This window comes from Patiria miniata, unplaced genomic scaffold, assembly GCF_015706575.1.
Source record: "Patiria miniata isolate m_02_andy unplaced genomic scaffold, ASM1570657v1 HiC_scaffold_6, whole genome shotgun sequence".
In the NCBI taxonomy this organism is placed as follows: domain Eukaryota; kingdom Metazoa; phylum Echinodermata; class Asteroidea; order Valvatida; family Asterinidae; genus Patiria; species Patiria miniata.
Window position 1 is genome coordinate 18,642,092 of NW_024037073.1, and position 121,896 is coordinate 18,763,987.

The 121,896-nt window shown below is 39.8% G+C and overlaps 5 protein-coding genes across 5 annotated transcripts; 1 reads left to right on the top strand and 4 right to left on the bottom strand.

Annotated features, from left to right (window-relative positions):
* Positions 1-11,318: 11,318 nt before the first annotated feature.
* On the bottom strand, positions 11,319-25,671 carry LOC119742643 (large neutral amino acids transporter small subunit 4-like). The gene is made up of 12 exons (XM_038218780.1): positions 25,521-25,671; positions 23,521-23,764; positions 20,127-20,367; positions 18,549-18,672; positions 18,330-18,422; positions 17,876-18,009; positions 17,497-17,652; positions 16,905-17,113; positions 15,961-16,502; positions 15,659-15,732; positions 14,955-15,078; positions 11,319-13,846 (listed from the first exon to the last, which is right to left on the bottom strand). The coding sequence occupies exons 2-12, from the start codon at positions 23,672-23,674 to the stop codon at positions 13,667-13,669; spliced, it is 2,031 nt and encodes a 676-aa protein (XP_038074708.1). The 5' UTR covers positions 23,675-23,764; positions 25,521-25,671; the 3' UTR covers positions 11,319-13,666.
* Positions 25,672-35,224: 9,553 nt separating this feature from the next.
* LOC119742641 (FACT complex subunit SSRP1-like) lies at positions 35,225-99,030 on the bottom strand. The gene is made up of 16 exons (XM_038218778.1): positions 98,896-99,030; positions 97,245-97,430; positions 95,716-95,821; positions 93,899-94,086; positions 93,414-93,508; positions 93,109-93,244; positions 91,523-91,626; positions 90,602-90,730; positions 88,881-89,102; positions 88,040-88,118; positions 85,566-85,719; positions 85,057-85,102; positions 84,161-84,290; positions 83,350-83,651; positions 64,028-64,202; positions 35,225-36,406 (listed from the first exon to the last, which is right to left on the bottom strand). The coding sequence occupies exons 1-16, from the start codon at positions 98,947-98,949 to the stop codon at positions 36,284-36,286; spliced, it is 2,229 nt and encodes a 742-aa protein (XP_038074706.1). The 5' UTR covers positions 98,950-99,030; the 3' UTR covers positions 35,225-36,283.
* On the top strand, positions 67,553-70,226 carry LOC119742642 (E3 ubiquitin-protein ligase TRIM56-like). The gene has a single exon (XM_038218779.1). The coding sequence runs from the start codon at positions 67,898-67,900 to the stop codon at positions 69,833-69,835; it is 1,938 nt and encodes a 645-aa protein (XP_038074707.1). The 5' UTR covers positions 67,553-67,897; the 3' UTR covers positions 69,836-70,226.
* Positions 99,031-105,271: 6,241 nt separating the features above from the next.
* On the bottom strand, positions 105,272-121,411 carry LOC119742449 (zinc finger protein 729-like). The gene is made up of 2 exons (XM_038218378.1): positions 121,256-121,411; positions 105,272-109,341 (listed from the first exon to the last, which is right to left on the bottom strand). Exon 2 carries the CDS (start codon positions 109,285-109,287, stop codon positions 105,742-105,744), a length of 3,546 nt encoding a protein of 1,181 aa, XP_038074306.1. The 5' UTR covers positions 109,288-109,341; positions 121,256-121,411; the 3' UTR covers positions 105,272-105,741.
* On the bottom strand, positions 112,943-118,925 carry LOC119742450 (zinc finger protein 91-like). The gene is made up of 2 exons (XM_038218380.1): positions 118,611-118,925; positions 112,943-116,174 (listed from the first exon to the last, which is right to left on the bottom strand). The coding sequence occupies exon 2, from the start codon at positions 116,112-116,114 to the stop codon at positions 113,463-113,465; it is 2,652 nt and encodes an 883-aa protein (XP_038074308.1). The 5' UTR covers positions 116,115-116,174; positions 118,611-118,925; the 3' UTR covers positions 112,943-113,462.
* Positions 121,412-121,896: the final 485 nt, after the last annotated feature.

A 121,896-nucleotide genomic window follows, 5' to 3' on the forward strand; every position in this document is an offset into this window, starting at 1 on the left:
CTGTTTAGGGAGAGAAAAACAATATTTCGTTTAAATCTTCTGTCTAGTTTGTCTTCTGATCATGACCAATCATCTAGCCACAATTCAATTCAATGCTTCCATTAATTTTTGAGATAGCGTGTCGACGTGGACTATCGTTCCTGTGCAAAAGTGAGGCAAAAGTTCTGTTTGGACTGCCACTGCAGCCCATCGCATAGTTTTGCTACGTGTCGCGACACAAGACACTGTTTAGGAAGAGAAAAACAATATTTCGTTTAAATCTTCTGTTTAATTTGTCTTCTTTTCGTGACCAATCATCTGGCCAAAATTCAATTCAATGCTCCAATTAATTTTTGAGATAGCGTGTCGTCGTGCACTATCGTTCCTGTGCAAAAGTGAGGCAAATGTTCTGTTCGGACTGCCACTGCAGCCCATTGCCAAGTTGTTCTCCATGTCGTGACACAAGACACTGTTTAGGGAGAGAAAAACAATATTTCGTTGAAATCTTCTGTCTATTTTGTCTTCTTTACGTGATCAATCATCTGACCAAAATTCAATTCAATGGTCTTATTAATTTCTGAGATAGCATGTCGTTGTGGACTATCGTTCCTGTGCAAAAGTGAGGCAAATGTTCTGTTTGGACTGCTACTGCAGACCATCGCCAAAGTGTTCTCCATGTCGCGACACAAAACACTGTTTAGGGAGAGAAAAGCTTTATTTTGGCAAAATCTTCTGTCCAGTTTGTCTTCTGATCATGACCAATCATCTGGCAAAAATTCAATTCAATGCTCCAATTAATTTTTCAGATAGCGTGTCGTCGTGGACTATCGTTCCTGTGCAAAAGCGAGGCAAATGTTCTGTTCGGACTGCCACTGCAGCCCATCGCCAAGTTTTCCTACGTGTTGCGACACAAGACACTGTTTAGGAAGAGAAAAACAATATTTCGTTTAAATCTTCTGTCTAGTTTGTCTTCTTTTCGTGACCAATCATCTGGCCAAAATTCAATTCAATGCTCCAATTAATTTTTCAGATAGCGTGTCCTCGTTCACTATCGTTCCTGTGCAAAAGTGAGGCAAATGTTCTGTTTGGACTGCTACTGCAGGCCATCGCCAAAGTGTTCTCAATGTCGCGACACAAGACACTGTTTAGGGAGAGAAAAACAAAATTTCGTTTAAATCTTCTGTCTAGTTTGTCTTCTGATCATGACCAATCATCTGGCAAAAATTCAATTCAATGCTCCAATTAATTTTTCAGATAGCGTGTTGACGTGGACTATCGTTCCTGTGCAAAAGTGAGGCAAATGTTCTGTTTGGACTGCCACTCCAGCCCATCGCCAAGTTGTTTTCCATGTCGCGACACAAGACACTGTTTAGGGAGAGAAAAACAATATTTCGTTTAAATCTTCTGTCTAGTTTGTCTTCTGATCATGACCAATCATCTAGCCACAATTCAATTCAATGCTTCCATTAATTTTTGAGATAGCGTGTCGACGTGGACTATCGTTCCTGTGCAAAAGTGAGGCAAAAGTTCTGTTTGGACTGCCACTGCAGCCCATCGCATAGTTTTGCTACGTGTCGCGACACAAGACACTGTTTAGGAAGAGAAAAACAATATTTCGTTTAAATCTTCTGTTTAATTTGTCTTCTTTTCGTGACCAATCATCTGGCCAAAATTCAATTCAATGCTCCAATTAATTTTTGAGATAGCGTGTCGTCGTGCACTATCGTTCCTGTGCAAAAGTGAGGCAAATGTTCTGTTCGGACTGCCACTGCAGCCCATTGCCAAGTTGTTCTCCATGTCGTGACACAAGACACTGTTTAGGGAGAGAAAAACAATATTTCGTTGAAATCTTCTGTCTATTTTGTCTTCTTTACGTGATCAATCATCTGACCAAAATTCAATTCAATGGTCTTATTAATTTCTGAGATAGCATGTCGTTGTGGACTATCGTTCCTGTGCAAAAGTGAGGCAAATGTTCTGTTTGGACTGCTACTGCAGACCATCGCCAAAGTGTTCTCCATGTCGCGACACAAAACACTGTTTAGGGAGAGAAAAGCTTTATTTTGGCAAAATCTTCTGTCTAGTTTGTCTTCTGATCATGACCAATCATCTGGCAAAAATTCAATTCAATGCTCCAATTAATTTTTCAGATAGCGTGTCGTCGTGGACTATCGTTCCTGTGCAAAAGCGAGGCAAATGTTCTGTTCGGACTGCCACTGCAGCCCATCGCCAAGTTTTCCTACGTGTTGCGACACAAGACACTGTTTAGGAAGAGAAAAACAATATTTCGTTTAAATCTTCTGTCTAGTTTGTCTTCTTTTCGTGACCAATCATCTGGCCAAAATTCAATTCAATGCTCCAATTAATTTTTCAGATAGCGTGTCCTCGTTCACTATCGTTCCTGTGCAAAAGTGAGGCAAATGTTCTGTTTGGACTGCTACTGCAGGCCATCGCCAAAGTGTTCTCCATGTCGCGACACAAGACACTGTTTAGGGAGATAAAAACAAAATTTCGTTTAAATCTTCTGTCTAGTTTGTCTTCTGATCATGACCAATCATCTGGCAAAAATTCAATTCAATGCTCCAATTAATTTTTCAGATAGCGTGTCGACGTGGACTATCGTTCCTGTGCAAAAGTGAGGCAAATGTTCTGTTTGGACTGCCACTCCAGCCCATCGCCAAGTTGTTTTCCATGTCGCGACACAAGACACTGTTTAGGGAGAGAAAAACAATATTTCGTTTAAATCTTCTGTCTAGTTTGTCTTCTGATCATGACCAATCATCTAGCCACAATTCAATTCAATGCTTCCATTAATTTTTGAGATAGCGTGTAGACGTGGACTATCGTTCCTGTGCAAAAGTGAGGCAAATGTTCTGTTTGGACTGCCACTGCAGCCCATCGCATAGTTTTGCTACGTGTCGCGACACAAGACACTGTTTAGGGAGAGAAAAACAATATTTCGTTTAAATCTTCTGTCTATTTTGTCTTCTTTTCGTGACCAATCATCTGGCCAAAGTTCAATTCAATGCTCCAATTAATTTTTGAGATAGCGTGTCGTCGTGGACTATCGTTCCTGTGCAAAAGCGAGGCAAATGTTCTGTTTGGACTGCCACTGCAGCCCATCGCCAAGTTTTCCTACGTGTTGCGACACAAGACACTGTTTAGGAAGAGAAAAACAATATTTCGTTTAAATCTTCTGTCTAGTTTGTCTTCTGATCATGACCAATCATCTGGCAAAAATTCAATTCAATGCTCCAATTAATTTTTCAGATAGCGTGTCGACGTGGACTATCGTTCCTGTGCAAAAGTGAGGCAAATGTTCTGTTTGGACTGCCACTCCAGCCCATCGCCAAGTTGTTTTCCATGTCGCGACACAAGACACTGTTTAGGGAGAGAAAAACAATCTTTCGTTTAAATCTTCTGTCTATTTTGTCTTCTTTTCGTGACCAATCATCTGGCCAAAATTCAATTCAATGCTCCAATTAATTTTTGAGATAGCGTGTCGTCGTGGACTATCGTTCCTGTGCAAAAGTGAGGCAAATGTTCTGCTTGGACTGCCACTCCAGCCCATCGCCAAGTTTTCCTACGTGTTGCGACACAAGACACTGTTTAGGAAGAGAAAAACAATATTTCGTTTAAATCTTCTGTCTAGTTTGTCTTCTTTTCGTGACCAATCATCTGGCCAAAATTCAATTCAATGCTCCAATTAATTTTTCAGATAGCGTGTCCTCGTTCACTATCGTTCCTGTGCAAAAGTGAGGCAAATGTTCTGTTTGGACTGCTACTGCAGGCCATCGCCAAAGTGTTCTCCATGTCGCGACACAAGACACTGTTTAGGGAGATAAAAAACAAAATTTCGTTTAAATCTGCTGTCTAGTTTGTCTTCTGATCATGACCAATCATCTGGCAAAAATTCAATTCAATGCTCCAATTAATTTTTCAGATAGCGTGTTGACGTGGACTATCGTTCCTGTGCAAAAGTGAGGCAAATGTTCTGTTTGGACTGCCACTCCAGCCCATCGCCAAGTTGTTTTCCATGTCGCGACACAAGACACTGTTTAGGGAGAGAAAAACAATATTTCGTTTAAATCTTCTGTCTAGTTTGTCTTCTGATCATGACCAATCATCTAGCCACAATTCAATTCAATGCTTCCATTAATTTTTGAGATAGCGTGTAGACGTGGACTATCGTTCCTGTGCAAAAGTGAGGCAAATGTTCTGTTTGGACTGCCACTGCAGCCCATCGCATAGTTTTGCTACGTGTCGCGACACAAGACACTGTTTAGGGAGAGAAAAACAATCTTTCGTTTAAATCTTCTGTCTATTTTGTCTTCTTTTCGTGACCAATCATCTGGCCAAAGTTCAATTCAATGCTCCAATTAATTTTTGAGATAGCGTGTCGTCGTGGACTATCGTTCCTGTGCAAAAGCGAGGCAAATGTTCTGTTTGGACTGCCACTGCAGCCCATCGCCAAGTTTTGCTACGTGTTGCGACACAAGACACTGTTTAGGAAGAGAAAAACAATATTTCGTTTAAATCTTCTGTCTAGTTTGTCTTCTGATCATGACCAATCATCTAGCCACAATTCAATTCAATGCTTCCATTAATTTTTCAGATAGCGTGTCGACGTGGACTATCGTTCCTGTGCAAAAGTGAGGCAAATGTTCTGTTTGGACTGCCACTCCAGCCCATCGCCAAGTTGTTTTCCATGTCGCGACACAAGACACTGTTTAGGGAGAGAAAAACAATATTTCGTTTAAATCTTCTGTCTAGTTTGTCTTCTGATCATGACCAATCATCTAGCCACAATTCAATTCAATGCTTCCATTAATTTTTGAGATAGCGTGTAGACGTGGACTATCGTTCCTGTGCAAAAGTGAGGCAAATGTTCTGTTTGGACTGCCACTGCAGCCCATCGCATAGTTTTGCTACGTGTCGCGACACAAGACACTGTTTAGGGAGAGAAAAACAATCTTTCGTTTAAGTCTTCTGTCTATTTTGTCTTCTTTTCGTGACCAATCATCTGGCCAAAGTTCAATTCAATGCTCCAATTAATTTTTGAGATAGCGTGTCGTCGTGGACTATCGTTCCTGTGCAAAAGCGAGGCAAATGTTCTGTTTGGACTGCCACTGCAGCCCATCGCCAAGTTTTGCTACGTGTTGCGACACAAGACACTGTTTAGGAAGAGAAAAACAATATTTCGTTTAAATCTTCTGTCTAGTTTGTCTTCTGATCATGACCAATCATCTGGCAAAAATTCAATTCAATGCTCCAATTAATTTTTGAGATAGCGTGTCGTCGTGGACTATCGTTCCTGTGCAAAAGCGAGGCAAATGTTCTGTTTGGACTGCCACTGCAGCCCATCGCCAAGTTTTCCTACGTGTTGCGACACAAGACACTGTTTAGGAAGAGAAAAACAATATTTCGTTTAAATCTTCTGTCTAGTTTGTCTTCTGATCATGACCAATCATCTGGCCAAAATTCAATTCAATGCTCCAATTAATTTTTCAGATAGCGTGTCCTCGTTCACTATCGTTCCTGTGCAAAAGTGAGGCAAATGTTCTGTTTGGACTGCTACTGCAGGCCATCGCCAAAGTGTTCTCCATGTCGCGACACAAGACACTGTTTAGGGAGATAAAAAACAAAATTTCGTTGAAATCTTCTGTCTAGTTTGTCTTCTGATCATGACCAATCATCTGGCAAAAATTCAATTCAATGCTCCAATTAATTTTTCAGATAGCGTGTCGACGTGGACTATCGTTCCTGTGCAAAAGTGAGGCAAATGTTCTGTTTGGACTGCCACTCCAGCCCATCGCCAAGTTGTTTTCCATGTCGCGACACAAGACACTGTTTAGGGAGAGAAAAACAATATTTCGTTTAAATCTTCTGTCTAGTTTGTCTTCTGATCATGACCAATCATCTAGCCACAATTCAATTCAATGCTTCCATTAATTTTTGAGATAGCGTGTAGACGTGGACTATCGTTCCTGTGCAAAAGTGAGGCAAATGTTCTGTTTGGACTGCCACTGCAGCCCATCGCATAGTTTTGCTACGTGTCGCGACACAAGACACTGTTTAGGGAGAGAAAAACAATCTTTCGTTTAAATCTTCTGTCTATTTTGTCTTCTTTTCGTGACCAATCATCTGGCCAAAGTTCAATTCAATGCTCCAATTAATTTTTGAGATAGCGTGTCGTCGTGGACTATCGTTCCTGTGCAAAAGCGAGGCAAATGTTCTGTTTGGACTGCCACTGCAGCCCATCGCCAAGTTTTCCTACGTGTTGCGACACAAGACACTGTTTAGGAAGAGAAAAACAATATTTCGTTTAAATCTTCTGTCTAGTTTGTCTTCTGATCATGACCAATCATCTAGCCACAATTCAATTCAATGCTTCCATTAATTTTTCAGATAGCGTGTCGACGTGGACTATCGTTCCTGTGCAAAAGTGAGGCAAATGTTCTGTTTGGACTGCCACTCCAGCCCATCGCCAAGTTGTTTTCCATGTCGCGACACAAGACACTGTTTAGGGAGAGAAAAACAATATTTCGTTTAAATCTTCTGTCTAGTTTGTCTTCTGATCATGACCAATCATCTAGCCACAATTCAATTCAATGCTTCCATTAATTTTTGAGATAGCGTGTAGACGTGGACTATCGTTCCTGTGCAAAAGTGAGGCAAATGTTCTGTTTGGACTGCCACTGCAGCCCATCGCATAGTTTTGCTACGTGTCGCGACACAAGACACTGTTTAGGGAGAGAAAAACAATCTTTCGTTTAAGTCTTCTGTCTATTTTGTCTTCTTTTCGTGACCAATCATCTGGCCAAAGTTCAATTCAATGCTCCAATTAATTTTTGAGATAGCGTGTCGTCGTGGACTATCGTTCCTGTGCAAAAGCGAGGCAAATGTTCTGTTTGGACTGCCACTGCAGCCCATCGCCAAGTTTTGCTACGTGTTGCGACACAAGACACTGTTTAGGAAGAGAAAAACAATATTTCGTTTAAATCTTCTGTCTAGTTTGTCTTCTGATCATGACCAATCATCTGGCAAAAATTCAATTCAATGCTCCAATTATTTTTTGAGATAGCGTGTCGTCGTGGACTATCGTTCCTGTGCAAAAGCGAGGCAAATGTTCTGTTTGGACTGCCACTGCAGCCCATCGCCAAGTTTTCCTACGTGTTGCGACACAAGACACTGTTTAGGAAGAGAAAAACAATATTTCGTTTAAATCTTCTGTCTAGTTTGTCTTCTGATCATGACCAATCATCTGGCCAAAATTCAATTCAATGCTCCAATTAATTTTTCAGATAGCGTGTCCTCGTTCACTATCGTTCCTGTGCAAAAGTGAGGCAAATGTTCTGTTTGGACTGCTACTGCAGGCCATCGCCAAAGTGTTCTCCATGTCGCGACACAAGACACTGTTTAGGGAGATAAAAAACAAAATTTCGTTGAAATCTTCTGTCTAGTTTGTCTTCTGATCATGACCAATCATCTGGCAAAAATTCAATTCAATGCTCCAATTAATTTTTCAGATAGCGTGTCGACGTGGACTATCGTTCCTGTGCAAAAGTGAGGCAAATGTTCTGTTTGGACTGCCACTCCAGCCCATCGCCAAGTTGTTTTCCATGTCGCGACACAAGACACTGTTTAGGGAGAGAAAAACAATATTTCGTTTAAATCTTCTGTCTAGTTTGTCTTCTGATCATGACCAATCATCTAGCCACAATTCAATTCAATGCTTCCATTAATTTTTGAGATAGCGTGTAGACGTGGACTATCGTTCCTGTGCAAAAGTGAGGCAAATGTTCTGTTTGGACTGCCACTGCAGCCCATCGCATAGTTTTGCTACGTGTCGCGACACAAGACACTGTTTAGGGAGAGAAAAACAATCTTTCGTTTAAATCTTCTGTCTATTTTGTCTTCTTTTCGTGACCAATCATCTGGCCAAAGTTCAATTCAATGCTCCAATTAATTTTTGAGATAGCGTGTCGTCGTGGACTATCGTTCCTGTGCAAAAGCGAGGCAAATGTTCTGTTTGGACTGCCACTGCAGCCCATCGCCAAGTTTTCCTACGTGTTGCGACACAAGACACTGTTTAGGAAGAGAAAAACAATATTTCGTTTAAATCTTCTGTCTAGTTTGTCTTCTGATCATGACCAATCATCTAGCCACAATTCAATTCAATGCTTCCATTAATTTTTCAGATAGCGTGTCGACGTGGACTATCGTTCCTGTGCAAAAGTGAGGCAAATGTTCTGTTTGGACTGCCACTCCAGCCCATCGCCAAGTTGTTTTCCATGTCGCGACACAAGACACTGTTTAGGGAGAGAAAAACAATATTTCGTTTAAATCTTCTGTCTAGTTTGTCTTCTGATCATGACCAATCATCTAGCCACAATTCAATTCAATGCTTCCATTAATTTTTGAGATAGCGTGTAGACGTGGACTATCGTTCCTGTGCAAAAGTGAGGCAAATGTTCTGTTTGGACTGCCACTGCAGCCCATCGCATAGTTTTGCTACGTGTCGCGACACAAGACACTGTTTAGGGAGAGAAAAACAATCTTTCGTTTAAATCTTCTGTCTATTTTGTCTTCTTTTCGTGACCAATCATCTGGCCAAAGTTCAATTCAATGCTCCAATTAATTTTTGAGATAGCGTGTCGTCGTGGACTATCGTTCCTGTGCAAAAGCGAGGCAAATGTTCTGTTTGGACTGCCACTGCAGCCCATCGCCAAGTTTTCCTACGTGTTGCGACACAAGACACTGTTTAGGAAGAGAAAAACAATATTTCGTTTAAATCTTCTGTCTAGTTTGTCTTCTGATCATGACCAATCATCTAGCCACAATTCAATTCAATGCTTCCATTAATTTTTCAGATAGCGTGTCGACGTGGACTATCGTTCCTGTGCAAAAGTGAGGCAAATGTTCTGTTTGGACTGCCACTCCAGCCCATCGCCAAGTTGTTTTCCATGTCGCGACACAAGACACTGTTTAGGGAGAGAAAAACAATATTTCGTTTAAATCTTCTGTCTAGTTTGTCTTCTGATCATGACCAATCATCTAGCCACAATTCAATTCAATGCTTCCATTAATTTTTGAGATAGCGTGTAGACGTGGACTATCGTTCCTGTGCAAAAGTGAGGCAAATGTTCTGTTTGGACTGCCACTGCAGCCCATCGCATAGTTTTGCTACGTGTCGCGACACAAGACACTGTTTAGGGAGAGAAAAACAATCTTTCGTTTAAATCTTCTGTCTATTTTGTCTTCTTTTCGTGACCAATCATCTGGCCAAAGTTCAATTCAATGCTCCAATTAATTTTTGAGATAGCGTGTCGTCGTGGACTATCGTTCCTGTGCAAAAGCGAGGCAAATGTTCTGTTTGGACTGCCACTGCAGCCCATCGCCAAGTTTTCCTACGTGTTGCGACACAAGACACTGTTTAGGAAGAGAAAAACAATATTTCGTTTAAATCTTCTGTCTATTTTGTCTTCTTTTCGTGACCAATCATCTGGCCAAAATTCAATTCAATGCTCCAATTAATTTTTCAGATAGCGTGTCGTCGTGCACTATCGTCCCTGTGCAAAGTGAGGCAAATGTTCTGTTGGACTGCCACTGCAGCCCATCGCTAAGTTTTGCTACGTGTCGCGACACAAGACACTGTTTAGGGAGAGAAAAGCTTTATTTCGGCAAAATCTTCTGTCTAGTTTGTCTTCTGATCATGACCGATCATCTGGCAAAAATTCAATTCAATGCTTCAATTAATTTTTCAGATAGCGTGTCGACGTGGGCTATCGTTCCTGTGCAAAAGTGAGGCAAATGTTCTGTTTGGACTGCCACTCCAGCCCATCGCCAAGTTGTTCTCCATGTCGCGACACAAGACACTGTTTAAGGAGAGAAAAACAATATTTCGTTTAAATCTTCTGTCTATTTTGTCTTCTTTACGTGATCAATCATCTGACCAAAATTCAATTCAATGCTTCCATTAATTTTTGAGATAGCGTGTCGTCGTGCACTATCGTTCCTGTGCAAAAGTGAGGCAAATGTTCTGTTTGGACTGCTACTGCAGCCCATCGCCAAAGTGTTCTCCATGTCTCGACACAAGACACTGTTTAGGGAGAGAAAAACAATATTTCGTTTAAATCTTCTGTCTAGTTTGTCTTCTTTTCATGACCAATCATCTGGCCAAAATTCAATTCAATGCTCCAATTGATTTTTGAGATAGCGTGTCGACGTGGACTATCGTTCCTGTGCAAAAGTGAGGCAAATGTTCTGTTTGGACTGCCACTGCAGCCCATCGCCAAGTTTTGCTACGTGTTGCGACACAAGACACTGTTTAGGAAGAGAAAAACAATATTTCGTTTAAATCTTCTGTCTAGTTTGTCTTCTTTTCATGACCAATCATCTGGCTACAATTCAATTCAATGCTCCAATTATTTTTGAGATAGCGTGTCGACGTGGACTATCGTTCTTTTGCAAAAGTGAGGCAAATGTTTTGTTTGGACTTCCACTGTAGCCCATCGCCAAGTTTTGCTACGTGTCGTGACACAAGACACTGTTTAGGGAGATAAGAACAATATTTCGTTAAAAGCCTTACATTTTTAGTCAAAATCGGCAAAAAGGCAGAAATTTATCTGGATGCAAGAGGAACATCAATCAATACTCTAACACACATAATTTTGAAGATTTTGGCAGAAATCGTCCATTTTTGGAGGGAAAAGGTAATTTTTGGAGCAATTTTACCTCAATATTTCGACAGAATTTCCCCTTTAATAGCACATCTGTCCAGAAATCGATTTGGAATGCTTTCTAGGGCCCTTATGGCATCTTTCTAGCAACTTTCAGGAAATTTCATTTTTGGCCAAAATTGAAAAAAATGCAAGGGGTTAGCCTTACATTTTTAGTCAAAATCGTCCAAAAATTGACTTTTCTCAAAACAAGGCAGAAATTCATCTGGATGATAGAGGAACATCAGTCGATACTCTAACACATATAATTTTGAAGATTTTGGCAGAAATCGTCAATTTTTGGAGAAAAAAAAGGTAATTTTTCAACCGCAGAATTTCATCTTTACCTACCTCTGTGGCGACTATTGATTGTCGCCTCTAGCGGTCCCTACCTCTGGGGGCGACTATTGATTGTCGCCTCTAGCGGTCCCTACCTCTGGGGGCGACTATTGATTGTCGCCTCTAGCGGTTCCTACCTCTAGGGGCGACTATTGATGGTCGCCTCTAGCGGTACGTACCTCTAGGGGCGACTTTTATTGTCGCCTCTAGCGGTACCTACACACATCAAGTTACAATTTCTGCTTGTACTAATTAAAAACACACAAGAACGTGAAAGTATTCAGCTTTTCCACTTCTCTGTTTCACTGTTTTTATTTATTATTATCCTCAATCATCCATTGAAATGCCCTGTATAATCAGCACCAATTACTTCACATAATCACCATCTTAATCATATTTTCTACTCATTCAGCATAAGCATTGGAATGATAAAAAAAACTTTCTCATGTATAAATAATAAACTCAAGTTGGAAATGAAAGATGAAACATACGTCAACAAGATTTTTTTAACTTGAATTTTAAAAGGTGGAGTCATAATTTCTTTTTATTTTAATCTAAACCTATTTGCACAACTTTTTATATAACAATTCTAAATATTCTCTGATAATTTTTTTTCTCCAAATCTAGCTTTGTTTAAAACACAAACTAATTTAAATAATGTTTAATTTAATAAATACATTTTGGGATCTTTTGTGATATACTGAAGATTTTCTTGATCATTTTAAGATTATACGACAACATTCCAATAATACTCAAATGTATTACATTCATTATCAGATTTCTTACAGGGCTATTAAGGAGAAAATAAAAGTGAAAAAAAGTAACAGTTCTTGTTTTTTTCTCAAAAATATTAAACATAAATCTAACAGTTTTGTGAGGAACATTTCTTTTGTCTGCCAAAATCCAACACGTGTGTTTAATTTACATGTACTTAAAAAAAAAACACAAGTCAAATTTGAAATTGGGACATCATGTTAATGGTTGAGCTCTTCCGTCCTACATCCATCAAATTCAACTTGTACCAATCCTATTGGATTCTGTAGGATTCCGTAGGGTTTGGGTTAAGAGAACACTCTTTGGAAACATTCTTTCTGTGTTAACTAATATTGGATATGGTTCAAACTATATTTTGTTATTTTACACTTTCCATGCGTAAGGATCGAGACAAACTGGGTCAAATAATTTCTACAGTACAGAAATCAGGAAGAGGAAACAATATATATGTAGATTTGCTTTGAAATAAAGAACAGAGTTAAACAAAAGAATATAAACATGTACATGTTCAAGCGTTCAGAGAAAAATCAAAACCAGGGTTTTGAAGTATATGTACAGAACTGGAATTTTTTTGAACGCTATACACAAATCAACCCTGTAGGAGATAAAATCAAAAGTAAAAGGCAAGTAAAAAGGTCAGAAAAAGAAACAAAACTTTTATCCAGTTTTCGGGGACCACGTTTCATGTGCACAATAAAGGGTATGTCAGTGGACAATGCATTTTTGTTATAGTGTGTTGGTCACTTGATGTCTTGAGATTTGTCAAAACTCAACACATTAACTAACGTCTGACTGTGTAAAAGAATACCCCAAAATAGGAATTAAAAAGTGAACAACAATGAGAATTCAAGTTTAAGAGAATTATTAGACTTTCAACAAACATTTCTCTTACATAATCGAACCCCTTCTACTGAGTTCAAGTTTAAATATGTAAGAATTGTAAATTATATAACATGTTTCCATTTGAACAATCATCAACTTCTTTTTGATGGTTTTAAAAATAAATATTTTGGATACAGTGTCAAAGGTAAATGCTATGTTAGACTTAAGTTCCAATATTAAAGTTCCTATTTTTTTTGTCATAAAACAAATCTACAAAATTAGCATCCTAAACCGGCATGACAAAATCACCTTACTTATTAACAAAGACACAATAATTTTGAGGACATTTAAAAATTACAATCAGTTTTAGTTTCTACCGAACATTTTGGATGGTATATAGGACAGGTTGTTAGGGCTTGCTCCAGTGAACAAACTATACAGAGCAAAATATAGACCTATTGCGAAAAAAAGAAAATCACCAGTGTATTTTGGGGGTTTCTGCTCGTCCCAAAAATATAGACTTGGACCAGTACACTCAATTTCAGATTTTTAAACTCTCTTAAGATGTACATGAGAAATATATGTACAACAAAAACTATCCCACAAATTGGCACGTAGCCAAAACACAAAATACCATCAACTGAATGAATTGCAGTGCTACTTCCTCTGGGGCCGTTGGACCCCCTTAGCTTCAACGGATTGAAGTGCACCTCGTATCACACACTACCACAGGCAAATTACTATGCGCCTTCCTTCAAAAGGCACTGCGCATGCAGGCTCACGTTCAGCTTTGTCGTAGACACACTATAGAGTCCATATATACCTAAAGCTAGAGAAGCATGCGCGTGGCTTTTTATAATAATCCGCTTTCGACGTCTGTCTCTTTTTGAGTCAAGACAACCTGGTTTCGGATCAGCAGAAATGAACAGAGATCTGTGCGAAACGCAATACCCTGAACAGTCATGTCTTTTATAACACACAAAGCCGCTTATCGTCGTTTGTTGTACCGTTTGATCCGGCGTCTTGACGCTTCAGACGTCTTCCGGAACAACAGGCAAGGTGCTCTTGGATGGTCGGGATGACAGCAGGGTCTGTTTGTCCTCCGAGACGGCTTCTGTCTTCTGCCGCCTCCGCAGCTTCTTTGCATAGTACACCATGTAGACGGGCATGCCATAGTTCAGCACCGTCATGACAAACAGAACCACATTGACCTGAGGGGCACAGCGAGAAAAACAAACAGAACAAAATTTAGTACCCAACGTTATATACCAATTTCAGTGGGTGAATGTAAGTTTGGTCGAAAGTCTGCTAAAATAATATGCATGGGTGCAATATCATGGCACTTCTTACTCCAAGTGAGACTTCACTAATAATTTATAAAGAAAATTCCAAGCTAATGCCAATCATATTTTACAAGGTCATTGAGGAATTTTGGCTTGTACAGTCCTGTAGATTTCATCACTAATTGTTATTATGTGCTTGAAGGATTAGCACATAATTTCTACGCTGTTGTAAGGCAAAGAAATCCATGAAAAATTCGGCCAGCTCGCTTATTTTTTTTGTTAATCTCTTTACTTAAAAAAGCTGGTATAAAAAAACCATGACCCAACTATATCCGACCCCATAAACGATTTCATCGTCCTGAACAATCCTTCAACCTAGCCATGAACTATCGGACAATTTCACTGACACTGAACGAGAGCTTAACAATCGCAGGGATGTGATAGGAAATACTGGTATTGCCTTTCAACTTCCTGCCAAGCAAATAAAAGACAATGCCTTGAATAGTATCGAGAGAGGAAGTATATCATTCTAGACTGGTCGCACAGAATGCCCGGATATGAGGTGGACAATTATCAACGGCAACCTTCCTGGGACAAAACCTTGGCCTGGCCGAGTCTGTGACACAAATTACGGCCATGAACAATCACATCTGACAACTATATCTCCTGATGGTTTTATCATGCCCATTAGTATGGAACAATGTCAGATTTGCTGTATAGAGCTTATCCACAGAAGCCATCTTAGAGAGCAGCGCTTTTTGTCTTCTGCATTGACAGGTACAAATAGACCTTTTCGTTGATTGGTATTACTGACTGAACATAACTAAAATGCCTTCTGAGATGGCCGCCACGCAAAAGGTCTCAGATGTTAAAACATTCTTCAATTTGTTTTCTTAACAAAAAAGTCTCTGCGCTTTGTACATTTGTGTGCTTTGGCAAGTATGTTCTTCAGTGCTTCTAAAGCAAGGATGCCTTTAATTTTGAAAAAAAAAAAATTTCACACAGGGTTGATGATTTTTTATTCCATGATACTTACGTAGAAAGGGTTGCCTTCTAGAGGTCCCTGGATGACCATGAAGATGGGATATTGGAAGAGCGTGAAGCAGGCGGAGATGAGCGACTGAAGACCGATCAAACTGCCCGTCTGAGAAGCAGGATATCTAAAATAAAGAGGACAACAAAAAATCCAACATTATTTCATGAACTACGAAATCAAACCAGTCAGGATATGAAATGCAGAGATGTAATTTTTACAATGTCTGAAAAAACCAGTTCACCTCTCCAAAAAACTCACATCTGAAAATGCAATTCTGTTGCCAAAGGCTCAGAATGAATAGAAGAAAACCCAGATATTCCAAGCCCAATTTTGTGGAGGTTTGTGATAACTTCACAATTTTTTAACATCAGAACCATTTTCCTAGCAAAATACTACTCAAAATAACTTCACAATTGTTTAATATCAGAACCAACTTCCTAGCAAAATACTACACAAAATAGCTTCAAATTTTTTTAATATCAGAACCAACTTCCTAGCAAAATACTACACAAAATAACTTCACAATTTTTTAATATCAGAACCAATTTCCTAGCAAAATTCTACACTGGTACCTCACATTTATTTTCACAATACCAGAATATCCAGGCCTTCCACACATCATGACCTTGACATCTCTCAATGCTGCACAAAACCTATCCTACTGTGATTGATTAATTAAAGCGAAAAATAGTGAGGGTACTTACACAATTGCATACAGCCCACAGCAAGCGGAATGGATGAAGCCCCTGATAACGGTGTGAAGAATGAAGCTGATGATCTGAAGGAAATCAAATAAAAGGAAAAATATAAGCTCTAAACTCTAAATCGCAGTGTTAATTCAGCTTACGTAAGCTATGACTGCAGACCGGTATTGCAATGTGACATGTGACGGACTAATGCTGACTTGTGATGATTTCATAACAGATATGAGTTCTGGATACCGATTCACGAGGTTTTGATTACATTTTTTTCAGCAACAGAGAAAACCTTCTAATGAGTCACCTACCTGAACTTTTAGACTGGGGATGAGAACAGTCACTCCAAACAGCATCAGCAAGGTGTTGGTGATTCCGAAGGCGTAGGCTCCGTTCAGCAGCTTGCGAATCTTCAGGCTCATCGGTGGCTTCTCTGGGTCCGCGATGTTGTCCGACCCGTTGCTGTCGGTGCTCGAATGTCGCGATTTCATCGAGCTGCTAGAACCCCGGCTGGGCAGCCGGCCTTTCTCTTGGCCCTTTACCACCGGCACATGCCCGTTGTCGAAGCTCTTGGACCGGCCAAAGTTACCGAAGATGCTGGGCTTGCTGAAGTCGGGTAGGCTAGTCTTGCGGTCCATTTTGACAATGTCCTTGGTCTCGTCGCTGAATACACAGTCGTCTCCCATCTTACCGCCCAGGGACATGGAGCGCTTGGAGCTGTTCTTGCGACGCTGTTTGCCTTTCAGGGTGTCAAGCGTCTCCTTGATCTTGTAGTCCATGACGGTGCCGATCAGGGGCGAGGTGACCAGGCACATCAGCTGGAGGATGCCGAAGATGTAAATGTAGCTATTGACTGTCAAAGTGAAGAAAGTACAAAGATTTCTGTTAGTTGTTAAAATATTAATTAAGGCCTGTTCATACTTCGCATGAATGCAAATACAAATGGGCTTTGAAATGTCCAAATATTTGTGTTGCAAATAAAAGGAAAGCAATTGACCTCTTGCTAAAAATTGGGACCAATGCTCATATCAAATTCCTTTCACATTTGCAGCCACATTACAGTCAATCAACACAATTATGCCTTCTACTTCAGTGACCCAGTGTCAACTTCCAACAAGGTTGTCCCTACCTGATCATCCAAAATTTTTTTTTAGGATTTTCCTCTAATCTTTAAAACTCAAAACATATCTCCATTATCAGGACAGGAGTCCATCAGTTTCTTTACATCAATATATTTTTCAGACCCAAACTTTACCTGTTTCTGTTTCGAAGTTTGTGATTCCTTCCAGCATGGATTGGAGCGAGCCGATGAAGAAGAGCAGCCGGAGCTGGGTGATGCACATGACCACCAGCGACAAGAGGTAGAGAGGGGTGAAGACGTTGCCGATCAGCGACTTTTCCTTGGTGGATTTCTTGGCCTTCGGCTTGAGCTTGTCCAGGTTGAGCGTCAGCTCCAGATTGTGCCTGGGTTTGTAAAGAGGAAGCTTAGGGTAAGAGGTCGGGCGGTCCTCGGCAGGGAAATGGCGACATCCAAGGGAGAAGGGTACAAGTGTGTCTGCGCAAATTGACCAGAATGTCAAGAGACCTGATTAGCACGGTGCCGGGAAAATCCTGAATCCAGCCCCTCCTTTCCTGCCATCTTGTTACCAATGTTATCAAAGTTAACATTCAAAGATGTAAAACTAATTTCACAATATAGAAAAGTCGTTAAGTGTAATGCTTCTTCTGGCCATTTTTGTTAAAAATACAAATCATACTGAAATGCAAATTTACAAATTGAAAATAATTCATGAGTTCAAGAAAATGATGGCTGCAAGAATAATTTCTAGGGACTTGTCGGGACTTACTGTGAGGAGTAGATCATGCTTCCTTTTCTCGACAGTGGGATGATGGCGGGTGGTTTCTCTTCGTCGACGCTCAGCCTACGTCCCACGCTGGACACGATGGAGTAGAACTGCTTGCCCGTCACTTTGTGGTCAGTCCGCAGTATGTGCCAATGCATGCTGTGGGGAGACGCACACAATCAATTAGGACATGAAAATATAATTTCCCTGAAGATGATTCTGCAAATTTATTTTTCAGGCAGCCAAAAAAACTCTTATCACTGGCGAGAATTTTGTGCACAGCAAGGCCAACATATAATAATACTGACATGCTTAACTATTTTCATATCCCTGTATGTTGTGAAAATAAAATGTTTGAAGTCACATTTCTCAAAAAACTCACCCAAATTTGGCCTCCTCTGGATCAGGGATCGCCTCCTGGGGAACATTGATAATGCAGTTTATGATGACAAACACGGTTGCTATGGCAACGCCGGTGAATATGTATTGCCTTGGGATGCCCAAATCATAGAATATCTGGAAAAGCAAACACAGAAAATTCATTTATTCCAAATGTCACTGAGGTTCCAATGTCAAATTTCATTGTCAAATTTCGATTTCTGTATGAACAAAACAGCACTGTCAATACTGCCAGTTCAATTTCTTGTTAACCACGCTCGCAGTGAGCCAGGCCGGAAATATGAGTGTGCTGTCCGACGGTGATGGCTTCAACCCACCTGGCTTGAGGTCGAGTGAAAAGTAATCCCGCGCCTCGTTCCGTTCTTGTCAAAATAATCCCAGCGTGAACTGGTTAATTAAATAATAAGTACATTTTAGTACAACTTGGCTTTTCTTACCTTCAAAATAAGAAAGAGGATTGCTGCTGAAGCGTAGGAGCCGATACTGAAGCTCATAATGGTGGAACGCTTGGAGGGGAACAAGTTAGCTACCTAAGAGAACAATTAAACAACAAATAAAGTCAGTGAGTGAATTCGTTTGTAATGATTACAATAAAATCAAGAAATGCAGTCACTAGTTTAAATGTTGAGAAATCAAAAGGAAGACAATTTTCTTACCTGGAAGGAGGTGAACGTGATCATGATTCCACCAACTCCGTTCAGAGCGACGGCGGGAAACAGAAACCAGGAGGTCTCCACGGTGGCCCAGCCAAACAACAGACAAGAGACGATGAACATGACGCTGTTTGCAATGAAAAAAATATCCAGAAAACTTAATTAATTATAAATCTTAAGTTCGAAGAATTGGACATTTAACTTTACGCATCTTTTGCACAATTTATGAGGGAAAAATATCTTCATCCATTTAGATTCTTAAAAGTGAACAATCTAATGAGGAAGGTTTGACACTGAAATTTAGAATTTTCATAACTTGGAAATTTCTAGATATTTTCTTTATAGTTATTTCTCTAGTGATTTTTTTTAAAGGTTAAACATTCTTTTAAAGTTTAACCAAGTTGTATTCTAGAATTATGCTGTCAGAAGGAAGTTCATCTTTAAGTATTACACTAAAAATAGCCAGAAAGAATTGTGTCTTTCAAACTTTTTTTTTAAGTCACCACCTTTTAACGGACATTGTTGGACTATGATGGATATAGATTCAGAATAAAAATCTAGGGTAAATCCCTTGAACTTTTTGGACCAAAGTCCCCAATTGATTGCAGAAATCAGTTTTGTAATCACAAAAAAAAAATCATCAATTGAAGTCGTTACGTAAAAAAGAATCCTAAAATAGTTACGATTGACGCAGACAAGATGTAGACAAAAAGCTAAAATCAACTGAAGAGGTCACGCAGATAATTCACAAACTCTTAATCGATAAAATAAATCTTTGCAAACAACAGCTGTTACGGATGAACCCTTGCAACCTCTTGTGTTATCTTTTTTTTTTTATCTACATGTAAGAATTAAGCATTTATGTAAACAGATTTCACAAAAACTTTAGTCTACAATCTTGCCGCGCTATTCCTTGTCTTTAAACCTTGAACTTTGACTAATTTGCAAACCAACTTTTTCAGAAATTATTAGAATGTCAAAATCTGGAAATTCAGATATTGCAATCATAAATTGTAGCTATTGTTTAATGCTGATACGCTATTGCTGATCAACTTCAACTCCCAAATAACATCTTAAAAACCCAGAATTTCAAATATAAAAAATTTTCAGAGAGCACAATAAGTAATACTACTGGTTCTAAACTGCAAGCTAAAAAAGTACAGATCCAGCTAAGTTCTTATCTTTTATACATTAAAAAGTTACGATTTAGGTCTCTTTGTCTTTTACCTAAAATGTTTCATATTTGTCTGTTTTCTGCTTATGCATGATATTTATCTACTCAGCCTTTTCTGTAAGTAAGTAATATTTGTTTATACGCTTTTACCTCGAACTTTTCTTGTGCCAAATTTAGCAGCATATTGAACAAATTTGTTAAAAGTAATTAATTGAATAATGTGCTCCTTAATTTTACAAGATTAATGTGGCAGTACAACATACAATTATCAATCATTTTAAAAAAGTGCAAGTTATATTAGAAATCAACTTGCAACAAACAGACTACTGGTAACGAAGTTAACAAATTTGTGAGAGTGGAGGGGGAGGGGCATGTGAGGTGGGAGGGAGGTTAGCAAATCTACTTACGCTCCGAGAATTCGAAGTATTCTTGAGCCAAACTTGTCCATGGCCAGTCCGATGGGGAACGTCAGCCCACTGAGAAGGAAGGACCCCACGGTAAATGCCAGGTTGAGCTTCCCGTCCTGCTCTGCACAGCGCGGGTACCCGTTGACAAAGGGGGACAGGGTGGAGCTGGCGTTGCCAAACGTGTCGTTGTTACTGTCTTGTGCCGTCGAGTTGCCATTGTCGTCTGATATCATGTCATCCTCTGCAAAGAGAAAAACACCCAATCATTCCAATTTGTTCATGCAAATTAATGGATATTTCAAAAGCTTTTTTGATATCAACAACTTTTTCAGACATTGTCTAACAAATCATGGTTCTTTTCTTAACACTTATCCGTGATGGTTTTTCTCTTAGCACTTAGGTACATGTACTGAATTGACCCAAATCCAGCAACACCCAAATCAGCAGCCTGCAAATAAAAAAACTGGCTGTAAGAACAAAAGGTCTTTTATTCAACACCAAAACTATCAAAATTCTTTCTCTTTAATTTTGTTGAATTTAGCACAATTAGGACTTGCATGGGGTTTTACCCTCTATACGTCTTCAAATTACCTTTGCAACTTCAAATATCACACACTTTATTGAAACTGTCCTTTTATTTGCACCAAAGTACAAGAAATACTCATATTTTATGAACAATTGCTTAAGAATAAAGGTGTTTGATTAAAAGAACATTGCTTTTAAAATATCAAAGCTTTAAACACTCCAAAGAAATAAAAAAAAAAAGATTTTCAATCGGTTTTGTGTGTAGAGTTATGTAAAGCTTTTGAATAACAATCACTTATTTCAACGTAATCTTAAAAGTGGTTTAACATGATCTTTCAAACAAGGTCAAAAGACAAACTTCATTTGTTAAATGGTGCGTTGATTTTTCATGTAAACATTGCTTGTTTACAAAATATTCTGAATACATACATTAAAAAAAATCCCAAGCTATTCAATTTAGTTGCTATTAGCCTAATATCAATTTGTTGACAGCATATCTGACAGCATACAAAATTGACAAAATCGCAATAGATTAATTCCTTCCAATCAAAACACATTTAGCAAACATAAAGGAAAAGATCAACCCAACAGAAACAAGTGGCATTGTATTTAAAAGAGAATTGATCCTTCATTAGCATTAGATTTTCTCTCCTAATTTGCTTTGCCCAGGGGCCGGCCAGTATTAAAAGCATGCCATGCGTAAAGAAAAAAACACTTCCTCATGTTTATTCATGAGCGCACACACACATCACAGAGTTCTGCCGCCCCGCTCAATACAAGCCTCCCCGTTATTGGCTAGTGATTTAGGCCTCTGTTGCTATGTGGATTGACAGGCGCGCTCTGATTGGCCCGAACGGATAAGTGGGTAACTATGCTGATAATGCATCTGGTTAATGATTGGAAGATGCGGGGGGGGGGGGGGGGTGTTTATTGACATCGTTATGTCCACCATTATTTTGTCCAGCTGAATGACCATTGACCTCGACGGCTGTAGCATAACAGTACAAGGTCTGTTCCTAGCTCTATGATAATAACCAAACTAAAAAGATATGACCCATGATATAACCATGAAAGCATGGTTCCTTCCTATAACCCTCACAAGCAACCCCCATAAATATTTCAACCCTGGAATATCTTCCGTCCGCCTTTTTCAGTTCTGTTGTTTTTCCTTGTCCTCATTTAAATGTAAAAACGTACCAGCAAGAAATCTTGTTTTTCCTAGTCCTACAGGTATCATTGACTTTTTGTTTTGCAAAACAAAATGTACAAGATTTATTCAGCTCCCCACATTTCCCTCAAAATCAGCTAACTTCTTTGTAGGCCTATATAATTATGGTTTACCGCTGTGGCTTAACCATAGAGCTCTATGGTTTAACAATGGTTTTAAATACAATGCAACGGTGTAAACCTTTTGATTGTTGATGACAGGGTGCGAGCCTTTGATCACTATTCTTGCAAGTCTTACGAAATTGTTGCAAAAAAACCGCAAAATTACAAAAGTCTGTCACAAAATGCCAAGCTATGTGAAAAAAACACAATGCGTGACAGAATGAATACAACTCCGTTAGGAATTTAATTGGTATATGCACCAAGAAGCACTACTTCAGTACTGCGTAAAATATATCCGGAAAAATCGCGAGTGTGAAGGAGCAGCACAACAGGGTTATGCAGGCGCGCGCAGTTGTTAAATAACACCCCTCCCAAGGGAAATGGTACAGGCCACAGCTGATTGTATGCAAATCGGAGTCTTGTTCTGATCAGAGTATATGATGTCACTTGTTCCACGAGTTTGTACATTGACAGCTGTTGATATAATATATCTTATACAAACAATGCTTCAACATTGTTCGGATTTTGTGGACAAAAGTTCTCCAAAAATTTCTTCATTTCTTCAAGATATGCAAGAGACTACAGTATGTGTTGACAAAGAATTCTATACAAACGATGCAACATTGTTTGGATTTTGTGGACAATATTTCTTCACATAATTCGTCATGATGTATCCTTTCTTCAAAATGTAAAATGCAAGAGACTTCATGTGTTGGCAACATAATTCAAATGGCCACAACGATTTAAGTTTCCGGTGACTTTTTAAATGTTATTAAGCCCCTGTAACTGCTGGTACATGTACTTCCAAAGCGAACCCATAAATCCTGGTATAAAAACGTAAACAAGCACCAGTATAAACAACATCTCACGGCTCGCAAAATAAATTGGCAGGTCCCAGGGTCCCAACAAGTCTTCTGACGTCTGATTATGTAATCAAAATCCCTTCTTGTAAACTGCAGGCACCTTGCGCTCTTTCTCTCCTTGTTGATAAACACGCTCGGCCTTGGGAACACACGCTTCTTTCAAAGAAAACACGGTTCGTTGAATTTTGTCGTTGGCACTTTTTTCTGAAGCACTTCGCATACGCCTGTGCATTGCTAGTCAAGAACATTGTCAATTTGTCATTCGGACCTATCTCTTACAGTATTTCAATTAAGAAGTTTAAAAGCACAACTTGAATAATTCCAACGAAAACAAAGATCAGACATGGCAGATGTACCGAGTTCCATTTTCAATAACTGAAAATAAAGAATTACTCATCCGCAATCTAATCCAATACTCAAGTCCGGAAAGAGGGATTTAAACATCGAGTTGAAAATATAAATTCAAGCAGATTCAAACTATTTTTGTTTCTACCTTATTCTCAGAAAGCTTGGAAAATAAACTCCTCAGCGTTTAATTTGAATAAGTATGTTTTCGCAAAAGTAACCCCTTACATGTAGTACCAAAATATTTTCAAAATAGTTATTCGTAGGCCGAAAAATGTCAGTGCAAGTCTGCACAATGTTTTGACAACTAATAAAGACCAAATCACACTTACTTGTACAGACGTTACTGTAGAATCCCTCGGAGAGCAGAACGGGAAGCAATGAGCTCCAGCCAAGGAGCACGGCCGAGAAGAAGAGGTTCTCAACGACCATCGTGCCCACCAGCCAATAACGCCTCCTCTCTGCTGTCTTTAGCGTTGGCGCCATTTTAAAAACTGAAGTAGATTTCTCCTTTAGTGGGAAAGTAACCGAAATCTTTCCAAAGAGCACCAACTAGCTGGCTTCACAGCGCAGACTCTGAAAAAGAAATGCATACATATTTATTTATTACATATTTTCAAACCAAATTCAGTTAAATTGCGCTATAGGTAAATAATGGTTGATTATTGCGCCATGAAAGTTTTACCAAAGAGACTGAAAGTTAGTGCGTGGAAGTGCCGACTTACTTGCAGAAAACCTGATAGCAACTTTCGGCCGAAAGACCCACTTCCGCCAAGTTCATCTGCTGTCTGATTTTTCTTTCGTGAACCAATGTTGTGAATAGGTCTAGCGCTCGTATCTACATCCCTTTGATGTACATGTATATGAACATGATGAATGATCATCTTTTCATTTTCATCTCACGTGCACCGAATGCGTGCTCTCCTACATTGCATCAATATGTACACGCGGAAAGCATGCGTGCTCGTTCAATAATAGCTCCGTGGTACTGTGGCATTCAGAGAGATTGCATCATGCATTGCCAAGTTTAGTCTTCATTGTCATACAAAATACGTAGTCCGCTACTGTTGCATTTGGGTTGTGATTTTGACGGGATATAAATTTGTTACAGACGATTGTGACAAGACAACTTGCAACAGTAAATCAGGCTGCATTATTCCCAATACGCATCTTAATTCACTGTCAAGTTCTGTAAAGCTTGTCAGAACGGTAACGAATTGTTTAATACAAAGCAAAAATTCATTGTATAATTTACAAACAAAACAATTTCATCCATCGTTTGCCTTCTTTTCTTAAAGCAAATGCTACATAAACTAATTATTCAGGCGAATATATAGTTTTCCGTAAAAATTCAAAAGGGTAGAAAATAATAGGTGAATTTTGAATTTTGTTAGCATCTAAGCAGTCCAAAGTCATGTACAAAACGTCTACCACATCGCACATATCAACCCGTCCTGACATTGCTTTTTTAAGTTCCAAATGCCGGCTGCATCGTGGACAATAAACAATTTACTTCACTCGAGTTGTTACGATCTTCATTATATCATGATGATGCCAGTCTTCATCTGTTCATTGCATCTGATGAAGTAGTTGTAGCTACGAAAGCTTTAATATGCACACTTCACTCTAGTCTAGTTAGTCACTATTTTGAAGTGCTACCTTTCTTTTATATATTTGATTTTGCCTGACTTAAAAGTTTAAGTAAAACACGGCTGCCCACCGCTTTTTGAACTTCATTATGAAACTGATGATGATGATCAGAATAGTTAAGCTAAAATTTAATTATTTCAACAACGAGATCAGAAAAAGCGGCCACTTTTTTTTCTTCAAAATCCGTTCATTTCTTCACAATGGACATCTTAACAGAGCAAGTAACAGACTGTCCATCCACGGTTTCCCCGCTCTACTGCTTCGAGGCCGCAGCAGGAACATCATCCGATCACCGGGGAGGAACTCATTATGATAATGGCATCTCATCTCATCACTTGGCGTCGCCTAGGAGCGAATCAGCTGATCGTACCGATCACGCCAGGGATGCCCGCTGCTAGCTCCGCTACATACAATCATGCCATCTTTGTCCGAGCCGATGGAACAAACAAATATTTCAACTAAATAAAAATTTTACTTTGCTTTACACAAAATACATTTAGTACGAAGACAGAGAGGATGGGCGTCTTTTTTCCTCCACGGTTGAAAACGAGCGCAGGCATGTAGGTTGACCAATATTCTGTGATGTTGCGCAAGGTCCAAACCGCATTCCTTTGTGTCGCGAGGAGCTCAAAAAAAATTCCATGAAATTTCTCATCAAAGAGAAAATATTATAAAAACTTACCTATAAATGCTCTCAGTAATATTATCCGCAGAAGGCTGGGCTTGAGGGTTTTCTGAGGGTTTTCGGCAGTGAAGAAATCGGTCCTTATCCTTTCTCAACTCGCAAGCGAAGGCAACCGTTTGACAGGAGGCGATCCTTTTATTTGCAGTGGTTGTGCCCTCCTGCTATCAGCTGTTGCCCCATAACCTCCATCCTCCAATCAGCTGTTTGTTGGGCACGACTACTCTGTTACTGGGGGTGATCTAAAATCGGCCCCTAATTCAATTTCAATAATTTGGTAACTGCGTATAATACACGTCAACGAATCGAACCACACAAATGTTTAATTACAAATCCATGCAACTAACATACATAACCTCATAATATTGTCACTCTACCGTTGTTTAAAACTTTGTCGCTACCCTTTGAAAAACTTGGTTGCTCCTTGTGGTTTTAATTGCGAAATCCCATTGCAGATATCCTCGCAACACACTCCCCCGTATATAATGATATGTCGTAAACAACCTGGACACGACTATTATCTAGTGGGGAATTCTAACGGGGTTTCCCTTGTGGCGGATACAATGGGATGGCTCATACTCTCCCTAAAAAAATCCAAAGATACCGCTCTAAATGTCTTGTTTTCTGAAATATTTCTAGATTTCATGAATCCTGCTTGTTCATCTACTACACACTCCCTGAAAAGTCTGAAGGCAGTGTCCAAAATTTGAAACGAGAGCGAATACAGAGAAGAATGGAATTCTGAAGAACACCCCTCCAAAACAGACCGTCCCAAAATATCGCACGATACCAGCGATGAAGTCATAAATCGGTTTCTTTTTCGAACAAAGACCTCTGGTACTCGAAATTATAGACCATTTTGCAATGCTTCATTGTGTGCATTTTCGACCGCGAAAACATGTTTGGACAGATAATTTATATTTTTAAATAATGAATGACTGTAGTAGGGCAAACCTTTGATCAATTTTTATGCAAAAAGACGAAGATAAGTATGACTATGAGTAAGCTGTCAGATTTTCGGGGCGTTGCAGAGGAATGCCTAACCGCACTGCGTGTGATTCAGCCGGGGAAGCCCATTCTACATTCACGGTGTCTTGCGGTTTTTGCGGCGGAATATTAATATCTCGGTTCAAAAATTCCATGTGGACCAGTCGTAACTTGTAAAATATTTTGCAAAGCTGTATGGCAATGTTTGAGCTAAGACAAATTACTTATTCGTAATAAAACAGACAAGCAGAGAGTTTCAAATAAATTGTCAAGCCATTTGTTTTTAGTGTTTGAAATTTGGAAAATCTTGTGAAATTTTGCTGCCGTATTCAGAAAAGAAATTGAAGATACAATTGTAAAGTTCAAATGAATTAAGTGATGAGCAAATAAAGTAAAAACTAAAGGCATCAGAAATGCAAGAAGTCATTTGGTGTTCGTTTTGTGATTTAAAGTTTCTAATTATAATAAACCATGGAGGAATAAACCATGAATAAACAAAATTCAATGATTCAACCAATGAAGTATGTTTTTGTCATTTTCACGATGAACCTCGTTGTGTGCACACTGCACAGAAACCAAGACAACCCCATACTTCTTATTGCTAGCCAAAAACTGAAGGAATAATCGTGAAGGTCCAAAGTATTTGATCTATTTTTTTCTCCATTTTTTCTACCAACCTTCGGCGGATCGAGTTCGGCCTGGCATTGCGCAAGGGTAGCTCAATCATTTCTGAGGATATCCCCACGCATAACGGGGCCTTTCATGCGTGCGGACAAAAGACGATTTTGATGGCTTTTGTTGAGAGCGTGCGCGTGACCGACCGGCCGACCCGTCACATGACTCGTAACACAGTTGTTGACAAGTGCTGTTTACTCTTTTGTGGTGTGCTACTGCGGTACTATCTCGGTCGTTATATGGAAATTCATCAAACCGTTCATTAATGCACGCACTTGGCCGGCCACATCAAACTGAAGCTGGCTGACCTTGTAATCCACGCTTGTTTGGAGATCAAAATAATTGCCATAAGCATAGTTTACCTAATCATCTGTATCATTTTAAAAAATTTCTGGGTGTAAACGAAGTGTAACGAGTTACAAACAAAAGTAATGATGAAACTGCATTTAGGCCTATCAAGCGATTTATAAAAATGAGAGTTGACTTCTTTTGCTAGCAGTTTGCATTTAAGATTTCATTCTGTTAAATGCTATGTAACTTTTTACGGAGTTGCAGTTGGGGGGGGGGGGAGATTGCAAATAATACGTACGAACAAGTGCTGGGAACAAAATGTGAACTAATGAAGTACAGTTAAATTGAAGTTTCATTGAATCCTTATTATTAAGGTTGTTGAAAATTAACACCGTACAGGTCTGTTTTTGGTGAGTTTGCAGTGTACAAACATAATTGGACCCTGGTTAAACCGGTGTGGTCATTTTTCGAAAAAGTGGTTCCTCGCGATCTTGTTAATATCTTTTTAAATAAAATCCAGCTGTAATTAGCTTTTGTAAATTTTGATGTTTTGTGCATCATTCTGAATTAAGCCAGTAGGACGAAGCGGCATCATGAGATATATGAAGTAAAGCACAGGCCTACATTCATAATTCCTCTATTAGGATTAAACATAAAATGTGACGTAAACACAATCTTTCGAAGACGGTAATGAAAAAAAAACCCGTGTACCTGTTGTGCTGGCAGAGCGGTCATGTCACCACAAGACGTCCCAAACTAAGAGTCACCCAGTTGCAATTAATGACAAATACTATGTAACCTAATTTGTGACTTAAGTCGTATGATTTGACATACGGACGACCTGAGATTTGATTTGTGACTCATTTACTAGTTACATCTCATTCATTTTTCCCAATTTATTCTCCCCCACTGTTTGTTTATTTACTGTTTGTGTGTCCATACGGTTTTTACCGGGGTAGAGAATACGACTGAGGTCAAAACGTTCTTCGCAATTCACTTAATGAAAAAGTTAATAGGTGATACGTTTCACTGCGGAGGAATACATTGTATGCAAATTGTTGCCAGTGCACGCTAGGCTACAGAGAAAGTATAATGATACACCCAAGGTTATTCAACGCTTCGACTGCGCACGCGCAAATGGGCACCCAGCATGAACCAAACGAAGATTGGCTATAGTTTTGTGATTTTTCAGGAAAAACTAATAACTTGACTTAAGTTTAACCATTGCTGAGTGAGCTGTAACTCCTTGAATTCCTTGCTCTCTGTTCAAACATAGACAAATTACCAAGATCTTTGGTACATTCTGTTAAAGAACAAACTGTTAAGCGATGAATAACTAGCTCTGGTGAAAGTAGCGCCCACGTTTTGGCCATAACTTCTTGCACTTCTTGCAATCAGATACAAAAAACAAAAAAACACCGATCCTTTTCTTTAAAGGCAAATGTTTTTGGGTTGGACCTTTTTTGGGTCACCCTGTATATAAACAACCCGAATAGTTAGGCTGTAAAAAGTCCATTGAGGCCCTGCATAATTATTAAATAATGTTAAGTAAAGTAAAACTCATCAGGAAAAAGCATGCATATGAAGCGAAATATACAATGAGCATAAATATACACCAGGTTTTGAGAAATATTACAGAGATAAGGCTCTGTACAAGACACAAGCTCAATTTAAACAATACATTATAAGGCATGAATTGTTAATTACGGGATCGGCGATAACCCTGCAATTAAGACCCCTTTGAGAAAAAAACACGGGAAAATTCCCGAATACGGCTAATGCTCCAGATTTATACTTAGCAACCAAGCAAGTTAAACTCCGCAGATTTTGAACTCGAGGTGAGTAAAAAAAACCGAAACACAAGTGTTGGGGACTATTGTTGTATTGAAGTTCTCCATGTAGCACTTTTAAAATACAGGACATGAAAGCCCAATTTTTTAACGCTTTCTTTTAGGACAGGAATCATTCAAATAATGCATGTACTTTTCAAGTTACGGAATTTTAAACAGAACCACCGTTCTAAAGTTCTGTCCAAGGATCACAAAAAAAGGTGTGCGTTCTTTCAGCAAAACGAAAACAATTCACACACCCATATGTGATTTTTTTTCGTTTTGCTGAAAGAACACTGAACTTTTTTTGTGATCCGTGGACAGAACCTTAAACAGGCGGTTGTGTTTAAAATTCCATAACTTGAAAAGTACACGGATTTTGAATTATTCTTGTACTAAAAGAAAGCTTATGAATGGAGCTTTTATATCCTAGATTTTGAAAGTGCTACAGGAAGAATTTCACTAAAACAATGGTCTCAACATTTGGGTTCCTTTTTTTTTTACTCACCCTGTATATTAGTGGTTGTCGGTTCACAATAATGCTAGTGACTGCATGGTTCTCAGATGATTGCTTAGCACATTATAGTTAGCAGAGAAATGTTTTTTGTTTCTTCTGCTAAGCATGCAGGTAAATGGGACAAACAAACATTACTGAGGGTTAATTGGTATGAACGTGACAAACGTGGAGGCCACAGTTAATACGCTCGATAACATCATTGGCATGTTGTTTAAAGAAGGATTGGGAACTGTGTTGACCACGTCAATTCAAGGTTCGTTTGGTATAAACAAATAAGTAAGAAGAAATAAACAGTGATTAAAAGTCAACCCATTGATCCAAAAAGCATTTTAATTGATTGAATGGTTTAACCTTCCTTTTCCATGTTTGATTTGTTGTAACTGTTGTGCATTGTATTTTATTCATAAGAGTTGCGTCGGGGTGAAGTAAATTCAATATACATGCAGTGTTTTGTCCTTCACCGATGCGTATGTATATTCAGTGTTGTCCTGCGTGATTGTGAGAAAAAAAATCACTCAGGTGGGACTCGAACCCACGACCTCCTGCTTATAGTGCAGACGTCTTACAACGCGACCACTGTCGAGCTTGGCTGGCTGGTTCGATATAGCATCAGGTATACCGCAACTAATCTATTTCAAAATATTGTATTTTACTGCGGCACTATCGTGCACCTCATGCCCTAATGTCTAGTTAAGTTCATCCATACAGGAAAGGTATTTCCCAGTACTTTTCAATGTAATAAAAAAAAAACCCGTTTCCCATCGTGGGTCAATCACACGTCATCCAGTCTCAATTCAGCCAATCGACAATGAATCAGCGCATCCCTGTGTCTTATTGTTTATCTTGTTTTACTCATCGGAAGACCTCACTTGCGATTGACCATGGATGAATATTCCTCCATGGATTGACTTACGATTCGACTTTGCAATTGATCTGTGATTGACAACTCTGCAATTGGTCACTTTAAATATGTAAATCCGTGGGGAACCCTTAAGTTTGAGCACCATCCATTGTTCAACTGAGCCCGCACGCTCCGCAACAACTTCTGACAGGGGTGCATGCAATTCTTGTGCGACCCCGCACACCAGCCAATCGGAGTCGACTTAAGAAATTGTGACGTCATTTCAAGCATAAATTCGGAATAACCTCTTGATTGAACAATTTGCTGCCATGTTTGTGTAATACAACAACGAGTTACGGAAGACCCGATAGAAGGCGCCCGCTGAATGGTCAGAATCTGGAGGTCAAGACGCGGTTTTGTTTTTAATAAGTTTTGAATACAAGCGGCTATTAATGTAGAAGCGAGTGGAACAACACTACTGAAAGGTGCATAATGGCACAAAACAGACAAAAAGATACAAAATGTGCCTTGCATAAAACAATCTAAGCTTTTGCCCTTCACCTACGTAAAGACGGGTTCGCTCGTCCGTAAACTCACTGGCCGGGCATATTTTGTAATCTCCTTGAACTATGATATAGAAAATTATCTGGCGTCCCTCGTAAAAAAAGAACACCCTCCAAATTATCAATGCATAATGCTTGGCTTGCTGAATGAGCCACGTGGAGGATTTACATAAGGGATTAACAGTTATATTATAATCGTATAAGTTACTGATTACAGTTATATGTTAAACGAGGATGGGAATGGCGGTCTGTCAATCATGGGAAGATTTCAACACAAAGTTAGTCCACTGAACTTTACTGTATCCAAGACTGTGACTAGATAAACCACGTGGAAATCACCTTGATTTTGTAACGGTTGACATTTTACCTTGGAAAGGTAAAGAACGACATAATGGCACTTTTTGGTACGAAATCAGAAATTTAAAGCCTTGGCCTATATCACAATCTGTTCAACCCACGAAATGTGTATGAACGCTTACATTATCAACACAATTTCTTCTTGAAAGTGATACACGAAAATAAAGTCTTTGAAACAAAATGACCGAATTTGTCAAAAAGGCAGTTTCAACATTGCAAAAACACCCCCCCCCAAAAAAAACTTTCAAAGTTGTTCAACCGCGGTTGCCCCCATTCTGAAAGAAGAAACAAAAGGTACGTTTTCCCTCACGATTGCACAACCAAAACATAGCTGATTGATTTTTTTTTTTAAGAAAGGGAAAAAGAAAAGATATACTAGCGTGCTGCACAATTACCTTTTCGTATAGTTTTTTTTGAAAGGCCCATTGTAACATAAATGTTTAGTGTAAGAATTTGAATAATAGACTCATTTGCTCTTTCACCACAGCATTTCAATACGAAGAAAACATTCGCCTGTAAAGAAAATTACCCATTTTGTGAACAAAAGGATAGAAAACACCTAAGAAATCTCGTTGAATTCACTCTCCACACGTACGCCCCCGAAGGTTCATAGGGCCACGTTTCGAGATAAATCTTTATGATCAAACATGTGGCTGGGCAATGGTCTATCGTAAAGTCCAAAAACAAATACAAAAGAGAGATATTTAGTTAGGCCTTATCTATGGCTTGATGATTGTTGTCGACAGCAAAACAAACGGAACACGTCACATAAAGTGTCAACAAAAGTCGGGTGATCCTCGTTTGTTTAAAGTTTTTTCAACCCCTTTCAAACCAAGCTAAAATGGCCTTTGTTTGATTCGGTTGTTGGGATCAATGTTGACCAAGTTCATTGTTGAAGACCGTGTTGTAAGAAAACTATTTCGGTACAAGAAAGCACGATTTGGAAATGCCCTGTTTGCTTTAAAAATAGCAGGTTAAAAATAGTTTACCCTTGTTGTCGCGTAACATATTAACCAAAGACAAACTTTGGTTAAGAAACATCCCTGTGCTTTTGTTTTTCTCTTTCCTTCGTTTTTACTATTTTCTTTCATCAATTTTATCCTGGTTTTCCTCATTACCAGTGTTGTAACGAGTCACTGAATTTTGTGACTCGAGTCACGTCATTTTAAGGAAGTGACTCGAGTCAAGTCGAGTCATTAGATCAAGAAGGTCGAGTCGAGTCGAGTCACAGTGTGTGGTCGAGCTGAGTTGAGAAAAATTTATGCTTGAGTCAATTCGAGTCACTGATATTTGAACACCATCTAATAAATTACAGAATTGAAGAGGGAACACAAGGCACCAGTTTTTAATGAAGACCCAAAGGCTTCAAATATGCTGGAAGGTACCCAATAGACAGCTTCTGCTGGACGTTTCTTGCAAAGATCAGTGCCAGCAGTTAACAAGAAGTGAAACTTCGTTTTTATCTCTGGTTTGGCTTCGGGTCTGCAAATGTTCAGCCGAGCATAAATTTAGGCCAACATTATACTTGAAATCCTCCACACTGCTCCAGGATGTCACTTGCTCTGCCACAACATATTGACAGTGATTGTTGGAGGATTTTTCAGGATTGAGGCAGCGATCACCCCTCCAAGGACCCACATTCAAGAAATAACGGAGGATTTTGCAGGATTGAGGCTGTATGCTATTCTTTTACATGGAGGCAGTTGGAGGATTTTGCAGGATTGACTTTGCATCCTAGCAAAAAAGCCTAGGGAGCTAGGGTTAATGATGCTACGACACAAAGCTAGAAGCTATTGTTCCATAATCTACTCTGTAACACCATTGTCAAGAAACTATAAACTGTCGAGTGCCAAGCTATCACGAAATCACAAGTGTAGGCTACGTGCGGTGCGTGTACGATCTTGGCCACTGGCCAACCAAAGATTGGTAAACACTGTTTTTTAACAAGATTTGAGTAAACTCGATAAGTCAAGAACCCCGTAAAACGAAAGACGACATTATTTTGTTTGGTTAGGATACCAAAATTTCCCTCAAAACCACCTCCAGTTTTCCGGGTGAACACGTATTTTTGTTAGATACCGTTACTCCTGAAGTTCATTGAGTGTTATTTTAACAGGTGATAAAATATCTGCGATCAAGTACTCTGGGCACAGTGCATGCCCCATTATTTACTCCGAGCTGCAAAATGATACACAAGTTTTTGTTTAAAATTTGCACTTTGAGCAACAAACAGAAAATGACAATCAACACCAACACTAATTTATCAAGGGTAACAACATGGGTCAATGTTTGGTAACATTACTATGGTAACACAGGTGATAAATTACTGATTAGGACCTCATATATTTTGCCTTCCTTGAACAATGTCCACATTTTCTGCCTTCTTTGTACAATGTTCTTTTATGATACATTGCAAAGGAGATTGTTTTGGCAGAGTTCACAGATAAATTACACAAAATAGTCAGGGGCCTATAACTTTAGTCTATGTAGCAGATTCACTGATTAATTAGGCAAGACAACCGCCTCTAGACCTCTAGATTGTGACCATCAGCGAGCGCATTCTATATCGGGCTTCGGTCATTCACCCGTTGCGCATCATAATAGACAATGGATAAAAAATAATCCGTGTCACGCACTCTGTATCATGTTACGCGATATGCACCCGGCTATTGTTGTATTACAAAACATTACATTCGAATTGACCAATCAAACCATTTAGTCCTGATTAGGGAATGAAATGACGTCACGCTTTAGTAAAGTCAACTCCGATTGGCTGGCGCGCGGCTTGCATATATCTGCATGTCTAGAAATACCAGACGTTATACAGGAGACTTGCTCGGTGGATAACGGGCGATACTCAGACTACTATAACTTAGGATGCCACTATAATTCTCCATTGTCCATTTAGGAAACAAATATCAAACATTTTAGCCAAAAAATCCAAGAAGCACAGAACAGAATGCACGACTCGATAATGGTACTTGGCAAATGTAGGTGAATATCGGGTCTATAAATTGGTCAATGTGTTGTACTGTGGTAGATTTTGACAAACTCAAAAAGGTCATTAGCAATTATTCTAGGGTTTTACTGGGGTGAGGGAACATCTCAAAACTTCTTTGCACATTGTGCATTCCCAATTTAAGAACAGCGCATATTTCCGATTACAACAGGTATTATTTCTAGTGGAACTTTTCGAGCGATCCATGATTTTTTATGGTCACAAACAATCAATGTTTGCAGACCCACCCAACAATTAGTCTGAGTATCATCCGTTGTCCAAAGCGGCCCTCTCCATAACCAATGGGCCTTATTCACGAGTCGGCCATATTGAATTGAAAGTTAGGTAAAATGTTAATTTTTTTGAACTTGCGAAGAGAAATGAAAGCAACTTAATTTATAATCAATTCCAGTCTGCCTCAATAAATAATTTTAAAGTTGTAATTTAAAATTCCCTAATATTTAAAGCCAAATTAAAAATAAAATGACAGTAAAATAGGCAGAATCTGGAGGTCAAGACGCAGTCTTGCTTTACATAACTAATCGCCGAATCTGCTTGTATATCATAGACTCTTGCAGTGCAAGAGGATATTCCAAAGACTACCCAACAATTTGAAAGACACAAAAAGAGACATGTCACACCGAAATTTCATAATGTACAGTTTAATGCATGTCTGCAAACATTTCCTTTCTTAAACGAAACAAATCTTTTGAAGAAAAAAAAAGTTCTCCTAAATCTTGTGTTTTCAGGTGCAGAACCATAAAATGATCCATTTCTTTTGTAAGTGAAGAGATTTTTATTGTGGGTCGTTCATTTTAAATTAACGAAGATTACAATTGCTCCAAATCTAGAATGACTCTACACTGAAAAAAAACCCACCAGTCCTGTTATGAGTTTTTGGCAGATAACTTTATCCCACTGTAGTTTTTTTTCCTTCATATTTTCAATTTCAATGCAGTAAACCCCCAAACCCTCCTAAAAAGGAATATGTTGAATAGGTACAGAAATTCTGAATTTCAACTTATAAAAAAGTGTCACAAACAGGTCCATATTTCAAAGTGGAAATTTTGCAGTATCAAAGTTATGTTGGTTTTTAAATTAACCTTATCCGAGTACGACAACACAGTTCATTGTCTGTAGCACGGATAGCAAAAAATATATTTGGTGGTCTGCAATGGATGAAACGACACTTTGAAATATCTTGGGTCTAACATTTAACATTCCAAAGTTGACAAAACAGTTTGGTGACTTAAGCAAAATATGACCTGTGGCAATGTACGAACGGTGGTATCAGACACAAATGGTGGCGTTGTGACACCACCAACATTAACGGCAAGCTGAATTTTGTGTTGAATTCTTGATTCTGAGCAGAAAGATCAACTGTTCGGAAGAAACAAGTTGCTTCAATGAGTGCTACATTGGATTGTATAGCTACCCAGTTTTATTTTTTTAAACAAACGTAGAGTACATGTAGTTCATTTAAGTTAAAGCAGTAGGTTTCCTTGCGAAGGTTTCCTTGCGGACATAATGTTGGTTGTTAATATATACAATGTAGTTGTGAGCTTTGCTCAATTCTTTTGATTAGTTAAGATTTTTTTTTTAAACCAAGTCGGAGAAGTTTATAACAAGACTCTGCAAGAGCAGTAGGTTTCATTTGTCAGTTCTTAAGCTTGCCTGGACAACACGTTGGACATCAATGTTGACTTCAATCATCATCTTCCTCTTCTTCCTCATCGCTGCCGCCAGATGCCTCCTTCTCCTCCTCAGAACTGGCTGGATCACTGGCAACTTCTTCAGAAGCATCTGACTTGGCGCCCGACTTGGCATCCTACCAAAAACAATCCAAGAGATATTTTTAAAACCATGTATCCTCAAGTAAAATGAACCGAGGAACTTCACTATTAGACTGAACACAGACTCTAAATATCAGGCCATGGCGGCCATTTAAAGTCTGATACCGTCGATTGTCAGGTTGACCTACGACATAGGGGCAGACCTGTTGCCAAGGGGGGGGGGGGGGGCAGACCTGTTGCCAAGGGGGGGGGGGCAGGGGGGCCCAGGGGGGCCGGGGGAGACCCCTGTGACAAGCAACTGCTCCCCCCTCCATTAGCAAAAACCATAAGCGTAAAAAATGTATATAAGTGTGTTTTTTCTTGTGGTGTGCCCCCTAGTTTGTACTGTCCCCCCCCCCCCCTAATGCCCGAAGCTGGTGACGGGCTGCATAGGGGTCAACCTTATTTAAATATTTACGTGGGTGCCAATGTAGTGCTGCATTAAGCGTGATGCATGAGTGTGCAGTAGAAGTAGGTCGATCAAACACTAGGGGAGGTGGCACAGCCAAGACGCAGAGCAACCAAGAAGATATTAGAAGCAGGAGGCCGTTGCCTGTCCTCATTCACGCATGTGTCATGAGAGCAGGTGTCCGGTCTGCTTCACTATGACATCAGATGATGGAACCATAACCCAGGCATCATTTGGATGTCAATGTGATTATTGACCTGACAGTGTGACTGTGTGACTCAACTTCTATTTCCACCATGTAACTATACAAAGTTAAGCTCCATGATCCGACCCTGGTCAACCAATGGACTATGGGTTTTCAGTCCCTGCCTGGTTCTGATTAGTCTGAGTATTCATCCCTTATCCACGGAGCCAAAACTCCTATATAACGTCTGGTATGTCCAGCCAATCGGAGTCGACTTTACTAAAATCGTGATGTCATTTCATCCCCAAATCAGGACTGAATGGTTTGATTGGTCAATTCAAATGCAGTGTTTTGTAACACAACAACAGCCGGGCGCATTATCGCATAACATGATACAGAGCGCATGATACAGTTTTTTAATCCATTGTCTGTGACACGCAATGGGTAAATGACCCGCTGACTGGTCAAAATCTAGAGGTCAAGAGGCGGTTGTCTTAATCACCGAATCTGCTCACATATCATAGACCAAGGCATTCACCGTGGTCTATTTTATAGACTAGGTTTTGATGGTTTCCCTGCAAGTTTTCATTCTGAGGTTTCCTTTTTCTCGTCCCTGAAACTATAAATTTCTTGTAATATCTTCTTTTCTTTGGGATTTAAAAGCCACACTGGTACCATTTTGTGGAATCCTCAAGAGGTTTCATAACTAAAGATAATGAAATATAATGACAAAATGATACATCAAAATCTGTGAATAAAAACACAGAAAACATGGCCTATAATTTTGTTGGTTAGTTATAGTTATTAGTTATGGCAGATACAACTGTGTCTCTTGTGTAATACCACCTTGCTCTATGATACCACAAAGATAAGCATATGTTTATTGTGTAAGTGTATGTTTGGTAAAATTTACAACCTGACATGCCAATGACCCATTATTTTGTCAATCCATTTCTATTTCATGTACTGTAGTTTCAAAACACCACTCTCAAACAACCGATCAACTGAGCATACACAAAAACCTAAAATGTTCCGGCCACAGAAACTCTCAGAGCCCTGTACATAGAGGACATGCTCCATCAGCATCACAACACGCCACCTCAACCTGGGGAAAAATCAACAAACAACTTGACCCCGGCAGATTCACAGGTCACGGTCTCTGACCTCCAAAACCCCCAGAAAACCTTCCGGCAGGATTATCAGCCAGTGGGAGATGGTCGCAATGATTCCTGTAGTCCTAATGACTACGACTAGAGTCAGCATCTGTTTTGAAACACGTGATGTTGACACATAATATCGATGTAAGGGATCTCGATCTAAACCTTCTTGTCAACAGATGCAAGGCCAATGGCAGGTCACAATTTAAAAACTTTGATAAAAAGCCACAATGCATGGATGAAGTGAAATGTTCCAGATTGTACCACATGTAACACACTTTGAAGGGTGCTTAATTCGGGCGACTCACAATGCAGTGCACTACCAAGAGTTTGCCACAGAGAGTTCATTTTTCCCAGTGCATTGTGGGAGATGGACGACAAATTCGAAGCGCGAGCTGCTTGATATTGTTTTTTTTTCTTTTCCAGCCAGTAGTTTCGTAAGCGTATGATCCGAGTTTCTGTTTGCCCTTTTCTTTTCTTTTATTCAATATGGTGTTTTACTAAGGCGGCAGAACGCTATGCCCCAATCTATAGCAAATCAGCTCAAGTTGTCTACTGACACTCGTTCAAATGGCCCATATGTTTTGTCAACCGCAAACTCTTGGTGGTGCACTGCATTGTGATTCGCCCGAATTGAACTTGGAAGATTTTTGGAAGATTTTGCAGGATACCTCGAGTACAAGGAATATGTCACTACTTTTCAGCACAGTGCTTAATATTAGGAACATTTGGGAAGGCTTTTTGCAAGAATTAATTCCAAGGACATTGAGGATCAAAAACAATCCGAATTCATTTAGATTATTAATTTTGCTTTTGAAATCAAAAGACAAAAATACTAAATGTAGCAAAAATTGTGTTAAAGGGAATATACATCATTTGCTTTTGCTCTAATTTTCAGAAATGGATGGAATTGGGGGTTGGAAATATAAAGCAAATATAGTTACACTGACTTTTTGGAGGTTTTGGGTTCGAAAATGCTATAAAAACCAAGAAAAACGATCATTTTCCTGTAGTCTGGTTCCCTGACTCCATATAAGAAGAAACAGAGCAGTTTACATACATTGGGGAATTGTAAGGTCATGGAACCAGTCTAGCTGGCTCGTACCCGTTCAAAGGTTTGTAATCGATTGCAAACAAGTGCAATGGTCAATTGGGGCCAGTATTTGAAAAAAAGCCAGTTGTTTCCAACGCTGATCGGCCGATCAGCGTTGGAAATTGATACAAAAATACCACTTTTCTTGAAAATGACAGAATACCAGGTGCCATAATTTTACAGGATGCTTTAGACTGTCATTTATCAACATCCTATTAAGGTATTTCGCAAAAACTTGGTAGTTTTATTTTTCGATGTTTGCAAATGTTGTATATTCCCTTTAACATACACCCAATGGTAGTTTTCTATGCTTTGCAAAAATGGCCCCTAGCTGCAAACCAAACCAAACAAAAACCTGGACAGGCATTCGGCAAGTTTTTCATAGCAATCAGTTTAACTGTTTAAACTATATAGAACAACTGAACAATGGCCAATAAGTGAGTTATTTATTTATCACTAACGATTAGTAATCAATGTGGAATTCACTTGAATAACCCAACTGTTGACGCACTGCTGAAAAACAAAAGGCAAAACAGCTGATTGCGATGTTGTTCTATTTCGCGGTATCATTTCTAATACCTGGGGAATTTTCGATGCATCATCAAGCACACGTGTATACTAAACAACCTCAGAATTTTTGTCGAGATAAATAATTTCCGGAAAATTTGGATGGCAAATGCCCTGACAACTCGATTTTCATCAAGGGTTTAGAGTTCTGGTCATCTGTTCAGAAAGCTAAATAGCTGACCAGCTGATGTGAGAATCTAACACCTGTGGGTGATTCAACGGCAACAAATGCTGACCCAGGGGTTATTCTAAGGGCGAGGGGGGAGGAAGAGACAGGAAATTGAAGGTACGGGGGAGGGGGTAACGTTTTTAATTCTTCTTTTTTGGTGGATAATGTATTAATTAATCATAATAGTGGATATTATGTTCACTATAGCACTTAAGTTACGGTAATCCTTATCTTTAGGACACCTCTATTTTTAGGAGTTCTGTTCAAAACTGACTTTTGCAGATGACTGCATGTCCAGTACCAAAGTGACTTTTGCAGGCTAACGCAGTCTTGTTTCTTCAGATAAACTCATGTAAGTTGTATTTTTGAAAGCACTTTCAAAGAAAATGTGACTTTCCTACCTTTTTTTGCAGTTCGCCATCTTGCTTTTTTAATATATTTTCTGTTTGTCATCGTTGTCTTTATCCCCTCATAAATCAAAGCCCTGCCCTCTTTCTACAAAATTAAACCTGCTGATATTCAAGAAGGTGTCATTGCCAACTGTTCAAATGTGTCAAGAAATATAAGAATGTCACTTTTGAGTGTCATTTCGTCAGCTGTTTCGGTGAGTCTTTTAACCTATATAGGAATGGGGTCCTAAAGGTAAGGATTACCTAAGTAACTTTTATATTTACTATTTTTAACTATTTTCATTGCCTAGGTTTCATAGTTTTTATTGTGAGGCGCTTTGAGGTATTTTTACATAAAGCTCCATATAAACCTACCGGTACATGAAGAGTGTAAATTCATAACAGATATTTCAAGTATTCTCTTTTTAAGTGGCAGGGTCCCATACTTTGCATTTCCCTTCAGGCAAATCCGGACTGCTGACTAAAGTCAATTCCTATACAATGTCCTTAGAAAAATGCTAACAAGAATCAAGAGAGCGACTAATGAATGGCTGGGCAAACAAGAAAAGGTTAATGCATTCATCTCACCAACTCATAATGTTTGGTCAGTTACGAAAATTAAAAGGAAAAAACATCACACATTTATATGTTTAGCAGGATGAATTGAAATACACGCAATGAATCGCTAATTAACATGACTTCATCAAAAGGTGAAATTTGTGTTTGAACATGATAATTTAACTCTGGAAAAAAAAGTCAAGTATTTTTCTATTGAAAAATTCAGCTTGCTGTTATGCTATTTTGGCAAATGTGTTTATTCTCAGAATTACACTTTCCTAAAACATGTGTTATAAGGCTCATCTTTTGAATTGCAAGGTACTACATAGGATCAACCTGGTGGTGGGGGGTCTAGAATACTAGCTACGAGTTCTACAGAGAGTTGGTTCCTGCACAACGAGAAGCCATAGTTATAATTCCGAGTTTGGAATCAATTCTTTTGGATTCTGGTCTATACAGCTGCCCAAGTCTACTGGGACGTTTAATTACAACCTGACATAAACAAAATGATTTGTTACCATTATGAGGTTTATGCCACTGTTTCCTCTACTTCATACTGTTGAAAAAAATTTCCGAAACACATTTTGTTTCTTTGTTTCTGGTGAAAAAAAACCTACAGGATGTGAATACAAACTGTCCATGTGATGAAACATGTATTTTCAATCGTAAGCAGAACACATATATCTACAGATTCTATACACCTAGGCAACATTACTGTCCTTCATTTCCAAATGTATTTCCTGCTGCGAATTATTGTCAATCAATACTGTTTTGGAAAAGACACCTTTCTATCAATTGTGGTAATTCCCAGTACATGAATGATGTGACGTTAGAAAAACCCACTTCCACTGGCTGGCCATTCTGCTGGCATTTTAATTATGTGCAATCGATGAAAAGCATGAAAGGAATGATAAAAATAGCCTACAAATAAATTGCTGTCTGTCTGTGATGAAATCTCTACTCTGGACACGCACCGATGCTTTTGTATTGGAGGGAAAAATCTGTAACAAAGCAACAGGGTGCGGGGAGGAAGCGCGTGCTGAACATGTGCAGGCACGAACGGGCTGATGAAACATTGCAGGATTGCATCAGCCTCAAAACGGAAACGACCATCTCGTGCAGATGTTCATTTCATCAAGTATCAAAAAAAAACCACATAAAACATATTTGCAATTCTTTTGTCCTTACCTCAGTGCACCTTGAATGTGACCATGTTATTTTATTTTTTCCATATTGTGTCCCAGAATTTCTGATTTAAATAAATAAGATGTTAACTCTCCTACTATGATCATGAGCACATTGATTTTTTTTTAAGCTCGTGAAGAAAACATATCCAATTATTGGATATGAAAGATTAAAAGTAAAACAAAACCATGAAACAATAAAGAACAGAAGCAATATGTCTTCAGCAAGTTCCTCCATTAAATTATAAAGTCCATTAAAAATGAAGTCAGAGTTCAGCAGATGTCTCAAAAACCTTCAGAATAGTTAAGAAACACAGGCAGAATGGAGCTAGTACAAGAATTTGAATGGCATAAAATTGAAACTGAAAGAATCACATCAATTTAAATAATTATGAGTTTATTATAAGTGAAGAAACCTTTCCATTTTCCACCAAATAATGTGCAGTAAAACAACTGAAAACTCAAAATCGGGACACTAGTATAGAAGCCTGGTTGTACATGTACAAATCATGAAGCCATGAACTCAGGCACTCGATTTTGACTTCATTAACCCTAACCCTGCTGAATCCAAGTTATCCAACCCTGCTGAATCCAACAGGATCCAACTATGTCATATACCCGATGGAGCCTGTTGGATTGAGCAGTTAACCCCTTGTGTACATTCCTGATGCAAAACATTGGATTCAGCAGGCGACTGAACTGCATTATAACGCCATGTTGGACTCCGTTGGATTCAGCAGACAACTAAAACTAAGGCACAGACTCTGCTGGATTCAGCAGGGTATTCCTGAGGAACTACTAGGGGGTTAGGGTTAGGCTGCACCTGAATTATTGGCAAAAACACACAAGTCTGGCCGACATTAACACACAAGTCTATGGAGAGTACTGGTAGATTCAGCAGTTTCTATGGTCTCTTTGCACGATCACTAAGATGGCACTGTTGGACCACTTTTGAGAGCCCTGTTGATGGTTCGGGCACATATGGCACTAAGTACCCCCGGCAAATTTTATTCTGAACGTGCACAAAAACATAGCGTCTTCGTGTTAGCTCAGGTTGACCAGATGAAAATCTGGTCAAAATTCTAGCAAAATTCTGCATTTAAAAATTCTGCTCGATTTAACTTAAGTCTGCTAAATCACCTCAAATTACACGAAATACATTACAAACACTTAAATTCGCATGCAGATGTTATAAAAATTTCCTTACTACGGCAAAACATGGCTCACATCACACGGAGGGACAGCACCTTGCATTAACTAGGCCTAGACGTCATCGGCAATGCGTTCCAACATCCTTCCCCGGTGGTCTCCCCCAACTCTCCCTTTGTAACCCTGGGCATGTGTTATTGCTGGCAATACCCCAAACAAATACCCAAGAAAATTTCAGTATTGAAAAAACATTCCTAGGTAACAAAAAGCAGTATAGACATTATACTGTAGGGAAACTTAATCCAATCAAAATGTGATCTGGTTGAGCAGATGTTTTAAGTTAAATGGAATATACATCATTTGCTTTTGCTGTAATTTTCAGAAATGGATGGAATTGACTCCATATAAGAAGAAACAGAGCAGTTTACATACATTGTGGAATTGTAAGGTCAGGGAACCAGTCTAGCTGGCTTGTACCCGTTCATAGGTGTGTAATCGATTGCAAACAAGTGCGATGGTCAATTGGGGCCAGTATTGAAAAAAAAAGCAAGTTTTTTCCAACGCTGGTCGGCCGACCAGCGTTGGAAATTGATACAAAAATACCACTTTTCTTGAAAATGACAGTATACCAGGTGCCATGATTTTACAGGATGCTTTACACTGTCATTCACTAACAGTCCAGCAAGGTATTTCAAAATGATTTGGTAGTTTTATTTTATGATGTTTGCAAATGTTGTATTTTCCCTTTAACTTAAACATTGTCCAAACTTTCATGTTTTTGTACCAAGCCCTAAATGTGTTCACTCTAATTTTAAAACCAAAACAAATATTGCCACCAATGGTCACAATAATGTGCACCAAGTTTTTGAGCTTCCTTCCTGCGGGACAGGATTGCATTAGGGATATCAAATTTCATCACAACACAGATCCAGTTCACCCCAGAGTAAAGTGCAAACACCATTATTTTATGGGTTGAGTTCTTGGTGCCAAAGAATTCTCACTCTGTAATGAGTTCAAGGATAGATTCTCAGAATTTGAGCTTTCAAATCACAGGTGAGGTATTGATAAACAAAAACATCTGCTCATCAGGATAAAAAAGCACTAAATGTTAACTGGCTCACAGCTGAAGAGCAACAAACTTTTCAACTCGAAAAGTGCAAAGACTCATGCACCTAGTCCTTCTGTACTGTCAAAGCTCCATTTGTTAGATATGAATCCATGGCAAGGGATGATCCATGCATTTTTTTAAGCGTACAAAAACCTTACTTTGCTGACCAGTAAATATACTGCCATAGACCAAAGTGATGAATACACCCACTTCTAAAATTCAGAAAAAAATAATCACAACTCTCCAAGGAGTTTGAGACACACATCAAATTAAAGCTTATTTTATAATCTTTCATTTTCTGTTCAATATTTTGGGGGTAAACAATGACTTTAGGGAGAAAATTCCATCCAAAGATGATCACCCCTAAAAGTAATCCTGTAGCCCATCGTCATTTTGAAAAATAACGTGTGCGCAGGGCCCAATTTCATCCGAATTTCACAGAAATATGAGCTCCTAGTCCTGTCCACGGCTTCTACTCTTCTTCTTTTTTTTCTTTTACAAACCCTGAAGTTCATGGCCCACAAAATGCGAAAAAAAGCAGAGAATTTGAAGGCATGCAAATCGTGATTTGGCTGGCGTAGGGAATTTCGGGCCTTTTTTTCTGGTCTGCAACCTTAACATATTTTTTTTGTTCTGCTGCATGGTTTGTTGCTTTGGCCACATGCAGCAGGACAAAAAAATAGTCCAAATGAGGAAGAAGTCTGAGCAGTCACACAGCAGGACTACAACAGACTTCATGTTCCCCATTCCTTCACACCCCTGCGATGTTGGAGCTCATTCTTAGTGTCACATTACAAGTCACGCACACTTCACAAGTGTTTGTCTGACTGCATGATATTCCATAATTAAGTTTACACCCTTTTCACCTGTTGGCTCAGTGGTGGATTGAGGATTTTCAAAGGGGGTACCGGTAGCTGTTCAGGCTCAGGATTTTGACGTGGGGGAGAGGTGACTGAGACATTGAAATCAACACATACCGTAGAACATGCAGAGACCAAATTTGCCAGACAGGAAAAACCAAGATTTAGTTACAAATGTTGTTCAATATGTTTTCAGAAAAAGGAAATTTGTGATTTAGTTTCCAGTAACGACTATCAAAATATTAAATATGTGGGGTCGCTACCTGCCTCGTGCAGGAATGCCCCCTCACTGGTTGAAAAGAGAGAGGCTGCGGTGGTTATGGGAAGCTATTAATTTCGTTTCAATCGGGCACCATCTTGGTACCGCGATCCACACACTGTGCATGCAATGCGTGCGTGAGCCAACGAAGTGCTGAACGTCCTACCAAAGAAGGCATGCACCGTCGCTAGGCAAATTGCGCCCTCTCTTGGTCAGGCACAGAGCTCATAGCCATTTTGCCTACGAAACGCATCCAGTTTTTGTTTTAATGCCATCAGATTTTGCACTGGAAAGCAGTAAAAATGAAGACAAAAATTTGGACAAGTGATTGGCACAACTGTGCCCAATATCACAATAATGCCAACCATGAACACTTTTTGCTCGTGAAATATCTGAGTAACCATTATCGGTTTCCAAAAGGCATCAAAAGTTCACCCTACCAGATCCTTAGAAATTCACAAGATTTCAGAGAGTGGAAGTACAAGAAAGTGTCGTTGGGTTGCTGTAAAGTGGATTATTTTTGAGGTTTAATGGAAATGTTCCCAGCAAAAATATTGAAAGAGTTATTAACAAAACAAGCTGCGGAATTGGCAATGCATATTTCCACATATAAGCAAAACTTGAAGTTAACAGTAATAATAGAGATAAACTTTCCTAATGTTAAACACGTTTTACTTTGACAAACAGTAAGCAAGGTCATGATTTTTTTTATGACCTTCTGTCATGGAGTGCAATTCCGCACAGTGGGCATTCAGAGCATGATCATAACGATTCATTATACAAAGAAAAAAAACTCTCAACAGGACATCTGGGGAGTTATTAAGATGTGCGCGTAACCATAGAAACCGCCTATCCAGCAGGTTTTGTATGACGCATTCAACTTCATGACTCATGTGATGCCCTGCAGTTAAAAAAAACATGAATGTGTTGCAAAAGCCTGGCGTATCAGTAAAAAAAAGGTTAATTTATGATACCGGGGTAATTCTGTCAACCAGCTGGAGGATGATTTCAAAATATTCAAAAATGCTTTAAATTGTTTATCGACCATTTTGTTGGTGGTTACAAGTTGAAATTACAATCTCAAAGTTGGGGAAAAATTATCAATTTATGTATGTATGTAAACATGAATATTGTCAAATAAATGACAATTCTAAATTTGTGGGGAAAAATTGAAGAGAACATCGTTTATGACATATATTTTTTGCTTCATCTTGAATTCAAAATGTACTACAGTATATGAAGGAACATTTGTTTTCTCTTAAAGGGAAAATACAACATTTGCAAACATCAAAAAATAAAACTACCAAATCATTTTGAAATACTTTGCTGGACTGTTAGTGAATGACAGTGTAAAGCACCCTGTAAAATCATGGCACCTGGTATACTGTCATTTTCAAGAAAAGTGGTATTTTTGTATCAATTTCCAACGCTGGTCGGCCGACCAGCGTTGGAAAAAACTGGTTTTTTTTCTTCAAATACTGGCCCCAATTGACCATCCAGCGCACTTGTTTGCAATCGATTACATGGGTACGTATTGAATGGGTACAAGCCAGCTAGACTGGTGCCCTGACCTTACAATTCCCCAATGTAGGCCTATGTAAACTGCTCTGTTTCTTCTTATATGGAGTCAGGGAACCAGACTACAGGAAAATGATTGTTTTTCTTGGTTTTTATATCATTTTCGAACCCAAAACCTCAAAAAAGTCAGTGTAACTATATTTGCTATACTTATTCCTCCATGTTCCAAACCCCCAATTCCATCCATTTCTGAAAATTACAGCAAAAGCAAATGATGTATATTCCCTTTAAAGCATCAAAATTCCAACTTGTTCTGTTGTAAACCTTATCATTTAAATTTCAAAATCCATCACAGCAATATGTCTCCCTGCCACATGCGTGATAAGAACCCAGCTAAACCGTGTTTACTGTTCGGTTATTGTGTTCCATTGTCAAACTACACAGCCTCACTGACCTGGTACCGAGTAATAAAAAAATAAAGGGGTCCGAGTAAATTAGCATTTAATCTCACTGCACAATACAATTAGCATACAAAACATCAGATCTGAAAGGGGCCTTACTAAACAGGACCTTGTCATTGGACGGAAAACCGGGGCAGTTCGGCAGGCGTGTAAAAGGTGTGTTATGTTGATCCATTGTGGAAAACACCAAAGCCTACAGTAGATCTTTGTTTGATAAAGAGACAAACAGAGGGGGTCTGGAGGGGGTCTGTAAGCTCTAAGGTCATCGCAGGAAATGACATGTTGTTGTGGTGGACCTGTTCAGACACGAAGATACATGAGGGGCTTGCACAATAGCTGGATAATAGTTATCAGCTGATTGCGTGTACTTTCACTTTGGGTATCAGGGTCACGCTTGTTGGAATCCTAAACAATCTGACACAATTAGGGGCCGGCCCAAGCTTGGCTGCTAAACACAGAAGATTTCCGCTTAGTATAATAGAATGTTAACTGGCCAAAATGTCACTTGATGAACATCATTGGCTTTCGCTGTAATTTTCAGAAATGAACTAGTTGAGGGCAGTGGCGTCGCCAAGGGGGGGGGGGGGGGGGGGCCAGGGGGGGCACGTGCCCCCCCTGGAAAACCTAGTGCGCCCCGAGTGCCCCCCCCATCAAATGCTGGTGCCCCCCCCCCCCTATCCTCTGCAAAATTCTGCGCGTTGTTAAAATCATTACCTCAAAAATAGCAATTTCGGGATATATCTTCAGATCGAATTTAGCATCAAATGTGGCACCATTTTACATGTAGCCCATCCTCCGTATGCGAAAATTTTCCAAAGGGGAGGGGGGCACCTCCCCTTAGACCCCTCCCCCAGGACGGCGACCCGTATCCACCTAAGTGCCCCCCCCCCCCCCATCAAATGCTGGTGCCCCCCCTGTGCCCCCCCAGACTGAAAAGTCTGGTGACGCCACTGGTTGAGGGGTAGTATTTAAATAGAACAAAATATTGTTACACTGACATGTTTGAAGTTTTGTGTCCGAAAATGCTTGAAAAACCAAGAAAAACAAAATTGTTCATGTAGTCTGGTTCCCTGACTCCACTAAAAATGAAATGGATCAATTTATAGATGCCGGAAAATTGTAAGGTAAGGGAACAAGTCTAGCTGGCCTGCACCCGTTCATGAACATGTAACCAATAGCAAACACAATTTGGACTGAAACAAATGGTAAATATGGAGCAGTAGTTGAAAAATAGTTAGGTTTTTCCAACGGTGGTCGGCCGACCACTGTTAGAAATGCATAGAAAAATACCATTTTCTTGAAAATGACTTCACACCAGGTGCCATAATTTTACAGAATGCTTCAGACTGTCATTTACCAACATCCTAGTAAGGTATTTCGTAAAAACTTGGTAGTTTTATTTTTCGATGTTTGCAAATGTTGTATTTTCCCTTTAATTAAAGAGGTATTCCCTGTGCTAATTTCGACTTTCATCTAAAACAAAATAGATTTCTTTTCTAAATTGCTATGCCAGACAGTCATTCTGTTCTCTCAGGGTAGGCTAGTTCCTGTCCCTCAATCAGTGTCAATAATGTATGGACCAGGAGCCAGTCTGCTCACAAAGCGGATCTGTTTGTATCTGAAACTTTTTTTCTCAGAGGAGTTGCAGACGTACACAAAAAGGGGATAAAAGGTGTTTTTGGGGGGTTGAAACTATTTGAAAACTTTTTAACAGAAAAAAAAATGAATTCGTTGAAGAGCGTGGGAAATGCACCTTTTAACAGCCAGCATTCCCTGATGTACATGTGATCTTGGCGGAGGACGTTCTTATGGTAATTCACAAAAGACAGCCTTAACCCACAGCAGCATGCATATCACACACTAACCCAATAGAGGGCGTTCAGTTCCAATTTGCGAACCGGACCTGTTCGACGAAACCGCTCGCAAAGCAGCTTGTTAGCTTGTGTGTAAATAGCCTTTAGTCAAGTCCCACGCGCTTACCCTGACACGTGATGACCCCGGATGCTGACACGTAAAAAGACTAGCACGAGCGGCAAAGCTGCGAGGGCCTTTACCATCTCGTGGAGAACGCTTATGTTTTTCTTTACATTTGTCTACCGATTTGGTAGACATGCATAATGCATTACCCATTGTGAATTGACCAATGAAAATGCAGAATTACTAACGTAAACCGTCGTCTGGCGCCAGATAGCACGTGCGCCATGGCGTGCGTGCTGTTGCTGGTAACCGCAAACCACCGTTAGATGATTGGTTTATATTGCTTGATGTATATTACGTGAATAAATGAAGAAGTGATTAGTTCCACGAGATAGTAAAGGCCCTCACGGCTTCGCCGCTCGTGCCAGCATCCGGGGTGTGTTAGGTGTTCGGATGGTCCGGGACTTGACTAAAGGCTAAGACTATCCTGGATGCTGTCACTTTCTCCAGTTTCTGCTAAGCAGCAAGAAAGAATTGAGCTGGAGGGGTACCAAACACTGTACATGTAGGTGTCACAATAGATGAACAAAGCAAGGGTCGACCCTCTAGGGGACAAAAGGACTTAAGGGGGTTTGTTAGCTTTCACAAGTTGAGTTGTCACATCTGGAGGCCTTGAAGCGCTGTCACATGACAAGTGCTCTGATGCAATAACATCTGGGTTCTCGGAAGACTGGACTTTAAAACTTATTGACTGTTCTTTGAATTGGAGGACAATATGTTTGTTTGCATCAGATCTTAGTTATTTCCAAGGTTCTCCCCCACAAGTTCTAGTCAGTTGTTGTCAGTACAAGAACAATTGGCTTATTCCCTAGGGCCCATCAATAATTCTATATACCTGGTTAACAATGAAAAGCTGATGAATTATTTCTCATCCACATACATACATATACCACATCAGGCCCCCAAAAAAGTTCTGCTTCCGGTTTCCCTACTTACCCTATTCTGACAGCCCCTACCCAATTTGGTGGGGGTTTTTTTTGGGGGGGGGGGATGAGAAAAAAACACCCAAAACCATCAATTACTACCTTTCACCTTTGACTACACGCAGACACCTCCATCTGATCGTACACAAAAAAATTGCCAACAAAACATATAAATGAATTCCCTGCCTACCTACCCTATTTTCGAATGTCATGTAATCGGAAGCAGAACTATGTGTTTCTGCCCTCATGCAGGAAGGAATAGTTACCGGTACCTAGTAATGGTTAAAGGGAAAATACAACATTTGCAAACATCAAAAAAAAAACTACCAAATTATTTTGAAATACCTTGCTGGACTGTTAGTTAATGACAGTGTAAAGCATCCTGTAAAATCATGGCACCTGGTATACTGTCATTTTCAAGAAAAATAGTATTTTTGTATCAATTTCCAACGCTGGTCGGCCGACCAGCGTTGGAAAAAACTGGCTTTTTTTCAAATACTGGCCCCAATTGACCATCGCATTTGTTTGCAATCGATTACACACCTGTGAACGGGTACAAGCCAGCTAGACTGGTTCCCTGACCTTACAATTCCCCAATGTATATAAACTGCTCCCTTTCTTCTTAAATGGAGTCAGGGAACCAGACTACCGGAAAACGATTGTTTTCCTTGGTTTTTATAGCGTGTTCGAACCCATTTCAAGAAAGTCAGTGTAAAAATATTTACTAAATATTACCAACCCTCCAAATCCATCCATTTCTGAAAATTACAGCAAAAGCAAATGATGTACATGTATATTCCCTTTAAGACATAACAACTCTACAAATTCATTCTGTTGTGTATGGAACCATGTTGAGGAAATTTGGGATTTCCTTTTGAGTGCTTCAAACTCTTGTCTACTAATGCTTTAGAACAATTTCCTGCTAAAATACCCCTGCCTAGGCCCTTTCTGCTGGGAACCATCCTCAATCCTCAAAAGTCCTCCAAAAGTTTGCACCTATATTCAAATGAAGGATACCGACTGCCTCAATCCTTCAAACTCCTCAAACAGCCCTGCCTCTCAAAATGCATTCAGCCTCCATCCTCCCAAATCCTCCTCTTCTTCAAACACCATTTAGCCTCCATCCTCCAAAATCCTCCTCTTTCAAAAAATTAATCAACCGATACTACAGTCTGCATGTCCATGTGCCCTCAATCCTCCAAAATTGTATGTTGCATTCAGCCTCAATCCTCAAAAATTCTCCAAAACCGCCTGGTGGGAAGACTTGAGGATTGAGGAAGGTTAATTGATCAGATATCATGTAGTAAACATAAGAGCAAAATCCACATGACCAATTAAAATCCTGTCTGAAAATTGATTTAGTACAACCAGCTTCTAGCAAAATTCTGAATTTGGAACATCTTCCTAGTTCCAGTCTCCCTAGAGTTAAATAAGCACCAGCTCAAGTTGCACAGCAAAATCTTTATGGAGATTAAAACAGTACTTTGCATCATTGTACATATACTCATACAAAAAAGTGTACGGTAAATACATTGAATTTCTTTTTAAAAAAGAACATCGTGGAAATGGAGGCTTTTCAAATTCCTCAAATTTTTCCCAGTGGATACATTTTGCACACCTTTTATTCCACATCAGATCATGTGATGTTGGGACCAATTTTTCCAGTAAAAACTTATCCTCTGAAGGTCAACACGATTTCCGAATGACGTCAGTAGAGGGGGGGGGGGGGGGGTGTTTTCACTAAGTGAACGACCTCCTAAAACTCACAAGCTTAAGCGTTTGCTCTACCGGTCTGGGCGAATCAAAACATGGCTTAGCCCCCTGGGCTTGGGCTAAGATCGTAAGGCTTTCACATCCAAGAAAACTGTGTTTGTGGAGCATTTCCTTCTTACTTGGATCAACCAGGACAATCAACTAACTTTTGTGAATGTTCTAGTTACTGTACCAGACAGAACAAAAAGCATGTTTTTGTCCTTTGTGTGTTTGGGGGAAGGGAGGGGGTGTGGCCTGGGGTGCATTGAGATAGTAGGAGGCATTTCGTCTGAACATTTTAGGAGGCATTTCGTCTGAACATTTTAAAATTTTACAAAGAAATTGTCTACCAAAATATATATGAAATTTCTGTGAAGGATGTTTGTGTGGAAAACAAGAATTAATGAATGCTGCAAACCCCTCAATAATCGGGCTTGAAATTTTTTTGGGGACCTGGGACTTTTAAAAAAAGCATTTGTGTGTACCTCCTCTATAAACATTATACAAAATCTGAAGACTATAGACATCACAATGTAACTTCCTGAAACTTCAGATAATTCTGATTATCATTGCACTGTTGACATTCAAAACAAAGGACAATCAAATGCTTACACTGAGAATTTGTTTGTTCAAATAGTACATTTTTTGTTACCCTAAATCAAAATTATAGGTAGCACTGGTTGAAGTAACATCTGACACAGTACTCTGAAAATTCTAGACAGAATTTTTGTTCAATTTTTGCTAAATTTTGCACACATAATTCTGATTTAACTGAGATTTGGCAATTCAACAAATTGATTTGCTGAACTGGAAATTGAAAGAAGTGCCTGAAGGAATAAATTGTTATCAAATAATCCAATCGACCTGCACACATGTGCATGATTTCAAAAGAATGTGCAAATTGTATAATTTACAAACCTGAAAACTTTGCATTTGAAATTTAAAAGGAATTTAAAATCTAAAGGATTAACTATTACAATTACTTTATTGAGCTTGTATTCTACTGAAAGTTCGTTGATCCAGAACCCGGAGAAAAAAACAAAACAAACAAAAACAGCTCTAATACTTGGAAAAAAAAGGGCGGCAGCTTATAAACACCCACCTTATGTAACAATCAGAAAGTGAGATTCAATTTATGAGCTGTTGATTTCTATTGTTGTTGCTTTTTTGTTCTCGGACTTTCACCAGAAGACTTTATTGATACAGAGGATTATTGTTCCATTCAATAATGGACTACACCCTTGGGACCTTTTGCCGTGGCCAACAACCTTGGATGAAACGTGCCTCGCGAGCCACTCAGTTATGCAAGGATCAGACAAGAAAAAGCAAATCATTGCCCACGGCCTCCAACCGGGCGGGCCAAGTCCAAGTTCGATTTTGTGAAACAGGAGAAGCCACTCTGAAAAGTTTGCGTTGAGGCCTTCACCTTGGTCAAACAACGCGAGGGACTGGGCCCGCACGCGAGGGAGTGTTTTGGTTAGCCTGGTGCAGTGCGTGCTGAGCTGTTGTTGGTGTTTGTTGATTTTGGACTTGTCAGGGAAGCACGGACCGAGGACACGAGGCTAATGGAGTGGAAGAAAGTACGTCACTGACAACCGAATCCTGTTCCTGTTTTGTTGCTAGGGTTTCTGATGGGGGTTCCCTAGAGTCACGTAGCAATCAGCATGAAGTTTTCTTTGACAAAATCTGAATTCAAATTCTCCACTCTGCAGAAACACAACGTCTTTTCAAGGGGCATCAAGCCCAATGTACAGACAACTAACAGTGAACAGTTACTTAAATCCTGGAAAATTCTCAAAAACTGGTGGATTTTTAAGGGTATGAGAGCAGTCACTAACATTAAAGGGGAGTCAGGTTGGCGTAGCAGTATTTTCCTCGCCTGAGTCGCCTTCCACCACTAGTGACCCGGGTTCGAATCCCGCCCGGGCCAATATGTGGATTGGGTTTTCAGTCCCTGCCTGATTCCGTGGGTTTTCCCCAGAACATTCCTCTGGGCTCTTCCTCCCACCTCTAAAACTGTAATTTCTTCTCACTGTCTTCTTTCTAATTTTGTGTGATGTTTTCTCACGGATGCTTTACTGACTATAACGTTAGGAGAAGGATATTTTGCCAGTGCCCTTTGACTTTTGAAGGAAATAATTTACTGACTATAACGTTAGGAGAAGGATATTTTGCCATTGCCCTTAGACCTTTGAAGGAAATAATTTCAAACAATGGTCGGAAAAAGTTAAAGAATTCTACTTTGCCTCTACCCCATCCACAGTCCTCAGTCATCATTATAATCAAGGGGGAAGGATGCTTTCACCAAGGTACGGTAGCAACAGTGTAACACAAATGATGTCTAAACCCATGAAATAAAAGTACTTCCCCTACATCCTAGATTTATAGGCATCCACTTTTCACCAACATCAAACTTGAGTGTACTTTTTTACAACAACTTGCCACCAATATTGAGCTCATACATGTACATGTACATCAGCCGATTCAACCCATACTTGAAATGGAGAGACGATATTTTCAGCTCAATTTGTGACCTTTTGCTATTCACAAAATACTGTTATTACTCCATCATACAAATCCAAACAATTATACAGGGCAAGTCAAAAAACACGAAACCCAACTGTTGGAACCACTGTTGTAGTGAAGTTCTGCATGTAGCACTTTCAAAATCTAGGATATGAAAGCTCAATTCATGAGGTTTCTTTTAGTACAAGAATCATTCAAATCACTCATGTACTTTTCAAGTTACGGAATTTTAAACACAACCACCGTCTTAAAGTTCTGTCCACGGATCACAAGAAGGTAAGTGTTCTTTCAGCAAAATGAAAACAAATCACATAGGGATGTGTCCGAACTGTTTCCGTTTTGCTGAAAGAACGCACACCTTTTATGAATTGGGCTTTTGTATCCTAGATTTTGAAAGTGCTACATGCAGAATTTCACTAAAACAATAGTCCCGACATTTGGGTTTCGCTTTTTTTGACTCACCCTGTACAAGATTTGAATACTGCAAACAGAACACAATTTCTTCAGTGTGACAAGTCCTTCATCTGTAGCAACTTACATGTACATCGTACTTTGTCAGCGAAACTTAAAATTCAGCTCTCTAATCTCCCTACCCCTCCCCCCCCAAAAAGAATTATAATTGCACCCATATGGCTGCCTAAAAGTTGCTTTCTAGATTGCACTGATGTCGTGTCTTCGCCTTAATTCAAATTTCCTCCTGAGATTTGAAGTTGACAGCAAAATATACTTTGTGTGCTTAGCTTTCACAAGTTTGCAAGGGGAAATGCACTTTTGATAGGTAATTCAAAGGATGTGGACAATTGGACTGGCTGTCAAGGTTACATGTACTCCCTAAGGTTTGGTAAAAAGTTTCTTGGACATAACAAAAAAGTTCAGTCGTAACTTACTGGCATAATGCCGACCAACTCTATTTAGATTGATAAATCACCTCAACTTTTTCGCTTCTTTTAGAGATAAAATCTTACAAAATTAACTATTAGCTATTTAAAAAAAAAATAAGTGCACATGTAATTAAATTACAGAAATGTCCCAGAAAAGTTAATTTTATTAATTAATTAACTAACCCTCCTGTGCAAACATGCATTCTGAGCAAGTTGTCCTTTCAGTCAAAATCAATAAGTGACTGTTTTTAGCAGTCAAAAGCTCCCAGTCTCCATTAAGCAGGACTGACTGGCTGTGACTGTTTATGTAACTTGATACAGCTATGCTTTGACTGTAGGTGACTGCTAAGGCAGCTGTGCCTACCACTTGCCTGTTTTTGTCTGTTGACTGAATTTGACTAGTCACAGTGTTTGCTTGAAATATGATCTGACTGTTGGTGACTAGTCTGTGTAAAATTCATGGTAGGTGAAGAGATTTATTTTTTTGACTGTCTGTGACTTCAGACAGCAGGAGGGTATAGGCTATATTGTCCACCGAAAACTTAGCAAGGGGTAATAATTTTTGAAAAGGGAAAAATTAGGGTGGGGGATAACACAAATCCATTTCATAATGGCAGATATAGGCAGCAAATCCTTTTTATCCATTACTGCTTTGATGTCCATCATGTCATAAAATTAAACAAATCTTTCTTGTTAAATAAATAATTTTAGCCAACCTAAATAAGTACATTTGACTTGACAAAATGGGCACAACTTTTTGGAAAGGGAAATTTACAGGTAGGGTTGTGGAGAACAACTCTCCCAGTCAATCTAAAGAAAATATTCACCGAGGATGAAAAATGTATCCAGTAAACCATGCTGATTCATTTCTAGCTTTTGTTCGGTCATTAATCAAATCTTTCTCAAAAATCATAAATATCTGACTAACATTGACTTGACCATGCTGACATCACAGCCCAAGAACAATGGACTATGTAAATTTCAAAAAAACCCTGTAATGTATACATGTTTTTAATAGTTTCAATAGCTTCCCTCAGTAGATACTGTTACAATGCTAACCAACGCAGGCTTGTTTCAGACCAAACAACTACCACAACCTCCCGTCTACTATTTCACTTTCTATTGTCCGGATATTCTGAGACGTGACATCTGATTCATTCAAATCTGTTAGCGGAGTTGTACGGTTTGGCGTACATGTATACAAAAAGATCATGCTTGATGACATTTTGAGGAGGACCACATGATATGGTCCGATCCTGAAGCAAAAAAAACACACACACACACACACAAAACCTGATGCTGTCACCAATCGACCACTCTGATTCGCCCAGGATACTCAGGAGATACCTAAACAGCCAATCAGAGACAACCTACTTCCAGTCATTGCAGCAGCCAATCATTTACGGCCTATCGGTATATACTTGAGATTTCGGGTGATACAAATGTTTAACCAAGGTCTTCCTCTCCTTAAAACCGTCATCCACATTCCTTACAATTAATCTAACGCTGCGATTCTAAGCAATCAAGTTTTCAGTGACCGTCTTTTTTCCCCCTCTTACTCAGCTTAATTGGATTATCTTCCCAGGGGCTCAAGACAATTTCTCAGAAACGTTCAACGACAATTTTTCTTAATATGACTGACATGGAAGTCGGCTGTTCATGACAATTCAACCACAGCATTCATCAAGTTCAAGGTTAAATTTACCTTGAAAACAGTTGTGCAATAACATGTAAAAAAGGATCTTTTTTTTTTCACTGTGGTCTAGTCTCATGAAGCTCCTAAGATGACGAAAAGTGCGAAGCAAAGTTCTGTCCAAAGTTCATATACTTTCTCTGTGCTGAGTAAAGTTGTCTCATTTTTTTAATTGAGGAGAAATTACAAAGAAATTATTGAGAAAGGGGAAAAGCGCCAAGCAGTTACATAATTATGAGGTGGTGGAAAACAGATTTGCTTTTTGAGGTTTTGTAAGGAGAACAAAAGCCAATCAATTCTTTTTTTTTACCGCCATCAATTCTTTTTACCCACTGGTAATAGGATTTCAATATCTCTGTGGTTTCTAATCATCTGCATACAAGTACGGCGCTTGCACAATCATTATGCCATTGTTCTTATAATGATAAAAGGTCAGGCATGCACTTTCTGGAGTCCCTGCTACCGGTATTTGCATACATTATTTTTAGAGTATTTGATTTTGCAATATGGGACCGTTATTTCTCAACATACATGTAATACGTGTACATGTGCCACTCACGTACCACTCACATATGTACACTTGTGAACTGCAAATATAATTCGCAAGGAAAGCAAACAAGCACAAACACTTCAGCTGAAATTTTTATACAGTGAATCATTTCCAACAAGGTTCTGGAATTTCCTTTTTTGGACAGGATCATTAACAAACCATTTTCACAGTACATGTAATGTTGCACAATTTCACGAAGCATTCTAGGAAGTTCATAGACAGCGTAAACTTTTAGCTTCCTCGAAAAACAAAATGTTTTTCCTGATGAGGGAAGTTTTTTTGAAGTGCTCAACAAAAGTTGAGCACGTTGCAAGAAACAGATGGCAAATTCTTTGTACTAGGCTTGGGCAGAGATGCCAACTTTACAGACTACAAAATAGTAATGATTCTTCCTGCAAAGAGTAATGCTAATCTAAATACATAGGACAACAGTCAAGTTTAAGAGTAACCACAGTACTTTTCAGAGTAACCACAGTACTTTTCAGAGTCACAATGTTGGCGTATAGGACAGCTGGAATTTTCAAGAGTAGTAACATGCCTCAAAACCCTAACAATTACTCCAAAAGAGTAATGGTTGGCATCTCTGCTTGGGTGATTCCAAAATTATTGGAATCGATTCCGATTCTGTAAAGGAGCCACAATTACATTAGGAATTGGATCCATCTCTAGCCATAAAAAAACTGCAAGGAAAGACCCCTATAATATCACTAACCCTAACCCTGCTGAATCCAACAGGATCCAACTATATCATATACCCGATGGAGCCTGTTGGATTGAGCAGTTAACCCTAACGGTACATTCCTAATGCAAAATGTTGGATTCAGCAGACAACTGAAAATATGGCACAGTGGATTGAGCAGGAAACTCCGGTTGGGCTCTGTTGGATTTAGCAGGGTAGTCCTGAGGAACTACTACAGGGTTCTAATGAACGGCAGTACTGAATCATTATACAGTTTCATTAAAAGGACTTATAAATAATAAATATGGGCATATTTTGGGAGATATGAATTATTCCGACAGAGAATCAATTCCTCAAAAACATGTAATCACAATTCTGACATCCAACCCAATGTAAAAAAAGTGGAAGTAGCACTCCACAGTCCTGAAGCCAACAAAATCCTTCAAAAAGAAGTGGTAGATTTTAATGGATTCGGAGAAGTTAGGGTAAACAAACTAAACTTTCTGGCAAAATGCTCTAGACAGAAATTGGCACAGGCCGTAGTGGAGAAAAAATGCAAAGGAAAAAATGAATGAGGGTGGTTTTCTTTCGATTGTCAGAGTTATCTTTGATCTTTGTCTGCTACACATGTTTTAAAGAAAAAGTATCAGAATTGTGGAATTAAAGTGTTTTTCAGGAAAAACAAGTGCCATCTTTCAGTTTATTTTCACAAATACAATGCTCAAAACGTTATGGGCATTTTTCTCAGTATTTTACTTTTTTGACAAGTTGATAGATGCGAACTTTAAAAGGCCATAACCTGTCAACAGAATGTCCAATTGAAGTGCTACGAACAGTAGGCCTATTGTAAGGACAATTTTATTCTCTTTCCTAATACCCAGAACAAACCCTCATTCCGACCTCTGCCCAGTTCTGTCAAATTTTGCCAGAGCGCCTCACATGTACATGTAGATGTGTATCACATTCCAACCTGTGTTCTAACATTTTGTCTTCTTCAAGCTAACCATAAAAATTTGCTGATAGAAACCTGATTTTGTTGCCAAAAAAGTACAGACTTATGATATATGAAGTGTGCGTCGTATCTGTGAATACTGAAATTGTTGGTAAGAATCTGCAAAGTACGGAAAGGTCTCTTGTTCAGGTCAAAGGCTAATGAACTCAGTACACTTGTAACCTCTTGAGATGACAGAAGCGAAGGACTTTGGGCCTCTCAAAAACAAAGAAACTGATATCTAATCACTTGTCTCTTTAGAGGCTGAACAGGCTTTTGTAATATCTGTTGTTGTTTTTTCTTCTGAAGTCCACCCCTCAATTTTTTTGACTTTTTTCAGGTTTAAGGGAATATACAACATTTGCTTTTGCAGTAATTTTTACAAATGGATAGATTGGGGGGGGGGGGGGGTTACTATTTTATAGTAAATACTGTTACACTGACTAAGTAAGGAAATTGTAAGGTCATCTAGCTGGCTTGTACCCGTTCGACGTTTATCGATTGCAAACAAAATGCGGACTAACTAATATTGTAAACCGGGTGCAGCATTTGAACGGTGCTTGGCCGACCAGCGTTGGAAATTGATACAAAAAAACACTTCTTTTTTTTAAATGACAGCACACCAGGTGTCATGATTTTACAGGATTCTTGAGACTGTCATTCACTAACAGTCCAATAAGGTATAAGTTTTTCACAATAATTTGGTATTTATACAAAAAATGTTTATGTTTGCAAATGTTGTATATTCCCTTTAAGCAGTGGTTGTAAATTTTGAAGTGGTGGTAATGCAATTGCAAGATACATGTATTCCAACTTATTGAAATTCCAAAAAGGTTCTTGAGCTACAAATGTTGTTCAGCACTTTTTCAGGAAATTGTTGGCTGTATATTTGTAGTGAAAAGCTCCTTGTTTCATTATCATTTGTGCTTCTGAAAAACATGCAAGGACGTTACCTTCATACAACTTGGATACAATCAGTGTTTGGGACAAACAAGTTTATCTCTGACCGGAGCTTCCTGAATTATATCATTGGCATCCATGACATTGATACTGCGAGTCTGTATGTGCGTACATGAGTAAAATTGATCAAGGACCACTAGCTGACCAGTGGTCGAAATTTTTAATTGCACAATTTTAAACTGCAAATGTTGCAATCAACCATGATCACAAATCTTTGCAGCCATGGATTCCTGGTGTAAGTGTCATACTGACACACGTAATGATAGGCAATTATGTGGGCAACCTAAGATAGCTGTTCCTGACTAGTCCACTAGACCATCATCAACTAGTGTGCATTTGATAAGAGTTAGTCAAACTACTAACCTAATATTTTTTAAGGTTGAACAAAGAAATTGACTGGAGTAGGGTTTGAACCTGCGACCTCCGGATTGGCGTATCCGTGTTCTACCAACTGAGCTATCCAGCCCTACATGTATGCTGGCAGGGACATTTGAAATTGTTTGTTTTAACCGTCTGTAGTTTCGTGATTCCAGTATAGGTTTGCCCTTTGCTTTTCTTTTTATCAACATGGTGTTTTTTGTATTAAAGACAGCAGAAAGCTATGCCCTAGTCTATAACAAATTAGCTCAAGTTGTCCGAGTCATATGGGCCGTGTATTGTCTACTGTGAACTTCAAAAATGGAGTCTCCATGGCAAACTCTTGGTGGCGCACTGCATTGTGAATCACCCAAATTGGCTTGATGTAACCAAAACCATGGGATTCTGCTTGCAACGACAAAATCAGGCTACGTCAATGATCATCAAGATCTCCCGCCACATGGCCTTAATCTCCAGGGAGTCTCTGCCGTTTCCTGCACAGCTGACGATTATGACGAGTTTCCTCTACGAGACTCAGCTTTTCATCCTCCTTGACAAACTAGCCAGGATCCTTCCTTTGACCTTGAGGTCTTCAGTCCCAAGATTCTATGATGAATTGCTGATTAATGGGAAAAAGTACATTCCCTCTCTTTTTTTTTTTTGAAAACTGAGGGGGTGGTGGCTTGAGTAATGGGGAGATTTTTGTTAAGGAGGACACTTTTCAAAGTACCGTCTGCACTAACCATTCAACTTCAGTATGTGATGCACAAGTAAGTTTAAGTGGTCTTTTCAAGCAATTATTTTCAATTCAAACTGAGATATAAAATTCCTCAGAACCTGATAACTTGGCATCAAGGGATTTGCCACACTCTGTTTTCACACGTTCTAAGAATATGATTATGTGTATTACACAAACGCATCACAAACAAACATCAATAATAGTGTCACTCTGGTGTATCATACACAGTTGAACAATGTTGGATGTCAGAAAAAAAGTTCTGACTGATGCTTACATGTAAAACCCTAACCCTGCAGGGTATTTTGGCTAGAAACCCTGCCAAACATAGCAGAATGCAACACTTGTCTCAGTGACAAGCCTGCCCAGTGCAGCAAGGTCTATCAGAAACTGCCTCAGAGTCTGTGGCTACAGAATGCAGCAGGATGCAACTGAGGCATTGTTTTATCGGACTTGCTCTTATTGTCTCAGAAGTGGCCGTTTATGCACCGGTGTCGGTGGTTGAATGCATCAAAGTGCATCAGACTTTTCCTCCTGATGCACTGTTGCGTCTGGCAGGGTTAGCGTTTTAACATGATTTTTAGAAGGATTGACAAATGGATCCAACAGGTGCTTATTTTTCTCAGAATTATTAGGCATTGAGCGAGACTATTGGCACATGTGCGAGACACATATTTTTAATGCCGGAAACTCTTCAGATCTGGGCCCAATTTCACGACCCAGCTTAGCACAAAAATTTGCTTAGCACAAAAAAAAAGTCTGGCTTATAAAAGCAGGTTATCAGCCAAAACTCCAGGTGGTTTTCATGCTAAGCAAACAACAGCTGATTACCAATCACAAGCAATATACATCACGTGGAGTTTTGGCTGGTAACCTGCTTTTACATGTATAGGCCAGACTTTTTTGTGCTAAGCAAATTTTTGTGCTTAGCAGCGCCGTGAAATTGGCCCCAGGTATGGAGGTAGAATTAGACTCTCTTTCTTTGTGTTCACTATGTTTTAATAACTTGCTGTGAATCCCATCATTGAGCTTTTGCATTGTTTAGTGGGTTCAGGACTTTAAATCTGTAACTGTCCTGAATCCTCCAATTTTAATACAATTTTGCACACCCCCTACAAGTACTAGGGAGTTAGGGGAAGTACCCGGCCATTATGACTTCAAGTACACTTCAGGAAAAGCCAAACTGGTTCTTCACTTTTATGAGGATGCAGGAAATGTCCTTTCCAAAATTCCAAGCGAGTTAGGTTCAAGGCACTATATGAAACTTCACCTGGAAAAACGATTTGTTTCTTAATTTGGCAAACTCTGCTGCAGCTAAGAAGGAAACTCTAGAGAGTGGTACTTTCCCAAAATAACCCTGAAACGGATGATGAAATTGTTCAACTTTTCACCTGGCCATACCACTTTACTGTCCACACACACAATGGCAGGAAACATTAACACCGACAACAACAGGAAACTCAAGACATGGTGTGATTTGCTGACCCACTATCTGTCTGGTATTTTCTCGACTGGGAAAGGAAGTTAGTACTGGTGGCCAATGAACTTGTTACCTGGTCAACAGAGGGCGGCAGACACTTCACAAATGGTTCAGCAATTGATTTCCACATGTTACTGTAACAATTTAGGGGGGAAGCACTGATGGAAACTTCAATGGTTTTCTTTGAAGACACTGTGGGCGTATTCGAAACCCCGTTCTCGTGTTGAATGAACACGAGATTGGGTGTTCAAATGATCACACAAACGGTGTTTGCGAACAGTATTTTCACTCCCCACTTATTGGGGAATAGCTGGAGAATATCAAGAACAAAGACGGCGGACCTTGGCCTCTACTGCAACTTGTGTTAATTTTTTGTGCATAAAATTGAAAGCAAACATTCAGTGCAAGAGCATTTAAGATTAAAAATAGTATTGCACATGATTCGAAGAGTGGGCTTGTATTTGCCATTATTTTTTTACAGCTGCTCCTATATTTAAATTAAAAGTCGCATATCGCATGGTTATAAACGTATCCAAAAGACGGAGGACTGTGCTGTATTGCGTAAATGCAAATTAATGGAAGGTTACAGCCACTAATATTCCAGTACACAGTACAAAAAACAATGCTCAGGATTTTAAGCTCATTGCTTTTTCACACTACCATGCGGAGTTTACGTTTGCAGTATAAGCACCTTCAAATTTTTCCCTGCAGGGAATTTTGTTACTGTGCTCGACGGTTTTAAACATACAAATCTCGCGGTACGTTATTGGACTTCATATCAGCGCTTTCCGGGAACCAATCAACGGTCGAGATACTGCGATGATGATGCACGGAGGTAGTACTGACGGTCTAATTGACATAAGATGGCCCCGCCCCCATTGCTACGAAATGACTAAGACGTCAGTACGAGAAAGTAAAAACCCAATTATGCAAGTGCGCTACACAACAATGCAACTATTTCTCTTGATCACTGACGTCTTTGGCCAAGACTACCATAATATTTGAACTGAAGAAGATGTTGCGTTCACTGAAATTTTGAGAACTTACCTCTTCATCTTCTTCATCATCTTCCTCTCCTCCTGATGATGAGGAGTCGCTGATGTACTCTTTACTCTTATAGTTGCCTCCTGACCCTGCACTCGATGGCTTCTTGGACGGGCTGGATGCGGAATCTGAAGACTTGGACTTGGATTTTGTTTTGGTTTTGGTTTTGGGTTGTTTGCTAAAAAAAAGGGAAAAAAAGAAAGAAAGCAAGTCAGAAACATCGATATAATAACAACCGTATTTATATAGCGCCTTTTCCAAAGATTACAAAGCGCTGGGGGAGAATGCAACCAAAGACCGGTAAATGAAGAATATGAACATAATTATGAGACCCATTATGTAGCACCTTTTTTGCTAGGTGCTGCGGCGCATATTGCAGCCACTGCCAGAAACACCGGGGCAAACCCCTTCTCTTAGAGATAGGTGTTACTGGGTTCTTTAACGTGCATCCGAAGGACGAAGCAATAACAGTAAAGTGCCTTGCTCAAGAGCACAAGCACTATGTTCCCATGGTCAGGATTCGAACCCATGTACCACGGCACACGAGTCGAACACTGTAACCATTGGACCACAGCGCCCTACAGACTAGAGAATTTGAACCTGTGATCTCCAGAAACCCCTTCTCTTAGCGATAGGTGTTACTGGGTTCTTTAACGTGCATCCGAAGGACGAAGCAATAACGGTAAAGTGCCTTGCTCAAGAGCACAAGCACTATGTTCCCATGGTCAGGATTCGAACCCATGTACCACGGCACACGAGTCGAACACCGTAGCCATTGGACCACAGCGCCCTACAGACTAGAGAATTTGAACCTGTGATCTAACCAATTAAGATATCAACCAATTAAGATATCAAGCCCTTTGTTGGTACGGTAGTTGTCACATATTTGTGTTAATGTCTTTGTCAAGAAATAGTCAGAAGACATTAACACATGTGTTACTGCTGTCAGTGTTTCCCCTGCCCATTCAAACGTAAGGTGGCCCACCTCGCTACTTTCAGTGACCACCTCGCTCAATTTTTGCCAATATTACCACCTCGCTGTCAAGATTTACAATAAAGGAAATATCAATTGGAAAAATATTATTTTGTGTAATATATGAGCGTTTTCCTTTACCTCCATGTATCAAGAACTCACAGTTTCAATGTGTTTTTGGAATCATCGCGCATTTCTGTGAGTGCTGCATTCTTTTCAGTTCGCAGACTGCATAAATTTCATTTCAATCATCTTGTTACCACCTCGCTCAGGTCATTAGGCAGGGGAAACACTGACTGCTGTGATGTTAAAAATGGGAGTTCAATTTCTTCATTGCAAGCAGGATGTGACAAACAAATCCTCTTGTTTTGGTAGTTCATCATACGCGGGGCAGCATGCTTCCGAGCAACAGTAATTCAGTTTACTTTTGTTGTCCCTGAAGCCTATGATTTGTCATTAGTTTTTCCTTTGTTTGGAAATACTTTGCCCTGGTCATGGTCTAACTCCCCTCCTGCATCCATTATTACCCTCATTCATTCATTCATTTATTCATTTATTCATTTATTCATTCATTTATTCGTTCATTCATTCATTTATTCATTCATTTATTCATTCATTCGCGGAGTCAGTCAGTCAGTCAGTCAGGCAGATTCGTCCCCTAGCTGCTTTCTACTATTGTTTTTATTATTATGTTAATTTTTTATTTATTCATTTTGTTTCCTCATGTATTTTTCTTATTTCTCAATCTTTATTTTGTTTGTTACTTAGAATGTTACTTAAATAATCTATTTTATTTTCCACTTATTCATTTATTTCTTTGATAGTTTTTTTTTTTTTTACTTATTTTAGTATTTGTTTTGCGTTGTTTTCCTTGATGTTTATGTGCTTGTTTTTTGTCATATCTGTTTGTATGATTTGTCCTGGTCAAATAAATAATAATAATAAAAATAAACATTGTATGTATTAAGTTTCAACCAGTAAATAAAAAATTTACAAAAGGGTTTCTGTTTTGACATTTGTAAACCAATTCATTGTTTGTTTAAATGTTTTAACATGCATGTCACATCTACTGTGTTCATGTAAGTAATTAGATTATCAAATATGTACCGTTTTGTTGGTGTCATGTGACACAAAGTGATATCATAACATTGCACCCCCCATTAAAAAAACAAAACAATTTAAGCATCTTGAAGATCTAGAGGCATCCTACTTAAAAGACAATCTCAACTTTTCAAACAGATTCAACATGTATACTGTAGTATAATAAACACTCGGGGGACAAAAACATTAAAACATAAATGAGTGCATCTCGTGTAAAAGCTATAAATCAACAGGAAATTGTGCCAAGATTGCGTAGGGTAAAGAAATTAAGTTTACATCCTTGAACCTAATGTACATCAACAAACATGTTTACATTACCGGTAATGATTCATGTATATGTACCGGTTTGAACATGGTGTATGACGACAGTGAATGAAACAGCATTTTCTGTGCATGGTGGGGAATCTGATATAAGACAACTGAAAAACACTTATCATCGTTGTTCTGCTTAAATACTGCAGGATTAGCATCTGGTTGTGTGTAATAAACAGCCAGATATTGGATATCTGCAAAAGTGAGTAAACCTTATATTTTTGAAAACTAGTTTTAGAAAAGGAAAAACAAACTGCCATAGTATAAATGTGTCCCTCTGTATCAGAGGGATATTATCACAGTTATATTTCCTCAAAAACACTAATTAAAAAAAAAAAAAACTTGGGGCAAATTATTCCCTAAGTCATCATTAGGTGTGCTTCCACATCACTATTTTCTCTACAATGTTTATGTTGCTTGAGAAAATATCAATTAGATCATTTGAATGCTAGCTTCGGTTCCATTTGTTGTTTGCAGTGTTGGTTGTATCACACTTGAGAAATACCAGCACTCAAGTACTAATTTTGGATACTCACATGTGTACTCGTACATGTCTGGCTTTTAAAATACTCAGACTCAATTCATTGTACTCATGCCTGAGAAGCAAAGTAATTGGACTCAACTATTTGATCTTAATTGTACTTAATCACAATGATCAGCCATTCTTGGGGAAAAATTGGGTTTGTAGATTAGGGGTTAAACGTTGTTATGGTTTGATACGCGGTAACCTGAGGCTGCGATAACCCACCGCCGCGAGAGGGTGCTATCACGACCGACCAACATCGCCCACGGACCATGCCACGGACTTGTCAGAACAACAGCTAGGGAATCTCCTATTGGTTGTGTAATGCGCGCGCACCTGTTTGGCCTAATATATGCAGTGCGCAATTCAAAAAATAGTAGTTCAAAAGCAAACTCTTAAATTTCTACAAGTGCAATAAAAAATGCAGCAAGACCTTTGTGCAACTTCACTGGTCAGCTCTTTTGTTAAGTGTACAATGTAGTATGTGTAGGACTGAAAATGGACTGTAATTGCCTGCAGAAGTCGTGCATGTGCGCTAGTTTCCCCCATTTTTCAAGAGGATATTTCAGCAATTTCCCTAGACGTTGTTCTGACAAGTGATAGCGTCCTCTCGCAGCGACGGGTTATCGGGGCCGCAGGTATTATCACGTATCAAAGTCATAACAACATCTAGCCCCTAGACTATCAGTTGCGATGCAAGGAGCATACAAAGATTGTACGAAATTGCTTCAGCAAGTACAGAATTGACATTGCTGAATTGGAGGTTTCATTTGTCGCTCATTTGCTTGAGTATTTGTGTGGTTTTCACTCCAGCACTTCATAAAGATCTGCAACTCCTACCCAGAGTGGTCAGAGCACTCAACATCTTGGTACTCAGCAGTACCTACCGGTAAATGTATCTGTTGGATGAAAGTACCGGTATTCAACTTCAACACTAATATTATTTGTTTGTACTTGTGCAGGTATGGCATCCAATGTGACAGTTCAATCTGTCCTGGGAAAGATCAGCCAGGATCATCTAGAATGCTCCATCTGCTCCTATCGTTACGAGCAGCCCAAACTTCTGGACTGTTTGCACAGTTTTTGCCTGATGTGCCTCCATGAGCTCAGACAGCGCCAGGAACCTGAGAGTACCAAGCTACCGTGTCCTCTCTGCAGACAGGATACTACACTGAAAGGAGATGTCGCTGCCCTGCCTGATAACTTTACTTTGGGAGCCCTGGTGGAGGAATTCACAGTGCAGGAACAGCTGCTTGAAGGTCAAGGGTCAGAGATCACATGTCAAAACTGCGACGAGGGAATTAAAGCTGTCTCAAGATGCATGAATTGTAACTGTTTTCTATGTCTAGAGTGCGACAAGGCACACAGGCGAATGGCTTCGATGATAACTCATGAAGTGACCACAATGGCCCAGCTCCGTTCGGGAAAGATCTCCTACAAAAGCAAATTGAGAGAAGTGGTTCCGAAATGCAGGAAGCATCCAGACCAGAATCTCAGTATCTACTGCAACACGTGTGAGCAGCTGGCATGCACCACTTGTTCTCTTCTAGACCATGCCAAACACTCTCTCAAAGGACAGACGAAGGCCTTGCGCAAGTGCAAACAAGAAATTGCAGAGGCAACTGCAAAAGCCGAACAGAAAAGAACAGAACTGAGCACCGCAACAAAGGAAATTGAGAAGATTCGCAAAGCACTGGATAGTACGTTTGCTGACATCACCAAGAAAATCAAACAAAAGGTTGAAGAGGGGACCACTAGGATGTCAGAAGAGGGGCAGAAACTGAAGCAAGAGGCGGAAAAGATCTACAAAGACAGAGTCAAGACTTTAGACACTGCTCAAGCAACCTACAGCAAAGAAGCAAGCGACACAGAGCAGAAGCTAGAAGAGATGAAACAACTCACAGATCAAGCAAGCTGTCACGAGATGCTAGATCTCAAGCAGAAAATATTGCATAATCTCGGACAACTGACTGTGAAGCAGCCACAGAGAGTGCCTTGCGACTTGTCTTTCATGGACTTCCAGGGCAGTGAAATTACACGAGAAATAGGGAAGCTGTCTTTTGTGGATGACAGAACAAAATTGACAAGTCCGGCAAGGTATTGGCAAATAAAGACACAAAAATACAAATTTGGAAAAAATGAGACAGACTTTAAATCTGCCACTCAAGTAGCAGCATTCTCCGACAATGAAGTAGTCATTGTGGATGCCGAGTGCAAGCACCTGATAAGTATATCCCTCAAGACAACCACATCTCCTGCAGTCTGCAAAGAACTTGAGATTGACGATCTTCATAACCCTTCATGCGTGGCAGTGAACAAGCATGACCAACTCATTGTCTTAGCAGGTCCAGTTATCACGATTTTCAACTGGAACTATAAATTCCTTAGGCAATTCAAACCTGGTGTTTGTACAAAGCCATACAGCAAACCAACTTGTCTTGCAGTGGACAACAAGGATCTTATAGCTGTTGGTTATCAGAACAAGGAGGAGATATCCCTACACAGGCCCGATGGAACCCTCGTCCGGATACTGTCAGCACCAGGCATAGGTCACTACTTAACTATCAGCAAGGAGCGTCTTATCTATACCAACTGCAAAAAGTTAAAGTCAGTTGACTACAACGGCACCGTGGTGTTTTCATATAAAATAAGAGCTGATAATAATATCCCCAGTGATGCTGAAGGACTGTGTTGTGACAGGGATGGCAACATCTATGTTGCATTTTCTCTGTACAATGCAACAGATGAAATTCATCTTTTCAGTCCCAATGGCAAGCACAGTGGACGTGTCATCAAGGGATGTAATTATGCAAATGGCATGGCTATCATTCCAAATGGTGATCTCGTAATAGCTGCGGAAAGTTCAGTATGGTTCTACCGCAACAGAGATGAATTTGAATGATATCTTGATACGGAGCAGCAATCTCACTTATGCTCTGCCCGTCGTCAGAGTTTGCTGATGACGGGAAGAGCCTACTGTCAGAAATGTTGTGTTTCAACCAGTTCCTTTCAAAAGCACGCATGCTCAAACTGCATAATATACTTGTCTTTGTCACCTCTGAGAAGGTACATGAGCACAAAGTCAAGAATCCTTTTTAAAAAAATGAGTACCATCAACGATGATGGAAACATTAATAGTCAACTTGTTGACAAATGGATGTTGATGGATTTAGGGTTAGCTGGAGTTTTAGAAAATACGTTGTTGGTATTTTGGCTTTTGGACGTGTGGGTTAATTATGTTGGGCCAACACAGAGCTGTGTGAGTTGCCGGCCGTTGTAATATACAAACATGAAGGTGCCCTTTTTGTTGGATGAAATGGATTTTTGACACTTTTTTTTATACTGCCAAGTGTACTTAGAGTAATTTCAATTATTATAAGCAAAGTAGTTTCTTGAGATGGTGTCGATACAATTTCAGCACTGGTTCTTGTGAAAAAATTAAGTCTTCAAGTTTACAATAAACAAAATGTATTCGTGTGTAAATTTACATGCTCACTTGGTAGATACATGTAGTTGATCTTTTGTCCAATATTCTGGTGTAACTCATGTTCAGATAAAGTTGTTACTGCATGTAACTTTTCTGTAGAAAGGATTCCATATCTTTCTTTTAAAGGGCCCATGTAATGTATTTTTCTAATGCAGTCCTTTTAAATGCACCTTTGTGTCCCATTTAACCATAATTTCAATTTTCATTTTACCATTTTTAAGGGCATTTTTGGTGCATTTTGGGTTTTTATGCTAATGCGAATTTGAACTGAATGAGCAAAAGTGTGATGTCATTCCAGGTTGAAACCTAAATTATACAGCTTACATCAGCACCAACATTGCCAGAATTTTGGATATTTTGCTGTCGTAAATGTTCTTTTCTGTGGTGATTTATTGTTGTTTCAATACATGACAGGAGACCAATGACTAAAGTTTTCTCACAAATATTTTCCAATAAGCACATTTTTGGCTCACAATTTGAACAGAAAACCCCTAAATTTAGCAGTGTCTTCCTGACATGACGTCACAGCAACAGCGCCCTCATTTGTCAGGAAAACTTTATATGTTGAAAGAAGTGTTAAATAGTTTTCATACTTTTAAGAGAAGAAAAATGCACAAACTATGATCACAAGCAAAATACATGTCATGAGCCCTTTGACTTGTAAATAATAAACGATTACTCACGTTACATTTTTGATTACTCACATTGCAAATTGCAAAAGTTACTCACGTTACCAAATTTAGTTGCCTTTTATGCTGAAATTTGTGTATTAGTGTCAACAAAACACTTATATTTATATCTATGTTCATGCAAAGAATGATAATCCTTAATACCAAAATTTAATTCATTAGAAATGTTGGTGAGAAAAAACTTGTATATCTTTTCGGTTACTCACGCTACATTGACCAAAAAAAGTATAAAATGCTACTTTTTGACATCTAAAAATGGATGACGGCTGTGAATTGACATATGTTTCAGAGATTAGGACTATCATACATGTGGGCAATTCTTTGGTAACGGAATTACGGAATTTTGTCACTTTGTCAAGGATTATTCTTTCCCAAGAAAATATGTTCAATGCTAGGCAGCTAATCTAAACATGGAAAGGGAGCCAAGACCCAGTAGAATTGATTGAACGCTAAAAAAAAAAAAATCCCACAAGATTACCCTTTAAGGGGCGGAGCTTAATATCGGTAACGGAATTACGGACGGAGGACAAGCATATTTGAGTTCTTGCATAAATTAATAAAACTCTCTGAAGTTTTGAAATTTTAAAATTGGACACTACCTGTTATTTGTAGAGTTCAGGGGTGTTGTTAACTACAATGCAGAACAAAGTTGAAAAAATAATCACTCTTTTCATAATTTGCATTTTAATCACGGTAACGGAATTACGCCTGGGCGGTAACGGAATTACGCCATGGGTTTACATGTAATAGGTAAATGCAATACTTTTACATTGAATTCAACATAAACTCATCACAATACAAATTTTAGACGTTTATAAAATGCCACAAGGGGAAAGCTAAGTGAAAATTAGCAGATCAAAATGTAAATGTAGGCCTAAACCATGTAAACATGTCTGGGCTTCATTTTTTAGGTCAAAGGTCAAGGTCAAATGAAAGCAATATGTATATTTTTTTTACCGAAAATCTAATTTTACTGTGAACAATTGTATTATCGTATTTCACTAGTTTATCGTGGAAAATACAATAAAACTGCACTGGTTGGCATCTCTGAGCAAGGGAAGATGTTAAGTTATGCCAAGTAGAAGTACAAGTACAGTCTGGTACTCAACTTTCATATATACTTGTTGTGGAATATATTTTCTGTGGGTACCAGACAACGGCTTTGGCAACACATATTTAAAGGGAATGTACATCATTGGCTTTTGCTGTAATTTTAAGAAATGAACTATTTGAGGGGTTAGTATAATAGATCAAATATTGTTACACTGACATGTTTGAAGTTTTGCGTTCAAAAATGCTGGGAAAAACCAAGAAAAACAAAACTGTTCAAGTAGTCTGGTTCTCTGACTCCACTAAAGGTAAAATGGATCAATTTATAGATGCCGGAAAATTGGAGGATAAGGGAACCAGACTAGCTGGCCTGCACCCGTTCATGAACGTGTAACAAATAGCAAACAAAATTTGGACTTGAAAGAGTGTAAAGTACGAGCAGTAGTTGAAAAATAGTTAGGTTTTTCCAACGGTGGTCGGCCGACCACCGTTGGAAATGTATACAAAAAAACCATTTTCTTGAAAATTACTTCACACCAGGTGCCATAATTTTACAGGATGCTTTAGACTGTCATTTACCAACATCCTAGTAAGGTATTTCGTAAAAACTTGGTAGTTTTATTTTCTGATGTTTGAAAATATTGTATATTCCCTTTAAGCATCCAAACAACTATTTAGCATTCTTTAAATAGTAAAAAAGAAAACGTAAAAGTAAAAAATATCCATGGAACACCTGATTATTTTTAATTGTATAATAGCAAATTAAAGAGGGAAATGATTTAACAAGTAATTTAGTATTTAAAGTTATTGTCCAAGGTTACATGCAAATCTCCTATTTAATAATATGTCATGTACATAATCTGGAGGAAATGTGCATACTTTGTGCATGCGTAATTCCGTTACCGTAATTCCGTTACCGTTTCGTAATTCCGTTACCACTTGGAAAAATGCCAAGAAATTACTATTTTAAAGTTTTTATTTTTCATTTATGTTTATAGTAGGGTCTTTTCTCAACATACATGATTTTAAGAAAAAAAACAAGAAAATTTGTGAAATAAGTAACTTTTGCCATTTTTTCGGTAACGGAATTACGTGCTAATTTTGACATTTATAAAATGAAGGCCTACACTATATATATATATATATTTATATTTTTAGATTTTTTTTTAATGACCCTGAGTAATGTTAGTAACTTGTAACATCATAAAATAAATCAAATCTTTTCCCTATAATTCAGAAAGTAATACATACATTAAATTTTATTTTTTTACCAAATCTGAACGTTTTTAATCATAAATTGCAAAAATCACTGTTTTTACCAGAAATATGTATTTTTTTTCAATTTCGTTTTTTAAACTGAATACCCCATTTAATTGAGGTCTGGAAAAAGTACAAAAAAGGTTTAATATGTAAATATTTATTTTTGACATTTTTTGCTCTCCCATGGAGAATTGCCCATGTACATGCTAGAAATAAGGTTATGATTGAAATATCTCTAATTGCATTAACAGCAATCAATGTTTAAACTTTACCAAATTTTTTGAGTTTTTTTGTAGTAAAAAAATATTTTTCACTTTCGATTTCTCAAAAAATGTTTGATAAAATTGGGTTTTCTTTGTTAATTTCTCATACTTGTAATCTGTAATGAAAAAAAATGTGAAACTGGGTTAAAAAATAAAACTTTTTTTTTCTTAGCCATGTCCATCAAACCGTGGAATTGCCCTAAAGGATAGATGAACGACATTGCTAAACATTACATTTTTGTAAAAGTTGGTCATGGAGAAGCAAATTAGCATACATTTTAGTGGTGGGATTTAAATCCCAATAAAAAAAAGAAAAGAAATTATTCTGTTTGGAATTTGGAAACCGAATATTTGAAACTAACCTTAAAAATAATTAGGCCTTCCATTTGTTGTGACACAGGCTAAAGACAAAAACTGGAACAACCCCTAATTTGCTCCACAGTCTCTGATTGCAACTGCATGCACTTTCTGTGGTCTTCTTGGTACATGAATAACCTGCCCATTTGACTCATCAGAGAGTTCACATCCTTCTTTTCAACATTACAGCTCTGGTGTGTTTTTGTAAAAGGCCCAGTGGTCGTTGAATTCTGCAAACTACACCCAGTCATTGGGAGGGCATTTCATGTGGCACCTCACTCGTCAGTTTTTGTTGGCATGACTGTGAGCTGGATGAGAACTTCCGGTGAAATCAAATAATCGTTACTGAGTTGGAAACAAATTGGATAACTGGCTTTTTAAATCTCCGATTTCTCCCACCAGTACTATATTTTTAATTCACACAAGTTTACAAGTTTATTAGCCTTATACTCTGTCTTTTATTTAAATCACAGTGAAGATTTCTTTTAGACGCATGCTCTGAGTTTGAGGTAATCCATTATTGGATGCATGGTTCAATAAAGAATTCCTGTTTCCTCTGGTTGAAAACTGCTTGTTCAACTTGTACAAATAAAAAGAGGCGTCACATTGTGACAGAGTCTCTCTGACAATTGTGCTCAGTTAAAGTGTTTTAAAAAATACTCTAGAAAGAAAAACAACATAAGTTTAAAGAGTACACAGAGTGTCAATGCTACAATATCAGGCAGAAGAGGTAGGCACGCCGACACCGCGTTTTTAGGAAGTTTTTTATTATTAGGCAAATTAGGATCGAGGTATGGGGACTTTCTGCTGTCCCCACAGTGTCTTCGGTCCCCTTAGTATCATGGGTACAACTCGTGTGTAGTCCTCACAACTACGAAACAAGTACATGTATGCGTGGGTAGGCCTACACCGCGTTATGGGAAAGTTTTTTATTGTTAGGCAAATTAGGAACGAGTTATGGGGACTTTTTACTGTCCCCACAGACTTTTTGGTCCCTACAAATACCTCGTACAGACGAGTGTATGTCCCCACAACTACGGAACAAGACTGGGTGAATATGTGCGTGTTCACAAGTTGATCAGGTGGTGAAGACAATTCCCCCGTGAAGCCGGTGAGGCACTAAAGCACTGTTGTTTTCTATAAATGTGCTGTCAATTTCAGCGAAACTTTCAGGCACCAATTATTGAATGTTTGAACATTCTGACCAAATCTTTACAAAGGCTGCTGGCTGTGATGTCATAGACCTTATTCACAAGCAAGCCATTTTAGATCGTGTTCCCTGAATATATTTTATAAATTGTAAACAGTTAAATGGGATGGTGCCAGACTAAATGCTTTCCAAACCTCACTTTTATTTTTTACTAAATGTGGCTTAACACATTACGTATGTTTAATCACAAATTAAATTATTCATCGGAGCAGACGGGTATTGTAATTAATTTTATGTTATTGCTTTCATTTCTATTTCTATTCTGGGCCCCCGTCAGGGTTTTGCCCCTCTACCAGGGGCCCTAAGGTGGGCCCCTGGACGGACCCCACTCATGAAGGGCTTCGTGCCAAGACACTCGACATGTGCGCTACGCACACAGTGCTAATATAATCCTTGACTGCAGTTATTAATGGTCCCCCCCCCCCTCGCCCCCACACATGGGAATTGGATTGGGATTGACGCCCCTGCGTATTCATGAGTCATGTACTTGTATCATGAACATAGGCCTACTGTAGAACATGGTAAATGACGACAGCGAATGAAACAGCATTTCCTGCATGTGGCGGGATCAGAAATAAATCTATATTAAGACAATTGCGAAGCACTAGTCATCATTTTATTGCCATGCACATTGCCAGTTTGTCATCTGGTTGCATGTTAGAGACAGCCAGATTTTGGCCTTAAATTAAACAAGATAATTCAGCTCCAGTCTTCAAGCTGCTCATTTATAGGATATCTACAAAAGTGAGTAAGCCTTATATTTTGTTTGGAAAAGTAGTTTTAGAAAAGTTTTAGAAAAGAAAAACTGCCAAGGGTACAAATGCATCCCTCTTTTATCAGTAATTTTTCCCCTCAAAACAATGTTTGGATTTGAAATAAAAACTTGATGCCAAATTATTTCCTTCTGGCATTGTTAGGTGTGCTTCCAGCATCAAGATTTTCTGAGCAATGTTTTTATTGATCAAGACAGCATAGATCTAGTGACATTGAGCTATACTTCAATTGATTGTTTGAAGTGTTGTTTTGTACATGGGTCATTCCCTAAAAAGAGGAATTCAAAAGTGTGACATTTGTTGTGTCCGTGTTACACCTGACCTGTGTATTTTACCATGGAAGTATCATTAAAACTGACCTCAAACTTGTTTTATTTGTTTAGCAAGTACTTTGCTTTACATAATAACTCATGGACATACCCCTAACCACCTCAACTCCATCAAAATCCATCACCCCATTTTGGTGGATTTTGGGGGACTTGGGGGGACTTGGTCCAGAAGGCCTGGCATGACTAAATATTGATGGAGTATGATGGGCTTGGGCCTAATGCTGTGCTTGGGGTATCCAATTGATTTTGCCTAGCTTCCTGTACTGCTATTGTGATAAAAGCCATGTTTAGCAAGTCCATGAATGTCAACCAGTACATCAGTGGTGTTTCCAATGTCATGTAAAGTTTTGTATTGGAAGAATAGATGGATTTTGATGGACTTGGTCCAATTCCTAGTAAAAGACACTAGGGAGTAAGGGTTAAAGAATGCATCCTGAATTTTACAAATCTTATACAAGATGCAAAAGAGGACACAAACAAAATTGGTCACAAAATGTATGGATTAACCCACATGTACACTTTCTTGTTACTTGTGCTTACTCAACTACTTTCAGGGATACTCATGTATTGTACTCATACTTGGGTTTCAAAACACTCAGACTCATATTCATTGTACTCATGCCTGAGAAACAAAGTACCGGTACATGGATTCAACTATGCGATCTGGTACTCCTTCACAATAGGCCATATGTGGGGAAAAAGTGATACCGTTGGAAATGTATACAATGTACATTTTAAAAATATCGTGTTTCATCTGATTGATACTTACAGAATGGTAAGGAAACAGTGGAGATATGAATTTCCTTTGTGTTGGTCTGGGCACAGAATATGCTTCATTTTTTTACAATAATTCACCAGACTGGACCAGGCGATCAACTACGCAGTTTGTGGAGTGACCCAATATGGGCCTATCTCCACACACAAACTTAGGCTGTGCTGATTCTGTGTATGTTTATCATGAACCAGTCCATACTTCAAGAACTGCTGATTGGAGTATGATGTCAGTTACTTGGTTTTTCCTGTCAGTCGGATGAAAAACTCAACTTCAACAATCCTCTGTTTGTACTTTTTTTTGCAGGTATGGCATCCAATGTGACAGTTCAATCCGTCTTGGGCAAGATCAGCCAGGATCATCTAGAATGCTCTATCTGCTCCTATCGTTACGAGCAGCCCAAACTTCTGGACTGTTTGCACAGTTTCTGCCTGAAATGCCTCCAAAAACTCAGACTGCGCCAAGAACCTGAGAGTACCAAGCTACCGTGTCCTCTATGCAGACAGAATACTACACTGAAAGGAGATGTTGCTGCCTTGCCCAATAATTTCACGTTGGGAGCCCTGGTGGAGGAATTCAGAATGCAGGAACAGCTGCTCGAAGGTCAAGGGTCACATATCAAATGTCACAACTGTGATGAGGGAAATGAAGCTGTGTCAAGATGCATGAACTGTGACAGTTTTCTCTGTCGAGAGTGCAACAAGGCACACAGACGAATGTCTGCCATGAAATCTCATGAAGTGACCACAATGGCCCAGCTCCGATCAGGAAAGATCTCCTACAAGAGCAAACTGAGAGAAGAGGTTCCAAAATGTGGGAAGCATCCGGACCAGAATATCAGCATCTACTGCGACACGTGTCAGCAGCTGGCATGCACCACTTGTTCTGTTCAAGACCATGCCAAGCACTCTCTCATCGGACAGACGGGGGCCTTGGGCAAGTGCAGACAAGAAATTGCAGAGGCAACTGCAAAAGCTGAACAGAAGAGAACGGAGCTGAGCGCCGCAAAACTGGAAGTTGATAACATTCGCAAAGCATTGGATGGTAGGTTTGCTGAGACCTACAAGAAAATCGAACAAAAGGTTGAAGAAGGGGCTGCCTGGATGACAGAAGCGGGGCAGATATTGAAGCAACAGGCGGAGAAAATCTACAAAGACAGAGTCAAGATTTTGGACACTGCTCTAGCAACCAACAGCAAAGAAGTAAGCGACACAGAGCAGAAGCTAGAAGAGATGAAACAACTCATAGATCAAGCAAGCTGTCATGAGACACTTAAGCTCAAGCAGAAACTATTGCATAATCTCAGACAACTGACCATGAAACAGCCAAAGAGAGTGCGTTGGGACATGCATGGTTGGGAGTTGTCTTCCATGGACTTCCAGGGTGATGAAATTAGACAAGAAATAGGGAAACTCTTATTTGTGGAAAAACCAAGTCCACGCAAGAAGACTCCAAGTCTGGCAAGGTATTGGGAAGTAAGTAGGGTAGACTTTCAAATACAATCTGCCACTCATGTAGCAGCATTCTCTGACAATGAAGTAATCATTGTGGATGCCGAGTGCAAGCACCTTATAAGTACATCTCTCAAGACGCCCGCATCCTCTGCAGCCTCCAAAAAACTTAAGATCTATGATCTTCATAACCCTACATGCGTGGCGGTGAACAAATATGACAACCTTATCATTTTAGCTGGTCCAGTCATCAAGACTTACAGGATGTATAGATCACTTAGGCAATTCAGACCTGGAAAAAAGCCGAACAGTAAACCAACATGCCTTGCAGTGGACGACAATAATCAGATAGCTGTGGGTTATCAGAACAAGGAGGAGATATCCCTTCACAGGCCAGGTGGACAACTCATTCGGATACTGCCAGCACCAGGCATAGGTCACTATTTAACTATGAGCAAAGACCGTCTTATTTACACCAACTGCAAAAAGTTACAGTCAGTTGACTATGAGGGCGCCATGGTGTTTTCAAATGAAATACGAGCCAATGACGGTGTCCGTAGTGATGCCGAAGGACTGTGTTGTGACAGGGAGGGTAATATCTACGTTGCATTTTCTCAGTCTGACTCTCCATTTTCAGATGAAATTCATCGTTTTAGTCCTGATGGCGAGCACGTTGGATGTGTAATCAAGATAGGTACACGTAATTGCGCAAATGGTATTGCTTTCACACCAAGTGGTAATCTCGTAATAGCGGCGGGAAGTTCAGTAAGGTTCTATGCCTTTGAATGGCACCAGTTTCCTGTGGCGACATCATTTTTAACAATGGTCATCTGATATGAAGCAGCAATTTCACTAAAGGCCGGTTTACCATTGACCAAATTTTGGGATGACAATTCCAACAGAAAACACCCAATATGAACAGTGTCTTCCTGAAATGATATCACAGAAATAGCGCCCTCATTTGCCAGGATTTTTTTCAATGTTTAAAGTGACTTTAAACAAACTAAACAAAAAATGGTCAAATAGCTTTCATACAAAATAAGAAGACTAGTAAGTTAATTGCCTTGTGGTTGATTAAGCATGAATGTAAAGGATTTGAAAATTTTGCTAAAAATTATGTTTTAAGACAATTTTGACTGTAAAAGTTTGTTATGAAAAAAAAAAAAACCTGAATATTTGAAACCAACCTTACAAAAAAATTAAGCCTTCCATTTTTATGCTCCATGGTCTCTGATTGCAACTGCATGCACTTGCCAGTGGTCATCTTGGTTCATATATATGAACAGGCTGCCCAGATGTTCGACTTATCAGAGAGTTCCCATCCATCTTTTTCAACATTACAGCTCTGGAGTGTTTTTTTTACAGGCCCAGCGGTCATTGAATCCTGCAAACTATACCCAGTCATTGGGAGGGCATTGCATGCGGCACCTCACTCGTCACTTTTTGTTGGCATGACTGTGAGCTGGATGGGAACTTCAGGTGAAATCAGATAACCGATATTCGGTTTGAAAAAAAATGTGGTAATTGGTTTTTAAATCTCTGACTTCTCCCACCACTACTTTATATTTTATCCGCAGTCTAGAGTTTAAAAGCCTATATACTCAATGATTCAATTGGCTTAGAGTGCAGACTTTTTAAATGCATGTTCTGATTTGAGGTAATACATTTATTCGATGCATGGTTTAAAAAAGAATTCCTGTTTCCTTTGTCAATCTTTGTTAAAGGTATAGTCCATCATTTGTAATTTGTGCAGTTTGTTCGCTTGAAGCAACAAAAGTGCTCAAAATCCAAAAAAGGGTGCTGAACAACTAACCCGATGAAGTTTCAGCTCAGCTTCAGCTGTATATTCCGAGAAAAACAGCATTATAGGATCTCGATGTCAAATCCAAAGTTGCTGAATCATGTTTTGAATTGGGCCTGAATTCAGCATCTGAGACACGTTCTCAATGAGCCGATTGCAGCTACGCGATGTTGCGCACTGATCCGACGAATTACAGCAACTGCACGCGCGTGTGCGTCATGCAACCGCGCGCGCGTGTGCGTCATGCCAATGCTTGTGCGCCCTTCGCCGAATAACAAAACGAACTACTAATTTAAATTTCCTACGGTGCGTCTTAAGAAGAACCATTGGAAATGCCTTCTTTTGTTGATTTCTTCAAAATGACAGCTTACCAGAAAGATTAATTTCACAGCGAGTTTAGTCCCCTTACTATCTTTCAACCAAGTATTTTTCTCAACAATAATTACGCCAGTTACTTTTTGGATAGCTGCAAATGATGGACTCTGGCTTTTAATTTGTTAGCCCCAGTCCCTTTTTCAGTTTTAAGCAACTTCCAAAATTGTATGGAAATCAAATTAAGCATTTTGTAGCCCCACCCCACCACCTGAAGAGAACAAAGTTATCTAGACACACACCAGGATTTGGTAGATTTATGATAGTTCTTCTAAAGGCAACCTCGTGCCCCATGGGTACAATCTTGCAGTACCATGTTGTTTCCCATCATGCCTTGCGCGATCGTAACCCCTGGAATTGTGTAATTTAAATGTACCAAAATATGGTACATCATAATTAGGGCTGCAGTTTATCCGTTTTACGTGCCGACGCCATCTTTAAAATGTTAAAAAGTTGTGATTTTGAAGAATCAATCCTTTCAAACACAACGTTTGGACGTTGTGTTAATTAGCAAAGATTTGTATTAAATGTACGTACCCCTTTCGTGCATTTACAACCACAGATACAGGTTTTTTTTAAGCGAAAAACGCGGCTGACATAATCCATATCGTACACGCTTCGCGACTTTTGAATCATAATTTTTTTTTGTACGTGACGTTACGTGCAAAGCTAAGCATGCGAGCGCAAGTGCAAGCGCAAGCGCGAGCGCATTATGGGTGCGGCGCGCCCGGCGTGCAATCTTCGAAATGCCCGCGCAGTACGCTGTGAATAGCCATTCAGTGTCATTTACGTCATCATCACAGCCAGGGGTTAGTGTGAGGCAGAGCACGCGTCCCTGGAGTCGAGGCTGTTCTAAAGGCAAAGTATCGTAGGTAAGATTTCATGCCTACAGAACTCGTACCAATGGACGTCCTTGCAGGAATGTGGATATGTAATAAGGATGAAGATCTACATTCAATTTGGTTAACCTTTAGCAAAAACCTTCATGCATGGCTTAACAAGTGCGGGTGCACAATAAGCTGTGACGCCGATGGCACATATCGAACACCATATTTTTGGTCAATTTTCATTTCCTCCTTCTGGATACCGTCCAAGCACTACACAACATACCAAGTGACTATAACATTACAGCACTATTTTGCCTCCATTTGCAAATTTTTCATAAACAATTTTTTGTAAAAAGTATTTAATTTCTTTTGTTTGCTTTTTCTTTGAAAATTAAAATTTGGTAGTTATATTTTATGGGAAACTTTAGGGCGCTTGTTTTGGGTCAATTTTCCAGGGACAGACATAGACGCACATGCGCATCGATCGAGACAAAGCCTGTGATCCGAAAACTTTCATTAAGAGTGCATCTACTGATGACGACATGGCGATTGCTCAATTTTTGGTCAAATATTTTTGGTCAATTTTTGGGAACAGACAGACAGACAGACAGACAGACCAACCACCAAGTGACATGAAGAAGCTCCTGCCAGAGCTTAAATTTTTTTAAACATTCTGCCGCCTGTGAGTCTAAGCAGTGTTGCAGTTCAGTTCATCATCACAAGTCCATTATGATAATAATAATAATACAAAGTATTTATATAGCGCTTTAACCCTTACCCTACTTGACCCTCCAATGCATGCCAATTGTGCCTCAAGAAAATCTCCTATGTTTTTTGCATGGCCCTCCAATATCTGCCATGTCATTTCAAGGGTAACTGGACAGGCACTCCAATACATGCCACAGAGAACAATGAGAGTCCTCTGATAACAAAGTGAGTGCCCCCAGCTGGTCAGTATCAGGCACCCTCCAGGGCCTCCAACTCCTGCCAATTGGAGCCTTCACTGTTAAGACTTGTTATCTGCCAAATAACTGCAGCTGGAGGGCATTGGCATAACCAACTGACATGCAGTAAACTACCCTCAGAGAGTAAGGGTTAATACAAAGAACAAAGCGCCTAACACACATCCACAACAAAAAAATAACAGAAAGAGAAACAGACACAATACGATGACAATTGGACTTGGAACAAGTATGTCTTAAGGAGACGTTGGAATTCAGGCAGCGAGACCGCCTCTCTCAGACAGGAAGGAAGCTCATTCCACATGCGAGGGGCAGCCACAACGAAAGAGCTATCTCCGGCCTTCTTCCTACTTCTAGGGACAGAAAGCCGGGTCTGATCGGATGATGAGCGGAGTCGGTGTCTCAGGCATCAGGAAAATATGAGTGATGGGAATGTAATAGGTCAACCAGATATGATGGAGCTTGAGTGGTGAGAATTTTGTACACAAGGGTGAAGATTTGTCCTCCATTACAAGTCCTCCAAAGGCCATCACAAGCCATCTTGTCAAAATCAGCCAAGTCACAAGCTGTTAAAATGAACTATGACATGAAGCATTCCCATATTATTGTTCATCCCCCTATTACTCGTTGCCAGACTTGTGATGGACTTGTGATGGACTTGACTATAAGGCTGCATCTGAATCGGCTGTCTAGAGCTAGGTCTAGGTCTGCCTCCATTGAAAATATGCGGGGACATACTGCCAATAGCCGTAGCTCTGGAAGCCCGTTTCAGACAAAGCCTAACACTGGTTCTAAGTCTAGGGTTGTACTTACGTCGCTGTCTTTTTCTGGACAGGGGGTCCGTCTTCCTTCAGTGTCTCCTTGTACGCAGCCATCTGCTTGGTGTAAGCCTCCTTGGCTATGACCGCCTTCTCCTGCCATTCCGTCTTGTCCTCCAGTTTGTTCCACATCTCCCCGGCTTTCTTGGACACCTCCGTCACGCTGATGCCCGGGTAGCGCTCCTTGATCTGCTCCCGATGCTCCGTCAGCCAGATCATGTAAGCCGAGCTGGGCCGCTTGGGCATGTTGGGGTCCTTCTCTTTCTTCTCTTTTCTCTTCTTGCGTGGTCTCTCCGACTGTTTACAAAAAATTAACCAATTTGTAGGAGGAACCCAGACTGCTTAGGGGTCAAATGAGCGATTCTTCATAAATAGAAACTAAATTAATTTTTTGGGAAATTTTTTTTTTATGTGATATAATAAAAATTACGGAAAATTTTTTGCACATGAATGGCTTACACCTGTACTGTATTCATGAACATTAACTTTGCACCATAATTCATTGCAAATATTTGTCGCAAAGTTTTGCGTCTATTTTTGGGACTCGAGTCTTATTAGCCTTCGCTCGAGTCGAGTTGAGTCTTCTGATAAGGGAGTCAAGTCATTTGCTCGTAGTGACTTGAGTCGAGTCGAGTCATCTACCCATAGGGACTGGAGTCGAGTTATTGTGACTCAAGTCGGACTCGAGTCGAGTCATGGACTCGAGTCATTACAACTCTGGTTGATAGTCCTATTATGTCACATTAGTGCAAGACAAAACAAAATATTCAAACATTCTTTGAAGGGTGCTGGTTTGTGTCACTTACCACTGTCTTGACTTTTTTCTTTGGTTTACTATCGCGGTGCTTCTTCCGTTTCAGTTCTCCCTCCTCAACTTCTGACGAGTCTGAGCCCGAAGAGGAGTCCGAGTCACTGGTGGAGGGATTGCTGTCATATCTAATCATGGGAAACAATAAAAAAAAACATTGATTTACCATGGAATTGAACTTCTATTTTTGAGGTGCGGCCAGGCCGTGGGTTGGGACAATTAATTAACCCTTTCATTACCACATTGTTTATTGACTTGGCTCTCCCCAGGACCAAATTGTTTGCTCAGTCATGCAGAAATGACTAGAGCGTGACCAAAATAAGCATGAGTCGAAAACTCACTTTTTTTAACCCAGATTTTCACTGCCAAGGAGTGATTAAAATCATAGGTGTTGTGTGTAAAGTTTGTTCCTTGAACAAACTCTTTTATGTGATGTAAAAATGAAGTCCATGCGTGCAAACATAAGATTGTTATGCCTTTTTGTCCATCTGGTCCCATTTATCAAACTGCAAGCCATTTCACCACATGACCAAATGGCACTCCATACCTCAAATAGTGCGTGGATACTTCTGAAGCACTTTTCTCATTTTTTGGTAATGGTAACACTATGAATAAACTACACCATTAGAATGATCCAAAAACACTCTTTCATCTGGTATATGGTTGATGTATGGGCGGCCAAAAAAATATCAACATGCCACATTACTGAAAAGTAGTAAATATATCTGTCTTAAGCGTGTTCTGTGTGTGGTTTCCTGGTCGACTAAAGTCGCCCATGGGAATCAGCAGGGGGGTAGTTCTTGTCGACAAAATTCGCCCATGGTACGGAAAGGGTTAAATGAAACGTGATCATTAAGGCGTTGTATAGTACACACTGTTTTTTTTTTTACTTACTCTTCGGCTACATCACTTCCACTTTCACCGGGGTTGAAATCACTGTCTGTTAATTACAAAGAAAACAAATTATTATCAGTTTAGTCAAAATCTGTGTGTGCTGCGTTGATATTCCCGGCTTGAAATATAGTCTGCAAGTCTGGTGACGTCGAAATCACTTTTCATGTGAATTTTTCACCAAACACTGAAAGCGTAGTCAGAAAGTTCTATGTTCAAATCCCGCCTGGGCCAATATGTAGATTGGGTTTTCAGTCCCTGCCTGATTCCATGGGTTTTCCCTCAAACATCATTCTGGGGTTTTCCTCGCACCTCTAAAACTGCAATTTCTTCTCATTGACTTCTCTCCACAGGTTTCTTCCGGCTTGCGAGCTACAGTGCCTAGGGCGCTTTTGAGGAATCCTTGGTTTCATAATTACCAGAATTGATTTATAATAATAATAATAATAAGATTCATTTGCATCGACTTGTGTTGTAAGATTTATTATGTTTCAATAGTCGGGTACCCTTACCTGAGGCATCAGAGTCCATGTCAACCACGTAATCCTCGTCTGGTTCCTCGACAACTCTTTCCCTGCCTTCGGCTTTCATCTGTTCCAGGTATGCATCGTGGGTATCCTCATCGTCATCACTGTCCACCATGTCTTCGTAGTTAACCGACTTTCCCTTCAACGGAAAAATAGATTCAGAAAGAAAATGTTTTAAAAACTAGCTGTACCTTGAGATTATTACCAGACCGATTCAATAGGCAACGCCCACTGCCCACGTGAGCAACAACTAGAAATGAAACTGGCATATGGCAAAAAATCGGAAAATAGGCCAAACAAAAATATGTGTCCAAAATCTGGGCCGCGACACACATGTACATGCATGTACAATGCACTTCATGTCCAATTTCCGGACACCAACTCCTGCTTTATTTTCGATTCAAACAAAGTTTTACGATGAAAAAAAAAAAGGTCAGTGTTTTCATTGCATAAAACGCCTGAATTACGGTTAGAGTAATGGAGTCATCAACAAAGAAGTTCACTTCTTACTTGAGAAAGTCAAGGAAAAAGTCCGAAAGACAAGGGCAATCATGTCCATGATTCAATCACACAACTCCACTACTCAATTTGCATTCGTACATGGGGAAAAATCAGGCATTATCGTCTTTCTCTTCCAACAAATGCCAGTGAATTGTTTCGCTAATGCTCTCTTCGCTATCCTCGAGATAATCATCATGATTTTTAAAGCATTGCATCTTGTACAACTAAATCTGAAACCTCCGAAAATCGCATAACATAATGATATTATCCACTGGATCGTTGATTCGTTCACAAGGCTACCCGTTCCCAACCGGCCATGTGCTAGCGGACAGTGCGGTACATATGCGTACGATGGTACCATTTCATATCATCTTTGTACATATGCACGCACGTGCGACACAGTGATTTTTCCATGTCACCTACCAATGTTTAACCTTTTGTCCAGCCGGTAAAGGCTCCGATCAGTGTTATGGCCTGTGTTTCTACCGTTGAAACACTCCAATAACGACTGGTGAAAGAGATTAAAACTACATTCGCGATGATTTTAACGTGCCATTTCCATCGACTTTTCTTCGAAATTATGACTAAAATAAAATGGCATTTTGTGAAAAAAATCATTACAAAATCAAATTTTGTGGGACACATTGTAAGAAAATCGGAAATTTCATTGGAAAATTCAAAAAGTCGGTTTTCCAATTAAAATCGGAAAAGTTTCATCTCTGAACAACATGCGAGCCTCTCCAACGCCTCACTGCACGTTCCAGCTGCACACGTCATGCGCGCGCATGTAAACATGTCGGACTTTGATTGATCGGAAAACCACAGGGCAGGGCTTACTGAATCTAAATGGTCTACATTGTTAAGTCATAAACTTTAGGCAAAAAACGTTCACTTCCACTTCACAACTTGAACAAAAGCTACGAAGTCTAGCTTGAGAAGCACATTTGCAACAACGTATTTAAAAAAAAAAAAACTTTTAACTTCAAGCAAACAAGGTGGTTCTCGAACCGCGCGTCTCGTCTGCTTTCGTGATTATATTTAAAGAGTGACATTTGACCTTGGTGAGTGACCTTTGACCTTGGTGAGTGACCTTTGATATCATTAGCATGTGAAGGTTGCCATGTTGCATCTATGACCCAAGTCTGGCTCCTATTGGGACTTCAACTTTTCAAATGAGACCACTTTTAAATTTTCAGCCCATTTGACCTCATATGATCTTTGACCTTGGCATGTGACCTTTCACATCATTATCATATGAAGGTCCCCATGTTGCATCTATGATTCAAGTTTGGTTCCAATTGGACTTCAACTTTTTAAATGAGACCAATTTCAATCGTGCCTACTTCAGCCATACACGCGCAAACACACATACTGAAATTTGTATCCTTGTGGAGTCATTTCTTTGTCCTCATGTACTAAAGTTTTCGAGAAAGTGTACTTTCAAAATGCTTCTATTTTAACCAGAATTAATTTAACAGTCTCCTGACGATGACTAGAGCAGGCTAGTCGAAACGTTGAGACCAAAGACAAGTTCGTTTAGAACTTACAGCAGGACTGTTCTTAACAGAACAAAAAACTACTTAGCAAAGTTGATAATAAGCAGGACAAGTTCTTTTCAGAACTAATATCTTCTAAGCAGTAGTTATTACCACATGGTGTTACCGCAAACCGAAACGATACAGAATTAATTTCCTGGGCTGAAATTTGGACTTAACATCCCTTACATATAATACTTCAATATGCGACACACCTTGGAAATTCCTAGTTTTTGAGTACAATCCACATATCTATTTCGTGATAACCTTGTGGAGACGTATCCACCTATAGAAATTGCTCTGTGGAGACGTATACAATCTTTTGTTCCCTTTTGTGCACATGTCTCCAGAGGGCACAGTGTATCAGATCATGTATACATGCACAAGCATGTATGCACAAAGCCTACTTTTAAGTTAACTTACATCTTTGATGTTGCCACCTCTGTTCTTGACTCTCAGCTTCTTGTTGCTGACGAAGTCAAATAGAGGACTGTACTCATCCCTTCAAAGAGACATTTCAAAGTAGGAAATAAATCAGTTCTTTGTTTATTAGAGTGAAGAAAGTTAGGGGTTGGAAACTTACAAACACTTTTCTCAGACGTCTTCTTAACTGTAACAAGAATAAAGTTCGTTTTTTTAAGGGAATATACGACATTTGCTTTTGCTGTGATTTTCAGAAATGGATGGAATTGGGGGTTAGTATTTTATAACAAATATTGTTACACTGACTTGTTTAAAGTTTTGTGTTAATAAATGTTGGAAAAACCAAGAAAACAAACATGTTCCTGTAGTCTGGTTCCCTGACCCCACTGAAGATGAAACGGAGCAATTTATAGACGTAAGGGAATGGTAAGGTCAAGGAACCAGTCTAGCTGGCTTGTAACCGTTCATAATCGTTTGGAAATAAAATGCGGACTAACTAAATAATGGTAAACTCGGGGGCAGAATATGTAGAAAAAAACCCAGTTCTTTCCAACTTTGGTCGGCCGACCAAGTGTTGGAAATCGATACAAAAATACCACTTTTCTTGAAAAGGACAGCACACCAGGTGCCATGATTTTACAGGATGCTATAGACTGTCATTCACTAACAGTCCAGTAAGCTTTTTCACAACAATTTGATAATTTTGTTTTTTGATGTTTGCAAATGTTGCATATTCCCTTTAACTATAGTTCCCTGCATAATTTTATGGAACAAACATAAAAAAAAAACCAGTGTGACAATGTTAAATCCTGAAAAAAAAAATTGTATTGGACATTCTTACTTTTCTATGCTGCTGAAAACGAAGACGTTTCCGTTCCTGGTCTCAATCTCAAAGTCGAAGTACCGGGAGCTGCCGGTGCCCCGCGCAAAGTTGACGCAGGCGATCTCTTCAAAGCGTATATGGATGGGGGGTTTATGGACGTAGATGAAGCCTCTCTCTAAGGGGTACAGGAAGCCACTGTTGGACCTGTAGGAACAGCTGACAGTCTGCGTTCCTGATCGTCTGGAGGAGGAATAAATCGATTTAACGTCAGAATATAAGTATGCCAAATGACCCCTTAATTGTTTTTTTTTTTTTTTTTTATAAATAAGAGAACACCTTTAAACTCCCAGTTTCTTTCAAAACACTTGATTTGGAACTATGAGCATTCCCTGTGGAAACGTTCAGTGTTTAAAGCTGAAATGGGCAGTTTCTAAATTAGCATGACACGTGTGGGTGTCATCAAGAATATTTTTGGACACTAGCGGGATGCTGCGCTCTGCTAGCTGGGTGTCTTACGAATGATCAGTGCGCGCCCTCAAATGATATATTTTTTTAGTTAGGTATCAAAATGTATTCATATCATACAAATTGTACGATCGACAGTGAAAGGGTATTTTGCCACATTTTTCATCATCAACATTATGTTTGAAAAATAGTGACACGTTTTGAAGGGTTTTCATAGAGATGATGTTTTAATATTTAGCTATTCAAAGTCTAAAAGAAACAAATTTGGCAAAAAAAAGCAAAACAAAACAATTAACTAGAGCTAATGTGCTTCCCCGAAGCACGGATATCAGCCTAAATTGCCGTTTGATCGGTTTGTCTGAATACTGACTCGCACTGACCACAAGGTGATCATTGCTAAATGTGGCTGAGATCGGCAAAAGAATGTAAGAGAAACAACTATGAACATTTGACATTAAGACCGCCGAAACATTACATAAAATAGCCGCCAAGACAAAACATGAAACAGTAGTTAATGCCTGTAGATTAATCCGCATAAACCATCAAAAATTAATCACAGCAATAGTGTTGTTTATTGGCTTCCGTACTTTTTAATCCGCGGTGGAGTATCTGGCCGAATACGCGGCTACCTTTACGCAGGTGGCACTGCCGCTAAAACAAACCGAAAGAATGCAGTATCGAGACGCCACTTCAGCTGTTGTGCTCAAAGTCTATGGAGAGTGCGGCACTGTGCGTGCAATTGCCTGTCAACGTGGTCGGCCGCGTGCGCACGGATGACATCGTTTTTGCATACCACACAACATCCACAATATCGTGCGTGGTGGTTTGAAACCTTCCCAGAATTCCTATGTTTTTATATCGTTTTTACGTACGTTTAAAAAACGATAAACTTGAAATAACTCGAGTTGACCCGAGTGAGCTAATCGAATGCACCCATTACTTAGTTATGTGACGTAAGCAGGCACACAAGCCAAACATTCTTTACTTTATGCATACCCTTGAAATGCGCTAACCATAACATATATAAGCAAAGAATTGTTCTGCTATACTTAGCACGAATTATTCACGAACAGTAAACCAACAAGTTGAAACTTGTTTGAAAGGGTTACACCTCTATGTTCCGACACCCCTATGTTCCGACTGCACATATTCCTATTCCTAACCCTAACCCTAACCCTAACCGGGAGTAACACAATCTAGGTTGTCGGAACATAGGGGTGTCGGAACATAGAGCAGTCACCGTTTGAAAGAGGATTAAGTTTTTCCCGTCTCACCCAGTGAAGGACCCTGGAATGGTGATCTTGCGTGCCGAGAGTGACTTCATCAACCGACTGACGATCTCAAACGACGGCCCGGTCATGTGCTTCTGCAGCTTCCCTTTGTACTTCTCCTCAATTTCCTCCCTAGAGAAAATATGACAAAGTGAATTATTAAAGATGTTTTGCCGGTGCTTTTAAAAAAAATCATAATATTCCTTCCCCCCCCCCCCCCCCCCCCGATTTTGGGCATCTGCAACCATCTATTAAAAGGCCTTTCATTTTGCACATAAATGAATGCCAGAGCTAAATTACAGTTGGGCCGCAAATTATTTGAATTTTGCAACGAAAGAAGTCAATAACTATACACATATCTCATTCAAAAGTGAATAAATTTCATATTGCTAGGAAAAAACGATTGAATTGTTTGGGGGGGGGGTGAAATTAAAAACAGCACGGGGCGAATGCATCTTCTGGAATGGTGCAAATGCAAACAAGAACACAATTTTTTTTGCAATTATAATGAACACGTTTCAACTTTTGCTGAGGACTGTTTTGTGACAGCAAATCTACTTCGCATTCAAACTGTGAAGTGTGAACCTACAGTAAATCGTACAATTCACATACTTTCTGGATTTTTTTTCAGGAATTTTACTTCAGGAATCTAACCCTGCTGAATCCAACAGGAAATAACTATATCTTATACCCGATGGAGCCTGCTGGATTGAGCAGTAAACCCCTACGGTACATTCCTGATGCAAAATGTTGGATTCAGCAGGCAACTGAACCGCATTGTAATGCCAAGTTGGACTCAGTTTGATTCAGCAGACAACTGAAAATAAGGCACAGTGGATTGAGCAGGAAACTCTGGTTGGACTCTGTTGGATTTAGCAGGGTAGTCCTGAGGAACTACTAGGGGGTTAGGGTTATGGATCTTACTCTGTGAGGTTGAGGTCCAATGACATGTCTTCTTCCTTGTTGAAGCTCAAGATGAGGAAATGGTATCTAGTCTGTCCCTGCACGATGGGTGGATCAAGACTGATCTGGAGCAACAAAAGTAGGCAAAATTCTGACTTTTAGTACAAAAATCTAATATCATTTGTATACAAATGTGTCCTGTCACCAGGAATGAGTGTCAAGTCCGAGATTATTGTTTGCAGTACAGTGGGGCAAAGCCAAAATTTCGAAGGGGTGGTCCATTTTTTTTTTTTTTTCTTTTCAGGTGAACGATTTTTCTTGTTCTAGCAAAACGGCTTTAAACTTATTTTCAAATTGTTTATAATCATCTGACTGTTTATTCACTGTAACACAACATCCTAATTTTTAATGTTAATTTCGCGAAAAAATTAGTTTTTCAACTTCAGTTTAGTTGGTGACAGTCAATTTGCACCAACTTGGCAGCATCGAGCTGTACTCTCCCCAGGGAGCTGAGATGGTGTTAGGAATGTTTCATGGGCCCAATGAGCAGGGGAAATGATGCTTCTTGTACAGTGCATTGGGACCTTGTGTGAAATGCGCTTTATACGCACAGTTTATTATTGTGTCTTACCCAGAGATGAAACTGGCATGTGGCAAAAAAAATCGGAAAATAGGCCGAACAAAAATACGTGTCCGAAATCTGGGCCGCGCTGCCATTACACACATATACATGCATGTACAATACACTCCATGCCCAATTTCCGGACACCAACTGCTTTATTTTTGATTCAAACAAAATTTTACGATGAAAAAAAAAACGGTTAGTGTTTTCATTGCATAAAATGCCTGAATTACGGTTAGAGTAATAGAGTCATCAATAAAGAAGTTCACTTCTTACTTGAGAAAGTCGAGGGAAAAGTCCGAAAGACAAGGGCTCCGTTCATGGTGCTTCAATCATGTCCATGATTCAACCACTTGCATTCATACATGGGAAAATATCAGGCATTATCGTCTTTCTCTTCCAACAAATGCCAGTGAAATGTTTCGCTAATGCTCTCTTCGCTATCCTCGAGATAATCATCATGATTTTTAAAGCATTGCATTTTGTACAACTGAATCTGAAACCTCCGAATATCGCACAACATAATGATTTTATCCACAGGATCCTTCACAAGGCTACCCGTCCCGGCCAGCCATGTGCGTGCTAGCGGACGGTACGGTGGTGCGGTACGTACGCTGGTACCATTGTATATTCGCACGCACGTGCGACACAGTGATTTTTCCATGTCACCTGTCAATGTTAAACCTTTTGTCCAGCCGGAGAAGGCTCCGATCAGTGTTATGCCCTGTGTTTCTACCGTTGAAACTCTCCAATAACGACTGGTGAAAGAGATTTAAAACTACGTTCGCGATGATTTTAACACGCCATTTCCATCGACTTTTCTTCGAAATTATGATTGAAATAAAATGACATTTTGTCTGTTTGTGAATAAATCATCAGAAAATCTAATTTTGTGGGACACACTGTAAAAAAATCGGAAATTTCGTTGGAAAATTCAAAAAGTTGGTTTTCCGATTAAAATTGGAAAAGTTTCATCTCTGCTTACCACAAAATACATCTGGCGATTATCCTTGTGGGGCAGCAGGAACAGACGCAGTACAGTGGTGAAGGGAATCTTGTAGTCAAATGTTTTGCCGTGGAGTTGCAGGAAGGTGGGGAAAATCTTGATGTCGTAGCGACCTCTGCAACATGAAAATTCAAAGAAAAAAATGTTAAAAGATTTATTCAAATTGTGCTCGAGAAAAACATCCACCTCATCAATATTTTGTTACAAAATTGACCCTAAAAGAGAATAGTCCACTTAGAACTTCGTTGGCAGAAAATGAATAAGGAAGGATTAAAGGATATTACCTTGGGGTGAGACACGGTATTTGTTCCAACGATGCGATGGATTCTCCAGTTGCTTGGATGATGTCCGCCTTTGCCAAAATCTTCTCATGGAATGCCTGAAAGAGAACGATTATTACAGCGCAAGTCACAACTACTGAATTCTGTCCTTCAACCAGTTCACGCCGAGATTATTTTTGACAAGAAGGGAAAGAGGCGCGGGATTACTTCTCACTCGACCTCAAGCCAGGCGGGTTGAAGCCATCACCCTCGGGCAGCACACTCATATTTCCGGCCTTACTTGCTGCCTGGAGTCGCTGACAGATATTTCCGTCCTTGCTCCCTGCGTGTTTATCCGTCATCCGTTCCGAATACGGCAAAACCCTTGTGGGCATACACGTCATCTGGCACGAACTGGTCAAGGCAAAAACGTGCCAACTTTCAACTTTGATAATTGTTATAACAAAAAGAAACGTTACGTGACAACCAGCCATTTATCTCCAAGTTACCTCAGCAGCCTTGGTGTCTGATTCCGTGGGAGGCACGTAGAATCTCATCTCCATTAGCGAGACCTCTGTGTCGTCGTTCTGATGAAACTCCAGAATGACCTCATTCTTGGCCGTCGTGCTGTGGGACACATTACCCAGAGGGATGTGGAAAGCTGGCTTCTTGTCAACTTCAAAGGCAAGCTCCGTGCCTGTCAGAACAAACAAAATCTCCATAAATCTCTAACCCCTAAGTTTAAAAAACCTGCTGAAGGCAGCAACACGCAACACTTTTCAAAATGACAAGCCTGCTCAGTATAGCAAGATCTCTCAAGTCACAAATCTCAAGACCAAACTGCCTCAGAGTCTGTGGTCACCAATTACAGCAGGATACAACTGTGGCATTGTTCAATGGGATAGCTCTCATTGTTTCAGAATTGGTCGTTTATGCACTGGTGTTGATGGCTCTAACAGACTCTAGGTCTAACAGACTTTTACACATGTCGCATCCGGAAGGGTTAGGGTTAATTAAGTAATTCAAGTTTTGTGAAAATCTTCCGATCTTCCTGGTTGTGAAATTTGAATACACTTACTTGCATAAGTGGTGGATTGTATTTCACCCCCACCCCCCCCCCCCCAAAAAAAATGACAGCAAAATGAGTTTCATTTCTGGGAATTCGTAGCAAGAAATCTTAATGTGCTAAGCATGAACTGGCCTTCGATCTTGTCAAATCCAACACAAATGTTCTGGTGAATTTCAGAGGGCCTGGGACGGTTGGAGAGACAAATTGTTAACATGAACGTCAAAACTGCTTTAAACAGCAACAACCTCAAACTGCTTTGAATACATACACGTACATGTACGCACAAAATGCTAAATCAAAAGGTTAAAAATACACTAAAGTGATGAAGAATTTGACTTTACATTTAATTTTGTAAATGTTCAGACCGGACTGATTTACATAAATCAACAATGGCAGTTATTGAAAAAGAAAGAAACCTTAACTACGTGTGTCCCGAATGTGGAATCAAGTATTGAAGTGCTTCAAAGGTTTTGTAAATCATATTTATTTGAAAACATTGTTAATTATCTGTGCTATGCTGGTTTAGTTCAAAAGAAGACTGCGCGAACGGTGAACGTAGACCCCATTTTTATAACTCCGGTTTTAGTTTAACTCTTACACTACGGCGAGCCGCTGACAGCGCCACACACAAATTGTACATGTCGTACGGCAAGCCGCTGGCAGCGGCTCGGTGACGTCGCTGTGAATAAACAGGGTATCCCCATGCATGCCATGACGTGTGCCTTATCTACATAATTTATATCGTATAACCTCTGACCCTAGTTTGAGCTACTGCCAGCGGCTCTCCGTCTCGCCGGGGTCTGCTGCAGGTTATTTGAGCAGTTTGTTTACAGAGAGACATTTCAAGATGGCGGCGTCCACATCGACACCTGGCGGAATTTCCAGCGATTTACTACGTACAAACGTGAAAAAAATCGGGAAATTAAATTCCGTAGTGAAAGAGTTAAACGTTATTGGAAAATTTGTAAACGGATTTAGAATTGTTTTTGTTGAAATGTTTAAACATGTAAACGTCACATCCTTCAAAGTGATAGAGAATATAACACATCTCCATCAAAGAGAAATTAAGATGGTGTCCAAATCACCTGGCTATGGCTATGTATAACACGGGCACCTATGGAAGCCACTGGCTAGCGGCAGTAGCCACTTCTCATAGACTCGTGCGATATTGCATGGCCGTAGCCAAGGGATTTAGACATGGCCTTATAGTATGACATGCATCACAGGGTCAAAATTTAAATAGCTTAAACCACTCACCGTTGAACTTGGCTGAGCCCCAGTTCCGCCCCTTGACAGCTAGTTCTACCTCATCCAGGCTCAGGTTGTAGTTATTGGTGATGAATTCCGCAAGTTTCTCTTGGTCCTAAAAAACCCAAAAGACATGGACCTCAACATTTACCGATACGAACTTCTGCAGCTGATTTTTATGAAACTTTACGCAATGGCAAAAGTCCACTTGCGCGGCAATTGCACAAGTTGCCTAACATTTCACGCTGCGCAACATTTCAGTTATGCCAATTTCACAAACATTACATAGATTAAAAGTTTGTGAATTATTTAATATATTACGGCATAACTTGCACAGTCATTTTAGGTGTTGTTATGTTGTGGCGAAGTTGTGCTTCCGGTTACCCTACCTACATGCACCCTATTTTGACAATCCCTACCCTATTTTTTTTGGGGGGGGGGGAGGAAATTTTTTCAGGCCAAAAAAAAAAATACTTCTGCTTCCGATTACATGGCATTTGAAAATAGGGTAGGTACCGGTAGGTAGGGAATTTCTTTTTAGCCAATTTTTTTTGTGTACGATCGTATGGAGGCCTCTGTGTGAAATCAAGGGTAAAAGGCAAAAATTGATGGTTTGGGTTTTTCCCCCTCATTTTTCCCATACAAAAAAATTAGGGTAGGGGCTGCCAGAATAGGGTGGGTAGGGAAACCGGAAGCAGAACAATTTGTTTTGGCCTAATCCGATTATGGACATCTGTCCAAACAAAAAGGGATGTGCCCAGTCAAAGTGGATTATATTTCTGCATGTGATACTGATAGCTTGATATTTCTTGAGCTACATATGTAAACATTACATTTTGATCCAAGCTTTATTTTTATATCTTCTTTTCCCTGCTCATATGACCTTTACGTTTCCTATCTGATTCCCCCATCCCAAACATAATCATGTTATGGTTCCCTTACTGATGGAAAAAGTTCCGTACTCGATCGCCACTTTTTTCAATTAATTTTCTATCGCCAAAAGTTACATCTTTTAAGGTTATTCCTCCACTTTCCCTCCTCTACTCTCACCTTCTCCTTTCCTTAATTTCTATTTATTAATCAGTCAGTTACTTCATCAGGATTCGAACCTCTGATGCTTGCTTGATACACGAGACTCTTAACCGCTAGGCCGCGCACGATCGCTGTTACAATGATCAATCTTTGGACGTATTTGAAGTATCCATTGAAATAAACCAAATATTCATGAGAAAATAAATATTCATAATGACGTATTGCACTATCATTGGCAGGCTCATGCGACGTTATGGTTGTCGATGTCATGCGTATAACGTACCGCTGTCTTTCAGCCACTACAATCAGTTTTGACCGGCTGCTTCAAGTTAGTTCTGCACGACGTATGCATCCAAAATGTGCTCTAAAAACACATTTTGAGTAAATTTTTTTCACCTTTACACAGCTTCCTGGATTTCTCTTGGTTCAAATGACAAGGTGAGGTGACAATTAAGATGTTTGGCAGCAGATAAATTGACGATCGAGTACGGAACTTTTCCCCTTACCGATTCCTGAAAGCCATCGTATTTGAAGATGGTTCCATTTTGGAGGCGGAGTTTCAGCTCATGACCTCTGGCGACCCTGAGCCAGTTGGTTTCGGCCAAGTCCTCAACTTGAACCTGTTCCACTTTGCCGGTCTTGTTGCTTTTGAAGTATACGCCTTGCCTGTTCAGCTTGAGCCGGCCGCCATTCTAAATAGATGGAAACATTTTTTAATGAACAAAAATAAGAAATACAATAAAATAAAAAAGTGTCATAGATATCAGGTGCATCACTGTTTTGCCCTTCAATGGAGTATTAATATTTAACAATTGTTGACTGCTGTGATGTGGGGTATTACATTTTGAACCAGTCCTACTAAACTGCGTCAACAAGCGTCCACAAGCGTAAACAAGCGTCATCAGTCTCAACAAGCATCAACAAGTTTTGTATATATGCTTTTAAACATTAAAAATAGCTTTATATGGTAGAAAAAACAATAAAGAACATCTTCTGCATATCAGAGTTGAAATTATTTAAAACTTTAACACGAAATGTACGACAAGTTTGTCGAGTTTGGGGTGGCCGCCATTTTGTTAACGTGAAGCTAGCCGTACTATGCATGCGTGAAGTGTACAGAGCCAACTGCCCATACTATGCATGTGTGAAGTGTTCAGCGCATCCAAACAAGATGGTGGCCAACACTAATCGACAAACTCATCGTACATTTCGCGTTAAAAAAAAACAAGTTTTTAAATAATTATTCATATGTACGACTACGAATAGGAACGGGGTTCTCAACCATGTCAACCATGTGAACTACACAATCCCCCAAAAGATACGATAAATCTGCCTGGATCTTTCATGGATGGTATTTTATTGTCAACATGGATGCATTACAATTGAAATGACTTCTGTCACTCTGTCAATGTCATAGGGGTAATCCTTACTTTTAGGACCCCGTTCCTATATAGGAAGGGAAAGACTCACCAAAACAGTTGACAAAATGACAATCAAAATTGACATTCTGATACTTCTTGGCACATCTGAACAATTGGCAATGACACCTTCTTGAATATCAGCAGATTTAATTTTGTGGAAAGAGGGCAGGGCTTTGATTTATGATGAGGGAAATTCAGGGGTAAAAGACGACGATGACAACCAGAAAACAGCCTCAAAAACCAAGATGGCAAACGTAAAATCTTGATGCGATGAAAGCTCGATGCTGATTGGCTGATAAAAAAATTAACATCTTTTCTTTTCTTTTTAGCAGCCAATCAGCATTGGGCTTTCATAATGTAGGGCTTTCACTGTGTTGTGAGAACTACAACATGCACATCTGACTGTGAAAAAAAGGTAGGAAAGTTACATTTTCTTTGAAAAAGCTTTCAAAATTACAACTAACATGAGTTTAATTGAAGAAAAAAGACTGCTTTAGCCTGCAAAAGTCACTTTGGTACTGGACAGGCATCTGCAAAAGTCAGTTTTGAACAGAACTCGTAAAAAAATAGAGGTGTCCTAAAAGTAAGGATTACCGTCATGATGATGTAGCCTGTGTATTTACATGATTTAGGAAACTATTTTGATTAGACAATGGCTTGTCAATGTTTTTAGAATTTAAATAGAATTAGAAAGACCAAACAAAACGAACAGATTTAAGATTAAAGATCATCTCACCATGGCACCTCTCACTTCCTGCCAAATATCCGAAAATTCCAGAATATCCGTCATTTTGTAAAGTTAAATTTCAATCTCTACAACATGCGCGCACCTCGCTGAACTCAAATGGCGCGAATATACATAGCGCCCTCTTGAGTTTACAAAATGCGCGCGGAATTTTTGTGGACTAAAAAATACCGCCCTCTGTTGAAATTTAATTAAATTTGTCTACCGCCCTCTTCGCTCGTACCCCCCGCCCTGCAATGCAAACAGGACGCTGGTCAGGACTGACGTCATTTGATCTCTCGTTGGATAGATTTGCGTGACCTGTGACGTAGAATCATGCGTAGCGCGCGCTAGCTGCATGCGAAGGTCAATCTGTACATCATTCACAAGTTTCTGTGAAGCTCATCAGCCCTATTACCAGCGCCCTGTTTGCAGGGCGGGGGTACGAGGAATCGTACCTCCCACCCTGCAAACAGGACGCTGGGATATACTCTGATGAACTTCACAGAATCTTGTGAAGGAAGTGGCCTATGACCTATGTATAAAGCATCAGGCGGCAGCTGTTCAAGACCGCAGTTAGACAATGTGCCCAAGTGCTATCCGAAAACTTCCCATAGAATTGCGCACATTCCATACCGGATGTGATTTCCGTTTCATTGCGGACCATGTGGACAAAAATTATGAGCGTCGCATAATGCAATCCGACCGTTCGTGATTCGAAACAGAGCCTGAGCGAGTGACGGGAATTGTACATTTACAACACAGATAAGTTTTACATAATTTCCTACATTATTATACGCTTTTCAACGAGAAAAAAAAATCTCTAAACTGGAATAAAAGAGTAATGAATCAGTCTTAACGGCCGTTTCAAACCTTGCAGAGTCATGACCTTGATGACGCGCAGGTCACTGGTATAGCAAAATCCAACCAATAGGAGCGTGAATTCAGCAGAGTATCCCAGCGTCCTGTTTGCAGGGCGGGGGGTACGAGCGAAACCGCCCTCTACACATCAAAATCAAAATAGAGATACTGCATATGCCCTCCGCTGACATAAAATATTTCTGATATTCGCTCGTACGCCCGCCCTGCAAACGGGCGCTGGATGGGACACGCTCATGAATTTACGCTCCGATTATATAGATTTAGCGTGACCTGTGACCTGCAAGTTATCACGGCCATGACCCTGGGTTTCGAATTTACGAACGGTCAAATTTGTATATTTTCATGCGACGCTCAAAATTTGTCCACAGCATGGTCCGCAATGAAAAAAGAAACCACATCCGGTATATGGCATGCATGCATTTAGTATTAGAAAGTTTTCGGATAGCATTTCCGCGCATTGGCTAACTGCGGTCTTAAACGGCTACAGCCAGATGTCTTTAAACATAGGTCATGATCAATTACCCAGGATGTCACCCCCACTTCCTTCACAAGATTCGGTGAAGCTCATCAGCGTGTCTCAGCGCCATGTTTGCAGGGCGGGGGTACGAGCAAATTTCGATAATGCCGTCCTCTATTATGGGTGCAAGCCACCAAAAAGCTGCGCGCGAGCTCGTTAATATTTTGTGATCCACAAGTAAATTTGAATAGCACACAAACACGTGATTTTCCGCACAATAATGATACAGATTTAATATAAGTTAAGATTTAACAAAACACAACAAAAATTATCTAAAATCGTATAAAAAAATTGAAATTAAACAGAGAAAATCCCCATACAGTGGAAAAAGCAGGGATAACGCAAAACAGTCATTACAGTTAAAATTATTTCGAGCAAATTTTCGAGCATCATCATCATCATCTTCCTGTATACGTACATGATCCTCAGGAGTATGCTCGCACAACATTAAAGACGGAACTATTAATGCAACTGGGTAAAAGGGGACTTGTGATAATTACGCCTGAGGGGAGATGTCATCAATGCCCCAAACCACATTCAATTTAAATCTTTGATATAGTTAATTATGCCACTCTCCAAGCCTCTTAGTTATACTTCCTCGAGGAGTTCTGAAGAGGATAACCACCAAGTACCAAGTACCAAGTAGCTGACGTCATCATCAACACCATCATCACCCAGTGCCTTCCTCAATCTACATACCAGTTGGTGCATTGGTGGTAACCATTTCTGATGCATCCCTCCAATTAGCGTGGCTGTCCGATGAGCTAGTGGTTTTAGGTCGGTCGGCCTCTCCCCCTCCATTTTGCCTTCAAGGATCCATTACTCCTATCTCCCCTACACTCCCTCTGGCCATTATTTCCAAAGTAAAGCTTTAATTCTCCTTCTGAGATCACCTAGATATGGAATGGAGCTCGTTTGACCTTCTCTCTGTCCATGGGACTTGTAATATAAACGTGTGAAGCACCACATTTCAAGAGTTGATTCCTATCATATGGGCGTCCGCTTTTTTGATCGTCCATGCCTCACATCCGTACATTAGCAATGGGCAAAACCAGTGCATGAAGGGGTTTAAGATTGGTTTGAATTTTAAGGATTGTAGGCCTACCTTCAGTGTACTGCAAATACCCGTCGTTGAATTTTCCCCTTGCGATAGCCCTTATCTTGACGGTTTCCTTTGAACCACCCGCAGAGTTGTTTAAAGAGGCTCCCAAGTACAAAGTTAGTGAATTCTGACATTATTTAGCTGAATATTTTTGAGCAGGTTATGACTTATACTTAAGACAATATACTGATGGCTCATATACCAGTGATTTTCAACAGAAGGTCTTCATCCACGGTGACCATGTCAGTGCAACATCATCAGCAAATCTAAAATAACATTATGCGACGTAAGTCCGGCTATACTTGCACCATCATCTCCTTCAGAGTAGATGTTGAAGAGATCTGGCGAGAGAATGCATCCTTGGCGAACCTCTTTTCCAACAATGATCACCAATTACAATGTAGTTTAAGATCAACTGCTTCATAAATAGTATGCCCCAAAAAGAGTGTCTGTGCATGCGACTATATTTTAAAGAACTATATACAAAACCACGGTCGATGTTAAAATTGTTTTCTTCGTGTAGATACTCTTTATCCTTGACCTAAACCCCGACGAGTTTTATTAAATTTCAGTCCATAGAGCTATATTAAATCACAGCTCTATGTTTCAGTCACACACCACTACACATCATTGATCACAACAACATTTTGGACACAGTGACCAAGTTCCTTTCCAATTAATCATGAGTGCTGTGTTATGTAAGCTGTGTACAGATAGGGTTGCAGAACAACACTTCTGTTGTTTATAATGTCCAGACTCATTTCGGCATTGGAATAAACACAACTTTGCGAAATAAGCTGTCAAAAGTTAGCCCCAGTGTCCTTCAACATGGCCCCCATTTCTCTCCATGCAAGCTTCTGCTCTGGTTCTTATTGCCCGCACTTAATGTTCCTCTGCTGCTGTGGCGCCTCAACTTCCGTGACAATTCTCTCATGCAGGTCATCAATATCTTCAAGTTGAGAGGTCACAATGTCCTCTTCAAGTCGAGAGGTAATAACCTCGTGTTTTTTGAAAAATAACCCCACATGAAAAAAAAGCAAGGGTTGAGGTCTCATGACCTGGACGGCCACTCAATGGGTGATTTACTGCAATAACAATGTCATTGAAGAGCCCAAGTCTTTCTCGCATGGTCACTCTGAGGTGAGGAGGCGCCACATCTGGAGTCCGCCATATCCTTTCGAAGACTCTTTATCTTCTCTGCGATGTCCGGGAGGCAGCATGCAGGATCGTTATCATGCGCAATTAGCCTTCCCAATTCAGATTTACACCGACAGTTTTCATTCGAGAAAGCGTGAGAAGAGTCATGACCAATAATTGTGCGTGTGTCGTCACTTTCTTGGTGTCAAAAGACCCGGAGGACGGCCGAGTTTTGCTTAACATTACCAGAAACATTTTATTGGTTGCCGAGTACTGAGCCCCGAAAAACTGGTTTCCTTTATTTTCTTCTCAGGACACCGCACAAAATGGTGTAGTAGCCCATGTATGACATTAGTGGTAATGCCTGCATGCAATGCCCAGGTCAAGGCCGTCTACACCCCCGCCCGCCCCCCGCCCCCCGCCCCCCGCCCCCCGCCCCCCGCCCCCGGCTCTTATAACTGGTGCTGATGCTTGGCTTGGAGATTCTAAGTCAATGGTTCAGTCTATTTTATAGGGGCTCTCACATGTTAACGTAAGTTTGGAAAAGACATTTGACAAATGAATTATTGGTCTCTCATCACATGACGTCCCTTCCTGCAGATTATCACGTGCATCGGCAATTTGGGCGTCAAATTTTTGTGACGCGCATTGGCTGCACCGTATTTCGAAGAAATTTCGAGCAACACGCGTGCATATGCACCTGTTGGCGTTGAACACGCAGTTGTAATTTTCCTACAACGATGGCTGTCTATGAGAGGGGTCTATTGAACCCAGAAATTAAGGAGTACAAAATGTATACGTTAAGGAGAATACACGAGAAAGTGTGGATTCGTAATTTAAGAATTCACGAGGCGCGAAGCGCCGAGTGAATTCGTAAATTAAGAATCCACACTTGCGAGTGTATTCTTCGACTTAAACCACTGCGTCAAAAGAAGTTTTGGCATTAACAGTGAGTGGAGATGAAAAGACTTGGGATAAATGTTGCAACCTGACGCCACTTCCGCGACAGTGTACAAAGTATATGGAGAGTCAAGAATTGTTTTAAAGTAATTTTTAACAAAATTGGAAATATTTCTCAGTCCCAGATTCATGTCTTATCATCATTTTTGCAATGAATGCCCTTCATTGAGATGATATATGGAGAAAAAAAGTGGCGTCAGGTTGCAACTTATTTTGTCCCGGCTCCTTCCGTCGACAAATTGATAGTTCAGACGATGATTTCTTTCCGACTCAAAGTAGGTTTTGTAGTGACGGCGGAGAATCTGACAGTGAAGATGCATTGGTAATTTCGGAAGGAAATTTTCACGCATACGGTCCTATTAATGCTCATTATAGAGAACAATTGTCTGACGTGTTCAAAGTGTGGATTCGTAATTCCGAATCCACACTTTACTAAAGATCCTTCGTTCCGAATCCACACTTTGTGACCAGCGTAACAGATTCGTAGTTCCGAATCCACACTTTTAACAATAGTGTGACGTCATAGCAATGGTTTAACAATATGGAATAGTTTGCATGTACAGTTGAAAACCATGACCTCTCTTTCCTCATTCAAATCTGAACTACGTACGTAAAACGTTCAGTCGGTAATATTTCTGCAAATAATTAGGCGAGTATTTGTCGCCGTCTTCTCTGCTTATACAAATCTAAATATATGATGATCTACGGAGTTAACAAACTTGCCATAATAATAAGGTGCTGGATGGGAATTTCCCCGTGTTTTTTCCTAAAAGGGTTTCTCGCCCCTCTCGTAATCAGCGAATATAATTATAGCAAAATTTTTTCTTGATGTTACAAGATAGATCCAAAATCTTTGTGTTCACTGAATTCACCGTATAGTAAATGTATAGCGATGTTGTTTCACACCGTTCATGTAGTTATAATAGCTTTACAATATATAGTATTTATAATATTTGCTTACAAATTATGCATTAATCCAATAATGCTTTTATCCCATTGTACTGTATTGTATTTGTAATGTATTGTATTCGTATACATGTACATGTTTGTAGTCATTTTTTACTACATGCATGCAGGGCCCCAATGGAAACCAGTTTTGAACTGTTTGGGCATACCCTGGGTAAATTAATGTAATAAATAAATAAATTAATAAATACATGTACATACAAATGTACATTTATACACAAAACTTTCTGCAAAAAAAAAAGTACTGTTCGTGATGTCAGCGCTCCCATTTCTCAATTAGTTACCCATTGTCGTGACCCATGACCTTACATGAAATAACATACCCCTATATTTGATTCTTGTTAAAGCCTGGTTTCCGTACACTGTAATCTCTATAATCGCCGACAGCGTCGCCGATGGGCCCCCGATGCTATGCCGACATATGGAAACGTCTTGTCGGGGACTTTCCCAACTGATGCAAACATGGACGGCGATAGTCGGCAAAGTTGAACTTGGTTCAACTTTGCCGACATTTCCGAGTGCTGTCAGCTCAACGTCGATATTGAAATCAGGCTTAAAGGTCACCGAACTCGGCGATCTCATCCTCAATGCGGTCCATCATGATCCTGCACCAGACACAAGGTTAAATCCCAAGCAACCTAGAACAATATGACACGGTGTTAAGGGGGGGGGGGGGGTCGAGCCAAATAAACACTGTATTCGGATTTACTGGACTAACATCATGACGATCACTGAAGGGAAGGGTCGTAAAAACAATAGAAATAGCAATGAAGAGGTAATAGAAACGAGAACTCTAACCAACCAAAATAATGAAAAGTAACTGTTAACCAACCAAAATAATGAAAAGTAACTGTTTAATCAAACCTCTAGATTTAAAAGTTTCTACCTGTAAATACAATGATCAAAGGAACAACTGAAACTAGGACTGAACCAAAACTTAATAAAACTTTTTGCTACAAACAGCCTTATTGGTCAACCATTTAGGTCATTATTTTGTCACATACATCAGAAGTACATGATTTTTCTTGAATGTTTACTTTTCTTTACTAATATAGAAACGAATGATTTCTCATATGTGGACCCTCTCATGTTGTTAAAGTTGACCTTTCTCCGAGATGCCCTTATCACAGATGTTACAAACAAATGGTTTCTCAGTAGCGTGGACGACTCCGATGTGTTCTTAGGCTACTGCTGCGTGAGAAGCCTCTGCCACAAATTATCACAGGCAAATGGTTTCTCATTAGTGTGGACCCTCCGACATTGTTGAAGATGACATTTATATAAGAATCATGTCTCAATCAAATGGTTTCGCATTAAAGTGGACCTTCAGATGTGTTTGCATGCAGCTACGTGCTGCAAAGCCTTTGCCACATATGTCACAAGCAAATGGTTTCTCATGAGTGTGGACCCTCTGATGTCGGCGAAGGAGATCTTTCCTTGAGAAAACTTTTCCACAAATGTCACAAACATTTGGTTTCTCCATGTTGTGGACCATCTGATGCCTTCGTCGCACACTGGAACTTGAGAAGCCCTTGCCACAAATGTCACAAACAAATGGTTTATCATTAGTGTGGACCCTCCGATGCTGTTGAAAGCTACCCTTTCGTAAAAAGCATTTCCCACACAAATCACAAGCAAATGGTTTGTTATTATTGTGGACCATCTTATGTCTTCCAAGTTGGTCACTGGAAGAGAAGCATTTGCCACAAATGTCACAAGCAAATGGTTTCTCCTTAGTGTGAACCCTCTGATGGATTTGTAGGTGGTATTTATGGGAAAAAGCTGTGCCACAAATATCACAAACGTATGGTCTCTCACCGGTGTGGACCTTCTTATGCCTTCGCAGGTCGGAATTTTGTGAAAAGCCTTTGCCACAAATGTCGCAAGCAAATGGTTTCTCATTAGTGTGGACCCTCTGATGTTGGTGAAGGCAATCTTTCCTTGAGAAACCTTTTCCACAAATGTCACAAACATTTGGTTTCTCCATTTTGTGGACCATCTGATGACTTCGTCGCACACTGGAACTTGAGAAGCCCATGCCACAAATGTCACAAACAAATGGTTTCTCATTAGTGTGGACGCTCTGATGTCGGCGAAGGTGATCTTTCCTTGAGAAACCTTTTCCACAAATGTCACAAACATTTGGTTTCTCCATTTTGTGGACCATCTGATGCCTTCGTCGCACACTGGACCTTGAGAAGCCCTTGCCACACATGTCACAAGCAAATAGTTTCTCTTTAGTGTGGACCCTATAATGTTCTTGAAGATGACTTTTCCGTGAGAAGCATTTGCCACATATCTCACAAAGAAATGGTTTCTCATTAGTGTGGACCGTATAATGTTCTTGAAGATTACCCTTCCGTGAGAAGTATTTGCCACATATCTCACAAACAAAAGGTTTCTCATTAGTGTGGACCATCTGATGTCTCTGAAGGTCACATTTCTTTGAGAAGCCCTTAAAACAAATGTCACAAACAAATGGTCTCTCGTTTTTAGTGTGGACCCTCAGATGTGTTTGAAGATTACATTTATATGAGAAGTCTTTCCCACAAATGTCACAAGCAAATGGTTTCTCATGAGTGTGGACCTTCTGATGTCGGCGAAGGAGATCTTTCCTTGAGAAAACTTTTCCACAAATGTCACAAACATTTGGTTTCTCCATGTTGTGGACCATCTGATGCCTTCGTCGCACACTGGAACTTGAGAAGCCCTTGCCACAAATGTCACAAACAAATGGTTTATCATTAGTGTGGACCCTCCGATGCTGTTGAAAGCTACCCTTTCGTAAAAAGCATTTCCCACACAAATCACAAGCAAATGGTTTGTTATTATTGTGGACCATCTTATGTCTTCCAAGTTGGTCACTGGAAGAGAAGCATTTGCCACAAATGTCACAAGCAAATGGTTTCTCCTTAGTGTGAACCCTCTGATGGATTTGTAGGTGGTATTTATGGGAAAAAGCTGTGCCACAAATATCACAAACGTATGGTCTCTCACCGGTGTGGACCTTCTTATGCCTTCGCAGGTCGGAATTTTGTGAAAAGCCTTTGCCACAAATGTCGCAAGCAAATGGTTTCTCATTAGTGTGGACCCTCTGATGTTGGTGAAGGCAATCTTTCCTTGAGAAACCTTTTCCACAAATGTCACAAACATTTGGTTTCTCCATTTTGTGGACCATCTGATGACTTCGTCGCACACTGGAACTTGAGAAGCCCTTGCCACAAATGTCACAAACAAATGGTTTCTCATTAGTGTGGACGCTCTGATGTCGGCGAAGGTGATCTTTCCTTGAGAAACCTTTTCCACAAATGTCACAAACATTTGGTTTCTCCATTTTGTGGACCATCTGATGCCTTCGTCGCACACTGGACCTTGAGAAGCCCTTGCCACACATGTCACAAGCAAATAGTTTCTCTTTAGTGTGGACCCTATAATGTTCTTGAAGATGACTTTTCCGTGAGAAGCATTTGCCACATATCTCACAAAGAAATGGTTTCTCATTAGTGTGGACCGTATAATGTTCTTGAAGATTACCCTTCCGTGAGAAGTATTTGCCACATATCTCACAAACAAAAGGTTTCTCATTAGTGTGGACCATCTGATGTCTCTGAAGGTCACATTTCTTTGAGAAGCCCTTAAAACAAATGTCACAAACAAATGGTCTCTCGTTTTTAGTGTGGACCCTCAGATGTGTTTGAAGATTACATTTATATAAGAAGACTTTCCCACAAATGTCACAAGCAAATGGTTTCTCACCCGTGTGGAGCTTCAGATGTGTTCGCATGTTGCTACTTGCTGCAAAGCCTTTGCCACAAATATCACAAAAAAATGGTTTATCATTAGTGTGGACCCTCAGATGCTGTTGAAGGCTACCCTTTCGTAAAAAGCATTTCCCACACAAATCACAAGCAAATGGTTTGTTATTATTGTGGACCATCTTATGTCCTCCAAGTTTGTTACCGGAAGAGAAGCATTTGCCACAAATGTCACAAGCAAATGGTTTCTCATTAGTGTGGACCCTCTGATGTTGGTGAAGGCAATCCTTCCTTGAGAAACCTTTTCCACAAATGTCACACACGTATGGTTTCTCCATTTCGTGGACCATCTGATGCCTTCGTCGCACACTGGAACTTGAGAAGCGCTTGCCACACATGTCACAAACAAATGGTTTCTCTTCAGTGTGGACCCTATAATGTTGTTGAAGATTACCCTTCTGAGAGCAGCATTTCCCACAAATGTCACAAGCAAATGGTTTCTCATCAGTGTGGGTCTTCAGATGTGTTCGTACGCTGCTACTTGCTGCAAAGCCCTTGCCACAAATGTCACAAGCAAATGGTTTATCATTAGTGTGGACTCTCTGATGTCGGTGAAGGTTGCATTTCAGTGAGAAGCATTTTCCACAAATGTCACAAACAAATGGTTTCTCTTTAGTGTGGACCAGCTTATGTTCTTGAAGATGACCTTTCCTTGAGAAGCATTTGCCACATATCTCACAAACAAAAGGTTTCTGATTAGTGTGGACCATCTGATGTCTTTGAAGGGTACCTTTCTGTGAGAAGCCCTTAAAACAAATGTCACAAACAAAGTGTCTCTTATTGGTACGGACCATCTCATGTTTTCGTAGGTTGCTACTGTCACAAACAAATGGTCTCTCATTGATAGTTTGGACTCTCCTGTGTTGCTGAAGTTGACCAAGTTTCTGCGAGGATTGTCTGTCACAAATCTCAAATGCAAATGCCTTCTCATTATAGTTGACCCTCTGATGTCTTTGTCGGTTGCTTCTCCTTTGTTTGACCTCTGGTTGAACCTCTTTCTTGTTCATTTTCTTGGTGGTACTCATTGTAGCTGATGCAGGCTTTCAAGGAGGCAATACAGCTTAAACCACTAGTGGGATCTGGCGTGTAAAAAATAAAGTGCATTTGTTTAGTATACGAGTGGCACAATACATAAGGGGGACAAACCTGTGTTAACAGTAACGGAGTGCCCACCTTTCTTTCTTTAGCGATTGGGCCGGACTCATATGCTGCTGTGGGGGATCGCCACACCTCCTCCACAGCGAGTCTGTTACCTTCTCAGCATTGTATAATGCCAGTACCCATTTAACGCCTGGGTTGAGGGAGTAATTGAGGTAAAGCGCCTTACTCAAGGGCACAACACGCATGGCCACAGCAAGGCTCAAACCCACAACCTCATGATCATGAATCCTGTACTCCACCGCTAGACCACACGTGCCCAATGCATACATTTGCTTTGAAAATTGAACAAACAATGTCTCAATAATCCCACTTAGCTATAGAGCCGGACCAGTGTGTTGTCCTTTTGCACTCTAAGATTGGGAGGGGCGTATGAGTGGGAAAGGGGCGTGTGTGTGGGAAAGGGGTGGGCTGGTTCTTGGCCCTAATAAATCAGTTTCAGCCTCTAAACAAGATGTCTCATTTAAAAAAAATAATTTCAGGGACATGACAAACAATATTTTAAAATGCAATACCTAAAATACAGGGGCGGCAGAATGGGGGGGGGGGAGCAGGGGGGCACTTGCTCCCCCCAGATTTACCCAAGTTCCCCTCTTGCGGACATAAATGTGCCCCCTTGCTATGAAAAAAGGCCCTACAATTTATGATAATTCGGTTGTCAGTAACCATTTCCCAAAATGGTATTTAGAGTTCTGATATGAACGAGGAATATGAAAACCAAGCCCCAAAACCCTTACAATGCTCCCTGCAAATGGGCACATAATACGTAGTTTGCATAATGGCCAGTTTTGAAGAGCGCCCCCTGTTTTGGAAGATGGTACCAGCCCCCCCCCCCCTCCCTACACACGTTTGTTTTACATACTCTATGTGAACATTCCTTTGTTTTTGTGTAGTTAAGAAAACTTGGTACAAAAAATAAGTTTACTTAAACTGTGCAAACTCTTTGAACCCCCAATTTTTTATTTTTTTTTATTTCCCTGAATGTTTCTCTTCATTCTGCGACAGATAACCCTATTAACCCGAAAATGCCTCTAAACCTATTTTCCAGAGAGGGCGAAACGTTATGTGGACACGGCTTAGTCCACATAACGTCAACACAACCTGCATTATGTGGATATCTTATGTTCACTTGTCCACATAGTGACTGTTAAAGACAAACTGACACACACACGCACACACTACTTGATTTCACCGAGACCAAGTGTCCGGTGAACACTACTTGATTTCACCGAGACCAAGTGTCCGGTGAAAATAACTTGTTGACATTTTACCATGGAATAGGTTGACAAAGTCTTTGAGAGATTTGCAGGCGAATGAGTGGCCAACTTAAGTGATTTTTACATTTCACATATGTTGACGCCCTCAACCGACACGCGACAGTACTAATTCACTAAGTTGGTCACACATTTGCCTACAAATCTCTCTTAAAGACCTTAACCTTAGCCATGGTACGTGGCCCCCCCCCCACCCCCCAGGTTGGACGACTTCTTCATTGCATTATATGGACTGACCCGTAGGGCCAGGGAGATAAGGGAGCCCCCCCCCCCCCCCCGCGATTTTTTTTCTTTTCTCCCAGACGACATTCGCATACATGTAGGTACGCTATGGCATTTGGGACTTCACTTTTATAAAAACACGAGCAGAAAATATGAAATGAAAAAAAAAAGGGAATTTAAATGTTATGAAATTCGGACTTTATTTCCCTTTCCAACAAAATCCTCCAAAGCCTCAGGTTAGAAAAGGAAAATAATTCAGGTGCAAAACCAAGGATCGAACCCACAACCTCGCGGTGCAAAACCCTAGGCCTACCCTCTATCGACTCAGATGTCGCACTGCTCACCAAAACGCGGGTAAACAAATAATTATATACCTGCGTACGTATCATAAAGGTATCGTAGAGGGCGCTAAACAACCATGTATGCGGATGCCGTTTGGGAGAGAAAAATTCGCCCCTGCGCAAGTGGCGTAACGCCGTCAGGATAGGCGCGCCTATACTCCATCAAAAAAGACTACCAAACAAAACGAACAGTTTTAAGAAGGTTATCTCATCATGGCACCTCTCACTTCCTGCCAAATATCCAAAAATTCCAGAATATCCATCATTTTGTAAGACAAAATCACAATCTGTAAAACATGCCTCTTTTCTGTTTTCAAATGCCGCACGTACACAGCGCCCTCTTGAGCTTACAAAATGCTTCGGATTAATTTTGTGCACCAAGAAATACCGCCCTTTTTTGAATTTAAATTCCATTTGTCTATCGCCCTCTATTGAGACTGAAGTCCATTGTTCTAATAAAATTACATGCATGTTGGATTGATGTCGCCCTCCCCCGCACTGGTCTCCATCCATTATGCCAGGATGGAGCGCTATTTCGCTTTTTGCACGCTCCGTCATAAGCATGCAGAGCCTCAATCTGGCAACTTTTAACAATACAAATAGCGGGTTTAATGTTTCCCGGTCACCGGTGCACGCCATAGACAATAGATAAAAAAAATAAATTGTCACGCACTTTGTATCACGTTACGCGATATGGCGCCCGGTATTACAAAACACTGCAAAATAGAAACAAGAACTCTAACCAACAAAATAATAAAAAGTAATCGTTTATTGAACAGCTCTAGCTCTAGGTTTAAAAGCCATCTACCTGTAAATATAATGATCAAAGGAACAATTGAAACCAGGATTGAACCAAAACTTAAAGCTTTTTGCTATAAATAACAGGCTTATTGGTCAACCATTTCAGCCGTATGGATGCCAAGGCCGATTTCTAAAGGTTACGTAATACTTTATTTTCGAACGAACAACATGCACACGTTCGCGGGCGAAATCTTTGAAAATGCATTACTCCCGTTTTGAAAACCATAATTATCTTCATGCAACTTACAGAGTTTGTTTCCCTTACAATGATCCAACTACATGTACAATGTATGTGCTAAAAATCGTTTTGATATGTTCAGTACTTTTCGTTGCATTTGGAAAAATAGGCCTGGTGACGAACATTTAAAAAAAATTGTAACACTGGTGTACATGTATTATTAATAAGGTTCCTAGCCACTATGGTGTGCAGTAAAAATTAGCAGAATAGCCTCCTTTACGAGTTATTGCACCCTATTTGCCGGCTTCTATTGGTCGATACCGAGACCCACGCGAAGTCACGCCGAGTGATGCTAATGAATATGCTAATATGCGCTCCGTCACTGTTGCCCCAAATTCGGTCAGGCATGCAAGCCAACCTGAAAACCATTCACGTGAGTTTGGGCTGCAAAAAATGCTCCTCAAAACTTTGCTTGGAGATAGTTCAGGGTGTAACACAAGCGTTAGCAACAACAGATTAAGCTGAAATTCGGAATATACTTAGATGATATAAGTGTTCAACTATAACTCCTCGTGAAATAACAACTTGAGGAGATGCCTAGAAATTAAGATAAAAACATAGATTTTGGGACGTTTCTAACGATTTCGTCCCGACTTTGAGGTAAGTTTTACCAGTAACCAGTATTGACGTTTCGGCATCAAACGTTACGTTTACAATGTCTTCTTTCAGTATAATTTAGCATATTTTCTGAGAAACACAACGTTCAAAAGGCCATATTTTTGGGGGTGCATGAATTTCACTGTCTGTTATCACAGGCGCATGATTTTACTCTTAACTACTCTGGACCCTCAGATGTATTTGTAGGGTGCATTTACGGGGAGAGCCTTTGAAACATTTGACAAAAAAGTGGTTTCTCAGTAGCGTGGACAACTCCGATGTGCTCTTAGGCTTCTGCTTCGTGAGTCTCGCCCAAAAAATAACACGGACAAGTGGTTTCTCGTCAGTGTGGACCCTATGATGTGCTCATTGGTTGCTACTTGCTGCGAAGTATGTGCCACAAATATCACAGGCAAATGCTTTCTCATTAGTTTGGACCTTCAGACGTGTTTGCATGCTGCTACTTGCTGCAAAGCCTTTGCCACAAATGTCACAAGCAAATGGTTTATCATTAGTGTGGACCCTCCGATGCTGTTGAAGCCTCAACTGTACTGTGAGAAGCATTTCCCTCACAACTCACAAGCAAATTGTTTCTGGTTGCTGTGGACCATCTGATGTTTTTGAAGGTTACCTTTCTGTGAGAAGCCCTTAAAACAGATGTCACAAGTAAATGGTTTCTCTTTAGTGTGGACCTTCAGATGTATTCGAAGGTTGCTATTTGCTGCAAAGCCTTTGCCACAAATGATACAAGCAAATGGTTTCTCATTAGTGTGGACCGTCTGATGTCGTTGAAGGTGATCTTTCCTTGAGAAACCTTTTTCACAAATGTCACAAACGTATGGTTTCTCCATTTTGTGGACTATCTGATGCCTTCGTCGCTTTCTGGAACTTGAGAAGCCCTTGCCACAAACGTCACAAACAAATGGTTTCTCTTTAGTGTGGACCAGCTGATGTTCTTGAAGATGACTTTTCTGTGAGAAGCATTTGCCACAAATCTCACAAACAAAAGGTTTCTCTTTAGTGTGGACCCTTAGATGTCTTTGTATGTTGCTTCTTGCTGTAAAGCATTTGCCACAAATGTCACAAACAAAAGGTTTCTTATTAGTGTGAACCATCTGATGTCTCTGAAGGTTACCTTTCTGTGAGAAGCTCTTAAAACAAATGTCACATGGTCTCTTATTGGCGTGTACTTTCTCATGGTTTCGTAGGTCGCTACTATGTTTGAAGCATTTGCCACAAATGTCACAAGTACATGGTCTCTCATTTATAGTGTGGACTCTCTGATGTTTTTTAAGATGACATTTATACGAGAAGTCTTTCCCACAAGTTTTAGAAGTAAATGGTTTCTCATCAGTGTGAACCTTCAGATGTGTTTGTAGGTTGCCTTTCTGTGAGAAGCCCTTAAAACAGATGACACAAGTAAATGGTTTCTCATTAGCATGGACACTCTGATGTCGGTGAAGGTGATCTTTTCTTGAGAAACCTTTTCCACAAATGTCACAAACGTATGGTTTCTCCATTTTGTGGACTATCTGGTGCCTTCGTTGCTTTCTGGAACTTGAGAAGCCCTTGCCACACACGTCACAAACAAATGGTTTCTCTTCAGTGTGGACCAGCTTATGTTCTTGAAGATGACCTTTCCTTGAGAAGCATTTGCCACATATCTCACAAACAAAAGGTTTCTGATTAGTGTGGACCATCTGATGTCTTTGAAGGGTACCTTTCTGTGAGAAGCCCTTAAAACAAATGTCACAAACAAATGGTCTTTTATTGGTGTGTACTTTCTTATGGATTCGAAGCTTGCTACTATGTGAGAAGCATTTGCCACAAATGTCACAAACAAATGGTCTCTCATTTAACGTGTGGGCTCTCTGATGCTTTTTAAACTGACATTTATATGAGAAGTCTTTCCCATAAGTGTCACAAGTAAATGGTTTCGCATCAGTGTGGACCTTCAGATGTTTTTGTAGGTTGCCTTTCTGTGAGAAGCCCTTAAAACAGATGTCACAAGTAAATGGTTTCTCATTAGCATGGATACTCTGATGTCGGTGAAGGTGATCTTTTCTTGAGAAACCTTTTCCACAAATGTCACAAACGTATGGTTTGTCCATTTTGTGGACTATCTGATGCCTTCGTTGCTTTTTGGAACTTGAGAAGCCCTTGCCACAAACGTCACAAACAAATGGTTTCTCTTCAGTGTGGACCAGCTTATGTTCTTGAAGATGACCTTTCCTTGAGAAGCATTTGCCACATATCTCACAAACAAAAGGTTTCTGATTAGTGTGGACCATCTGATGTCTTTGAAGGGTACCTTTCTGTGAGAAGCCCTTAAAACAAATGTCACAAACAAATGGTCTTTTATTGGTGTGTACTTTCTCATGGTTTCGAAGCTTGCTACTATGTGAGAAGCATTTGCCACAAATGTCACAAACAAATGGTCTCTCATTTAACGTGTGGGCTCTCTGATGCTTTTTAAACTGACATTTATATGAGAAGTCTTTCCCATAAGTGTCACAAGTAAATGGTTTCGCATCAGTGTGGACCTTCAGATGTTTTTGTAGGTTGCCTTTCTGTGAGAAGCCCTTAAAACAGATGTCACAAGTAAATGGTTTCGCATCAGCGTGGACCTTCAGGTGTGTTCGAAGGTTGCTACTTGCTGCAAAGCCTTTACCACAAATGTCACAAGCAAATGGTTTCTCATTAGTGTGGACCCTCTGATGTCGTTGAAGGTGATCTTTCCTTGAGAAACCTTTTCCACAAATGTCACAAACGTATGGTTTCTCCATTTTGTGGACAATCTGATGCCTTCGTTGCTTTCTGGAACTTGAGAAGCCCTTGCCACAAACGTCACAAACAAATGGTTTCTCTTTAGTGTGGACCAGCTTATGTTCTTGAAGATGACCTTTCCTTGAGAAGCATTTGCCACATATCTCACAAACAAAAGGTTTCTCATTAGTGTGGACCATCCGATGTCTTTGAAGGGTACCTTTTTGTGAGAAGCCCTTAAAACAAATGTCACAAACAAATGGTCTCTCATTGATAATGTGGACCCTCCTGTGTGGCTGAAGTTGACCAAGTTTCTGTGAGATTTTTTTGTCACAAATCTCAAATGCCAATGCTTTCTCATTATAGTTGACCCTCTGATGTCTTTGTCGGTTGCTTCTCCTTTGTTTGACCTCTGGATGAACCTCTTTCTTGTTCGTTTTTCTGGTGGCACTCATCGTAGTTGATGCAGGCTTTCAATGATAACTTTAATACAGCTTAAAGCACTATAGTGGGATCTGGAGAGTAAAAAAAAACATTGATTAGTTAGGTATGAGTGTTGATACGCTACATGTACCTCATACGCAGAGATTTCATTTGAAAGTTGCCCATGCACATTTCTTTGATTCAAAAGAGGAAAAAATGGTACAAACAATGCCTCGATAACCATATTTAGCTAACCTACATGTAGCTATTAGAGTTGTCCCAAATATACAATCATCAACCGCAAATTCGATATTGCTTTTTGCTGGTTTGAATATTCCAAAACCAAAAAAAAACTGTGCACATAATCATACACAAACGACTGTGATGTTATATTATCGTAAAGTTGTGGCACTTTTACACTGTCAGATGCCAATTTTTTTTTGCAACGGCGGATCATTCTTCCCATCCTTTTAGTCCAAGCCCTTGTCGAAAGTTGACCATGTTTACAGTTTTAAATGCTAATTGCAAAACACTCCAGCGGACCACGGAGCCATTTGCAGACCATATATCGATCAACGCACACAAATTTTGGAAGGAATGTTGCAACGTGATGTAGGAGGTGGTTACTAGGGGTTCGGTGAAGGGGGTACAGGAACTAGCAAGAGAAACGACTTCAACACTTTCTTGTGACATACTTTCTAACTGATCTGGACTTCATTCTGGAAAGAGATGGCAAAGGGAGAACAATTGCCAAAGAGATGGCAGGGGAGTCAGGTTGGCGTAGCGGTACTTTCCCCGCCTTCCACCGCTGTGACCCGGGTTCGAATCCCGCCTGGGCCAATATGTGGATTGGGTTTTCAGTCCCTACCTGATTCCGTGGGTTTTCCTCAGAATACTCTTCTGGGCTTTTCCTCCCACCTCTAAAACTGTAATTTCTTCACAGTGTCTTCTCTTTACTGGGACCCATGGGAGATCAGTGGATTCCACTGAATGGGCTACCCAGTTAAAATAAGAAATAAATAAATAAATAAACAATGTTGGCTCTGCTGGTAACTCAATGCATATACTGCCATGAATCGCTAATAAATAAGTCAATTGCTTGATATAATTATCAAAGCATGTCATCTCATTCAATAAACTAAATCCCATTCAGTACTGTGAGTGTAACAAGACACACTAGTATTACGCATTCCAGTGGAAACACAGCATAGAATTTTGGTGGCCATACATATTCAATAGAAACAGTATTTTAAGATCACTTTGGTCACCAATGTTGTTTCCATAGCAACAAGCCTTAGCCTGGCACTTGCCTACCAGGAATAAACACCAAGAGGAGTGGTAATGCTATAAGACACTTTAGTCCAAGCTAACTTCCCCAGCGCCTACTCCCTCTAACAAACAGACCCATTGTCAGATCCCCACTGGGCCAAATAATGGAGCGAACACATGTCTCTGGAATGTTGACTTAAGTTCAAGTGCCAAACATGTCTGAGCCCACATTGTGCAAGGACACAGTGTGCAGCACGTAAGCATCAATATCCCAAGTTTATAGAATATGAACAATGAACAAACTTTTCTATCTATATTTTTGCTATATGCTACAATTCACTAAGTTACAAGATGATTATACATGTAGATGTAGTTAAACAAAAGTGGAAAATACATATTTGGAAACCTTTTCTCAGATTCCGACGCCAAGAATTGGGGAAAACTCAGTTACTAAATCCCAAATTAAATAAGAATTCTCCAACCAAAATCCATACTATGAAATTGACCATCACTGTGGACAGACCATTAAACTCTGAATCATCATTGAAACGTAAAATGTATAATCATGGAAACACAGAGCTAAACTTTGACAGACATGACTGAAATTTAGTGAAAACGCAAAAGTAGATGTAGTTGGAAAATATCATTCACCCACATTCAGGTTGCTATTCAAACTTGGCACAATTGCAGAATACCCCGCCACTCGATCTATCCACCTCGTAGCCGGCTACGAGGTCACGGTTGGTTGACCTCAATAAACATTCTCAGCGCTACTTGTATGTACTATGCATCATGCTCCATTGCACTCCCACTTCACGACCGCGTAGCCGCCAACAGGGTAGTTGGTTTGGACTTTAATAGAATTTTTTCAGCAACTCCCATTCATTTTGTGTTGCTTCGTTCTCAAGCATATTCAAGGGGACTCCCACTCCGTAGCCTTGTAGCCGCCAACAGGGTGGTTGGTTTGGACTTAAAAAATTTTCAGCAACTCCCATTCATTTTGTGTTGCTTCGTTCTCAAATAATGGACCCCCACTCAGTATCCGCATAGCTGGCAATGGACTTGAATTGTTTCTTTTGCAGTGATTCCAACCTCGTAGCCAGTGATTTTAGGGGTGTATTTCCGAGTGGCGGGGTATTCTGCAATTACTCCTAAAACTTAAAAGTAATCTACTCATTGGTAACAGTCAAGAGAACTCAAGGAAGCTGAAGGGTTCAGAATAAACTACAAAACATTTCTCAATCTATAAAATAACATACCTGCAATTTGGAAAGAGATGGCTGAGTGAGAACAATGTTGGCTTTGCTGCCAACTCAATGCATATCCTGCCATGAATCAAAGCCAACAAGGTCAGCCCTCTGACCACTCGGCAGGACAGTACCATTTAGAGAGCGGGGGTTTCCGGTACCCTGCACCGACCCTGCTTTTTTCTTCATTATCATCTCAATGAAGGTCAGTCATTACAAACATGACGATAAGACACGAATCTGGGACCGAGAAACATTTCCAATTTTGTTAGGAAATACTTTGAAAATTGTCTCGACAATTTGTTTTGTCTACACAACCGGACCGCTGAAAAGTAGCGTCAGGTTGCAACATTCTTTCCCGAATTTTAATTGGCACGCTCTGCACGCAACCTTTGACCGGCAGCCGCGCGGCATGTATTTGCAGCTGGCAGTAATTTCAAATGATATCAGGAACAGAATTTAAGGTTTCATTGCTATTAAGCAGTTGTAACTTGTAGACGGCATTGTGTGAGTACAAAGTGCCAAAATAATTGCGTTTTCAAATTGATTTTCGGATCCCCAAGCAACTACACCTTCCACGCACAGGGCATACATGTATGGCATTTTGTGGCTGTTAATACGGAGGTACACTGTAGTCCAGTTTTGTTGATGTACCCTAACGTGGCGCACTTCGATTTTTCGCCTGTCCTAGATAGAGCAAAAGTTTTGACTGAAATTTTACCGGTACAAATTTCAAATCAGTGTCGCCGTCCAGCTCTGAAACGCGAAATACAACTTCTGTCGACTTTCACAAAACAATAGCCTAGAGGTCGTATTCAAGGAGCACGAAAAACGATGTGCGCCTTTATATATATAAGATATATATCTGATCAGGTTAATATTTTACGATCTGTTTCGCCAAGATGCAGATTCTTACATTTTGCCAGTGCATTTTTTTGTTATGGTTTTTTTTGGGGGGGGGGGCTAGACAAATTTTTTTGGGGGGGGGAGCCTAAAGCCCCCAGTTGGCCCCCCCCCCCCCCCTACCGTAGAACCGCCACTGAGTATAAGATCGTTCTCGGCCATTTTTTAAGTAGGTAATCCTAGTACCTCCATGGGGCCAAAAAAATAATAGTTCTGCTTCCGGTTTCCCTACCTACCCTATTCTGACAGCCCCTACCCTAATTTTTTTTTATGGGAAAATGAGAAAAACGCCAAAAACCATCAATTTTTACCTTTTGGCCCCCCCCCCCAAAAAAAATCCCTACCTACCTACCCTATTCTTAATAAATGTGTAGGGTTTAGTTTATATGCAAGAAAAAATTGGTCAAAGTACCAAGTGCGCGAAAAAATGGTCACACAGGCACAGTAGTTGCAAAGAGCAAGGAACGTACAGACCCTACTAGTTGTATGGAGAAAGTCCAGCTTTGAGCCACATTTATGGGCAAATTAATTTTTGATAGTGTATATTTTGCCGGAGGTAAGGCCGGAAACTAACGTTTACTAAAGGAAAGGTTTGCCGGCAGCAATCCATATCAACAGAGGGCGCTGTACTCTTTAAGATAGGGCTGAATTATAAGATGTATTAAATTCCCACATTTGGTGTAGTGGACTAGTGGTTTGCAACGGCTTTCGTGAGCGGGATGACCAGGGTTCGATCCCAATCCCTGCCACATTTCTAAGGTTTTTTTTTTCCATCCCAAAATAAATAAGAATATTCTTCTTTTATTATTTTAACATGTCCCAAACATTTTATTGCAGAGTATTACATTTTGGGTAATCTTTACTTTTAGGACCCCGTTCCTATATAAGGTTAAAAGACTCACCAAAACAGCTGACTAAATGACACTCAAAAGTGACATTCTGATGTTTCTTGACACATTTGATTTTGAACAGTTGGCAATGACACCCTCTTGAATATCAGCAGGTTAAATTTTGAAAAAAGAGGGCAGGCTTTGATTTATGAGGGGTTAAAGACGACGATGACAAACAGAAAATAGAAAAAGCAAGATGGCAAACTGCAAAAAAAGGCAGAAAAGTCACATTTTCTTTGAAAGTGCTTTCAAAATGACAACTAATTGAACTAACATGAGTTTATCTGAGGAAAAAAAGACTGCTTTGCAGGTGACTGTCCAGTACCGAAGTGACTTTTGCAGGCTAAAGCAGCCTGCAAAAGTCACTTCGGTACTGAACAGTCACCTGCAAAAGTCAGTTTTGAACAGAACTCGTAAACATGAAACATAGAGGTGTCCTAAAGATAAGGATTACCCAATTTTGTTCTTCAGATTTGTGGCTCTGGAGGATTTTTTTTTAAAGGGAAATAAAGTCCGAAATTATAAAAATAAATGGTCTGAAAACTCTGATTCCTATCTTGTGAATACGCAGTTACAATGATAATATTGGCATGGAGCCACACTCAAATTTGTCACCGGAAAATGTTTCACTTTCAGTAAAAAAAAAACAGTAACCTGGTAACTGCGCATGTTCAGTGCATATCCGGCAAACTAACGTTTACTAAAGGTTTGCCGTCTACGGCAAAATATCCACTGCCCTTACAATTTTACATGCCTTAATTTTTGGAAAGCAAATTTCTAATTTATTTAATTCATTATCACTTAGTTTATCAGATAAAATAAACCAAACAAAACGAACAGATTAATTATATAAGATTATCTCACCATGGCATCTCTAACTTCCTGCTGAATATCCGTAAATTCCAGAATATCCGTCAATTTGAAGGGTTTTCTCATACAATTTCCAACTTGAACTCTACATCATGATCATGACATGACACGACATAGGCCTACATAGTACAATGTAGTACGTGTGCAACTTAACCGCGCCCTCCAAAATCAAAATGGGAATACCGCCCTCTGTTGACAGAGGACATCACTGCTAAAGATACATGCCGCCCTCTGTTGACGTTGAAATCAAATGTTTATGTTACTTTAAGCAAAATGGCCTTCTTGGCAAACTTCTCCTTTTGAGTTTGTTACAACCAAGGAGGAATAAAAATACAGCATAATCTTAAAGCAGTAAAAGAAAAAAAAATGAAACTCAACAAGGAAAGAATTGTGTTGCAGAACCTTTATTTGAAACGAATGAACACAGGTTTTTTTTCCAGAAACAACAAATGAATACACTGAAAAACACAAGTAGACTTTTTGCTTTTTTAATGGGACCTGCTGGTGATCTAATTGAAGGCCATTCACTGTCTTTCATTTTTTTTTGTCATTTTGCAAAAAGTTAAAAACAATTCCGTAACAGATTAAGCATAAATTTTAATTCGGAAGGCAAATTTTCAAAAAGGCAAAATCAA

Bases quoted from the DNA above. Each gene is read 5' to 3' on its own strand.
- LOC119742642 (XM_038218779.1), top strand. From the start codon at position 67,898: ATGGCATCCAATGTGACAGTTCAATCTGTCCTGGGAAAGATCAGCCAG.
- LOC119742641 (XM_038218778.1), bottom strand. From the start codon at position 98,949: ATGACGGATATTCTGGAATTTTCGGATATTTGGCAGGAAGTGAGAGGT. The intron at 89,103-90,601 runs GTGAGACGGGAA...TTCCTCCTCCAG, and splicing joins ATTCCAGGGTCCTTCACTGG to ACGATCAGGAACGCAGACTG. The intron at 84,291-85,056 runs GTAAGTAAAAAA...TCCCATGATTAG, and splicing joins GGAAGTGATGTAGCCGAAGA to ATATGACAGCAATCCCTCCA.
- LOC119742450 (XM_038218380.1), bottom strand. From the start codon at position 116,114: ATGAGTGCCACCAGAAAAACGAACAAGAAAGAGGTTCATCCAGAGGTC.
- LOC119742449 (XM_038218378.1), bottom strand. From the start codon at position 109,287: ATGAGTACCACCAAGAAAATGAACAAGAAAGAGGTTCAACCAGAGGTC.
- LOC119742643 (XM_038218780.1), bottom strand. From the start codon at position 23,674: ATGGCGCCAACGCTAAAGACAGCAGAGAGGAGGCGTTATTGGCTGGTG. The intron at 20,368-23,520 runs GTAAGTGTGATT...TTCTCTTTGCAG, and splicing joins CTACAGTAACGTCTGTACAA to AGGATGACATGATATCAGAC. The intron at 13,847-14,954 runs GTAAGTATCATG...TGTGCCCCTCAG, and splicing joins TAGAAGGCAACCCTTTCTAC to GTCAATGTGGTTCTGTTTGT.